A 135798-nucleotide genomic window follows, 5' to 3' on the forward strand; every position below is an offset into this window, starting at 1 on the left:
ATGTCCCCGGTATAATCTCTCTGCTCCTAGCTACACATGGCAGCCAGGAGCAGAGGGATTTTAAATTCCCCAGGGCTCGAGCCCGTCTGTGCACGCGCCCGATGTCAATCATCGGGCGCGCATGCGCAGACGGGGATTCGGGTCCCGGGACATCGGGACACCGCTGAGGACTGGGGGTGAGTATTTTCACCTCCCCTCATGGATCCGATCCATGAGGGGAGGTGAAACTGACTTTTTTAAAACTTTTTTTTAACTTTTTCGCGATCGCCGCTAACCATTGGATAACGGCGATCGCGGTACCGGGGACCGCTCACCGCAGTCCCCGCTGACATCTCCTGCCTCCCGGCTACCTACAGGAGCCGGGAGCCAGGAGATTTTAAATCTCCCGCGCCGCCGGGCCTTCTGCGCATGCGGCTGACGTAATGCCGCCTGGCGCGCATGCGCAGAAGACCGGCTTCGGACCCCGGAGCGGCAGGAGAGCGGGGAGCAGCGTGCCGGACCTGGGTGAGTAATTTCAGCTGCTCCGATGGATCCGATCCATCAGAGCAGCTGAATCTTTAACTTTTGTGTACTTTTATTTACTTTTTTTGCGATCGGCGCTATCCATTGCATAGCGCCGATCGCAATGCCGGGGGGTGTCCGAACAGCCCGGGATGACAGCTCCATGCTGTCAGCTACCTGCGGACACCGACAGCATGGAGCTGTCACGTCCACAGCCCGAGGGGCATTATTCTCTGCAGGAAGCATGTTTTTACGTCCTCAGAGAATAGAGCCCACTTCGGGAGGACGTAAAAACACTATGGGCTGGTCGTTAAGGGGTTAATATTCAAGTATAGGCCGGATTCTTCACTTCCTTCCTTAACTGTTACTATTAGTTGTTCAAGGTCTTCCTGACTTTCTGTCAGCAGGGTTGTATCATCTACATATATGAGATTGTTGATGTTTCTTCACTGATTTTGGCTCGAGTGTTGGATTCGTGTAAATTGGCTTGTCTCATGATCTCCTCTGCATACAGGTTGCCCGACTCTGAACCATTCCATGTTTGGAGGTCCCGTCTATAGCCTCTTGGTTTGCATATAATGACTGTATGAGTTGCTCCCAGATGTCCTGGGACTCCCATTTGTCTTGGGCATGACCACAGCTTGTCATGTTCAATGCAACTGAAGGTTTAATGTGTAAGTGAAAATCATTCGGCCAGCAGTCCACCAGTAAGTATAGAAACTGTGGAGAGTGTCCATGCAAGCTTCACACAAAGTCCTAAGAAATCCACTGTCAGAAAATTGGACGTCCCGCGGCAGCTGACTGTGTGGAAGATTCTGCGCAAACGTTTTCGGTGTTATTCCTACCTATATGAATAGTTACCGGCCCTGAAACCAGATGACAAAGCGATGACATTCTTTCTGTGAAGCCTTTAGTGTTTAATGATGAAGCCATCTTCGACCTTTCAGGCAACAAAAGTAATGTCAGAATCTGGGGGAGGGAAAATGCACCTGTCTAAGTGGGGCATACGTGCGCCTCCCCCAAGGTGAATATGTTTTGCGCTATAACCTGCAGGAAAATTTATGGCCCCTTCTTTTTCCATAAGGAAAAAATGCCAGGGATTTCGTACCTGGACACTACAGAGATGGCTTCTGCCACAGCAGGAACAGGAAATCCCAACAGGATGGGGCACCACCCCGCATATTTTTACATTGAAGTTAAAAGTGAGCAGATGGAGTGGCCGTGCAGGTAGTGATGATAGTGACCTTCTTCCTCGGTCTCCACATTCCCCGGACCTTACACCTTGTGATTATAGTCTACATGCTGCTCTTACCACCCACCATACATGATCTACGGCATCCCAGAAGTCATTGCATCAGTTAGTCGGGATCTGCTACAACATGTATGGCGGGAACGCCACTGCAGGCTCCATGTGTGTCCTGTGACAAAGGGGGCCACACTGATCACCGCTGGTGTGGAGAACATTTTAATTGTTGTACAACAAAACTTTTTGAGTTTCTGTTTCCATTGATATTAAATTTCTGTATCTAAGTGTCATTAAACGGAGTTATGAGGGTTTCACATTAGGAAGATCATCTGTAATAATCTGATATATATATATATATATATATATATATATATATACACACACACACAAAGCATCACATTTTCCTAAGTGCCCTAACAGCAGGACAGGCTGTATGTTAGTAAAATCTATAAAAACATTGATAGCATTTTGAAGGCTTGTTGTTCCCATCAGCAGGCAGGTCGGCCCCATCTGTCGGCCTTCTGTACGTGAGGTATCACATTTTTAATGGCCCTTTCACTAATGATTAAACAATGGGGCTATTTCCTCCATATTTGTTATGCTCACAGTTTGCAAAAATTACTAATCTGGAAGTAAACTAATTCAGAGGAATTGAGATAAGGGTGCTGTTGTGTCCTGGAACAAACTAATAAGGCCTGTCCGTTATTAAATGAAGAGTCTTTTGTGTGAGTTGAATGCCCAGTTTGAGCCGTTGTTCACTGCGCTGTTTTCTTTCTCTACTTCACGTTCTCCTTGTTTACCGTGGAGCGCAATGCTTCAGTCAGAAAATATTTACTCTGCTATGGAAACTGACCACATTCAACACGCGACTGCAAATATGAAAGTCTGCACATCAAATTATGCAGTTATGTGAAAAAATAAGTACACCCTATGTAAAGTTTTTTTTCTCCCAATTATCCATCTCAGTGACCAACTCTTTGCGAAGATCACCCTGAGCCGATTTTTGTGTAATGGATTATTAGTTCCCTTATTTCTTGTATACTTCAATATGCGGAGCCGGGATCTGCATGATATATGTGGATCACACTCCCATTTGGTTGAAGGGTAATGCACCTTTAGTATGTTCTATTCAGTCTCCTTTGTGCTGATTTTCTTCCAGGTATTGCTGAATACGTCCTGTTTTTTGGACCGACCATCTATCATCTATTTTGCTATTAAGGCCCATTTACATCGACACTCGTCCCTGCGTCTCTGCGCTCCCGTGCTGCTATATCAGCCACTATGTTTTTAACATTCTCAAAGCCACATTGCAGACAACACAGCACCGGATGTCTAAGCAAAGCCAAAACTGGTGAACAACTTGACGAAAAACCATTGATGACCTAAGCAACCAACATGTTATTGGTCCAGAAACAAATTTATTGGTTGGCTGTTTCTCAGCCCATAGCTCATCTGATAAGCATAATTGGAAATAGTTCCAATAAATTCATAATTTTTTGTCAGTCTCGAAACCTGCCAAATTTTTTGTCCAAGGTTCACTGCACCACAAGTTCCTAAATATGGCCCCCCGTCTAAATCTACCTGCAACTTCAGCATACAACTGCAGATCATTGTCAGCGATGACTTTGCAGTGGGCTGGACCTAGCGCAGACCAAGTATAAGGGTAAAGTAACGGGGAATGAGATGGTTGTCAACGGTGGTACTGCTACTCCCCTAAAACATAGACAATCTGGATCTGCATTGAAACACTTTCTCAAGGGCTGTGGCAACACATTGCAGTAAAACACTTCCAGCTTTCATCCCTAGCTTCGGCTTTGCAGATAAATTACTGACTTGCTTCTTTCTCCATTGCTCTTCAGTTTCTCTTCTCTCGCTCTATCTCTCTCTCCACTGCTCACACTCCAATACAACTTTGCTTTAGGTACTCACACATAGCTGTTCTAACTTGCCACCGCACTGGCTGTTAGTCAAGATGGTCTCCTTGTTCCTCCCCGATCTCTATCTCTGGAATAGACTTCCTCCTTGACTAGGCTACAGGACTAGACTGACTAACCCCACCCACTCTTTACCTTTTATACCTATCCTATCCACCAATGCTGAGCTAGAGGCACTCTCTCTATCCAATCCCAGGCTAGCTAGGGGTGACTGACAGGTGTGAGAGCAGCTTAGGGTGTCTTATGCACAGTCATGCGGTGTTAGGTAGCATAAACACATCTGATTAACACATTTAAAGTCATACACACATAATTTCACCCAATTTACACATTTAAAGATATATATATATATATACACATTTTACATAAGGTAGCAATAACACTGCTGTGGGACCCTAACTCTGGGGTAATACATCTTTTTGTTACCATATCATTTTACTGTTAAAGCTCTGCAAAAAATTCATGGTTGAGTCTTGTCATGTATCTGTCCAGCTACCAGAGCAAGCTGGACAATGGGCGGTGGGGCAGCAGAGAGAGGGCTTCCAATCACTTTAAGGAGTACCTGTCAGAATGATGAAAACTACCTTATAACTGGCATTTGTTGTGAAATTTTTGTGAGCATTCCACAGCAAAAATTCCACAACAGTTCTGCAATGTATGAATAGTCTGCAGGTTTAATCCTCCCAAACTGCTAACAGAGCTAGGTAGGTGACATGGAAACTAGTTTAACCATACATACTTAAAGGTAGTTGCCACTTTATGTGAACTCTGTTCTAAAGTATTGGGGGCAAGAAAATCTAACACTACAGCCACAGTATAAAGCCATAGATTGAGCAACTGTCACAACAAACTTGGGCCGTAGCAAAACCATCTTGACAAAAAATTCAGACAAACTAGTTAAATCAGATTTTATCAGGGTAATTAGCTGACCCACATTTACATGGCACAAGTCATTGCTACTACTGTGAATCAATGTAATAATTAGGCCTAAAACTAAATAATTAATCAAAACTGTAAAATCTCTTCCTGGCTCCCTACTGTATGAGTCCCATAACAGCATCATAACTTAGTTTATATTGCTGTGGGGACGTGACAGGTTCCCTTTAAAAACCTTGGATTCCAACCATTGCATTGTAAGAGCCATAACTCATTGACATAGCTGTATGAGGGCTTGTTTTTTTCGTAACAAGAAATTGAAGGGTATATCGTGTGTTCCCCTGTCAGGAGTATATTCCCCTAGAGTTCGTCCATCCGATAATTGAGACTGAGGATGTTCATATGTCGGGAGGAAAAGAGTGACTTCTAGATACAAACGTGTTGGAGACTCTGAGGAGAGGAAAAGACAAGCATGCCTGCGTTGTTATGCCTAAGACTGTTGTAATGCCGTGTTCTCGGAAAATCAAAGTTGAATCTGTGAGTAAAGAAAAACCGGTTCTTTAAACCGGTGCCTCCGGTTTAAAACTACTTCTTTGACTGTAGACTCAACAGTTATATGGTATTTAGAGATGAGCGAGCACCAAAATGCTCGGGTGCTCCTTGCTCAAGTCGAACGTTCCGCGATGCTCGAGGGTTTGTTTCGAGTAAGGAACCCCATTAAAGTCAATGGGCGACCCGAGCATTTTTGTATATCGCCGATGCTCTCTAAGGTTTTCATCTGTGCAAATCTTCAAAACCAACGAAAGTGATGGAAACGACACAGATACGGATAGGGGAGGCGAGGGGCAACATGCTGGGCTGCATTTCAAGTTCCCAGGTCCCACTATTAAGCCACAATAGCGGCAAGAGTGCCCCCCCCCTCCCAACAATTTTTACTTCGGACAAACCCTCATTAGCAAGGCATACCTTAGCTAAGCACCACACTACCTCCAACTAAGCACAAGCACTGCCTGCAGGACACACCGCTGCCTCTTCTCCTGGGTTTTTATGCTGCCCAACCCCCCCCCCCCCCCCGCACAACCCAGCGTCCACAGCGCACACAAAAGTGTCCCTGCGCAGCCTTCAGCTGCCCTCATGCCACACGCTGGCTGCATAGCCACACTACCCTCATGTCTATTTATAAGTGCGTCTGTCATGAGGAGGAACCGCAGGCACACACTGCAGAGGGTTGGCAGGGCCAGGCAGCGACCCTCTTTAAAAGGGGCGGGGCGATAGCCCACAATGCTGTACAGAAGCAATGAGAAATTGATGTTCAATCTTCATTCCAATCCTGTGCCACCTCCGTAAGGAGCTGCAAACGTGGGCATGAGTTACATAGCAAAGGGGAATCCATGTGCCTACACAGTATTCATTTTGTCTAGGTGTCGCATAGCTCAATCGACACCGCAAGGGGAACGCCACCTGCACTCTGCCCCCTACCCAAGTCAGTCAGTGTCTCTGTGCCAGACGGGTCAAACACTGCGATGGGAACTAAGTTTGCACCAACAGAATAGGTGGGTCCTAGGCAACCCAAGACATGAACAATTAATAAATCTGAGCGGCCAAACATGGCAGACTTGCACGCCACCGACGACATAGGCCTTGGCCCACAGCTTCAGCAATCGTAGGCAGGAAGCGGACTTTCACTGCACCCAGGACATAGGCCTCTGCACAAACCCTCAGCAATCGCGGGCCTACAGCGGACTCCAATGCTAGCGTAGCTGTGAACGTCTCATTAGCGCTGTATCGCTCCTCTTGTTTGTCCCAATGCAGTGCCCCGGATAGCTGTGCTAACATGAGATAAAGTACAGGTTGGCTTCGGCCCACACTGCATGCCCTAGTCAGTCTGGCCTTTTTTCATAGTCACAGGCAGGTACAACTCCGCTCTGGGAAGTCTGTGTGGACCCACAGCATGGGTGGGTCCCAGGAAGCCACCAACGGTACATAAATAAATCCCATTGCAGTGCCCTGCACAGCTGAGGTAACGTCAGATAAAATACAGGTGGGCTTCGGCCCACACTGCATGCTCCAGTCAGACTGGGTTTTTTTACAAAAAGTCACAGGCAGGTACAACTCCGCAATGGGAATTCCATGTGCACCCGTGCGTCTATCTGAGTTTCCCTCTATCGGGGTCTGTCGCTGTGCGTGCAGTTGCCGCCAGACACACAGCAGTGTAAAAAATTTTTGAATTATTATTGGCGTGCAGTTGGTGTGATACAGCGCTTATGTAACGCAAACTAGAGCCAAGAAAAAAATCATTCGGAAGCCTGCAATCACGCCTAGCTGTGCAATATGCAATACTGATACACCTGACCTCACAGCAGCCATGCAGTGAAATGCAGAGAGTCACAGCTAGCCGTAAGAAGTATTTTATTTTTTTTTAATTTTTGTGCAATGCAATGCAGGCTATATTGCGTCTATCTGAGTTTCCCTCTATCGGGGTCTGTCGCCCTGCGTGCAGTTGACGCCAGACACACAGCGGTGTAAAAATGTTTTGAATTATTATTGGCGTGCAGTTGGAGTGAGACAGCGCTTATGTAATGCAAACTGCAGCCAGGAAAAAAATAATACAGAAGCCTGCAAGCACGCCTAGCTGTGCAATAGTGAGGTACTACAACTGCCAGCAGCCACGGAGTTAAATGCACACGGTCACAGATAACCCTAAACAGGTGCTTTTTGGGGGTACTTGCTGACAGGATTGTACAGTAGCACTGTCCCTGCCTCACCAATACTGCCCCTATACTCTGTATAATTGGCTGCAGACTGAGAAGGCAATAGTCTGCAGAGCCCAAGATGGAAAAAAAATTGGTGCAAAACTGCTCCTAGCAGCCACAACAGTAATTCACATGGTAAGATGTGGCCCTAAGAAGGACCGTTGGGGTTCTTCTAGACAGGATTCCACACTAGCGCTGTGCCTGCCTCACCAATACTTCCCCTATACTCTGTAGAATTGGCTGCAGATTGAGAACGCAATAGTCTGCAGGGCCCAAGATGAAGAAAAAAAAATTGGTGCAAAACTGCTCCTAGCAGCCACAACAGTAATTCACATGGTAAGATGTGGCCCTAAGAAGGACCGTTGGGGTTCTTGTATACTACCCACTGTCCCTGCCTGACCAATACTGCCCCTATACTACGTAGTACAGACTGCAGCCTGAGAACGCTATAGCCTGCACGTCCGATATAAAAAAAAAATGTGCAAAACTGCTCCCAGCAGCCACAACACTAATGCACACAGTCAGATGTGGCCCTAAGAAGGACCGTTAGGGCTCTTGAAGACGCCAACACTCTCCCTATAGCAGCAGCACCCTCCCTAATCTCTGCCAGCGTGTGTCTGAGGCGAGCAGCGGGCGGGAAAGATTTAAATACTCAGCGGTCATCTGATCTCGCCAGCCACTCACTGCAGGGGGGTGGGATAGGGCTGGAACCTCACTGGAGGAAGTTGTAATGCCTTCCCTGCATGCATATTGGTCAGAAAATGGCACTAACATTTCAGGGAGGTAAATGTAATTGACTCGAGTACCGCGTGGTGCTCGTCTCGAATAACGAGTATCTCGAACACCCTAATACTCGAACGAGCATCAAGCTCGGACGGGTATGCTCGCTCATCTCTAATGGTGTTCGATCACGTGAAAGAGGCACTGGCATCACATGAACAAACAGGTAACAAATTCAAATCAGCATGATTGCTATGACCGGGCCCTGTGTGTACCTTGGCTAGTATCACTTTGGATTTATCAGGAGGGAATAGTAGAGCCACCTGTGACACATCATCAGGTTTTTCCCCGTTGTCTTCCCCGGCCAAAGGACTGACCGTGCCCGCTACATTCACCATTCAGTAAAAATAACAAGATGACTTTCTTATCTGGAACAGCCCGATTACTGTGACACCAAGTTTATAAAGATTTTTTTATTTACTACCTTTACACAATGAAAATACCTTTTTTAAGAAAAAACAATTGACTCCACATCGCAGCATTCTAAGACCCTGAACATTTCTATTTTTCTGGCAGTGGAGCTCTGTGAGGGCTTGTTTTTGGTATTCTTGTATCTTGTCACCACTGGAAGTGTGGGTGCTTGACAGACCGGCCATGCCACCCTCTCAGGTCCTGGCAGTCAGTACGATCAGCTTACCCGGCGCTCCAGCAGCTTCCCCGGCGGCACAGCACCTTCTTCTCCCTGGACTGGACAGCTATGGCGGACAGTGAGGAGGCGGTGGCGGCAGAGTGTCTTCCCCGCCGGCCTCCCTGCACTGGGCAGCATTGGCGGACACGGGGGGAGCAGCGCCAGCAGCAGCACACCGCTGGTTTACTGTCACTGAGTGAGTGAGGGAGGGGGACAGGGAGGCTGCAGGGCAGCGAGGGCACAGCGGGACCAGGAAATCGCCGGCAGCACAGCGCTAGGTGACAGTGGGTGACGGAGGGCGGGGAGGAGGATGGGGAGGCAGTGCGGAAGGCTGCAGGGCAGCGGGGGCACAGCAGGTCTGGGGGATTGCTGGCAGCACAGCGCTGGGTGACAGTGGGTGAGGGAGGGAGGGGGACGGGGAGGCAGTGCGGAAGGCTGCAGGAGAGCAGGGACACAGCATGAGTGGGAGATCAGTGGCAGCACAGCGGTGGGTGAGGGAGAAGGGGACGGGGAGGCTGCAGTGGAAGGGGCACAGCGCTGGGTGATAGTGTGCCTGGCATGGAGGGTTAGGGTGAGGAGTCGTTTTACTGTTGGGGTTATGTTAGTTGCTGCAACAACTTCCATGTTCATGACAGCAGCTCTGCTATAGAAGCATTAACAGCTAGTAGTTTAATTCCTAACACTGAAACAACCCCTCACCCTAAACCGCCATCCCAACATGGACTTCATCCCCATGCTGCTAGGACCTTTGAGGACCTTGCTGCACACAGCCAATCAGCAGCATGTGGGCGTGCACTGGGCGGATGCAGCCCATCACTAGCTCTCTATCCATTCTGCTGGTGGTGACAAGATACAATAATACCCTTGTTTTTTTATGGGAAGAATTGTAGGACAATTTTTGTAGTGTCATTTTGGAATATTCAAAGATCTATATCCTATAAAATTAGACAATGCAGATGCCATGTGGCTCATACAGAAAGGCACCCAGCCCTGGTTGATATCATCTCCTTTGTCATTAGATAGCAAGACCCTGTGAAGCAGGTTGGGTGGTAATACAATGGCACAGTTGTAGTAGCCAGAAGTCTATGTTGCTGGCCCCTCCATACATGTCATCTCTTTTGTAGATGCGCTGTGCAAAGTTGTCTAGTCATTTTGTTATGTGCATTGCACAGCTGCAGCACGTGAGAGGTTAATGTTTGCATGAGATTGGGAGATGCCTGCATATGTATCAATATTTGCCTAGTCTCGTGATCTATGTTGTTTATAAGTATGAGTGTCTGAGAGTGAAAAGAGAGTTCTTCTTGGAGTCTTCCATCTTCTTTTGGGTTCCTGAGTCAGAGTGCCAGCCACATGGGGGTACCTTCAACCCTCATGTGGTGAAGTATGGAAGAAGAGGAGCAGTTCCTGAGGGTTCATATGCCAGGAACCGTGGAGGAGAGAGAGCAAGAGAAGTAAGAGAGAGAGATTGAGTGTGAGCATATCCAGAAAAGGCTGGGATCACCGTGCAGAGGTACTGACCTAAATGAGTGTCTGTGGAGTGACCCTACCCCTATCCTCCTATGGAAAGTTCCACTGCCAGGAGCAGTTCCTGTCAGATAACTGAAACTGCGGGACCAGTGTCATCCTGTGTTTACTCCCTGACCTCAATTGTGCTATTTTGCCTGCAGGGCCTTTTTTTGCAATTTGTGCCTTGTACCAAGTTTTCTACAAGTAAAGTTTTGCCAGGCCCTGACTGTTCCCAGGGATGAGGTACTTTAATACTGTCTGTGGCTCCTTTATTTACTGTATTTACCGCTGAGGGTCATTCTGGTGGGTAACGAAACAGTGGCATCACCTGTGACAACCCTATCTCCTGTTTCCATGTTTATTGGCCATCCCTCTCCTGGGGGTGTCCGGAAGAGGCCCAGCGCTGTGCTGGCCGAGGCTATGTGTGTCCCTTTGGGAGGGAGCCTGGTAAGTGCCTCCGTGACAAGTGTCCACTCTACCCTCCCAGCTCCTCAACATATGCCCTATGTATGGAGTTACCATACGGGACGCTGCACAGCAGTGACACACGGAGGCAGAGGCAGCACACATTTTTTCAAACCAGTAAAACTTTACTGAAACTAAAGCAATGATTAACTGATAACTCCATACGAGGGTACATAAGTACTTGCATATTTTTATGCAAAATTCACACTTATATCCATATAAGGGGAACACTTTGGCGAGACAAGGCACTTCTAAGTTTAGTTATTACTAACTAGTGTCCTCGTAGCACTACACACGTATCCTCATACTCCGTGCTATATACTCAAAGGTTCGTGGCCTGGCAACATTGCAGCCTCATGCACCATAGGTACCAGAGTGCATCACCAATTTAGGAGTTCTGCATTTTTGTGGACTCAATGTAAAAAGACATTTAGCACAGAACACCTACTAAAACAAAGTGCCTTGCCCACTGTCGCATTCATATAACAACATGTACTAATATTGTGTTTCCCCGAAAATAGGGCACCCCCTGAAAGTAAGACATAGTAAGACATTTGAAGAAGTCCCAAATATAAGGCACCCCCCGATAGTAAGGCATAGTAAAGTGTGTTTGTATGTAAGCATGCCCGCCGAACAGAACACCAGAGCATGCAGCTGTGATGCTTTTTAGCCCGCCGCCACTGTCACCTACCTTCACCGTCCGTTGCAGAGCAGCTGCATGCAGGACAAGAAGACGCCGATCCCGATTTTCCCTTCCACGGCCATCGCTTGTAAATGTGCAGGCATGTCAAGAGGCCCGTCCCCTGCTGCCATCCCCGTTGTCTCCTACTGCCAGATGTATCGGTAGATCTGCAGACAGTCTGCCATTACCCCTTCTTCTGCCGGCGTTATCCTGTCCCTGCTGTGCTGTACGAGTGTGCTGTCGTGAGCTCCTCCTGCTGGCTGGAAAATGCGATACTGTACATTCTGTTCCTGCTGTACACGTCTGCTGTGATGAGCTCCCCCTTGTGGCCAGAAGCTGCAATACCAAATGATAAAAGTGAATTCTTCTTCATTGAAAAATAAGACACCCCCTGAAAATAAATGTAGCGCATATTTGGGAGCAAAAGTTAATATAAGACACATCTTATTTTCGGGGAAACAGGGTAATAACCATCACTCAGCGTTGTGACAATTCAAGCATTTCACCATATACCTTTATCAAAGTTCCTTCCGTCTCGTTGGACTAGTCTTACATCTCTTGGTGCTTTACCCCTCTGGATCCAAGACACTGTTGTTCAATCCAGATCCATGATGCTGTCTGCTTCTTCAGAGACCAGGTCTCCTGAGCGAAGGGAGATTCTTACTCCTTCCATGCAGCATGATGTCATTTTCAGCCTCCGGCTCATCAAGATCCTCTTGAAGTCACTCAATCTTAAAGTTGCTTGGCCCTTAGTCATCTGGCTCCTGTCACAGATGCAACTTACAATGTAACGCTGCACCCCACAGCAATCTCTTGTCCTCTCCTCGTCTTGATAAGCAGACTCCTGCTCCTCACAGAGGATGCAGGACACTTTAAAGCCTACTGATGTCTGGCAGCTCTCCCTTCAATGATGTTCTGGCTCTTCTCTCTGCTGCGTCACACAGAGCTGTGTCACAGCTCTAAATCCTTTTAAACTGCATCTGCAGGGTGCCTAGTACAGGCCCAATTTTTCGGGGCTGTCAGCGGGGCTTAGGTATTGTCTAGCCCTGTCCTGTACACTCTCCCTATGGTGGGGATGATCTTCTGGCAATGACATGCTAGCCATCTCACCGCTGTATCAGGCAGGGGCCAGAGCTACTCCCTCCATACAGCACCACTGCAGAGCACTACAAACATGGTGTCCATAGAGCTTTCCTCTGCCTACCTCTAAGACTGGCAGACGGGAGCCTCTGACATAGTGCTGCAACGCTCACAAGATACATGCTCCCCGTCTCACCTCCCAGCTGAGCCCTGGGCCTTAGGGGGCGTTGCTTAATGTCAGGGCTCTGCTCACCCCCCTTACACCTATGCACCATTATTAGCAAAAGAAGGGAGGGAGAAATTAGTTCAATGGTGATGGAAAGGGGGAGAGGGGAAAACAAACACATCTAGTGCTAAAACTCAGCACCGTAATGAGGCCCTTTCTCTTTTATGTGTCCACTTAATTGACATTAATCTTGGGCATAATGGCAGAATACGGATACTTGTTGTTGAGTTTGATTGCCTACATTGATTTTTTAAATGTACAATTAGTATACAGAGCACTCATTTACTGAAGTCTACCTGTCGTTTCCTGTGATTTATAGCAGCCAATGTTCGCAGCCACACTGATATAGCTGCACCTTTTTTATTTTCCTCCTGGTTCAGACTAAACATCTCTTCAATCATTTACCACAAGTTCATATGTGAATGGAGATATTTGTGTTCAACCAGATTTTATTAAGAAGTTTCTTAGATATAAGAATAAAGGAAATACAAGGCAGTCACACAGGGCAAAATACATACATAACCATTAACCAAACGACACAAATATAAAAGAAGAACCCCACACTCCCATATACCATTAATCCATTAAGCCGTCATATATGGCACTTGGTCTTGGGCTTTTTTTTCAGCCAATAGTAAAATTATGGTGCGGATTTAAAGCTCTTGGTGCTGCAATCAAATGGGATCAGCTTGGGTTTTTTGGTTGCCAGACACAGTTGAGGACCCGGAGGAGAAGGCTGAAGTGGTTTATAAAAGAAAAATGACATTGCCAATGTTCCCCAGAGGTCCTTTAAGATGTTATGGGGTACATAGATGAAAAACAAAGTTGCCTAAACAAGTTAAAATAAAATTACAAAATAAAAATAAAATGACCTGCCGCCCACTCCTAAATCAGCGCCATAACCGCCCTATATTCCGAGACTATACAAATTGTATACTAAAAATTGTATACAGAATAAGGAACCCATTGCTGTACTTTATTTAACCACCTACAAAGCACTCAATGAGCTCTGTATAGTTAAGAGAGGAAGCGGCAAACGCATTTTCTCTATTGGACCTAGTGATCATGTGATCACTGGATGCCCACTAGCATGACAGAGCTGCTGAGTCTTAATAGACCAAGATCAGCCCCTGACAGTGACTACTGCCACCATAGGGGGATGTTTTTGCCTATAAGTGATGCTCCTATGGACGCTCCAGTCACAGTGGATAGCTGACAAATTAAAAAAATGACATTGTCAATGTTCCCCGGAGGTCTTATATGATGTCATGGGGTACATAGGTGTAAAAAAAAGTTACCTAAAAAGTTTTTAAAAATTACAAAATAAAAAGAAAATGACCTACCGTACCGCCCACTCCAACCGAAACCGTCTCCATAACCGCCCTATATTCCGAGACTATACAAACTATATACTAAAATGTCTTAAACGGAATAGGGAACCCATTCCTGTACTTTATTTTAGCGTAAATATACTAATTTTAAAAATATACAACTATAAATGTAAAAAAATAAATGTAAAAAGTCTTACTTTTTGTACACGTTATAAAATAAACTGAATAAAACAAAATAATGGGAAAAAGTCAGTAAAAAAGGTATTAGGGCTCCCACCCACTGTCGATATTTTCTTTCTTGCGCTGCGAGAGCACGAGAAAAATCTCGCATCGCAGTGCAAGAAAGAAGCCGGTATAGAACCGGCATATCGCTAGTGCTTTCAATGGGGCTAGCGACAGCAGCGCTAGCCCCATTGAAAGCATAGGGAGAATGCCGCGGACTAAGATATAGCTATTCATGAATGAATAGCTAAGGGCTATGTGTGATTGGCTGAGCACTCAGCCAATAGCTAAGCAGTAGCTGCTATTGGCTGAGCCCTCAGCCAATCTGCACAGCTCTTTCAGGAGGCGGGGATTTTTAAATCCCCGACTGCTGAAAGAGCTTCATAGCAGTGCTGGGGAGCCAGCAGGAGGACGCGGCTGAGCGCAGGAGAGGTGAGTATGATTTTTTTTTAACACTTTTGGCAGATTATCGGGGAAGGGCTTATATTTCAAGCCCTTCCTCGATAATCATTCCGCATGGCTTGCAAAAAGTAGTGCTTTCAATGGGATCGGCAGCAGTGCCGATCCCATTGAAAGCAATGGAATAGAATGCCGGGGACTTCTGCCACAGCTGTGACAGCTGTGACAGCTGTGGCAGAGGATTTCTTCATCCCCGTGGTCCCCGCGGGGATGAAGGAAACTCCTGCCACAGCTGTCACAGCTGTCACAGCTGTGGCAGAAGTCCCCGGCATTCTCCATCTCTTTTCAATGGGGCTAGCGCTGCTGCCGCTGGCCCCATTTAAAAGACTGGCGATATGTCGGCGTGATGCCGATTTTTTTTCTCGCACTGCCATGCGAGACTTTAACTTTAGAATTGCATCGCAGTGGAGAAAATATTGCCAGTGGGTGGGAGCCCTTATATGTCAAAAAATGTAGCAAAATAATTTTGGCAGCCCAAGATAAAAAGTCGGGTCATAAAGCCACCACATGCGTGAAATTGCTAAAAAGTGTCTGATTTTTTAGAACCAAAACTCTCCGGCCCTTAACAGGTTAAATATACCATTTATCTTCCTATAAAGTGGCTGCTAACCTGAAGACAACAGCATACAAATAGAAGTTGTTGTTGTAAGCCGTTTAGTCATTCACGACCCTCGGCAACCCTAATGGCACTCTCCATGTTTTTTCGGTTTTGTGCTGCTTCTTTCAGTTGTATGATATCTATGCCAGTATCCGCTCTGACAGTATCGGCCATCGTGTTCTTTGGCGGACGGGTCTTCTTTTGCCACTGATCTGTCCAAAATTATAGATTTTTCCAGTGACTCTGCTCGCATTGCATGGCCAAAATCCGTGAGTCTGAGTCCGGTCATCTTGTCCTCCAGTGATATATTGGGTCTTATACGATTCAGGACTTCTCTGTTTGTTACTGAAATAGCAAAAGCCATATTGAAGGAGAATAATCAACCTCTCACCGCCCGAGGGGGTGAAGGCGGGACTGGATTGTTGAGCTACTCAAGAACTCGAGAATCTGAGGCTCATAATTCTCAGTGTGGATCCACATAGGATCACTCATTTGAAATTGAAGGAAAACTCCCAAATCTAAATTCTAGATATCATTGATGGGAAGAATCGCTGCCTTCAAAATGCTTATACTGCCAAAATCGCTATACCCATTTAGTATCCTCCCCACTAAACTACCACAGCGTTTTTTCACAGACATGAAGAAAATCCTATCTCAGTGTTTTTGGGGGCAACATATACCTCGGTGACCAGCAACATACTGACTAAGAGTAGATGGGTAGGAGGTCTAGGCCTCTCAGATATTCAAGACTACTACAAAGCAACACTTGTTTCCCAACTAGCCCCATGGTAGAAGTCTGAAAACCAAAAATATTGTCTCCGTATTTAACATTATTTAGCTTCTTCCATATCAATCAACTTATAGTTCCCTTGTGGCATTTGCCTTTACCGTTCTCCTCTCTCTGCTAACTCAATCATTACAAGTTTCGAAAAAATTCCATGACCTTTCAAAACCACAAGGTTCTCTCCTGGATGTATACATCCCTCTAGACTTCAATATGCCATCCCATATCGGAATATTTCACATTTGAAAGAATTAGGTATCTATACACTCACACATCTATAGCTAAGGTAGTGCTATTCATGAATGAATAGCTAAGCACTATCTGTAATTGGCTGAGGGCTCAGCCAATAGCTAAGCACTAGCTGCTATTGGCTGAGCGTTCAGCCAATCCGCACAGCCCTTTCAGGAAGCTGGGATTTTTAAAGGAGCCAGCCAGAGGACGCGTCTGAGCAGCGGAGAGGTGAGTAATTTTTTTTTTTTTACCACTTATTGATGCTTTTCAGGGAAGGGCTTATATTTCAAGCCCTTCCCCGAAAAACATACTGCAGGGTTTGCTACAAACCACTGCTTTCAATGGGACCAGCAGCAGCGCCGATCCCATTGAAAGCAATGGGATAGCATGCTGCACTTCTGCCACAGCTGTCACAGCTGTGGCAGAAGTCCGCGGCATTCTCCATATCTTTTCACTGGGGATAGCGTTGCTGCTGCTGGCCCCATTGAAAAGACTTGCAATATCCCAGCGAGATCCAGGCTTTTTTCTCGCACTGCGCTGCGAGAGTTTTCACTCACTCTCGCAGCACAGTGGAGAAAAAAACGCAAGTGGGTGTCCGCCCTTACTCATAGAGCTCTCAGGTGTTGTACTCATATAGAAACGCTAAAGAAAACCACACTAAGATGCTATTATACACCAATCCGTCTATCCAAGATATACCCTGATTGCTCGGCTGGCTGTTGGAGAAATTGCGGCAAGGGATCATAAGCCTCATGCAGCGCAGAGTGGAGCCTCATGTGGAGCAGAGTGTTACGGCAGTCCTAAACTCTTGCTTGCGACCTAAAGGTTGCTGGTTCAATCCCCACATGGTTCAGGTAGCCAGCTCAAGGTCAACTCATCCTCTGAGGTCAGTAAAATGAGTACCCAGCTTGGTGGGGGGTAATAAATAAATTACCTGAAAGTGCTGCAGAATAAGTTGGCGCTATACAAATAACCAGATTTATTTTATTATTGCATATATTGTGGAACTGCCCTTTTCTCCAGCAGTGTTGGGACTCCGTGTTTCAATTACTATCTTCTTTAGTTTGTTACACAGTCCAGATGAACAGGAACTCCCACCTAATTTTACAAAAGTTTCAAATTCTGGGACCCAAAGTATTGGCATTATTAAACTTGGTTATACGAAGATACTGGAAAAGTATTGACTTTCTAAATATCGGAGAAACTATCACTGTGATCACCCAGATGTAGGTACATGGAAAAATATCTGCAAAAAGCATCTACATTTTTGACATTCCTACATTTATGGAAAGTCCGGATATCCTGCGATCAGTGCATATCTGGATGTTTGTCATATTTGTATTTCTCCACACAGCAGATGATACAAACACAGTCATACATTAAACATACTGTAAACATGTATACAGTTCTCATATATACATGCTGAGGCACAAACACATAATTATGCATACATACCTGCCATATTGCTGGTGAAGCACCCAGGCTGAGTGGAACCTGCGGAAGAGGTGGAGCTTCCTGATTGTGTCCCGCTTCTGGTGTCAATGACTGCAGCTTCTCGAGTAGGCTGCTGTTTGGGCAACCATGAGACCCTCAGCTGGCAGCTCAAATGGTCCATATGCAGATGCAATGTTCAGGAACAGCAGTGGGCAAGACAGAGGTAGGAGGAGCCAAATAACAGGGCCTCTTAGGGCGAATGGGTCGGGGGCTTATGTCCTTAAAAGGGTTGTCAAAGTTAAATTTAAAAAATGGTGCCTCCCATGTATGAAAATAATAACCAATCGCATACTGAGGTCTCCATTATGATGTTGTATTGGCAGCCTGCAGTCGGCCTGTGTATAGGACATCGCAGGCTGCTGCAGCCAATCATAGAACTCAGTGTTCAAGTGCTGACATCTGTGATTGGCTGCAGCAGCCTGTGACATCCCATAAAAAGGCTGACTGTAGCCTATCAACACAGTCCTGGCGGAGACTGGGGCTGCTGCGGGCAGCTGGGAGGGTTGGATATACGATTGTTAATTATTTTTATACATTGGAGCAGGAATTTTAAAAAAACTCAGCCATCCCCTTTAAGGGGCTCAAAGAGACCACTATTACTTTGTTAGCATTGGGGGTATTATTGCTTTTATGGAGCACAAAATGGCATTATTAAAGACTGTGGGGCATAAAGCAGTGTAATTACAGTGTGGCGGTACAGAGCAGGCATTATTTCTTGTGGTGGTCAAAGTAGGTGAATTAATATTGTGTGTGAGCAGTATTATGTTGTGGGACACAAGAGGGGGGCACTTTTACTGTGGGAGACACTGTAAGGGGCATTGAGGGTAGCGGCAGGATGGAAAGTCTGCAGGGCGAGTCGTAGCTATAGGAAATCTTCACGACTGTCTTGAACGAATGGAGAAGAAAAGAGAAAGTGGATGACACCAATCAGAGATCACATGTAATCACTGGAGGTAATAGCACTGTAATCACTATCACTGTGTAGAACTGGTATCTGACTATTAAAAGGTAATTGCACTATGTAGAGGTTGCTAGAGCTTAACCATTGTATCTTTATATAATTATGTATACATATTTATTGCATTTTTGGGGGCAGACCATGGGCAAAGTAGCTGCATGGGTGGAGCAGTAGGGGGCCCAAGCTGAACTTTTGCACGCGGGCCCAAGAGCCTTTAGCTTTGCCCCTGGAAGTATTCATGAGACGTCACCCCTAACAAGATTATTTGTGAGTACTGGCCAACCTCCCAGTGTGCCTAGATGTCACCTCCGCCAGCCTGTGTGTCTATATAAATAAAATAGTCAGATTATTATATGAACGTATACGCTGGCAGAGATATTGCCTTTCAGTATGTAGTACAGCAAATGTACGGTTGGGCAGCTGGGGTTCAGGCCCTCCGGGGGATTTACTTGTTCCCCCTGTGGCCAGTCCAGGCCTGGTAAAATACAATATCAAAGATACCATTTGGATCAGTAGGAGTGGATAAAACAATTATAGACTGGTCCCCAGCAGCAAAATAAGATAATACCCAGCATATTCTAATGAGAGTTAACCCTTTCCAATCCAATTTTGTATCCTGTTTTCCTAGGGGGCTAAATTTTTTTTCTGAAATTATACAACGGCGCTATCTGCTGGCTAAAACCAGTACTGCATGAGGTGACACATTGGATAGGCTCTGACAGCAGAGAGGCTGGCAATATACAGTAAGAGAACCCCGACAGACATCTTCCAACATCGGAACTGTACAGCCTTAAATCATAATGTCTTCATACGTCAGACAGTGGATTGGAAAGGGTTAAAACATCTGAAAGCCATCTGATATGTATGAAGGCAGCCCCAGCTGGATATTAGCAAGCTGAATCCCTTGTCCAACCAGTAGATAAGCACTACTAAAAGTAACTTTCACCCTCTCACTATGGCAGTAGACTGGTGTGCTTGAGCAGGGAACTTCAGGTAGTAATGGTGCAGGAGAATGGAGCTCCCCCTCTTGTACATACTCCATAATCACCCCTTCTGCCACATATTAAAACCTTTCCATTTTTGTAGACATGTGACAGTCCCATATGTTGCTTGTTGGAGGTACCTGAAAGAGTTGGAGAGAATTGTTGGCATAGACCACGAGGCGGTGGAGGCTCCTGGGCAACTGCCATGTCTGTCCATATCATAATCTCTGTGGAACACATTGTACAGCTAGCGTCAGTTCCAAGACCCTATATCTTGGCCTATATGGCTGATTGCTTCTTTATGGCAGGCACTAAAAATATTATTTTATGTTTACTTATCTCAGACTTCCTCTTTATACTTAAAATGAAGCTGTCATGAGATCCGACAGTTTGACCTCTACAGAATAAACACTATGAGTATCTGAACTGCATGTGGAAGCAATTTATAACGCTCCATGATCGCTGCTCGCCCGATGAGAATGACATTGTATGTGCACTTGGGAGTTGAGTCACTCTTCCCATGGTTTAGAATGGCAGGAGACGACCCATTCCCACATTTAGACATAAAATGCTAAATACAACATAAACTAAAGAGTCTCATAAATAGTTTATTGTCACACGCAAAACAACATGAGAGATGGCACTGATGGGCATCATTGATCAAAACCAACTGACAGAGAAACGGCCCCTGTTGCCCGTAGCAAAAGAAAAGGGAAGTTTTCTTACTAGTATTCCAACAGCATATGCTCAGAATCACTCACTTTCCCACTCATTCTTACTTTCACCTTAACCCCTTAATGATCGCCCATATGCCTCTTGATTGCGGACGTTAAGGGGCTTTATTCTGATGCAATTGCCTTTTTACGGAGCTGCATCAGGAGCCTGGCAAATGTCTCCCATGCTAAGGGGAGGAGGTGCTCGGCTGTCAAATGACAGCCCTGCACTGGGTCTAACAGCAAGGACTGAAGAAACCATTGATCCCTGCTCTTTAACCCTTTTGCATGCCACAGTCAATGTAACTACAGAAGGGTGGGGCTCCTTTTGTCACCCATCAGATCCCTGTGATGTTATCACAGGGTCCCATTGGGTTGCTAAAGTACCCAGGGGCTTTAAGATGGCCCCCGGGTCTGCCAGGTACCCCGAGTCTGCCAACTCTGGCTGAGCTTCAGAGGATTTATAATACACAGCTATATAGAAGTATAGTAGTGAATTATAAGAACAATGAAAAGTGGTTAAATTCAAGTCCCCTAGTGGGACAAAAGTAAAAAGAGTTGAAAAAAAATGTAAAAGATCCAAAAAAAAATTTTCAAGTGAAAACCTCAACTTTCCCACTTTACTATGTAAAAAAACACCTACAAAATAAACATATCACAAATTTGGTATCACAAAAAAAGAAAAAAAAACCTTCGCTGCGCTTCACGGAAGAACCTCAGAGATAGTTACCAACAAGACAACATAACTTACAATTAATAGGAGTCCAGACGGGTCTCATTACGGCCATCTGGTGCGGCACTACTCCAGTAGTCAATCAAATTGACGTCATCACGTTGCTGACATCATGACACCCCCGTTTGGAGCGCACGGAGCTTTCCACCTAACGCTGTTCATGTCATCACGCTGTCACGTGGTACGCAGTTAGTGCGTCTACGTGGCCCTGGATGATGACGTACTGAATGTCGCGGCCTTAACGGCATACTGGAGTAGTGCCGCGCCGGATGGCCGTAATGAGACCCGTCTGGACTCCTATTAACTGTAAGTTATATTGTCTATTTAAAGTATTGTGTTCATATGTTTGGTCATGCTTGAGAAAGGCGGTCTGTATATCCGCCGAAACGCGTTGCACGGTTTTGAGCTTTTTGATGGCCTCTTAGTTAATAAACCTCTGTTTACTGGAATATAGCTACTTGTTGGTAACTGTCACTGAGGTTCTTCCGTGAAGCGCAGCGAAGGGTTTTTTTTCTTTTTTTGTGATTCCATTATTCCTGACTCGTCCTCCACGGGGTATCGAGGTGATCCCTGCTGCTTGCTCTCCATTGTGGATATCGGGAGGATCTCTAAAGAAACCTTGTTAAGCAAACCAGGATATTGGGGTGCAGGCGCGTCTTCCACGGAGCGCGCCCTGCACCAGGTGAGTCAAATCGATATTGGGTGCATATTATTTACCCTACAAGATGTGAAGAAAAAAACTAAAAAATATGGCAAAAATAGCTCACTTTTCCCATTCACATTACAAAAAACGGAATAGAAATGGTACCATTAAAAAGTGCAACTCGTCCTACAAAATACACAAAAACCTCACGCAGCACTGTTTGTGAAAAAAGAAAAATGTTCGGGCTCTTTGAATGTGGCGTTAGAAAAAATACATTTAAAAAAGGGTGAAAAAGCTGCAAAAAACCCCAAAACTATATAAATGTGGTATTGACGTAATCATACTGACCTGCAGACTTAGACCTCCTGTCCACGGGCGATATATCATTGCGTTATCTGCGGCAATAATCCACATGCGGGTAACGCAATCAACGCTTTCCACAGGATAACTACAGAAAGCGCAGCTCAATGTACACAAGTGGAAATCCGCTACAATTTTACGCCCGCGTATATAAATCGCGGCATGCCGCGATTTCCCGTGATGAACCTACCATTAATAATAGGTTCATGGTGGAAAATCGCGGTGACTTTAGTGTTCTCCCGCAGCGGCCCGCACGGCGGAAATCTGCTGTGGGAAAATGCAAGAGTGGATATTCGCGCGTTTTTCCGTGCAGAAAAAAATACACAATGCTTGCAGGAAAAAATCCGCATGACCCCGTCCATTGCCATCCATGTGTTCTTTCATTTGTAGATGCGAGTTTTTCCTGCGAACGCATTGCGTTTTTTTTATAGGAAAAATACGTGAATATCCGCTCGTCTGACCGAGCCCTAAACAAAAACAAAAAATGTCAGAATTGCAGATTTTGTTTATCTTCCCTTTAAAAAAATTAAATAAAAAACTGATCAAAATCTTATATGTTCCCAAAAATGGGAAAAATGAAGACTAGAGTTGATCCCGCAAAACATCAAGCCCTCATAAGGTTCTGTTGGTGGAAAAATAAGCGTGCTATGGTTGATGGAATGTACGACGCAAAAACAAATCTTAAGAAAAAAGAACCGTGCTGACCCAGAGAATAATGCCATCACATTACTTAATCTGCATGTCGAACGCCGTAAATGTAAAAAATGAAAGAAAAGGGGAATTTCTTTTTTCTTTTTTTTAAATCCTTCTAAACAATTAATAAAAATTATACAAAACATTAATAAACCTCAAAATGACGCCATTAAAAAAATTCAAACTGTCCTGCAATAAACAAGACCCCATAGGGCTATGTCGACATAAGGATTAAAGAGTTGTGGCTCCTGGAATGCGGGCATGAAAAAAAACCTAAAAATCATTGGTCGTTAGGGCACAAAATGGGTCCATCACTAAGGGGTTAAATAAATATAAGTAAAACTCATCTATAGAGGACAAAAATGGATGACCCTGCATATGACTCATTGGCTGAGGCTACATGGAAAAAGTTTGCCTTAAGAATTACTGTACAAGAAACTACTCACAAAATATGAACCAGACCAGATGAAAGATCTGAAACACATCTTCGCATTTAACCCTTTCCAATCCACTGTCTGACGTCTAAAGACATTCTGATTGAAGGCTGTATAGCTCCGATGTTCGAAGACGTCCGGCAGGGTATTCTTACTGTATATTACTGGCTGCTCTGTTGTCGGGGGCCTCTCCAGCATGTCCAATACTGCAGTACTGTTTCTAGCCAGCAGATGGTGCTGTTGTATAATGGCAGAAAGAGAAAAACCCCTAGGAAACCCTGAATCCAAAATTGGATTGCAAAGGGTTAACTCTTGGCACATTGAAATATAACTTGCATAGCAACAGTTTTCTTTTCTATTGCCACTTATGGGCTGCTTTCATGTAAGAAAATTTGGACTATTTGAGGATCTCCGAAATTCCCCAACCAGTAGAGCTGATTCTGAATTTAACACATGTTAAAGGTTTAATATCTAATCTGAGACCATTCCCTTCTGGGTCCCTTGGAGTTTGGGAAGTCAACATAGGTCTCATAAGTCTTAAGGACCTTTCACACTGTACGGAATTAGTCCACGTAGACATATCTGCATCCCAAGGTTATCCCTATGGGGCTTGAGTGCCGCAGCTGTTAAAATACGCACGTCTTTACTACAGATTAAATTCTGCAACGGAAAATCTTTCTGCTCTGGAATTAAAGACGTCTTGTGGAATTGTTGTGGTGGATTTCCAACATAAAGGAGATGCAATTCCACAATTAAAGTTCGTGAAATAAAACACAAAAAATTTTGCAAAACATTCTGCAGAACACATTCCACAGTAAAAAGCGCAACTAAATCCACATTAATTGACAGCATACGTGTTTGTGCTGCGCCTACGGACAATTCTGCCCTTTCCAATCTACTGTCTGACGTCTGAAGACATTATGATTTAAGGCTGTACAGCTCCGATGTTGGAAGACGTCCGTCGGGGTTCTCTTACTGTATATTGCCAGCCTCTCTGCTGTCGGAGCCTATCCAACGTGTCACCTCATGCAGTACTGGCTTTAGCCAGCAGATACTGCCATTGTTAATGGCAGAAAAAGAGTAAGCCCCCTAGGAAAACCAGGATACAAATTGGATTGGAAAGGGTTAAAAGTTTGTCCAAGAATCACAAGTTTTTCCCTACCCACGGGATAGGGGATAACTTGCTGACCAGTGGAAGTCTTACCTCAGAGACCGCCACTGATATTGAGACCAGAGGGTCTCATGTCCCCCCATCCTCCTCACTCTGTCTTTACTGCACCCCCCACAGTGAGGAGGAGACTGAATAGAGCGCTGATTGATACTTTCACTTTCAGTAGGACTGTGGAGGTAGTTGAGCAGCAAGTGCTCAGGTAGTACCATCAGACCCTTTGAAGGAATAGAGCAGCGGGCATGCTTGGCATCACTGTGGGGGAGATTCAACCCCACAATGACAGGCAGAGGAGAACATAGGAGTCCCATTCTTCTTTACATTGCTCCACCCCCAGTCTCCTCTTCTCATCTCCATCCGGATGCACCAGTGTCAGGATAGTCATGGCATCAGAAGACTAAGCAGCAAGCAAGGGGGCCTATGGCTGAACCTACCACTACAGCTGACGTTGGGAAGACGGATGGGGCTCCCAGTAGTGGCTCTTCTCCAGAAACAGCTAGTTGCTAGAAACACTTTAAGGATGAATGGTCCTCCAAAGATGATGTAAGTGTGGAAATATATTTGTGAGTTTGTGTGTGTTTGTGTCTGTGTGTAAAAGTATGTCTGTGTATGTGTAGTGGCCCGAAACACCTATTTCTGTCCCCTCCATAATTGTCATACATGTCATGCTTTTATGTGGATGCACTGCGCAAAGTGTTTTGTCTGCTGTTATGTGTATTGCACAGCTGCAGCCTGTAAGAGGTTAATGTCTGAAAGTGGCTGGGACATGTCTGAAAAAGTAACACGTTTGTCTCGTCACGTGATGTTTGTACATTATAAATATGAGTGATTGAGAGTGAGGTTGGGTCCTTCTACTTCAACAGTTGAGAAAGGAGAGAGAATGCCAGCCACATGGGGGTTCATTCAACCCTCATGTGGTGAAGTGATTGAAGCGGAGGAGAGGTTTCCAGATTACCACCATTCTAGGAACCACCTCTGAGGAGTGAGAGGAGAAAAAGAGTCCACCATGCAGCGTCCACCCCAAGAGTACTGAGTGAGTGTCAGCAGAGAGTTGTGTCCCTCCTCTGAGTTATTCTGAGTCCCGGAGTGTGTGTGTCCAAGAGAGGAGCATTACAGGTAACTTAGACTATGTGCCAATATCATCCTGAGATGTTCCTCCCTGACCATCTTCTAAAAGTTGTCTTCACCTGCATGAGTGAGTAAGCTGTATCCTGCCAAAGCAGAAGTAAAGTTCACCGGTCACTGCCCATTCCCAGTAATTGAGTTTTCCAAGTTTACCTGCGAGTGGACTCTCATTATTTCTACCGCCGGATAATCATTGGTGTGAAAGGAATGGTGGCGTCACGCATGACAACTTACACAGTCCACTACACTTATTCAAGTAACCGCCACCCGGCATTGCCTGGAAGAGGCCTAGCATTGCCTTGGCCAAGGCTCTGTGCATCCTCATGGGAGGAGTCTGGTAGAGCCACCATGACAAGTGCCATCTCTACCCCGCCGGCTCCTCAGCATGGGCCTTGTTTCTCAGTTGATGCATATGCATGTATGAAAATGTATATATATACATATATATATATATATATACATATGTATATATATATATATATATATATATATATATATATATATATATATATATATATATATAAAGCAAACAATGAGCCCCTAGAACTCCAAAACTCGGCATGCAGTTACATCTGGCTCTCAGAGGATCCTTGTGTGTAGTGACCTCTTCTCCCACTTGTGTAGAGCTTGTTGACCACTAGATGCATCTACGATGCAGAGAATAGATTTCACCCTGTTACCAGAGTCTGAGAGGGGCGCATTATTGGGATTTGATAAGCTGTATGGTCATATCGACAGATTGTCCCCCACCGGCCGTTCTGACCAGACTGTTAAGGAGTCTTAGGACCAGTGGATGTTTGAGAGGACACACACAAGCCGACGAGTCTCAGGACATAACTGTGCCTCGTTTATCGGTAAGCCTTCTTAAAGAAACAGCAAGATGGAGAACTGCTTATATGTGAAGGCCGTGAAACACACAGCACTAATACACATCAAACAGCTGGCTCCTTTAACACAAATAAAGTAAGGTTACGCAGATTACACATTTCCCAGACAGGATCGGCGGCTTCCTCAGACCCTGTCCGACAGCCAGTAGTTCTGGCGGTGAAACACGTAACCTGCTTTGTTTTTTTACCTTAGTTGCCATAAAATGGGGTAAATAGCTCCAAAGATATAAACAAGAGTCTCCTCTGAAGTAACTTAGTCTTTCAGAAACTTTGGTTAACCAAATGACTAAATCCGCTAACTGAAATATGCAGCCACTGTCCCCTGAACAAAGAATTAGCACAGGACCTTTGGGGAGGCTGTACAGTGATGAAGTCAAACCAATATGTTTTACAGGTGATGAGCCTCGGTGATGGCACTCATGAACCGATTACACTCCACAAAAACTTGAATATGTGGATACTGTCTGTCGGGCTGGGTCACACCAGAGCCTGCCCTTTACATCTAGTCCATCAGGCAATCAGCAGGCGGCTCAGGTCCTATAAGTCCACAGCAGCAAAGTTGCAAAAACAGTCATGTGACCTCTCTCTGTAAGCATGCCTCTCAACCATCCCCGATTCTGTGAGACAGTCCCAGATTGGAGATGCTGTACAGGAGGCATATTCTGACCCTCAGGTCTGACATGTAAGGTAAAAAGCATTATATTCAGCTTTTCCATGGGCTCTTCGCTCTGCTCGTAGTCCCTTCCAATCCTGTTGATCTCTCTGCAGCCAGTCAAATGCTGCTGCAGTCCCTGGCCTCAGTGTTCGCATGACTGAGGTCAGTGATTGGCTGTAGCAGTCATGTGCCATCAAGCAAATGACCAGCTGTCAGGTCTGAGATAAGGGGCATCTACAAATGAGGCTCTTGTCCCTGCATCATCACTGCGGCATAAAACTATGGTGGTTTGCAGTCATGAACTATTAGTTCACAGAGCATACATTCCAATTTTCAACAAGAAGACGAAAAACTTTTTGCGGCAATTTTTTTTTAGCCCATGCCCCTTTTACATTAAGCCATGCCCTTTGTGTCTCATCAGGGTAATAGTGCCCCTCTGTGAACTCACTTAGCTAATGGGACCCGACAATTGAATAGTGTGCCTGCTTAGATATAGTGTCCCCTCTGTGGCCACACAAATTAATAGTACTCCCTCATAGTTACAATCTTTGTTTAAAAAAAAAACAATCACTTAGAAGAAGTTGTCCTTTGTAGTAAAACCCAGCATGGAGTCACATCTCAGGTAGCTATGCAAATGATTAGAGTTGTGGCGTGATTAGATGAACAGTCTTGCCACCTGAGGCCCTAAAAGTGGTTCCACTCTTGGCCTATAAAAACTCTCTGAGGTTACATGTGTGTAGCTGACCCCTTTTTTCTTCTTGCATAGTGGCCCAGTACATACCTTTCTGGCCCCTTCCATAATGTCAAACATGTCATGTCTTATGTTGGTGCACTCTGCAAATCTGTCTAGTCATTCTGTTATATGTCATTCTGTTATCTTACTAGTCATTCTCTTATATACAGCTGCAGCGTGTGATAGATTAAGTGTTTGCAAAAGCCTGGGGATTGCCTGTAAATGTATTAATTTATGTCCTGTCAAGTGGAGAGAGAGAGCATGAGCCAGAAGTAAGTGCAATTTCCAAGGTCTAGTGCAGAGGTACTTTTTGACCTCTTTTCCTACGTGGCCGTCCGTAGTAATTGGATCACCGTGTAGAGGTACTTTTCTTAATTCGTCACACCTGGCCGTCCTGAAGTCTGGGATCACTAGGTGTAGGTACTCCTAAGTCTATTGTTCACACACAGCCATCCTGAAGTCTGGAATCACCGTGTGGAGGTACTAATACTCAAGTCTATTTAATACCTGCACTTCAAGAACTGTCAATTGTGCCTTGTGATATTCTGAAGTTATTCAAGTAAAGTTCTTCCAAGCCCTGACCATTCCCAGGGACCTGAGGTACACTAATTCTGTTTGTGGCTCCATTTATTTACCGCCAAGGGTCATACCAGTGGGTAACGGAATGGAGGTGTCACCCATGACAACCCCCTATCCCTGTTCTCATGTTATTGGGCATCCCTCTCCAATCGTATGATTTTTTTTAATACTTTGTCAATTGTGTTGACTCCTTACTTGGATCTGAAAACAATTTTTTGTGTGATAATTGTAGAGTATTCCACTTTTATTAGTAATGCAAACATTAATCAAGATTGTTCGGGAAAAAAACAGATGACACTTGTCCATGCATAGATTCTGTATGAATGTGTAACAGGTGCGGAATATGATGTCAAAATGAAGGGGCAACACACAGGGTATTACTCACAGACGATATTTACTTAAGCAATTCATATCAAAACGTTAACAGTAAGTATGCCAATAACATTTGTAACACAACTATAACAGATTACATTTTCTGCCATTCTGAAGGTGAACCTACCTGAGCAGGGGCGTAACTATAGGCTCGGGGGCCCTGATGCAAAAGGTGAGCTGCCCCCCCTCTATCTGTAGCTGTACCCATACCTAAACCATGCTGCACAGAGGCATAACTTGAAGCTTCTGGGCCCCAATGCAAAACCTGTAACAGGGTCCCCAACTATAATGCCTTATTCATAGTACTGGGCTGCCTATATGGAGAAGAGAGGCCTTATGGGCCCCCTAAGGCTCCTGGGCCCGGGTGCAACTGCATTCCCTGCACCCTCTATAGTTACGCCCCTGTGCCTGAGCACAACTGTAACCTCTTATACACAGTCATCAATGTCGCTCACATTACAAACTCGGTCAAGTCCGTCCTGGGCGGGGTCTTTTATCAAGCAGCATTTTCCAGCAGAATGGGAAGCTCTCGAAAACTGCAGTATTACTAATTTGATTACATTTTTGCTTATATTGATTCTAAGAACTATAACTGAAGCTACTTGTGCCTCACAAGACAGAAGATTTGGGCAGAATTGATCTCGGGACCACATGGTGGTCATGTGATTTCAATTTCGACCAGCTCAGATCTGCTTGGGGTTATGTGTTGAGTCTCTTGTTAATTTTACAATCTGTGTGATGCTGTTGCATGAACCTAGCACAAAAACTGCCTACAGGGGAACACATACATTCCTGTCACAGTTGCTGATGATGATCACACAGTTTCTGTCACACCGTTGTAATAGAGGAGATCAAAGCTCATCCTCCTCACTGTATACTTATGGCCTGTAGCTTATTTAGAAGAATATAGAAGGTAATAATAATTAAACTGTCCCCCTAGCAGGCAGAAATGGTACAGTCTGTAGCTAATGCACCATGAAACAGATGTAAAGATGAAAAAAACTTTAACTCTCAATGTAGTGGCTGATAAGAGCGGGGGCTGCACTGCACGGAAGTGGCTTTAATACATAGTAACATAGAATTGTAGGCTGAAAAAAAAGAATTGTGTCTATCCAGCTCAGCCTATTACCACTTGGGAAAGTGGTACGGTTTCCCAATTTGTTCATGATTAATTGAAAGCCCCCATAATTACTACCTTATCGTGATTTGTCACATTGTCTGTTTACCTTAGTAGAAGAGTTTCTGTAGTCTCTGTTATAACAATGGAAGAACAATAATAATGATGTCTTTTCAAGGGCAAGAATTAAAAACCCTCTAAGTTTCTTAAAGGCCTCAAGTACGCAACTGCATTATGGCTCCGTACAATCACTGAGTTGTACCAACCTGTAATGTTACACCCCTTGACTTCCAAGGAGCGTTGCTGTACAATTACATGCCTCTGATTTCATAATCATGGCACGCTTAAAGGGAACCTGTCATCAGTTTTTACTATAGTGACCTAAACCCATTGATAGAATTATTACCTGTTTTCAAAACTAATGATCCTATGGCTCTTTAATTAGGCATAGCTGAGGAACTGTAGTTTCAAAAATTCCCGTGCCGTTTATAAAACATGCAGACGGGTCCGGTGGGAGGGCCGGCTCTCTTGTCTCTAAATTTTCCCTAGGTCATCGACATTATGCTTCAAAATCTTGCGCTGCTGTTCTCAACTGCGCATGCGCCGGTCAACCGTGCCGCAAGATTTTAAAAGAAAAGCTGTAGACAAGAGAGCCAGTCCGTCCCGCCTACTGGACCGGTCGGCATATTCTACATACAGCTTGGGAATTTACTATTGTAAAAATTGATGACTGGTTCCCTTTAATTGAATGACATATTATGCGCCTGTCCTCCTGTAGAAGCCTCCACTAGACAGTCCTACACCGAGCAACGTATGGTGGCACTTTGATTGTCTATGCCCTTAACCCTACTGATCTTTCTGGCTATGTTGCTTTCTGAAATCGCACAAAAGTTATATGTGAAGCTAAACTTCCAATTCCACAATTACGAGTGATAAAATATGAACAGAAAACCCTATAAATGTCAGCACACAATGTGTTGTACTTGTTGATTAAAACTGTATTTTACATACAAATTGCACAACATTCCATGACGGATCTTCATATTGTCCTTAGTGCTCAGTAACATTACTAATGTCCCATGCCACATGATTGTTTACGTTCCCATAGTTTAATGGAAAATCTTCAAATATTTGTCTGATGAGTTCGGAAGGAAAACTTCAGTTGCTGTACATCGACTTGCCATTGGGACAATGTGATGACTTTAGATATTTCAGCTTTACTCTCAAATCCCCATGAAGCTCATTCTTTCCAATGGCTTCTTTCAGGCTACAAAACATCTCTCATGTGGATGAACCCGTTGGAAACCATGAGCTTCACATACATGCGTTTTGTAGCAATGTCACATCACTACAAAATCTCACAATTTTGTAGCCCGTGTGAAAGAGGCTCAAAGGATTCAGAATACTTCATTGCATTATAGATTGTTGACCAACAGGCTTATGTTCTAGTAACCATCCTACAAAGTCTTCAGCCAAAGTTATATGATGAAGGCAGCAACAAGCTTACTTGTATGTAAAAGTCTTAATCTTCTATAATATATTGAGTCTTGAGGAGAAATCACTGAAAGGCTACATTGAACAAACCAGCTATCTCAGGCTGTGATATAGATTTTGAGTTTTGCACAGTGGCCTACATAGAAGACATGCTTCATAGTTCAGGTCGAAAAGGGCCCCATTAGGATTCTGGGTTTTGTCACCGATGGGCCCAATTTTTTGTTTCCTTCACCATGTCTATTCCTTGCCACTTAGGTCTATACCCCACCCCATTGGTTAGAAACGAGAAAGTTAATCTAAGGAGGCTTCTTCTTCCCGTGTTTTCACCACTTCGTAGTAAAGGGGATGGAACCAACAGGGGCTGAGACCCTCTCTCTATGGTCCTCGTACTTGCTGAATGGTCTGCTAGTAGGTACTCTATGTACGACCCTGATTTTGAACCAGATTTTATACGGTAGTAAAGCACAAGTCTACTGTTCAATTTGTGCTATGATAGAAAGTCGTTAAAGGAATTGGTGACCTTTATTAGTGTTCTTTCCTCTTTCAAAATGTGCCTTGTTCGGTTTCTGAACTTAATGATCCTGGCAAAATGGTGCTAGGAGTGAAGTGTTCAACGGATAATGGATGTTGTTCAAGCTCATTCAATATATCTGGTTCCTTCTTTCTCTGGCCTTTGCATCTCTGGACCAAAATCTTCACTTCTTGTTTGACATTGCTGTTAAGCAGGCCATATATGATTGGATTAATGCAGGTGGAAATCATGGCAAGCAGATGGCACAATGAGAAGGTAAGATCATGGTAGCAGACATTAATCAATCGGTGGTTCAATTCCACAATAACGTTAAAAATTTGAAGTGGCAAGTAGCATACAGCAAATGCTCCAAGCATCGATGCTAACAAAAGATTCACTCTTCTCATATGATTGTAGCTTCTTCCAAATAGACCCTCCCTGCGACGTAGGTGAACAGATATACGTAGGTAGCAACAGAATATAAAACAAAGGGGTATAACATATTGCAGTAGGAGCAGAGTCACTGTGTAAGCCATCCTCTGCTGGCCTGATGTCCAAAACTCAGTACATAACTTTGAAATATTTTTGTAAGGACTATCCCTCAAGTCTACAGCATAGACCAATGGTAAAGCTAGAATTGAGGCCAGTCCCCAGACAAGTAGAACAGCTATGTATGCTTGAGGGACGTTGGGCCTCCAACCGGTGGGGTTTAGAATAAGTTGGTGTCTCTCTAAGGCAATAAGTACTAAGACCATGACAGAGACAGTAACTGATGCACATCCAATAAAATTGGTTATCTTACACAAGCATAGACCAAACACCCAATAATCCATAATTGTGTAGACAACTGTGAAGGGCAAGCAAAAAATTCCAACCAGTATATCTGAGAAGGCCAAGTTAGCAATAAGAATGTGTGTGACGTTTCCTTTCTCCTTTCTCCGGCAGATAACATATATTAGAGAACTGTTCCCAAGCAAGCAGAAAAATATCAGCAGACTGTATGACGTCCCGAGGAACGGCGTTATATCTGGGGCATTTCTACAGTTGTTTAGGATTGAATTCAGGAGAAGAAGAGTAGAGGCTGAAGATGTGCTGTGGTTCATCTTGAATTGAAGACTGTTTAAAAATAGAAAAAAAAATGTATCAGTGTTAAAGTTAATAAATCACTTTGTGCTGGAATCAATGATACCACTAGGATGTCCACAGCTACATTTTGTAAACCTCAAATGGTATTTTTCCACCTTTGAATACAATTTTACCATTTATAATAGATGTAGTTTATGCTGAGTTAAGGCCCATTTACATGCAAAGATAATCTTTCAAATGACTGAAAGATTGAAAGAGTTAGCGATTTTTTTTCAGCATAAAGTGTTAATGGCCATTAATGGCCATTAACACTTTATCATCTTCTTTTGCATGTAAAAGGTCCTCCAGGAGCTGTTTGCAGGGGCCAGCGTGTGATTAATCACACGTCCAGCTGTGCACACAGCTGCATTGTTCTGCTCAAGGCTGACAGCAGATTACATTGTTATCTGCTGGATCCCGTGAAGATAACAGCTTGTGGTCTACTGAGAGATAAATGTGTTTGCTTTACCTCTCAGTAGCTGAGCGATGGTTTTCAAGTTCACCTTTAAATCATCGTTCAAATGAAAAGTGCACAGTGCCCGCGTTTACATGTAACGATTATCGCTCATTTTTGGTAATTTGAATCAATTTTGAGCGATAATCGTTACATGTTAATGCGCCTTTACTTGTAAATTAGATTATTTGTACTGATGCTGAGTCGTATTGTGTAATACAGACCAGAGCTGTTTGCTATGATTCTGGTTATCATTGTATATAGCCAACAAGCTTGTCAATAGGCACGCCCTCAACAGCTACGGTACAACATCCCTTTAAGAAGGCTGTCTGTACTAAAATGATAAACAGAGCTATACTTACTCCTTCGCCACTGCCGGGATCCAGTGCTGCAACCCTGTGGTAGTCCTGGTGTTTGTTATGACAGCCGATGTCACTGGAAATTAGTTGATCGCTGCAGCCAATTAGAGGCTGCAGTGTCACCGCTTGTTCTGGCATCAGTACGCCCTTGAGCGCCATGATACTAGGATTTTGGGAATGTGACACTGCAGCTTCTGATTGGCTTCAGTGGTCACCTGACTTCCCATGATGGCTACTGTCACAGCAAACAGTGGGACCACAGCGGGGTTGCAGCACTGGATCCCGGCAGTGGCGGAGGAGTAAGTATAGCTCTGTTTATCATTTTAGTGTAGACAGCCTTATTAAAAGGATGTTGTTTGGTAACTGGACAGCCCCTTTAACTGAACTCTTATTATTCACAGAGAGAGCTGGGAAGAATCATAGAACGCTACATTTGGCACCTTGGTCCTTCCTCAGGAATGAGGTGGAAGATAACTTTCCCATAACCAGCTGTCTGCACTCTTTGCTACACCTCATGTGCTCTCCTTACTGCTTTCTGAAAATTCTGAAACTGGCCAGGGGTTTATAAATTTATGGGGTCCTCCATATGGCTGAGGGGCTAGACAAATACTCTGGACAGATACTGAATAATACTAAATCACAGGGTTACTACAGAAAAAAGCTATGGACCTGCGCTGCTTAAAATGCCAAATCAATAATACATGTCTCAATAGTTAGTATTTCCAAAAGAGACAAATAAAACACTTTTTATTTTATATGAGTAAACAAAATGAGGTAACAACCTCCTCAATTTGATATATAAAAAATATACTTGCGGGATCCTAATACATGCGACGCGTTTCGGCGCAATATACGCCTTTATCAAGCATACAAAAACATTAACAAACATGGGTATAAATAGGACTAAACAAATTACATACCTATTGCACGGTATCATTCATCAAATGTGGGTAGATTGCAGGTCTTGGCGCCGTTTTGGCCAGGAAAGATGACGTATTAAGCATCTCCACGCTCAATACGGCGCTCCGGATGTGACGTATGCGGCCGGCACCGGAGATCATAATGTCTCCGATGTTGCTCCGGACCCCGCTTCCCTAGGTCTCATTAAGCCCAGTTCATTTCTAGCTGGGGACGCACGCCGTCACGACGCAGCTCCGCGATTCTCATCATGAAGCGCAACGCAGCGCTCCCCAGCTCCCAATACGTGCCGTGATGACGTGGCTAACAATTATTTTATGTATAATAAGATTTTTTTTCAACAAACGAGCGGTACGGCCATGGGTACTAAGTTTGCGCCGAGTTATGCAAATTTATTAATGGGCTATTTTGAGCAAAAATTTTTTAGGAATGATCACATTGTTTTACATAGACGTTTTATTGACGATATTCTCCTGATCTGGGACGGTGCAATAAGCGATTTAGAAATTTTTATTAGAGAATTGAATGAGAATGATTTTAATTTAAATTTTACACATCATATCGATGACACAGAGATAGTGTTTTTAGATCTGGTTATATCATCAAAAAATGGCTATATAAGTACAAAGACACATTTTAAGCCTACTGATTGCAACAGCTTCTTGAATTTTGGCAGTTGCCACCAGAAAAGCTGGAAACTAAACATACCTCAGGGACAATTTAAGAGGATAAGAAGAAATTGCTCGTCACTGATAAACTACGAAAAACAGTCAAAGATCCTCACAGCCAAATTTAAACAAAAAGGTTACCCACAAGAATTAGTTAGGGCAGCATATGAAAAAAATCGTCAAGAGTTGCCTTGGGCAACATCAGACACAAGTAATGGTGATATATATATAAATAAAACAAAGAAAACATTTGGAAATGGAGAACCTTTATTTATCACAAAGTATAACACACAACATAAGGAGATTGAAAAGGCCATGAGAAAACATTGGCCTATTTTGAAACAAGACCCCTTTCTCAAACTTGATATACTGGATAAACCGAGGGTCATCTATCGCAAAAATAAGACCTTGCAAAATATATTGGCCCCTTCATACCCTAAAAGATTAAGGGGGGCCGAACAAGAACCATTACACTCGAATAGGCTGATAGGTACCTTTAAATGTTTGAAAACTCGGTGTAAATGTTGTCCACTATTGGTACAAGGTAAAAAAGATATTGTACTGAAACGTGAAAATAGGGTGATGAGGATTAATCAATTTCTGAATTGTAGTTCCTCGTTTTTGATATACTTGTTGGAATGCCCGTGTGACCTACAATATATAGGGCGAACTACAAAATCGTTGAGAGTCAGAATAAACCAGCATAGATATAATATCAAGAGAGGCTTTCAAAAGCATAGCGTTTCTCGTCACTTTATGGAGAGACATCACAAGAATGCATCTCTATTGAGAGTAACTCCATTAGAGATGATAACTTCTGCCTCCTTTGCCCGCCTAAAAGCACGCGAAATGTTTTGGATTTTCCGGCTGGATACTTTGTTTCCCAAAGGCTTAAATGAATCTCTGGAGAAAATATTTTGATACACCTTTTATATATAATTATGCTTTTTGTATAGGTATATTAATGGGGAGCCTTTTTTTTTTTTTTTTTTTTTTTTTTTTTTTTTTTTAATGGGAATATGTAATTAATATCTTACTGTATAGAGTTATATTTATAACATCATTTAGAAGATCATTATAAGATAGAATGATTAGTATCGGTTTTATCGGATTATTAATTATTGCTAGTTTTTTGTATATTGATAGGAACCCCTATTTATATTTATATATGGCTTATAATATGTATATAATATTTTTTTCCTTATGAATGATAGTTATGAATAATTTATATGTAATATATGATCACCAATTGATGATGTTAATTTAGGTTTTTATAGCTATATAGGTATTTGGTTTCATGCATATTAACTTGATATATTATTATAACAAAGGATTTAAATTAAGATATGCATGAAATAACTAATCAAAACTGTTTTTAGTTTCATCCAATAGTTTCATGTATATTCCGCACATAGTTCCATTATAAATTTCATGAATAGCTGCATGAAGCATTTAATTTTAAATGCTGTAGCTTTATTTAAACAGTCAAGTATATTTTTAAACACATAGCGCTATGACAAGTCACATGATCGGCCGTCTCCACGCCTCCTGGAGCGCAGCGTTGCGTTCCATCTCGGCAATCCTTGAGCCACGTCATCACGGCACGTATTGGGAGCTGGGGAGCGCTGCGTTGCGCTTCATGATGAGAATCGCGGAGCTGCGTCGTGACGGCGTGCGTCCCCAGCTAGAAATGAACTGGGCTTAATGAGACCTAGGGAAGCGGGGTCCGGAGCAACATCGGAGACATTATGATCTCCGGTGCCGGCCGCATACGTCACATCCGGAGCGCCGTATTGAGCGTGGAGATGCTTAATACGTCATCTTTCCTGGCCAAAACGGCGCCAAGACCTGCAATCTACCCACATTTGATGAATGATACCGTGCAATAGGTATGTAATTTGTTTAGTCCTATTTATACCCATGTTTGTTAATGTTTTTGTATGCTTGATAAAGGCGTATATTGCGCCGAAACGCGTCGCATGTATTAGGATCCCGCAAGTATATTTTTTATATATCAAATTGAGGAGGTTGTTACCTCATTTTGTTTACTCATATAAAATAAAAAGTGTTTTATTTGTCTCTTTTGGAAATACTAACTATTGAGACATGTATTATTGATTTGGCATTTTAAGCAGCGCAGGTCCATAGCTTTTTTCTGTAGTATCTTTGAATTCATCCGACCTCCTAGGAGGAACGGAGTTACATTGCGACCTGCAGCTCTCCAGGAATTCTGGATTTTTCTGTTTATCTGCCTTTGGTATACCCTGGACAAAGTAACCTTTACAAGTACACCAGGATGTCAGGTGCAGGCATAATCACCTGAGGGTGATATGCCTTGCACCAGGTGAGTTACCACACGAGCATCTTTGTGGTACATTTACATAGTGTGTTGGCGCTCTCCGTGACCCCTATTTACTAAATCACAGGGGCTACTTTATCCCTCTGAGCTAAACTTTCTGAACCTCCGGTCACCAACTCCAATATAGGCATCAATTCAGCCCATATAAAGAGGATATTAAGAGATATTAAACCATAAGAACATGGAAAACACTTAAAACACATATTGACCCTATCCTATTTTCCCAAAGCAAGATTAACACTTAGTAGTGCGAACTCTGGGTCACTGCACCTGTACACACTAACCTGCATGGGCACACATTGAGGTACACTCTACATACACGCAGCGCCACATCTCGGGGAGCATTCCTACAGCGGTTTGTATCTACTCTGTGGGACCCCGTCTCAGTGTTCCATCCCAAAAATAGTATTGTGACCCCCGAAAGGAACTGTTCACTTTCATTAGTCAAATGGGCAGCACTTTGACAAGGATACTGTTAGATTTCATTATATTTGGAGTATAGAATAGCGCAGTCAAAAACGCCGTAGGAATGTTCCCTAACATACACATAGACATAAGTATACCCACAGATCACACATACACAGGCCAGCGTTTCTCACATATATTTCACATACATGTGTACATACAGAGGCAGACCCACACATGCATAGATACCTGCCATGCCACCTGCAGAGAGCTTGCTGGAGCTGAGTAAAGGACCATGGCAGGAAGAGCTGGAAAAGTAGGGTGATGGTCACTTAGGCACTGCATCTGAGAAGGAGCAGCATTTGGGAAGGACAGCTTCCCCCTCCTACTGGTAATTTAGGAACTCCATGCTACAACCATAGCTGTAGTGAGTGAAGTCTCCTTTTTTTGCTATTGCTCGGTTTGGGCAGCCCTAGGCAACTGCCCAAACTGCCTATATGAAGATCCACCATTGGGTAGATGGATAAAACTTCAAATATCAGTAAGCTCCAGTTTTTGGATAACTGGGATATCTTATCTTAGTTACCAATGTAGCCAAGTTTAAAGGGACACTACCTTTTCGGACAACTTATACTCATCTAATAGCTGGTGTGTTTGATATCAGTGTTGTAATATAGTGTCAGGTAGGTGGATGTGGATCCACCTTGCCACGCACTAATTTGATTTGGGGTAATCTGGGAGGCAAGACCTGGGGTGCCCTGGTTTTCACCCTTGACCCCTTCAAGAGGGATATGGTCTTTGCAGTGGGGTCCACAAGCTGTTACTCCTGCTGATAGTTCCTGCTGTGTGGCTGCTGATGCTGCGCTAAGGCGCGGTACCTGATGGTGTGAACAGGTAAGTATCCAGAAGACTAGCTTTGGTCAGATGTAATAACAAGGTCCAAGCTGAAGGGCAAGGCAGGCGGCCACCAATATTAAAATCCAGAATACAGAGCCGAGGTCATGAGGCACAGAAGTCTGAATCGTCATGAACACAAACAAGGGTCAGAAACAGAATATACCACTTACTAGTTCTTTATTACAATGGCTAACGGGACTAATTACTTAGGCATTCTCCTTAGCCAAAGATGGAGTTGGACTGGCTGGGATCAATATTAGGTAGTGAATACTGACCCTGCAGGTTGAGACCAGGGATGCAGGGGAAGTGTGGTATGCAGGACATGGAGGATAGCGACGCCCAACAATGGACCCAGGAGCCAGTGAGCAGCGACAGTACGCCATGACACTTTTATTTTATCACTGTAAATCAAGATTGAAATGCAGCCCCTCGGCAATCCACCAGTATAACACGGCCCATAAGGCATATTAGCCTGATGTTGCCCCCAAACTTAACTTTTGTTATATAACTTAAGACCAACTCATAGGTTTGTATTTAAATTTGCAGACTGTGTTTGCACTATACTAAGAATCCATGTTATAGCCCTGCCCTCTGAGGATTCTGCTGCAGTGAAACAGGTCAGGGGGGCTAGAGTAACATTTTAGTGGCAACAAGCATCTGCGCACTGAGATGCACAGGTTATCCTTAGGGGTACAGTATACTTTGATTATGCAGGTATTTTGGGGTATCTTTAGTACAGTATAGTACAATCGCAGTCTTCAAATTTTAAACACACACAATGAATCTGCAATAAGGAAGGACTTTTATAGGGAGTGGTTGATAGCTGTTCTAGTTCCAAGTACATTGTTCTGGTCCAGTCTTGTCTAGTTTGTCCTCTTGCTCCTTGGTTGTCTAGTCCAGTCTGTTTCCTGGCTTGTGGTTTGTCTCATTTTTCTTTGCTTGTTCCTATCTGCCTTTGGTCACTCCAGTATTTGGTTTTTTAGCTACTTATCTGGGCTCTGGTGCCTAACTTTTCTCAGTGATAGTGTTTTAGACAGGGTCATCCGTAGGGATAACCTGGGGCTATTTAGGGACAGTGGGGTCTGGTTTTGAAGAACAGTGTCAGGGAGAGATTAGGGGGAGCTAGTGTGAGAACCAGCTTTTCTATGGCCGTTATTTCAGTTCCATACCATCTGTTCCAGTCTCCACTGCCAATTGTATTATATTCATAATCATGCAGTTACCATCACTATCTACCACTGTCATCTTATGGTAAATTCCTAGTCACATTTGTCTTTTCATTGTGTTGATACACACTCCAGATCTATATTTCTTGTCACATCCAGTTCAAAGTTTGGGGGTCGTAAAACTCGTATGCACTCCCAAATGGTACCAATAGAAACTACAAACCTTGAATTGAATTTTTTTCCGAAGATATTTTGTTTTTTAAAAGGTAGTACAGCAAATAAAAATTTCCAGAAATGCTGCATGATTGTAATCATACTGACCGTATAATAAAGTTATCGTGTCATTTTTGCTGCAGTATATGGCACATTATATAGCAACATTGAAAAAAACAACTCGACCCGCAAGAAACTACAAGCCCTCCACAGCGACGTCCATGGCTAAATAAGAGAGTTATGAATTTTTGAAAGTGGGGAGGAAAAAATGAAAATGAAAAAAGATGTCACATCCTTAAGGGGTTAAGTGAGCCAAGATTACCCTTGGTACGCTGTCAAGAACACTAGAGTTTTGAGAATTACTGTTTAGTCTAAAGATGGGATCTGCTCAAAGTAATCTTGAAATTTGAAAAAGACCTTCATTTGTCCAAAAGTTTATTAATGGATGGAAAGTCCATGAGGCTTTCTGCCGACTAGAGAAAGGGAGGTGACAGCTAAATCCGCTCTTTGATCTTGTACATTCATCCTTTAAATCCTGTCATCTAGCATAAGACTTGAGGTAATGTCTCCACAACCTCTAAATGAGCATGGACGATAAGGGAGATCATGTAAGGACATTCTGGATTTTTCATTGCTTTATAGTAAGTGTGGAAACCCTGAGGGTTCAAGGGCCCTTATGGGGCCCTGAGGGTTGCATGCTAATTTCACAGCCCCATTACCTTTCTATTCCCTCTTCAAAGACCCACTGCGAAATATAAATGAAGAGGAATAAAGCCTTATTTATATGCAAAGATGATCGCTCAAAATGCGTTCAAAAGATAGGATGATTGACAGCTTGAGCGATCATTTTGCATAAGCTGCAAATGGGCACTAATGCCCTTGGGTAGCTTATTAGCTGCATTTGCATGTAAATGAGCCTCCATGTGCTGTATGCCGAGAACAGACCCCCTGCTGTTCTCTGCATACAGCTCTTTTGTTCAGCCATGGGACTGCAGCTGAATAAAATGTAATCAGCGGAGAAACACAGTGCACGGTCCCTGCTATCAGCTCTCCAGCCAAACTATGGATTTTAAGCTCAACTAAAAATCATAATTCGGCCGAAAAGTAAGCAACATCGTTTGAGCGAATTTTGAGTGATAATTATTACATGTAAATGGGACTTAAGTGTCATTATTAAGCATAATTAGTATGTCAGGTAGACCGAATCTTACATCAGGTCTGGGATAGAAACCAAAGTTCACCCTATTAAAGGGCTTCTCAACATCTTGCTGAAGAGGATTAGTGATGTACATGTAGATGTGCGTATTGTATAGCAGATCAGATGAAGAGGTCTCAGCATGTGGCAATCTTCTTCTTTATTCAGATGTGGTAGAAGAAACTAGTAGATAATGGGGAAGTAGAAGATTCTTGAAGAAAATTGGATAATAAATATGCCCATCTTGGACAGGACTTTTGCCCGCTGGGCTACTGTATATTTGAGCTACTGAGCTACTATATATCTTCCCACCAAATGTAAATCATGGGGTAAAAAATATACGGTTGGCCATACATATGAAGGCTCGTTTACACAAGCGCGTTCCACGCGCATTAGTGATGTGTGAGAAGATGGTGGCTATAGTGCTGTAAAAGATTGCGTGAACAGGCTACTTTAAGCTACTTGAACCAGCCCGTTTACACGATCCAAGGTGTGTGCTTTCAAGGCTCCCGTAGGAGCCTATGGAAAGCACTCAGCAAAGATAGGACATGTCCTATCTTTGCACTCCTCTCGGAGCCGACATGCCAGTTTGCACTCCCATGTCCTATCTTTTGCAGGTGCGAGTGTTTTGCGCATCTAAAATGCCTTCGTGGGCATGCTTCTGTAGAAAACCATTGGTTCTATTTAGATGCAATCTTTTCTGGCATTGCTAATGCGCGAGGAACGCGTTAGTGTGAACGGGCCCTTATATAGCTGTTTGGCAGACAAGTGACTTTGTTGACTCCCCCCATACATGGCTGTTCGGCTCAGGGGGCTGTGCATATGTTCTGAAGGAGGAAAGGTGATTAAGAATCTGTCAGTCATCTCTGGTAACAGTTTATCCCAATTGGGAGCATCAGAAGAGGTCTAGGGGTGCATGACTGTAACAAGGGGGCACTCTAATAACTATGGATAAGTATATCAAGGCACAATACAGAGATCTCTCCCATGATCTTTTTATACCTAGGACTGTAACAAGGGGGCGCTCTAATAACTATGTATAATATATCAGGGGACAATACAGAGATCTCTCCCATCATCTATGTGTACCCAGGACTGTAACAAGGGGGTACTCTAATAACTATGTATAGATATATTAGAGGACAATACAGAGATCTCTCCCATCATCTATTTATACCCAGGACTGTAACAAGGGGACGCTCTAATACCTATGTATAATATATCATGGGACAATACAGAGATCTCTCCCATCATCTGTTTATACCCAGGACTGTAACAAGGGGGCGCTCTAATAACTATGTATAATATATCAGGGCACAATACAGAGATCTCTCCCATCATCTATTATACCCAGGACTGTAACAAGGGGGCGCTCTAATAACTATGCATAATATATCAGGGAACAATACAGAGATCTCTCCTATCATCTATTTATACCCAGGACTGTAACCAGGAGGCACTCTAATAACTATGTATAAATATATCAGTGGACAATACAGAGATCTGTCCCATCATCTATTTATACCCAGGACTGTAACAAGGGGGTGCTCTAATAACTATGTATAAATATATCAGTGGTCAGTACAGAGATCTCTCCCATCATCTATTTATACCCAGGACTGTAACAAGGGGGCGGTCTAATAACTATGTATAGGTATATCAGGGGACAATACAGAGATCTCTCCCATCATCTATTTATACCCAGGACTGTAACAAGGGGGCGCTCTAATAACTATGTATAATATATCAGGGGACAATACAGAGATCTCTCACATCATCTATTTATACCCAGGACTGTAACAAGGGCGCGCTCTAATAACTATGTATAAATATATCAGGGCACAATACAGAGATCTCTTCCATCATCTATTTTTACCCAGGAATGTAACAAGGGGGCGCTCAAATAACTATGTATAAATATATCAGGGCACAATACAGAGATCTCTCTTATCATCTATTTATACCCAGGACTGTACCATGGGGGCGGTCTGATAACTATGTATAATATATCAGGGGTCAGTACAGAGATCTCTCTCATCATCTAGTGATACTCAGGACTGTAACACGGGGGCGCTCTCTACGTCTAGAGGAAAGAAGGTTTCTACACCGACACAGAAGGGCGTTCTTTACTGTAAGAGCAGTGAGACTATGGAACTCTCTGCCTGAGGATGTGGTGATGGACAACTCGATAACAGATTATAAGAGGGGCCTGGACGCATTTCTTGAGCGATACAATACTACATGTTATATCACTGATTACTTCAGAAGGGTCGGTGATCCAGAGAATATTCTGATTGCCAGATTGGAGTCGAGAAGGATTTTTTTCCACTTAAATGAGAAAAATGGGCATATACCTCATTGAGGTTTTTTTTCCTTTCTCTATATCAACATTGGTGGGTACTAGGCTAAACTGGATGGACATGGGTCTTTTTTTAATCTAACATACTATATTAACCCCGATCCTTATTACGCGCCCAACATCTGTCATCAGGGGAGAGTCCGGAGATGAGTGGATCCAGTTGATGTACACCTAATGTGTATGCCCAAGTATTCTGAATAGGAGCCCTGCAAGCTTCCATCACCATGAAGAAATGTCTGCATTACTTGTATATATCAGATATATTTCCATGTGTGGATCATAGAACAAACTGGACTTGTGATTAGAATCAATTAGTCTTTGGATGTGAATACCTGCCAAGTTTCGCTCCAATAAAACAGCAATAGCTTCACTATCAGCCATGGAGTAATATATCTAATTGACTGCTGACAGTGTAATCTGGATGTATTAATTGTGTTATTCTGTTATGTTCCCATGTGTTCAGTACAAGCACACAGATTACACTGCACCAGCAACATATGAACACACAATCCTCTCGGTCACTGGATGACTCACATCACCATCCAATAATCATACTATTACGCTGGCCCATTCTCTTCTGGAACATCCAAAACTAACAAGAAGTTGTAAGATGTTTTCAAACAGTGTTATTTTGTACTTGTTATTTCCCCCATTTGCAAAACTCAGCAGAATATGTTAGCGCTTTATTATTATTCATTAATAATATTATTATGAGATACGTAAACATTTAACCCCTTAGTGACCAGCCTATTTTGTGCCTTAAGGACCAAGTGATTTTCATCATTGCATTGCAAGAGCCATTATTCGGTGACCTTGCTGTATGAGGGCTTGTTTTTTTTCAGGGGGGGTGAGGGTGGTAGGGGGGAGAGTTGTATATTTTAAGTGCCCCACTCTGGGATACATATAATATGTTGTATAGCTTTTAATACGTTTCTTTTGGGTGGGTTGTGGAAGGCGGAATGTCCAAAACTTTCTCAACTGTTCTGGGTTTTGTTTTTGCAGTATTTGGTAAAAATGACAAGATAACTTTCTTCTCTGATCGACACAATTACTGTGATACAAACTTTATAGAGATTTATTTTTTTACTACTTTTTAACAAAAAAAATGTTCAAAGAAAAACTATTGAATCTGCATCGCTGCATTTTAAGACCTGGAGCATTTCTATTTTTCTGGGAGCGGAGCTCTGAGAGGTTTCCTTTTTTGTGGGAAGAGTTTTTAGTTTTTATTGGCACTATTCTGAGGTACAAGTGACTTTTGGACTGCTTTTTATTACAATTTTTTGGGGACAAAACTGCAATTTTGGCATTACTTTTTACAATTATTTTTATGGTATTCACCATGGTCAATAAATAACTAAATATTTTCATTTTTTTGGGGTCATTACAAATATGATAATATCCATTATATATATATATTTTATTATTTTTGATAGTTTATCCATTTAAAATGCTTTTGTGTTAAAAAAATGCATTTTTCTTTTAGTTGATTTTTTTTTACCTTAGATTAAACTTTATTGAACTTTTTTTTAAAATGATATTTTTCAGTCCCTCAAAGGGAGTGGAAGATGTGATCCTTCAATTGCTAGGATAGTACACTGCATTACTTAGGTAGTACATTTTACTAAGCCTATGACAGCGACAGACTCTGCGAAAAGTTTAATAGGCTGAGTTACATCGTACAGTAAACATAGAGGTTTTTGCCAGGCTTCCGGCTAGCCGTGGAAATCCATTGGTACCTTGCAGTCACACTGAAAGACAGAAAGAGCCCCTTCGCCCTGTTATCTGCTTAGATACTACAGTTGCTATTGATTTGTGGCATGTAAAGGGTTAAACTGTCAGATTCTGAGGTTTCTCCTTTAGAGCAGGAGCCTGGCTGTCAGCACTTAGCCAAGCTAACAACTTACAAAGATGTATTCGCAGGTTTAAAGCCTATTAGTAAGTTTAGTAAAAAGTTGCATTAGCTGTCACTAAGGGGTTAACGGTTTGCAATTGCTTTTCAAAACATGACAAACAATAACAAGATCTGTTAACAGATACAAAAGATACAAATATATCATTGTAGGAACACACAAGAATAAGTTATGGAGAAGTTAGTGGCATAAGCCCCATTTCTACAGTGCTATCACATCCCCCTATACTTCTCATGGTCCTACACTGCACCCCTGTGCTCCTCTGGTCACCCCATGTGCCCCTCACTTATTATATAGAAGTCACTTACTATCAATCCTTACCTTCCAGAGGAAGATCCAGCAGAAGGTAGAAATCTGGAGAGCGCTGGGTGAGATTGCTGCCTCCCTGCTTGTGTGTGTGTCTACAGTACAAGTGGGCGTAGAGCTAGTGCCACCTACCACCCTCATCCTCTCCTCTGCAGTCCCACAGCTCTCTCTGTTGGTGAGCACCCATAGGCTTTATCACATAGTGTGTGCCTGCAATCTAGATCCATAGGATGAAGGTATAGAATATTCTGGGCTATACAATATTCTATGCCCCCATTCCTCTCTCAAATCCAGTACTGCTAAAAACTACTAGGGCTGCACCAAAAATGTACCCTGGGAGAAGAGGGTCCAGGGATCTTGGAGAGGGATGCGGGCAATGTAATATACAAAAATATGGAAATACCGTACAAAATGCATGCCTTATATTACACGGGATTATAAATCATATTTCACAATACATTTTACCTATATCAATAAGGGCTCATGTCCACAGCCGTATGTGTAAAAAAAAGCGTATGGCTGTCCATGGCACTGCGCATGCCCGCGTTCCACACGCTCATGGAATTTTTTTTTAATTCCCCGCTGTGTTGAGAGCAGGGATGTGTATGGATATGCTGCCCATATGCAATGTGTATGGACAGTGAATCATACACAGCCCATACAAGGGGATAGTTCTCACACTGCTTACGTAAAGATAGAGCATGCTGCAATTTATTTCCCTTGCATATCGATACGCAGTGTTCACACGCTGGTGTGCATGGAACAATGAAAATCCATTGACTTTCATTGACCCCATTTACCGTGTACCATGCGGCTGTGCAACGCACGCGTGACATGCGGTGAAAGCACAGTCATGGACATGAGCCCTAAGACATGTAGGACTGATTTTAAGTGGAGGTAATATGACACAGATGCTGCCGGGCAGAAGTGAACATCTGCCCGAGAACAGGGTGCCATTGGTCAGGCGTTTCCATATTTTTGTCCACCCCTTGTATCAGGCGAATTTGGTGTGCAAGTAAAAGCGACATGAGCAATTTAAACATTACATTACTCGCATACCTTTTTTTTCCCTCACTGAAACATTGTGTAATGTATTAGGCCATGGCTTAATGATGATTTAGCTCATAGCCATAGAGAGGGAACAGAAAGAGGGCAAGAAAAAGCGACATCCTCCATTCTACAAATAGTACATATAACACCATTCTAGGGGAAAATGGTGCATGGAAAACGTGTACGACCCGACATTTGCTGCCAGAGTGCTGCGTCTGCTTTCTATGTGGACTGTGTGGAGAGACTGGAGCAGCAGTACTCAAATACTGATGCTACCAGGGGTTATTATATATAAATATACACTGGTGGAGAATGAAAATGTTACACCCAGGCAGAGTTGCAGAAAATTTATGAAATTTAGATCAAAGTCTCCCCATATGAAGGGTGTTGAATCATTAAAGTTCGTGTATTAGTATGCAAATTATCGGGGCCCTTTGTTATGTAAAATGCTACATTGTTTTAGTTAATAAATCATAAATGTTATGTAAGAAGGTCCTTTTGTGTCCACAGATTGTTGGTCACCAGAAAAGCCAAATTGTAGAGTTCAAACTCCATACACCCAAATGTCTGACTTTAGAGGCCCATTTACATGCAAAGATCTTTTTGCATAAAGTGTTAATGGACACTAACGTCCACTAACACTTTATCATCTTCATTTGCATGTAAATGGGCCTCCAGCAGCTGTTTACAGAGCCCATCTTGTGACTAATCACACACCCTGCTGTGCAAACAACTGCAATGTTCTGCTCTGGGCTGCCAGCAGAATACAATGTAATCTCCCGACACCCGCGGAGAACACAGCATGTGGTGTGATGAGAGACTTTATCTCTCTGCGGCTGAACGATGGATTTTAAGTTTCCCTTAAAATCATCATTCAGATGAAAAGTGCACGATGGCAGCTTTCACATGTAACGATTATCGCTCATTTTCGTTCGTTTGAACGAATTTTGAGTGATAGTCATTACGTATAAATGGGTCATCAGTGGTCAAGTAATTAACATGTTTGAATTGGGGGTATCATATGGTGAAATCTCCCGCAGAATTAGCCATAGTACGATATCAGTACACAGAGAGTGGTTACTCAGTGAACCCAAACAAGGGAGATGGAACAATACCTCTGCAGCGCCACCTATTGGAAGGCAGCATTCCTGCAAGTCAATGTTAGACTCTTTATACAAGTCTTGTAACAATGACTAGGAATTAAAAAAAGCCAAACCAGAATCCGCTCACAGACAGCTGTTTCGGGATATTTGCCCCCTCATCAGTGTGCCGTAGGTTTTTGGCGTAGCTAGTTAGAGGCCTGTGATGTGAGTTGGGAACACTATCTTTTCTCCTAAGGGAGAGTACCTAGAAGGTGAGCGAGTGAGGAAATTTATAAGGCCATTCATGCTCCTCTGGATTATATGCAAATAAGGGAGATGGAACAATACCTCTGCAGCGCCACCTATTGGAAGGCAGCATTCCTCCAAGTCAATATTAGACTCTTGATACAAGCCTTGTAACAATGACTGGGAATTGAAAGCCAAGACAGTGAACACAGGAAGGCTACAGTATTCACAGACTTGGCATAGGTACATGCAGAAGGACAATGCAATGTGAAGACCCTGAAATTGTGCAGACGGCAGTTGCTAATGGATGAGCGACTGCTGCACAAATCCCAGCAGTGGTTGGAGTCGGAGTCACCCCACAAATAATTGCAAGCCGATTCCTTGAAGCTAGGCTGTATTCTTTGCCCCCCATGCAGTGCATTCCTTTAACTCATTTAACTGCCAGCAATGGCTAACCTGACCTACTGCTTGATGCAACTGGACGAAGGAATGGAGAACGGTTGTGTTTAGTGACAAGTCCTGATTCCGTCTTGGGCAAAGTGATAGTCGTCAATGTATCTGTCAGCATTTTGGAGATAGGGCCCGCCCTGTTGTGATTTCAGAGTGCTACACAGGTCCAACCCCTGAAGTCATGGTTTAGGGGGCAATGAGTTATGACAGCAGGGCTGGGTTGGTGGTTGCTGAAGGCACAGTGACTGCCCATCGGTATGTGGACAGAGTGGTACACCCTGTTGTCATACCCTTAATGAACACCAACCAAAATGCTATCTTTCAATAGGATAATGCTCGTGCCTATCCACTTACTGCAGCCATCATAAAATACAGTGTCATGACCATGGTTTGGTTTGCACCGCCCCAGATTTAACCCCAAGGGAGCATGGCTGTGATGCCCTAGATCAGTGACGACGAACCTTTTAGAGACCGAGTACCCAAATTGCAATCCAAAACCCACTTATTTATCGCAAAGTCCCAACACGTCAGGGGGTGGGGCTTATTACGAATTATGATTTTACCTCCATTATTATAAAAAGAACAAGGCTGTTTCAAAATAGACAGGGTGCAGATTTTGACTGCTTTTTGGATTCGGAAATGGTACAGAATTTGCCACAGACATTTCTGCTGAGGACATTCTGCAGTATTTCCACCACATGTAAACCTAGCCCAGTTGTAAAAGTGACCCCCACAGTGCCTTCAGTAATAATAGTGACACCCACAGTGGCCTCAGCAGTAATAGTGACCCCCTCAGTAGTAATAGTGACCTCCACAGTAGCCCCAGTAGTAAAAGTGACCCCCACTGTGGCCTCAGTAGTAATAGTGAACCCCACAGTAAACTCAGCAGTAATAGTGACCCCCTCCGTAGTAATAGTGACCCCAACAGTGGCCTCAGTAGTAATAGTGACCCCCACAGTGGTCTCAGTAGTAATAGTGACCCCCACAGTAGTCTCAGTAGTAATAGTGACCACCACAGTCGCCTCAGCAGTAATAGTGACCCCCACCATGGCCTCAGTAGTAATAGTGACCCCCTCAGTAGTAATAGTAACCTCCACAGTAGCCCCAGTAGTAATAGTGACCCCCACAGTGGTTTCAGTAGTAATAGTGTCCCCCACAGTGATCCCAGTAGTAATAGTGACCCCCACAGTCATTTCAGTAGTATTAGTGACGCCCACAGCGACCACAGTAGTTATAGTGACCCCACAGTAGCCTCGGCACTAATAGTGACCTCCACAGTAGCCTGAGTAGTAATAGTAACCCCCACAGTAGCCCCAGTAGTAATAGTAACCCCCACAGTAGCCCCAGTAGTAATAGTGACCCTCACAGTAGCCTGAGGAGTAATAGTGACCCAAATAGTAGCCCCAGTAGTAATACTATTACTACCGGGGCTGATATAGGTGACACTATTACTAATAGTATCCCCTTTTTTAGCCCCAGTAGTAATAGGGCCCCATGAGACCCATATACTTACCTCCTCCTCCTTGAAGTGCCGCTGCTCTTCTGCTTGGCGCTGCTGCGTACGTCAGTGTGTTGCAGAACAAAGGAGGAGACATCAGGGGAGGAGGATCCCAGGTGCACACGGACGTCACAGTGTGCACCTGGGATCAGCGCTGCTGAGTGAATATCGGCTGGGGAGCAGCAGTACCCCGTGGTGAGTAGCCGCCGGTGTGTGCTAGCAGGGATGGCTCTGCATGCTGCCTCTGCCTCGCGTGCCATAGGTTCGCCACCACTGACCTAGGTAGACACATTACGTCACATTGCCATCCACCACAAACTGTACAACAGACAATGTCTCTTGGGATTGGATTGCCTCGATTCCCAATTATTTTTGGAAAATTAGTCTGTTCACTTTACCACACTCCTGATTGAAGACAGAACACTTCTGGTTTGGGATAATTTGGCTACAGCAGCCATTTTATTATAAACAAATTTACATAAATTAACCCAACTTAACCATCCAACACAAGGGGAGGTCCTTGGAGTCCCAACATCTGTCACCTCACCATTTTAAAGGAAATACTGTATATATACCAAAATGCCTCCAGCTGCCAACAACCGACTTGGAGACCCACTAGCCTTTACAAGGCTAGACACACCACCATCTCTACAGGAACTACTCTCTGTCAGAGCCAAGAGGTGACAGACACAGGACCAACCAACGATAACCAGAGCGGAAGGTGGGTCATATGAAGATCTATTCACATTCCATGGTGAGCTTGACATTATCCTCCCAGAACTGAAATTCACTCTGATACACTCGATTGACAGAATCCAGTTTCTTGACATAATGATGATCAAGAAAGGTGTCTCCCTAGACATGGATCTGTTCTGCAAGCCCACGGATAGGAACAATATATTTTTGTTCAGCAGCTGCCATCCACACGGTATGCTGGAGTTCCTTCCATGGAGACAGCTCTTCAGAGTTTGCCGTATCATCAATGACAAACAGGTTGACCTGAGGCTTAGCCAAATGTGTCACAGGTTTCTAACAAGGGGATACCCATTGGAATTGATGTCAGCCACTTCTGACAAAGCAAGAACTATGGTTAGAGCAGATTTGCGTGTACCAAGAACTAAGGCAACTGGACTTCCCCGCATACCATTCGTATCCACATATGGACCCTTGAGTCGGAGGGTGTCCGGTATCCTTAGATGGTACTGGTCCATCCTGAGTAGAAACAGTCCTCAAATAGAAGAGTTTAGATCACCACCTATGATGGCCTATAGGCGCGGTCCCAACATTAAGGATAAACTTGTTCACTCATATGGTAAAACCACTAAAGACCAGAAGCGAGAGGCACTTTTACGATCTAAGAATGGAAATTTCCCATGCCCTGGGTGTTCATGCTGTAATAATCTAACCAGGGGTGACAAATTTAATCACCCTCAGAGGGGAGGGTTTTCCACATTCGAAATAGGTACACCTGTATGTCCTCATATGTCGTCTATGTGATATCTTACCCATGTGGTCTCCTCTATGTTGGGGAAACCACTATGGAGACAAGATCTCGCATCATAAATCACAAGAGCACCATACCTACAAAAATAGAGAAACTTCCGATCCCTAAATACTTTTTAGCTATGGGCCACACCGTTAGTCAGTTGAAATTCAGGGTAATCGACCATGTCCCTAAGGACCCATTTACACGCAAAGATAATCATTCACAAGATTGTCCATTAGCAGCTTATCACCTTCATTTGCATGTTAATAAGCCTTCCGGAGCTGTATGTAGAGACAGCAGGTGGTCTGTTTTCTGCATACAGCTCTATTGTTCTGTTATGGGCTCTCTGCTGAATACAATGTAATCAGCAGCTCCCATGGAGAATACAGCACCATGGACAGCAAACACGGCATGCTGTCTGCGTTATCTTCACTCCGGCTTACGATAAATTTCATGCACAGCTAAAAATCATCGTTCAGCCAAAGAGTCAAAGATGGGAGCATTTACACACAACGATTATTGCGCAAACGATGGCTTTTGAGCGAATTTTGAGCAATAATCGTTGTGTGTAAATGGTCCTTAAGAGCATTAGAGGTGGGGATAGAGAGAAAGCACTTAAAAGGAAGGACCTTAAAGGGGTTGTCCCGCGGCAGCAAGTGGGGTCATACACTTCTGTATGGCCATAATAATGCACTTTGTAATATACATTGTGCATTAATTATGAGCCATACAGAAGTTATAAAAAGTTTTTTACTTACCTGCTCCGTTGCTAGCGTCCTCGTCTCCATGGTTGCCGACTAATTTTAGCCCTCCGATGGCCAAATTAGCCGCGCTTGCGCAGTCCGGGTCTTCTGCAGTCTTCTATGGAGCCGCTCGTGCCAGAGAGCGGCTCCGTGTAGCTCCGCCCCGTCACGTGCCGATTCCAGCCAATCAGGAGGCTGGAATCGGCAATGGACCGCACAGAAGAGCTGCGGTCCACGGAGACAGAGGATCCCGGCGGCCATCTTCAGTGGTAAGTATTGAAGTCACCGGAGCGCGGGGATTAAGGTAAGCGCTCCGGTAAACTTTCTTTACTTCCCTGCATCGGGGTTGTCTCGCGCCGAACGGGGGGGGGGGTTGAAAAAAAAAAAAACCCGTTTCGGCGCAGGACAACCCCTTTAAGTGGATTTTTGATTTAGATACATGGGCTTAATTTGGATTACAATACCACTCCATATCTGTAGTGGGATGTCTTGCTGCATACTGCTATGTTTTTATTATTTTCTTGTGTTCATGGATATTTTATGATTTATTCATTTTTGTCTGTATGATTTAAATATATATTTTTCTCACCCCTATATGCAGATATTTCGATTGTTAGACCATATGAGGCAGCATATGGTGATGCTGATGACCCATCTCAACTCCTTTTATGAAAAAAGATCTGTTATGAACTTTATACAGTGCGGGCCGCAAGACCATGATCACATTGTGCCTCTGCTTGTATTTGCTCACTCTTTACACAATGATGCTGGGAAGCTGTGTAGTGTGCTCAATAAAAAGCATTATATCTGAACTGTTGGCATAATGTTTTCTTGACGTCATTATGATTTCCCTTTCTTCTAGAATGGACGGGCCTATTACAATGTAACTGACTTATACCGGTATGGTCACTTTTTACATCAGTTGAACAGTGGTCTATAGGAGCTGAGGGATTTATCTCTTGTCCCTTCCCATGTTCTGCTTGACGTGTGGTTACATGGAAATTGAGTAAAAATTCTTGTAGAGAATATACCTGGCTTTGTGATTGATACCTTGATCATAAATATATATCAGTATTGGATGAGAACATGTATTGCCCTATGTGCGGACTTGGTATCTCTTGCTGCACATTATCAGTGGAGGTTTCAGGAACCCTGTATATAGTAAATATTTTTACATCAGGTAGGGAGTGACATATATGAGTATATGCACAGTGGCGATTATGGTCTTATATGAGGTTTATATTTTCGTGCTAATACAGCGCCTTCTAGTGTCCATATTCTGCACTTTGTATAGTGTTGTGTAGTACCCCCTCCTCTACTTGGCTTCCTTTGCTGGGCCGAAGACCTAAAATGTATGTGGGGAGCGGTGGAGATTTGCGCAGTGTAGCACTTTGGATACATGAGTGACATCACTCCTGCAAAATCTCCGGTGGTCCCGACGCCGGAGCCATCACTGAGGGTGTCTAAGGGGAAAAGGGGAGGGTTAGAGGAGGTATTTTTCACATTAGCATAAACCACTGTACATAGACGTACTTCAATAAAAACATAAATTAATCCAGAAATTAATTTGTCGCTGCATGAAAACATTCAATTTACTAGATCATTATTATTTATTTTAAAGCATCGTTAATTCCAAGGTGCAGTACAGATGAAACAGGTTTAACCCTTTCCAATCCAATGTCTGACGTCTGAAGACATTCTGACTGAAGGCTGTACAGCTCCAATGTCAGAAAATGTCCGGCAGGGTATTCTTACTGTATATTACTGGCTGCTCTGTTGTTGGGGGCCTCTCCAGCATGGCCTCTACCACAGTACTGGCTCTAACTAGCAGATGGCAGCATTGTATAATGGCAAAAAGGGAAAGCCCTCTAGGAAACCCTGAATCCAAAATTGGATTGCAAAGGGTTAATACGTTATATATGGAAAAAAACACTACCTGCACCACGAGCCACACCAGAGAGGCAGCGGGAGATTAGGGAGGTAAGCAAGTGGCTCCAGAGTTGGTGTAAGGAGGAGGGGTTTGGGTTCCCGGAGAACTGGGCTGACTTTGCTGTTGGCTACAGGCTCTACCGTAGGGACGGGCTGCATCTCAATGGGGAGGGGGGAGATGAAATATTCACTGTGAGCAGTACATACCTCATGGGGAAAAAGACCAAGAGAAGAACAATGTGGCTAAATAAAGATGTAAAAGGGACAATAGATAACCAAGAGAAACATTTAAAGGGAACCTGTCAGCACATCCATGGTGCCTGAACCACAGACATCACAAACCCGGGACAGATATGTCCATTCAGCCCATGTATGCTTCATTCTGCAAACTGGTGAAAAACCGGTGTGATGGCTGAATGGCATACGCTGGTGTGTTTTCCCTGCTGCAACCAGCGACAGAAAGGTGTGCTGTAAGAGACTCAACCGCTGTTTAATATGAGATACTTTGCAACTGCAATGGGGAGTCAGAAATCTTCTATTCAGCATCTAAAATGATCTCGCTAGAAGTAAATATATGGATAGCGCTCCAAACAACAGTAGATAAGTAGATTGGAAAAAGGGCTCAGCTGGTGCGGGCCGCCAGTCGGGTGCCAGGGGTCCACATTGCTGGTCCAAGTCAGCTATATATGTATTTAAATATCCAAAGCACCAGATCCCTGCAGATGTCTTCAACACCCAGGAAGAGCGTCGTAGGGGGAATCCCAGGGTATGGGAAACACCTCGGTGGTATGAAACAGAACGGAGGGAAATAAACTCCAAGCGCTCTAGTTAACCAATGAAAAATGGTAGAGGCATGCACTGTGGGATGGGACTCCTCTAATGGGACAGTAAGTGGTGCAAGCAACGCGTTTCGGAGGTCCTCTCAATGCCTCCTTTATCAAGCTTTAGGGAGTATGTACTGAATAGGTTCTTTTATAGTAGAGTTTGAAAGTAGAATGGGGATTTTCCCACCAAGCATGTTAATTTTGAGAATTCACGCTACCTCACAAAACACGCCCCTGGAGGTGGAACAACCGGCGGGACACACCTCTATGGATAGTATGTCATGTCACTGGGGTAAATTAATCGCAATTCGCATGGGTACCTCGCACCATGCGCATTGCTGTCACACATCTAATGTGCAGTCTCGACCTCCGGGACCCCGCAAGCCTCCACTATGTATCACAGGATCACGTGGTCGGCATAGGCAACCTGGGCAGATGGTAGGCACATGCCACGGGAACACGTGACTAACGTGACCTGGAAATATGTGGCCATAACGTCACGTGTTCACAGGTCAGGATTCCTCTGGTCACGAGGCTAGACACACCACCATCTCTACAGGAACTACTCTCTGTCAGAGCCAAGAGGTGACAGACACAGGACCAACCAACGATAACCAGAGCGGAAGGTGGGTTATATGAAGATCTATTCACATTCCATGGTGAGCTTGACATTATCCTCCCAGAACTGAAATTCACTCTGATACACTCGATTGACAGAATCCAGTTTCTTGACATAATGATGATCAAGAAAGGTGTATCCCTAGACATGGATCTGTTCTGCAAGCCCACGGATAGGAACAATATATTTTTGTTCAGCAGCTGCCATCCACACGGTATGCTGGAGTTCCTTCCATGGAGACAGCTCTTCAGAGTTTGCCGTATCATCAATGACAAACAGGTTGACCTGAGGCTTAGCCAAATGTGTCACAGGTTTCTAACAAGGGGATACCCATTGGAATTGATGTCAGCCACTTCTGACAAAGCAAGAACTATGGTTAGAGCAGATTTGCGTTTACCAAGAACTAAGGCAACTGGACTTCCCCGCATACCATTCGTATCCACATATGGACCCTTGAGTCGGAGGGTGTCCGGTATCCTTAGATGGTACTGGTCCATCCTGAGTAGAAACAGTCCTCAAATAGAAGAGTTTAGATCACCACCTATGATGGCCTATAGGCGCGGTCCCAACATTAAGGATAAACTTGTTCACTCATATGGTAAAACAACTAAAGACCAGAAGCGAGAGGCACTTTTACAATCTAAGAATGGAAATTTCCCATGCCCTGGGTGTTCGTGCTGTAATAATCTAACCAGGGGTGACAAATTTAATCACCCTCAGAGGGGAGGGTTTTCCACATTCGAAATAGGTACACCTGTATGTCCTCATATGTCGTCTATGTGATATCTTGTCCATGTGGTCTCCTCTACATTGGGGAAACCACTATGAAGATAAGATCTCGAATCATAAATCACAAGAGCACCATACCTACAAAAAAGAGGAACTTCCAATCCCTAAACACTTCTTAGCTATGGGCCACACTGTTAGTCAGTTGAAATTCAGGGTAATCGACCGTGTCCCTAAGGACCCATTTACACGCAAAGATAATCATTCAAAAGATTGTTAAAGTCCATTAGCAGCTTATCACCTTCATTTGCATGTTAATAAGCCTTCAGGAGCTGTATGTAGAGACAGCAGGTGGTCTGTTCTCTGCATACAGCTCTATTGTTCTGTTAATCAGCAGCTCCCATGGAGAATACAGCACCATGGACAGCAAACACAGCATGCCATCTGTGTTATCTTCACTCCGGCTAACGATGGATTTCATGCACAGCTAAAAATCATCGTTCAGCCAAAAAGTGAAAGATGGGAGCATTTACACACAACGATTATTGCTGAAATGGTGGCTTTTGAGCGAATTTTGAGCAATAATCGTTGTGTGTAAATGGTCCTTAAGAGCATTAGAGGTGGGGATCGAGAGAAAGCACTTAAAAGGAAGGACCTTAAGTGGATTTTTGATTTGGATACACTGTTCCCTCATGGGCTTAATTTGGATTACAATACCACTCCATATCTGTAGTGGGATGTCTTGCTGCATACTGCTATGTTTATATTATTTTCTTGTGTTCATGGATATTTTATGATTTATTCATTTTTGTCTGTATGATTTAAATATATTTTTTTCGCACCCCTATATGCAGTTATTTCGATTGTTAGACCATATGAGGCGGCATATGGTGATGCTGATGACCCATCTCAACTCCTTTTATGAAAAAAGATCTGTTATGAACTTTATACAGTGCGGGCCGCAAGACCATGATCACATTGTGCCTCTGCTTGTATTTGCTCACTCCTTACACAATGATGCTGGGAAGCTGTGTAGTCTGCTCAATAAAAAGCATTATATCTGAACTGTTGGCATAATGTTTTCTTGACGTCATTATGATTTCCCTTTCTTTTAGAATGGACGGGCCTATTACAATGTAACTGACTTATACCGGCATGGTCACTTTTTACATCAGTTGAGCAGTGGTCTATAGGAGCTGAGGGATTTATCTCTTGTCCCTTCCCATGTTCTGCTTGACGTGTGGTTACATGGAAATTGAGTAAAAATTCTTGTAGAGCATGTACCTGGCTTTGTGATTGATACATTGATCATAAATATATCTATATATATATATCAGTATTGGATGAGAACATGTATTGCCCTTGGTATCTCTTGCTGCACATTATCAGTGGAGGTTTCAGGAACCCTGTATATAGTAAATATTTTTACATCAGGTAGGGAGTGACATATATGAGTATATGCACAGTGGCGATTATGGTCTTATATGAGGTTTATATTTTCGTGCTAATACAGCGCCTTCTAGTGTCCGTATTCTGCACTTTGTATAGTGTTGTGTAGTACCCCCTCCTCTACTTGGCTTCCTTTGCTGGGCCGAAGACCTAAAATGTATGTGGGGAGCGGTGGAGATTTGCGCAGTGTAGCACTTTAGATACATGAATGACATCACTCCCGCAAAATCTCCGGTGGTCCCGACGCCGGAGCCATCACTGAGGGTGTCTAAGGGGAAAAGGGGAGTGTCAGAGGAGGTATTTTTCACATTAGCATAAACCACTGTACATAGACGTACTTCAATAAAAACATAAATCAATCCAGAAATTAATTTGTTGCTACATAAAAACATTCAATTTCCTAGATCATTATTTTTTTTTTTTTAAAGCATCGTTAATTCCAAGGCGCAGTACAGATGAAACAAGTTTAACCCTTTCCAATCCAATGTCTGACGTCTGAAGACATTCTGATTGAAGGCTGTACAGCTCCGATGTCAGAAAATGTCCGGCAGGGTATTCTTACTGTATATTACTGTCCGCTTTGTTGTCTGGGGCCTCTCCAGCATGTCCCATACTGCAGTACTGGCTCTAGCGAGCACATGGCGCCATTGTATAATGGCAAAAAGGGAAAGCCCTCTAGGAAACCCTGAATCCAAAATTGGATTGCAAAGGATTAATACATTATATATGGAAAAAACACTACAGGCACCACGAGCCACACCAGAGAGGCAGCGGGAGATTAGGGAGGTAAGCAAGTGGCTCGAGAGTTGGTGTAAGGAGGAGGGGTTTGGGTTTTTGGAAAACTGGGTTGACTTTGCTGTTGGCTACAGGCTCTACCATAGGGATGGGCTGCATCTCAATGGGGAGGGGGCAGATGAAATATTCACTGTGAGCAGTACATACCTCATGGGGAAAAAGACCAAGAGAAGAACAATGTGGCTAAATAAAGATGTAAAAGGGACAATAGATAACCAAGAGAAACATTTAAAGGGAACCAAGTCAGCTATATATGTATTTAAATATCCAAAGCACCAGATCCCTGCAGATGTCTTCAACACCCAGGAAGAGCGTCGTAGGGGGAATCCCAGGGTATAGGAAACACCTCGGTGGTATGAAACAGAACGGAGGGAAATAAACTCCCAGTGCTCTAGTTATCCAATGAAAAATGGTAGAGACGTCCACTGTGGGATGGGACTCCTCTAATTGAACAGTCACAATAAGTGGTGCAAGCAACGCGTTTCGGAGGTCCTCTCAATGCCTCCTTTATCAAGCTTTAGGGAGTATGTACTGAATAGGTTCTTCTATAGTAGAGTTTGAAAGTAGAATGGGGATTTTCCAACCAAGCATGCTAATTTTGAGAACGCCCGCTACCTCACAAAACACGCCCCTGGAGGTGGAACAACCGGCGGGACACACCTCTATGGATAGAATGTCATGTCACTGGGGTAAAGTAATCATAATTCGCATGGGTACCTCGCACCATGCGCATTGCTGTCACACATCTAATACCACACATCTAATGTGCAGTCTCGACCTCCGGGACACTGCAAGCCTTCACTATGTATCACAGGATCATGTGGTCGGCATAGGCTGCCTGGGCAGATGGTAGGTTCATGCCACGGGAACATGTGACCTGGAAGTATGTGGCCATAACATGACGTGTTCACAAGTCAGGATTCATCTGGTCACTTGACTGTCCATCACATCACACTGTAACGGGTGTCGCCCCATAATCACTGACCGAACCTCGATCCAATCACAGCGCTTGCTTTCCTGGATGTGGGGTATTCAAAGCCCCGTCACCAGAAAGAAACTGAAATGTCAGGGCGGCGGACACTGCAGCTTACCGCAACACTGCCGGAGACCATCGCGAGGCATCAGGACACCGCGGACCAGGTGAGTATTGATTTTTTTTTTCATATAAGTTAGCTAGGACTTATTTTTGGGGTAGGGCTTATCTTTCAAGCCTCACCTGGCAACCCGGGGTAGGGCTTAATATCGGGGGGAAACCGGTAGACATTTTAAAATGATACAGCAGGACAGCATGGATTTTTTTTCTGTGATGGGAATTGAAAAGTCACTTGACCTAGCAAAAGTGGTGATTGGGGCCAGAAAGTACTCAACACTTTCCAATCCACTGTCTGACCTCTGAAGACATTATGATTTAAAGCTGTACAGCTCTGATGTTGGAAGACATCTGTTGGGGTCCTCTTACTGTATATTGCCAGCCTCTCTGCTGTCGAAGCCTATTCAATGTATCACCTCATGCAGTACTGGCTTTAGCCAGCAGATAGCGCCATTGTATAGCATCAGAAAAAGAGTAAGCCCTCTAGGAAAACCAGGATACAAATTGGATTGCAAAGGGTTAATCCTTAGGACCAATGGATTCTCATTTTAGATGGTAGATATCCTAAAGGACTCAATTCATGATCAGTCTTAATGTACATTTAATAACTGATAGCATATGATAAGGATCTGTATTTGCATATTGTATAACGGGTTTATAAGAATGGCCTGCTATATGCAAAGGTATGACTAATGTGGATTTGGTATACAGAGGGTTCAATAGAACCAAGATGTGTAATTCGAGTAAATCTACAAGAGGTCTAACAGGCAGTTGGAAATGCTTTGAACTTTTATTGTTCTAGTGCAGAACTGGTCTATTATGAAGGATCCCAGGTTTTTGGTTTGGAACGCATAAGAGTTCTGTTTCCTCTTTATTCTCTTGTACCCTTGGTTTTAAAAAGCACTTAATTAAGGGTTTCACTTTTACACAAGCAGGTGCTGGAGATCCCCGAGGCTCAAGCCGCTTTTCCTTCCCTTTTGTCTTGCCCGATGGATATTCTTCTTTTCTCTTGGTGACCACCTTTATTTTGTCCTGTCCAACGGCAGCATAAGGTAGGGACAGACAAAACGATTACAGTCTTATGTCTGTAATAAGCTTTGTTTGTAGTAGTTTGTTAGAAACTTATATTCCATCAGTAGCATAACACATACAGAGGACTACACTATCCTACGAAAGGTAATTGGACACCTACCAAGGATAGTAGCAAACTAGTATTTATTTCCATATGTTAATATTTAGTGGGCCTCCTTTGGCATTGACATGGTTTACTCCCCATGGCATACTTTCTACTAACCTCTGATACACTTCAGCTTTTTCCCTCAATCCATCCTGCAAACATCTGGTGAGTTCTCTCAAAGATGATGCATCAGCTCGGCCAGCGTGGTGCAAGAAGTGTAGTCATTGGACAGTTGAACAATAAAAGAATGTTCTATGGAGGGATGAATCATACTACTCCATCTTCAAATCAGATTGACATACCTGGGCTGGAGGATGCCTTTTACCTGCGTGTTTTTTTTGTGCCAATAGTTCAGTACAATGGAGGTTCCTTTGTGATATGGGGATGTATTACATGGCAAAGTCTTGGTCCGTTGGTTGTAGTGACAAGAACCATGAACATAGAGGTATATCTTGACATTCTATAAAAGAGGTGCAGAACTCCAGTCGTCAGGGACCCCAACAGGTCAGGTTTTTAGGATATCCTATAGTAAGAACACCTGTGACAATGACAATAATTACATCACCTGTGCAATAGATGAAAACATGACTTGTTGGAGTGCTCTAGGACTGGAGCTGTACACCCCCATTCTAGACAATACTGGGCTGCTGCCAATGTGCCAATACTCTGGGAATGGTCAGCCATACTTCCAACAAGACAACGCAACTTATCACAAATGCAACACTGTATATAGCATGCATTGCTACGCTAAGATACTACATGCTCTTCTGACTGGCCAGTGCTGCTCACATGGGTCGTACTAGTTAAAGCAGATCTAGTGTCTTAGAAGAAAGATACATACTAATACACAGTGTGCATCAGGCAGCCTGAGAAGCTGGTGTGGCCATCTTTGTTTCTCCAGTAACAGAGGGTCACTTTAAAGGGAATCTGTCACCTACTTTTAGCCCTAAAAGATAAGCTTATAGGCTAAAAGTAGGTGACCCACTGAGTCTGCGGCTGCAAGTGTTATACTTACCTCCCCCGATGTCAGCGCTGGAAGACGCAACTCAGTGCATTGAGCGGCGCTGCTAAGAAGTCCGCCCGTTCTACGTTTATAATGGGCAGACTCCTTAGCAGCGTCAATCAATGCACTGAGCGGCGGCTTCCTGCTCTGACATCGGGGGAGGTAAGTATAACACTTACATCCCCGGACTCAGCTGGTCACCTACTTTTAGACCATAAGCTTAGCTCATAAGTTGGTGACAGAATCTCTTAAATACATTACCAGTACCTTGGTGGAATTGGAGCCACAAGTCTGCACAGCGTTTGTATGGGAGGAATGACTGAGGTATACACTGGATTTTTCTAGGGTTACTAATAAAAAATAAGAAAAATGTAAAAAGTGTTTCTGGCCTACTTTTATTCGTATAGTGCTAGATCTTCAAATCTCTCCATATTATCTCCGTGTCTCCAACTTGTCAGTGAAAGTGTTACAATACTCAGTATGTGTAAGTAGAAACTTGGAGAGAAGTCAGGCCACTTTGATGTGGAAGTATTTTGGTCAGTATTTTTAAGTATTTTAAAACCAGGATTGGGTCCAACATAAGAAAGAATCCTAGAATGGTTGAGTTGGAAGGGACCTCCAGGGTCATCGGGTCCAACCCCCTGCTCAGTGCAGGATCACTAAATCAAAGACAGATGTCTGTCCAGCGTTTGAAGACTTCCATTGAAGGAGAACTCCCCACCTACCATGGCAACCTGTTCCACTCATTGATCCCCCTCACTGTCTAATATCTAATCTGTGTCTCCTCCTATCCAGTTTCATCCCATTGCTTCTAGTCTTTCCTGGTGCAAAGAGTAAAAGGGCTGATCCCTCTGCACTGTAACAACCCTATTCTCATTTGCACATCATTCTGCAATACTTTTTTTCGGCAGATTCCATTCTTTGTTTGGAAGCAACATACTAACTAGAATACTACCATATGAAAGAAACCTTACATGGGGCAACTGCTAACCTGGAGTTGGTTCCATGTAAATGAACCATTACATGGCCATGAAACAACTGGTACATGAAGGAAATACGCCGATGCCAGACCACTATAAAATTTAGGATCAATGATCCATAGAAAGAAATACAGCTTTATTATGCCTGAAGTATTCTGGAAGAATGTGCCCCTCCCCCCACTGCCCTTTTATGATACAGATAGCTGATAAGTAGTAATCGAACAAGATAATGACATAATAACAACATGTTTCATGCTTTTTTTGACCTGTGACGTTATGAACATAAAACAATCTTGTATCCATATTTCATTGTTTGTAGAATATGCTGTACATTTGTAGATTTAACGTTTAATCATTATTTTTTATTTTTTTTACAGAGTTTACCATAAAAGTTTTCCTGGAAAAAAACACGGATGTCTATTTTTAGGGTAGGCTATTAATGTTATGATCGGTGGAGATCTGAATCCTGGGATCGCCAATTCAGTCTTATGTATATCCAGACATAGTGAATTATCAATCCATGTGGCTGCGCCCGGTACTGCAGGTCAGCCCCGTTCTGTTGATTGGTGGGGGTCTCAGGAATCAGCGGTAGGGATAGACCGCCAGTGTTTCCCACTTTTAATTTGTTCATTCATTCGATAGGGAAATCAATCTAAACGTTCAATAACGAAGTGAACATTCTTTCTCTTACAGTAGGAACTTCTAGTACTTGACTTGATCCTAATAAGCTTGTGCAAGATCATCTGCATCATATTCATTTTAAACATATGTAAAACATAACAGATATATTTAATACATGTAAAATACCCGGAAAAGTGACTGCCAATTATACTAGTGGGGATAGCAATTATATTCTGTACAGTAGAGGCAAAGTTCTCAAAGATATCCACAAAAATACTAAAAAATTAGACTTTATATATTTTCAAAGGCGGTTTCCCATTTATTGAATATGCCATAAATATCTGTTAGTCGGGGGTTTTGCCTCTGGTATGTTCACTTTTTGGGAGAAAAGGGGAGTCCCCTGAATCCCTTTTGTCAATACAAAGCAGTCGGCTACTGCATTGACTTCAGTGGAGAGGTGGCCCTCTCCACTCAAGTCTATGGAAGTTATGAAAAGTAGAGAGCCCTGTTTGTACATCCCTTTCCGTAACTCCCATAATCTTAAGGAAGCAATTCTAGCTCTTCATGGGAGCCAGTACATCAAGCCTTGGCAAGATGTATTGGCTCACAGAGCTCAATAGACCCCCATTCTCCCAATAGGTGGCGGTCCCAAAGATGGGAGATTTGTAACTGTTAGGTATTTAAGAACATAAATAATTAAGATGGAAGCTCCCCTGTAGCCACACTGGACGTCAAGGATGCTATACATATATGTGCAAACTTTGAATTTATTGTAACAATGGGTGCAAAATATGTTAACAGAAGGAACGATGATCCCATTTACTATTTTTTTTTTAGTTTTCGTAAAGCCTCTATTACATTTGTTCCCATCAATCCTGTACTCTTTCGCTTTGAAAAGGTAGTCTTCATTACCTAACATATCCCTCACTGGAACTCTCCAGTCAGATAGCGCAAAGGATATCCCTGAGAATCTAATCCTAGCGCTGAGCACACCCCTAGAAGTCTTTCCCTGGCTTCCTTCTGGCTCTCTCCTTGACATGCCACATTGCCATATGGTTCTTGATCTGGCACATGCACTGGACAACCCTCCAGCCGGTTGAATCTTATGTATCCAGCATTATGCAACTCAGACAATCTCTGCGGATTTGCTGTGCTACCTAAAGCCTTCTCATGAGATTCGCCAGTGCACATAATCCCAACAAGAACTGCACTCTCCTGGGCACCCTTCTCTGGCAATGCAGGCTCCAACCCACAAGACAGTGCTAGAGCAACGAGCACTAGGTCAGTCCCATAGATATGACGAATCCAATCACGCAGATAAAATCCACCCATTCTGGGGTTAATTTCCAACAACCGTGGACCAGAGTCAGTCATTTTGAGCTCCACATTAAAAACCCCAGGGTACAGGCCTAGTGCTCTGCAACTGCGTGAAGCAGCCTGAACCAGTTGACATCGTCGTTCTAGACTAAGTCTGGATGGAAGAGCTGCTGCGGTTTCGGTAAAGCCAGGGAGTAAAGTTGGCCCATTGTCTGATACATATGCTGCCAAAAGACGGCCATTGAAACCCAAGACCAAATCCACATCGTGCTCAGAGCCGGTGATGTACTCTGCCAGTAGTGGAGGTGGTATCTGAACTGTAGCATTTATTGGTTCAGTAAGGTCAGCATTGCTCACTCCATTTGATAGTCCTACTTCAGGGACTATTGGCTCACAACTACCCCCAATTCTTGGTTTACAACCTTCTTCCTTATGATAGACTCCACCTGCATCTATGCCAGAGGACTCATCATTACTTATAAGCTTCGAAGCTTCAAGTTCCACCCCCATTTTTTGAACTAACCTTCTACACTCGTCTGGATCCTGGACTAATCGCACACCCACAGCTCCTGCTCCTGATTCTGGCTTTAAAACCAATGGGTATGAGAGAACTGACTCTGCTGCCTCTACGCCTCCTGTCCCAGGACCTAGAGAAAAGCAGGGTACAGCAAATGCCCCAGCATATGGAAATGGTGGATTTGGAGCTGTCGTGTTGAGGAGACACAGTTGGGTTTGAGTCTTGCGCTTGGCAAGCTTCACGGCATTTGGAGGTGGACCAGGAAGACCTAACATACCACATAGTATGGCAGCAAGGATAGTACACTCATCCCAAAATGCCATGCAGCCAGAAAGATGTAGACCTTTTTCCCTGACTATAGATAGGATGTTTTGTGCATGTTCCTCATTATCACAGGAGAAATCTTCATAGTCATAATGGATGAAGGAGGTGACAAGTGATGAGGCAAAATGTTCTGGGTTCGACTCCACCAAATGGATCTGTAAAGAGAGAAACTAGTGTATAAATTTGTGAGTTCTTCTGTTGAGCCCCAAAGCAAATTCTGTAACAGGGCCCAAAATATGACATTTAGAGCATTGTTCTCTTTATATGAGTAATAGTTAGGCTTTCTTTTACCCAGGCAATGATTCAGTTTTCTGTCCTAGCCCAGTAGCTACATAACCTATGGCTTTTTGATGCCCTTTCCTAACATCCCTCTCCTAGGTCATAGTTGTGCTTTTCTTCACTCAGTTCACCGCTCTGGTAGTTTACCTTAATACCCTGGCTCTGGCTTGTTGGCTACACCCAACTGGGCACTCAGCACCATGGTTACATACTTGCCAAACCCAAGTTATATGCTTGGCAATGGGCCTTTTTGTTTGCCATCACACCCTGGGTGTGACGGCATTATGCTCATGTGAAACATGTCTAAGAGAATACAAGTATTTCAGTGGTAGGAGTATACACATTGGGCACATTTATCATTATAACAGCTCACAACCCTTTTCTTCTAAAAAAAAGGGGCGTGGCTTGTAGAGAGGGTGCTTGGCCGCCCCAGCCCAACATATTTATGCAAAATTTACGCCAGAAGCTGGTAAAAAGTTATGCAAGAAATCTACTCCAGCTAATGGTTGGTGTAGATTTCTGTGCAGTTGCATGGACGACCCGAGATGCACCTTAGAAGTGTGCACCTCTTCATACATTAGGTGCATTATGTGCTAGCGGGGATCATATTGATGCTGGTATTTCCAACGCCGTCCTTTACGAATTCCCACAACTGTCTGTATCCAGGCTATCAACCTAGTATAGAATAATAATGACCCCCAGGTACAAACAAGACAATAAGGCTTATTTACCAATACGGTCTAAGGGCCCTTTTACATGGACCAATGAAATTGTTCTGATTCTTGCTGGAATCAATGATAATCATTCAGTATAAATGCCAGCAACTAAACGACGAATGATAATTTGTTCGCTTATCGCTCAGATCAGGTAGGAATAAAAACTGAATAACGATTGGCCCGTGTAACCAGGCAGCTGTTCATCTACAAATGACTACCTGTTTACTGTGAATGGAGGCAGGCGCGACCGGAGTGAGCTCTGTCGTGCTCCACCTCCATTCACTGAGCAATCATCGCTCCTGTGTGAAAGCACAGGAGCAATTATCTCTAGGATGACTGTTGGACACCTTAGCGCCCGACAACTGTCTCGTGTAAAAGGGCCCTAGAAGTTAGATAGTGCAAGCCCAGACTAGACGGACTGAAAAAGTGCCAGATTTTCCAAATGATAAATCTATTGAATTTTAAGTGTGTCTAGTCTGAGTTTAAATTACCAATTAGTTGACTAAGTTTACGCCAAAATGTGTGCAAAAACGTTAGTAAAATTCGTGGAAATTTGACATAATTTTTGGCGCAATTTAGTTCCTTTTCTGGACAAGTCAGAAAAACTGTCTAACAGTGTCTAAAAAAACCTCATAGTAAATGTAACCTAAAGAATTTAAGACCATTTTCTAGCGTAATTTGCTCCAGAAAACTGTTGAAGAGTGAATGTGCCCCAATGTGTTACCTTGATTCCATAACTCTGAGCAGCCTGCCAGATGAATTTTTTGCTAATGCCACCAGCACCGATCACCAAAACCTCTTTCCCTTCCATCACATATGTCATAGAACGCCTAAGCATTGTTTCGATTAGAGGACTCGATGCAGAGTCAACAGTGGTAGACCTTCCAGCTGCCAGGCTTCCGAGCACGCATTCATGGATCCCACAGCTTTCCAGACAAAGATCAGTGCTTACGCCAAGAATGACTGGTGACACCATGTAGTCAACACAAGTGAGAAGCATATCAACACCTTGAAGTCAGGGAGACAAAAAGCAAAGAGAAACGATTGATGTGAAAAGTTTGTATTGTCTTAAAAGACTAAAAAAATCAGGACACACAAAGTATAGCATAAAGCTCGGAATCTCTTGCTTTCCTTCATAGAGCCATAAAGTTACATGCAAAAAAATAATAATTTTTACCTGGGCCCCACTGGGTGTTGTGTACTAGTTTATACAGCTTCTATGGAACTCATGAAGCTATGTGCAGTAAAACTAGTGGTGGCTACACACAGGTAGACATGGCTGTATGAAAGTAAGCAGGACACTTAGAAAAAAAGAGCTCCGACTCCCTATAAAGATATATTAGGAAATGAATCCACATAGAACTGTGGATCTAAAAACAAATTATGTTGGACCTACACTTTAGGAAAACCTAATAGAATTGAAAGTAAAGAAAAGGAAAACAAGAGATAGTGATATCAACACCACGAGAACAGGTATTTCAGTTACATGCCAAGTCAGCTTCAGAAACCCTTTGAAATAATTGGCCAACCTTACAAATGGCCTTCCATGTAACACATCGATGAGGCTGGTCGAATAGAATGAGAGCTACTTGTTGGTTTCAACTCTAGCCTATAAGGGTCAGAGAGGGATGGTGGGGGGCACCTCCTCCATCCATTGTGTTCATATGCCCTGATAAGGCATATGGAGGGGGGGTTCACACTAGTTTACATTAACCATGACCCCTGGAGGCCCTTTTTATATCTTCAATCCTGGCCATACAGCTGGCACCTGCTGTTGGCATAGTTTCTGTGCTGCACCATACATTTACTGTGTTGGCTGTTAAAGGGGTTATGTCACTAGAAAAAAAAATTGCAATACTTACCTATTTCTCCCCTGGCAGCCATCTTCTCCTGGCTCTTGCGGTCCCCCCCGGGTCATCTCACCTCCAGCCTGCCTGGTTCCTGCGACGAAGTGTACATTACCCGGCAGGAAGAAAATGCCGGCAATGGACGCATCATAACAAGAGGTCTGGCCTGCTGGAGGCGAGGTGACCCGGGGGACTGGAGAAGATTAGCGAAGAGAAGATGCTGTATGAAGTTGACCTGGGGCCGAACAGGTAAGTATTGATTTTTTTTTTTATGACAAACCCCTTTAACCACTTCAGACTGCATCTAGGCTCCTGTCTATTGTCTCCATCCCAGAGTTCCACCTGAAATACCAAAAAGGGCATTAAGATAAACCCCTGGATGAAACCAGGGTGGTCGACTATGCTATTCTGTTTGGCCAAAATGCAGAAAACAGAAAATCAGCTGAAACACAGACTAAAGCTTGCAACTTTGGTCTTTATTTTAGTAATTACAGCCTATGTCAGGGGTTCTGTCTCCATGCGGATGGCATTGAGAGATTAAATAAAGAATTTTACTAGAGTCATGAGCCTCAGAGATGGTCAACTAACCGCACCTCAGATGAGAAACCAACTATTCAGAGGAAGCTGTGAATCAGGTCTCAGTAATAGAATTACTACACAGAAACCACTATTGATGGGGTAATGTAGGAAGAAGAGGCTTGCTTGGGCCAAGAGAGATAAGCTGTAGACCTTGCCCCTATGGAAATCTACTCTTTGGTCTGATAATGTTTGGTTCCAACCTGATTACGATAAGCACAGACAAGGTAGCCAACCTGATTTTCCTTTTCACTGAACAACTTAAAGAAAACATACAAACAACTATTTATAGGGCATATTGGAAACCCAAAATGAATGCCAAAAAGTCTAAGTAATATACATTGATCAGCCATAACACTAAAACCACTGACAGGTGAATTGACTGACAATGATCATCTTATGACAGTGGTGTAGAGGAAGGAGTAGGAGATATATGGCAGCAAGTGAACAGTCAGTGCAAGAGCTTGATGGGTTATAAATAGGGAAAATGGGCAAATGTAAGAATCTGAGCGACCCCGACAAGGGCCTAATTGTGAGAACTAGACAACTGGGTAAGAGCATGATGAGAAAGGCAGGTCTCGTGGGGAGTTCCTGGTTAGCAGCTACCAAAAGGTCCAAGGAAGGACAGCTAGTGAACCAATAACAGGGTCATGGCCTTCAAGACTTGCGGGGCGATGGTTAGCCCGCTTGTTCAGATCCGACAAAAGACCCACTGTAGTACAAATTGGTCAAAAAGTTGTTGGCTCCAATAGAAAATTGTCAGAACATACAGTGCATTGCAGCTTGCTATGTAGTCACAGAACAGTCAAACTGCTTACGATGACCATTGTCTACTGCCAAAAATGCCTCCACTGGGCACATAAGCATCAGAAGTGGACTATGGAGGAAGAAGAGGATGTCTGGTCTGCTGAATCAGATTTTCTTTTCCATCATATGAACAGCTACTGTAGGTGCACGAGTGTCGCCTGCCTGGGGAATAGATGACACCAAGATGTACAGATGGGTTATACTTAACTTAGCTTTTAACTCGACGTGTTATCACGCGGTGTGCTGCACCATCAGGTCTTGTTTATTTACACGTTGAATTACTTTACAATGGGTTTTATTGTGCTAAGAGAATAGCTTTTTAATAGCTTAAGATAAGATAACTTTCTGTGCCGTCACAATTAGTGTTGCTCGTTGTGATTGGCTGGGTTATAAAATTAAACAGATTTTTGCTAATGGCCCTTTTACATGGGCCGACAGTTGGGTAAATGACTGCACGAGCGCTGACATCATTGCTGAGGTCGTTAGCGCTCGTGCAGAGCGTTTACACTGAAAGACTTCACTGCCGGATCGTGGGCTTCTCCCTCAGCTGTGAGCGGGGAGCATTTATACAGAACGACAAGCTGGTGATCCAACAATGGCTTTTAAGCTGACTGAAAAGTCAGCATAACAACCTGTGAACGAAAAGTGAGTGATTTTTGTGCATTTACACTGCACCATTATCGCTCAAATTCATTTGTTTCAATGAATTTTGAGCAATAATCATCTCGAGTGAATGACCCATAAGTCGCATCATATCATCCCAAGATGACTTTTAGCAAAAATCAACTGAAAATCGTCTTACAAATAAAAACATGAGTGAGGGTGTTTTTTGTGGGTCAGTTGCTAGCCTCTTGCCTTGCAGTGCTGGGTCCTGGGTTCAAATCCCATCAAGGTCAGCATCTGCATGATTTTCATGATTTTGAAAAACCCTATCCAGATGTTGCCCTTGATCAGGTTTGAACCTACAATTCCAGCAGTGCTAACAACTGAGGCACCACACTTGTCAGTTCTGCTCCAGACGAGAAGAACAACGACAAGAATAAACATAATGAAAACATAAAAAACTCATCCAGACGTTGTCCTTGGTAAGATTTGAACCTACATCTCCAGCTCTGAAAGGCCGCAGTGCTAACAACTGGGTTATCACACCTGTGCTTTTTGCTCCAGAGGAAAAGACATTTGAACATAGAACTCCAGCAAGGCAGCAGTGCTAATGACAGAGCCATCATGCTCGTTCTTCCTTCTCCTCCTCCTTCCTTCTAGAATAGGAAAAAATGGAAGAGAAACAGGGCAAGTAGAAGGAGTAGTAGGGGAAGTAGTATAAGAATAAGTAGGAGGAGGAGAATAAAAAGTTGGAAATGTAGAAGGAGATGAAGGAGGGAGAAGCTTGGTGGCTCAGTGGCCATCACTATTGCCTTGTAGTGCTGGGGTTCTAGTTTCACAACTGATTATGGACAACATCTGCATGGAGTATGTATGTTCTCATTGGGCTTATTATTCTAAATCTTCTCCTCTTGAGAAAAAAGAAGTGTGGTGGCTCAGTTGTTTGCACTGCTCCTTTGCGGTGCTGGAGTTAGGTTCAAGGACAACATCTGGATGAGTTTTTTTAACGTTCTCTCGGTGTTTATTATTGTTGCTGTTTTTCTTATCCATAGTGGAATGAAAAAGTGTGCTGGCTCAGTTGTTGTAGGTTCAAAGCTGATGAAGGGTAACATCTGGATGGAGCTTTACAAAGTCATGCACACGTGACCTTGATGGGATTTGAACCTAGGATCCCAGTACTGAAGAAGGGCAAGAGAACTAAAAACTCAGCCACATAAAAAGAAAAAAGGGGAACGGGGACACACACATACATACTGACTTTTTTTTTAATGACTATTGATTTTAATGGGAGTCGGAATCAGCCATCCCATTCAACGAAAGTTTTAGAAAATCAGGTTGGGTACTCCCAACCCGGATATTTTAATTAATCGCTCATTACTAATCACAATCAAGGTAAAATGTGTCCCATTTGTACTGAAAGAAAAAGGCATGCCGGTAGAGGCAGTGTGATGTTCTGGGCATTTGTTCTACTGGGAAACCTTAGGTCTTGGTATTCATATGGATGTTACTTTGATATGTATTCCCTACCTAAACTTGCTGCAGACCAAGTACACCCCATGGGGCCTCTTTCAGCAGCATAATGCATCCTGCTATCCTGTAATAGTTTTTCAGGAATGGTTTAAGAAACATGACAAAAAGTTCAGGATGTTGACTTGGCCTCCAAATTCACCAGGCAGCAGAAATCAAGTCCTAAGCTCTTGCTCCCAACCTGAAGGTTGTGAGTTCAATCTCCGCTTTGTTCAGGTAGCCAGCTCAAGTTTCACTCAGCCTTTCGAAGTCGGTAAAATGAGTACCCAGCTTGGTGGGGGGTAATAAATAAATTACTTGAAAGTGCTGCTGAATAAGTTGGTGCTATACAAATAACTATATTTATTTATTTATTTTTTATCTCTATGATCTGCTGAAAAACAAATCTGATCTATGAAGGCCCCACCTCACAAAATACAGGACTTAAAAGGGGCATTCCAAGCTTTTAAAACTGCTGACCTATCCTCTGGATAGGTGTCCAGTAATTGATTGACGGGGTTCCTGAGTGGTGTATCTCTATCCATCAGCTCCAGTCTCCCGTCAGTGCAGTGGGGCTGGGCATCGTCATCAGTGTAAGTGCTGGCTTCACTTCCATTGAAACCATTGTCCAGTTCTGACCATAATAAGGAGCAGAAAGTATAACAGAAGCACAGCACTCCCATTAATTTTAATGGGAATGAAGCTGGCACTTACACTTCCTCCTCTGACCACCGATGGTGACATCTGGCCCATTGCACCAAACAGCGAATCCCCATCCATCAACTATTGATGACCTATCCAGCCCAGAATACCCCTTCAAAAGATTTGATGCCAGATATCACTGGGCACATTCAGGAGTTGTAGAGTCCATGCCTCAATGGATCTGAGCAGTTCTATCGGCAAGAGGGCAACTTACATAATATCAAGCAGGTGGATTTAATGTTGTGGCAAATATTGTATCCCCATAACTAAGAATACGGATATAAAAAACATTACCAGTATTTACTTTGAATTGTAAAATGATGAGAATTACAGTCACAATATTCCACACAAGTTCCTCCAGCTAAAAAATAAATGAATGCATCAATCTTTTTTTTTTTTTAAATAGACACTAGACAAAAAGTTTCCTATTTATATAGGCTGTCCGGGAACTTTCAAACAGTTGGCAACCTTAAGCAACGTGGGTGAGAAGATGATGTCTGGTTGACAAGATGAAGCAGGAGTAGGTGTGAGGGCGTTAGGGTGCTAGTGACTCTTCAACTGAAGGTGATGGCTACGACAGCATTCTCCAGTAATACCACATCATATGGTCTGCGCTTAGTTAGCCCATTATTCTCAACAAGATGATGAATGAAACTCACTGGACTCTATAAAAACTAGTTGGCAAGAGAAGAGTGATGCAGTAATGACTAGACCTCCACACTCACCCAAACCAAAGCTAGATGATTTGGGATTAGCTGGATCACAGTTACAGGACAAGCAGCCAAGAGAAACTAAGTAAATACATAGTAACATAGTATGTTAGACTGAATGAAGACAATGTCCATCTAATTCACCCTATTTCAACCCCCTAGTTGATCCAGAGGAAGGCAAAAACCCCAAGAGGCAGAAGCCAATTAGCCCATTTGAGGGAAAATTCCTTCCCGACTCCATAATGGCAATCAGAATAATCCCTGGATCAACCCTTGATAGTTCCTACCTGAATGCAAGACCCGAAACTACAAACCCGCTGGTCACCTAATGTCTATATCCTGTAATATCCGTCTGCTCGAGAAAGTATTTGGGAACTTCTTCAAGAGGAACTAACTTTGATACAGTAGCTATATCATAGTCGAAGGAATATGCAAAGCTATAGCAAAGGTAGCTAGGATGTGAATATAATAGAGAAGAACCTTATATGAGTAGGTATGAAGAAAGTTTTGAAGATAAAGAATTGTTCAAAAATTGCCTATTCTTAACCCAAATCTAAAGCACATGAGCAAAGCTAAATATGTTTCTCTATCTGTTAAAATAATTGAAATCCATACCGAGTACATCGGTTTGCACCTTGTTTCCTCCCCTTTCTTTAGGGTTCATATTTTTTTCTTCCTCCATTACTGCTTTCATGACCTTTTCTGAGGCTTCCTTGATTTGGACCCATACGTTTCTTTTTTGAGTCTCATCTAGCACTCCCCATGAATCTAGTGTGGTATCCAAAGACTGAGGAAGTGCCAATCGATGGCAGAGAGGCTTCTCTGCCCGCCCAACCATACATACCACCTGCAAAAGAGGCATCATAGATCTTATAAATTACATAAAATACAAATCAAAGCAACACAAAATGATAAAAACAATCACTGGTGAACATACACTATATGTTCATAAAACATCTGGGACAATGTTGTCTTATTTAAAAAAAATTCTAAAGAATTCTTCTCTTCAGGGGCTCAGGATATGGGTTTGAAGATTGGTGGGTACAAGCCCCTGGAGAATGGGGGGCAGCCCCGTTACCTTGCTTAGGATTGGTTGGTCTCCGCGAGATCGGCAGACAACGGCACAGAGACGGATCGTCAGCTCTGGGGGGCGCACGGAGCAGCCTGGGGGGTGGGGCAGAGACAGTAATACAGGAAGAGAGAGCGGGAGAAGGAGGAAGGCAGTAGTCGAAGAAAGTGAAGAATGAAAGAAGCATAGATGGAGGAAAGAAAGAGAGAGAAAGAGAGAAAGAACCGACCCTCCTTCAATACAGATACAATTACATCTGACAGTTTTATATATCTGGGATGTGAAGAGACAATCCTCTTCTCAGAAATCTATGAAGCTGCTGTCCAGTGCTGGAAAAATGGTAATGGAGCTGAAAAAAATCCCACAAAATCGTCTCCAGCACAGGAGGCAGGTGTAGTTATTGAGTAAGGGCCCAGTGTAATATAGAGTAGGTAAAAGGGAAAGTTTGACAGGGTATGCAATAAGAGAGGAACATGTTTAATAAAGAACATGAAAAAAATACGGACTGAATATGAAGCAAGAAACTGAGGGACGATGAGAGATGTATGTATAGATGAGAGATTGCATGGGAAAATAGAAGATAATGGAGAAGTAAGTGGACAGAAAAAGACGACAAATGAGAGGGAAGAGACAGAAGGAAGGTGGTGTCGGGAGAGGATTCTACAGAGTATCACTCTCTCCTTGCCCCTCCCATGCAGAGTATTTTCCCCTTTAAATAGCCATACTTACGTGGTATGCAGGCAGGAGGCGATGATGGCGTTATCCTACGTGGGGGCACAGTCGTCACAAAGCCCTCAAGCAGGACTGCTTGTCCTTGTGGGAGCTCAGAAAAAAGCCCCACCACCACGTCCGACACTTGAGGAGCATCTTGAGATGAATAGAAGCTTATGGCTGGAGAACGTCCTGGATAAGGCCAAAAGGTCTTCAAAACAACCTGAAGGAAAATAGAAGAGTTAGCAGAAAACAAGCTATACTGTACATAAAAGTCAATTAAAACTAGGTGTCAAAAGGAGAGCTTTTTAAATACCTTCTGATGGCCCTTCATCTTGAGTGAGGTAAGAAATGCGGAGATCTCTTGTCGAATTGTCTCTTCTCGTCCTTCTTTTTGACAAAGTTCTATCACCCTTGTAGTTTTGGCCTTCATAGCATACTTTCCCCAAAAACCTAACTGGTAAGAATTACTAAGAAGCAGGGCAGGAGTAAGAGGTAGTTGCTTAGTATCCAGCAGGAGTCGCACACCCAAGGTATTAGCAAGTAGATGGGAAAGTTTTGGAGATCCCCCCATTGGACATTCAAACTGCTCCCCCATCAGGAATTGAGGAGCTCCCAACCAGGAGAGGTAAGTGACACGTCGAGGAGGAGAAAAAGTGTCCAAGTAAGTGCGACCCCCAAAATCAAAAGTCACAGCCTGCTTGATGAAAAGAGGAACTGTAGTGGTTGGAGAAGGTGGAGCTGGGCAGAACCACGAGGTGGAGAGACAAAGGAGTATTTTTCCTGGGAAAAAAAGTTAAATGAACTCAATAAGATGTGTTTTTACTTTATTCTTATTTGTTTTGCACTCACACATCAGTTACTTTACGGTTTTGTCTTACCAGGACATTGTCTCGCACCCTCCAGAAGAATAGACATGGCAGAGCTGGGAGCCCCAAGGACACAGATTGTAGTGGTATCCATGTTATGATCTGACAAGACAAAGATATTTTATTACACACGGATATTTCATTCTTTCTTTTTCAGGTATCTTCAGTTGACTCATGTCAAAAATGTTCTTACATAGAATGGTAGAGTTGGAAGGACCCCCAGGCTTATCGGGTCCAACCCCCTGCTCAGTGCAGGATCACTAAATCATCCCAGACAGATATTTGTCCAGCCTTTGTTTGTACACTTTCATTGAAGTAGAACTCACCACCTCCCGTGGCAACCTGTTCCAAGGATAGGCCATCAATGTGTGGGCGGTAGGAATCCTTACCCCTGGTATCCCCATGGTCATCAGAACAAGAGGGCAGTGGAGCTCACTGGAGCACTTCAGCCTCCTCATTGCATTACGAACACAGCAGCATCCATGCGCATACAGCTGTGCCTAGCAAAGAAAGGGCCAGTAACCACTGACATTTCTTTGTTCTGTTGATTGCCAGGGTCCTGAAGCCGAGACCCCCATCCAATCACACACTGATGCCCTATCGTAAACATAGTGGTATTTGGTTGCCGGAAAAAAAACGGAGCTAAAAGGCACCAACCATCAACCTGACCCATGCTATTATAAAGTTGTAAGAGTAGGGACAACAGTGGAAAACAGTGAAACCTCTCCAAAAGTCCACCTTGGTATCCAAATCAGATTTTCTGGGACAGGTTTTTAGTTCCAACATACACTACGCAAACCGGCCATTTCCTTCGAGAAGAACGGCTCCCTAGAAGACCACTTTTCATTGCAATTTTGAGTGGTCGTCTCAAAGAAGTTTCACCGTATTTCGTTTTTACTTGAAAGTAATACAACAAATATATACTTATGAGAGAACACACAGAAAGAAATAAGTGACTGAGCCTTACGGAGAAGACCTCCAGTAGACAGAGCCCTGCAGTGATACTGTAGCCCACTATATCAATGAATACATAACACTCTTGACTGTCATTGACGTAGTTACATCGTTGTAGATGGAAGTTTCAACATTACAGTTCACACCATAGGGGTATATTCATGCAGTATGTGCAGTGCAACTCTCTCTGCCGTCACAATGAGGCAGCAAAGAACTACCAGGAACTATACCCAGAATTGGTCATCCGGAGAGCCGGCAGCCAAGTGAAAGTGAAAACAAGACAGGATTATTGACTTCAGACTTCCTTAACAGTTTCTTCAGAAAAGAATGATTCATGTTGGAGCTATTTGTAAAATAAAAACATAAATGATAGGTCCAGGAGGACAAAGCAGAGGGCTACATAGCGAAAGCCAGACTAGCCTATCCCCAAACAAAACAACAGTCAGGGCTCCTGCCCACGGCCAGATATTTGCTGCAGGATCCACAGTTGGCATCTGCACCGTGGATCCGCAGCAAATAGTGACCATAGCATGCTATGGAAAATCTATTCTTCCTGCTCACTTGCGGAAACCAATTGTGGTTTCCGTAAGAGGAGGAAAAAATCACAGCATGCTCCATTCTTATGCGGATTTTGTGCGGACGGCTTCCATTGAAGTCAATGGAAGCCATCTGACCCGAGGCCTGTACTGCGCATGTGCAACGGTGAGCCACCGGATCCATACCAGTACAGAAAAGAAGCCGACAGAGCAGGTACACGCGAACGTCGCTGATGCCAGAGCCGGATTCCACATGCAGAATCCAACTCTGCAGACTATTGACTGAAGGTCTTCTCGTTTTTTCCCATCTGGTCCGGATCTTCATCAAGACTACTTTCAGCTACAACTCTCCCACTCCTACTCCCAATATTGTTCCTGCTACTGCCCCCCAATATTGTGCTTCCCCAGTAGCCCTCTTACACTGCGACGGCTGTCCACCACTGGGGAAGGTAAACTTTATCAGGCTCCTACATAATCAGAAATGGTAATATAATCAGCCTTGTGGGATTCTCAGTACTCACAAACAGCAAATTTGGATATATAGAGAGATGCCTTGTAGTATAGCTTGTCGGACCTCCGCAGGCGGGTTGGAGTAAAAGATAAGACATTCATTGCGTTAAGCAATAAACTAGTCTTTACTATGGCACCGTCCTTTTATTGAGAAAAAGCCTTATGGGATCGGGGTTATGGCCCTTCCGACATACAGTAGGCCTGGCATAGCTCCAAGGTCACTCTCACTATCCGGTTAGGTTCATTCACACAAGTCTTAGGTATTCGGTAAAGTCACACAGCAGTAAGGCCAGGTCCCCTGACCAGTAATTTACACTTCCAAGACCAGGAGGCTCCATTATTTCTTGGCAGCATTCTCTACCACTGACACACCCAACCTCTCTCACTAAAGGTAATAAAGGGCAAGGTGTGGCAGGTAAGCATGGCCTGAGTACAAGAGGCCTTACAAGCACCTTCCTGAATCATATACACTTTCATTTGCTTGTCAGACTCTTGTTCCCCCAGTACAGTGACCACTTATTTTAGCCTCTAATGGCCACTGCACTGGGGCCGAAATAACAAAAACTAAGTAGCCACAACAGGGTCTGTAACATCAAAGCAATATCTAACAGTTGCACGCCATATAACTATTTCAGTATAATAGAAATATAGTACAAGAACAGCAGTCAGGTGAACCTTCTGAGTGCAAACGTAGTATATAGTACATACATTTGCATAAAAAGGGGGGGGCTCACCTGGTGCACACGGTCTAACCCAAGTGAAAGGGTCGACTGTTGCACCCATAAAAAGCCCCCCGTAGCTAAACAAAAGTCAGGTTGCTTTGCTCCCTGCAAACCAACGTAGTGGTGAGCTGCTGGACCTTACACCAGATAGGTTCCCAGGATAACAAAAAAGAAAAGACATAAAAAAGAAGGCCCTGTACTTCTTGGGGGGAACAACGAAAGTGCAAGTGACTTATTTGTGTAGAACATCCAAAAGTAGTTCCAGACGGTGGTAGGGCTTCTGCCCAAAAACGGATATTTGCTGCAAAATCTGTGGTGGGCATCTGCAGCAAATGTCACCCACAGCATGATATGGGAAAGTGATTCTTCCTGCACACTTGCGGAAACTAATTGTGCTTTTTGCAAGTGGAGGGAAAATCGCAGCATGCTCCATTTTTTCGCGGATTCCGCACGGACGGCTTCCATTGTAGTCAATGGAAGCCGTCCGATACTTGTTGCAAAAAGGTTGCAGATTCCATGTCATCGCTAGGCGATGACGTGGGAAAAGCAGACTTTTTTTAAAAACCTGTACTGCGCATGTCCGACAGCTCGCCATGCGGACTATCTGCATACAGAAGAAAAAGAAACTAAACAGGCATGTGTGGACGCTGCTGCATGTGGAATCCGGCTCTGCAGTGTGCAGGCGGCCTTAGGATGAGGTACCGGTAACCACTATTTATTTAAAACACGTATACAATAACAACAAAGCAAAAAGAATACTACAAACATACAAAAAGAATAAGATGCATGCGGGAGGCAGGTATGACGCGTTTCGGCATCCTGTCACCCCTTTATCAAGCTGCCCCATACTGTACAAGCCATCTTTAAATAGCCCGAGACAGTTTCAAGATTTCCTCCCCTTAGTGATGTCACAGCACCATCTTTATGGTTTTTCTTTATTTCAGTATAATAAAGTAACAAACCGCACCCAACAACACGGCTCTTAACTCCACCATCCTTAAAAGCCGATATCAATAGTGAGTACTGAGTTTCTCTTTCATGGCTATTATGGCAGGGTATGCATGGTGGAAATATGTTCATAGAGTTCTTAGGCTTCATTACCATAAAAACACAATTCTTATGGCTGCTGTCATGGTCAGCGGTATCCCTTACCTCTTCCTGCTGTTGGGCGTGGCCATCGCCATATCCTTAGGAGATCTTTGGCAGATAATGTCAGTTTCTGGGCACTCAGCTTCCCCATCTCCGCCAATCCAATAGGGCACCTGGCTATTTAAAGCACACTCTCCCGCTAGCAGGTGCCTGAGCGATCAGTCTCTATACTGTGTGAAAGAGCAAGTTTGTTTTGTCTGATCTCCTGGTATTTGATCTGTGTCTGAACGATCCAGCTTTCTTAACCTCTCCATTCCTGACCTTTGACTACACTTTCCTTGTCTGCTGTCTGCCCTGACCCTTGGCCTGATCTACTTTGTGAAAGTATTCTTCCTGCCCTGACTCCAGCTCTCATCCCTATCTACATCCCTATCTGCATCACCGTAGTTCTGTCTCAGTTGCATCAGCAGCCATATAACAAAGACTATTTCTAGGGTAAATGTCTGGGGTTCCCCGCAGAGAAGACCAGATCCCAACTGGCAGGCTTAAAGGGTGTAAACCAGGGAACCCCATGTGCAGCCTCCAGATCTAGCTCTAAGCTAAATCGGTTTCGTGGCACATTGGATCCACATTGGACAACAATGAAGAGTCAAGTTGCGATAAGGAAATACCATATATGACTGGTGCACAAATGGATAAGTCAACACATGTAGCACTAGTAAAAGATAAACATTACATGGGTTGCAGAATACTATTGACTTTACCTACCTGTACGAGGTTGCTTGCTCCTATCTTGTGTCTCAGGAAGCCCGGCATTGATCAGAACCTTCTGCAGATCCTCATAGCATTCCTTAACATTTTCATATTTTCGTATATCATTGTCCCCCTTATTCTTTCCTGGTGGCATTTCTGTGGAAGGTCTCATTCCCCAAGGAGGGCCATCAGGGGCAACCCCAGGTACCCACACCTCACTTAACTCTCCATCTTTGGAGTACATAGGATGATCCAATATGAACTGATCAAGAGACAGCTAGGGAACCAGGTCAAGCAAACGAAAAAGTGGAGGGATGGTAAAATGAGACAACAAGGGTAAGAGAAAAGTAACTTCACAAATACATAATGCAGATCACTTGTTAGATCCTTCTGAGAAGCAATTCATTGTAGCAAGATGACATAGTAGCACTAACAGCTAATCAGCTTAAGACAGGAAAGACACCAACTGAACACAAAGTGACACATGTGACAAGAAGCAAGGATAAATAAGACAGGCATAGAGGGATGAGGCCGGTAGACTCTACTCACCATGGCGAGTCTTCTCCTGAAACGCAAAAGAAATATTACAGATTAATGGAAGAGGACAAACACATTGCAATGACAGAGATCTCGAAGGGAATTCCGAATCCCCGAAAAACACTTCCTATTGGCTCAAAATGTTTTCTATGTAAATGTTCTCTGCCCAATTACTGGAACCAATGGATAAGCTTGTTGCTCTTGGGGTTCCTGTCCTTCAAAGACCCTCTAGGAAAGAGGGACCCTGGGCAGTTGCCCATTTTTCGGCGCCCTCACAAGTAGCCTTGAATGTACTTCATCACCATAACAAACAATGCTCCATGGATAACATGTCACCTCAGTGGCCACTATCACATAGTGCTAAATGACATTCAGGGAACGAAAGTAAATATTAGCAGTCAGAAATCTCTCCAATAGTATCTATAGCACTTAAAGTGAATATGATTTCATTGAAATTAGAAAATACTGGAGCTCCAAGGACCCGAACGGATCCTTTAGACAATGGACATGGCATTAGCTGTTATGGTTCCACTATGAACGGAAGCCATGATGCTGTAGCCATACCACAATCCCATAAGCACCCTACAGTCTGTCACTTGATGGAGAATAAAACTTCCATTTGGGGGGAACCTACAGCCCGTCATGTAACCCAACCTCAACTCAGTACAAGCGAAAATACAAACAAAATGATACCAACTCAAAATCAATGTCTCAGAGAGTCAAGTTTTCTGCGGCAGACAATATACAGGCTTAGTGTTGTGTCTTGGCACTCTCTTAGACTACTAAGATGTCTAAAACCCATAAACAAATGCAATGTCCACATAGCAACATAATCAGTCAACTTCAAGTAAAATTCCAGTAAATCAATATATTAAAAGAGTTCCTCATCAACAGCAGCTACATTCTACGATTGCAAGAATTCAAGTGTATCGATACACACAATCCACCTTATGATCATACTAGGCTACACCAGAGAGAATCTCCCCAATAGCTCATGTTATACAAGGTCCTCTCAGTACAAGCACCTGCAACAAAGTCCCTGATTGTATCAATATACTCCCCACTAAATGTAACAATGTCAGAACATTCTATCTAATCACGCTACAATGTTATCAAAGCAGCAAAAACTATGCGGATTGTTCTAAAAGCCAGGAAAAACAGAGTTACTGGCCCCTTCTCCTCAATCTACAAAGATTCCATAAGAGGTTCTTCTATACAGAAATATAAAGTTCTCACCTCTAAGTGTCCTCACAGGAATAACGACAGGTAAAGGGAAACCTCACGAGACAGACAGGCACAAAGAGAGCTCCAGGGGATTAGGACGTCGCTTAAATCCTGCTCCCCCCGCCTGCTCCCTCCCTGTTAGGCTTTACTTGAGCTGCTCCCAGCTGTCACTCAGCCAGGGCCATATCAGTGGGTCAACAGCACAGCAGTGCCCATCAATCAAGCTGATGTGATATTGGGAACTTATTCCATTACACCCAGTGCTGTACTCTGCTCTGCTATTCCTGTACCAGAAGACAAACCCAGCTGTTAGTATACTGAACAGGCCACCATTCATGTACTCACTCTGACATTGCTGTCTTCCATCGCCTCCCCTGACTCACATACTATTAAGTGCACATAATGGAATCAGCAAATCCTGGGAGCATTTGTTGCCTCTGTATAAAATAGGGGGGGGGGGGGGGGGAATTAAAAAAAGTCTTTGTTTAGGATTTTGTAAAGGTCCAGGAACTTCGTCTATTCATTCTTCTGCAGGATGAGGAAGTTCTTATCTCGCCATCTAGGACAAAATTACTCTTGTGTTATAGCACACAGCCCGTACCACGCTGCTCCTGGCATGATCTCATAGGGTCCCTGCGGTCTTGTGATTTACACAGCCCACATCTTGTCCATTGTCTACTGAACACACACAAAGCATTGAGAATGCTTTTCTTCGGCTTCTGTGTTGATGTCACCCATCACATTCCCCGGCCATTATATGCAAATAAAGAGCACTTGCCCCGTTCCACAGTCACAACATAATATAAAGGGGGTTTTGTACGCTATAGCCCCTCTATTAAAGGCCGCTTTCATGCATCTGTTGCTTCTGTGTACTAAATTATGATTTTGTTGCAAAGCATGTAAACAAAAATGTAAAAAACTTCTAAACCTACAAAAATGGACTTTGTAAAAATGTGGGCATTCATTCTTCACTGAGGGGGTAATACAAGGCGGCTCTCATATACAAACATTTTCGGCTTTTCCTACACACAATGGCCCACCGATCTGTTAGTTCCATAATCATATTTTTGGTGGGTCCCTATGGGAAAAGACTTCTGTAGTTTCGTTTATGCTAAATACATAGATCCCATCTTTTCATATTAACCCCTTAAGGACCAGGGTGTTTCGATCCTGAAGGACTAGATACTTTTTAGGGGTTGTACACGGAGGGAGCTCGCCTTTAGGGTCGTGAACGACTAAACAGTTAACAACAACCATCCATGTGCTGATTTTAGATCTGTATTTTTTTTCTTCAGCTACCGAAATTTTTTTTGCTGAGTTTTTTTTGTTTGCGTGACATAGTATTTTCAGATCTTTTTTTTTACTGACTTTTTTTCTCCGTTTTTTTGTTTTATTGGGGATACTTAGTTGTATTTTTTAAAATGAGTATAATTATACTAAAATACATTATGGGAAGGAGTTCTTCATTTTGTTTCGGACGTTTTGATATATAACATGTATGTTGACGGTGACGGTTTTGGTTGGCGTCTGCAGTGGGTCATTTTCTTTTTTATGTATACATTTTTTTACTTATTTTTGTAAGTATTTTTTTTTTTTTACTATTTATAACCTCCTTGATGTCATATAAGACCTCTGGGGTCCTGCACATTGTTTTTTGTTTTTCACACTTTTCCATTGTAGCTGGGGCATCAATAGGAGCCCCATTTACAGGGAAAACATTCCCCTGTAGTGACAATAGTTATTAACAGCTGATTAGGGTCCCCCGGGGTCCTGCAACTATGCTGTTATAGGGGGCAGCAGGTGGTCACGTGATCGCTGGGGCGCATAGTGGAAGTAATACTTCCACTTTCAATTTTTAGTACATAGTGCTCATTGAGCGCTAAGTAGCCGGGAAAGGGGAAGGGAGAAGTGGTTAAAAAGCACTTCTCTTCTCTTCTGGGTTCTCTGCTATGTTTGATGAAGTACCCCAGAGTTGGTGACCCACAGGATCACTACTACCAACTAATGTATATATATATTTTTATATATGTGCATAATTATGTGTATATGCCTTTAAATGGGCCTGAAAGTGTTAATGCCTGGTGTTCTTACCACCTAGCACTGCTTGACTGTGCATAGTGCACCCTAAAATGCTCTCACACCTGTCAGTCACTACTAGCTAGCCTGGGATTGGGTAGTCAGTTTTCCCCTAGCTCAGGATCGGTCGACAAAGAAAGTATAAAAGGTAGAGAGTGGGTGGGGTTAGCCAGTCTAGTCCAGGCTGGAGAGTGTTTAGTCCAGGGAAACCTGAGATAGGGACTGAAGGGAAAAAAGGCGACCATCTACTCTACCCATTGCGGTGAGAAGAACATCTCGTGTGAGTACTAACAAACAAAGGTTATTAAGAGTAAAGAGGACTAAGGGAAAAAAATCAAGTTTATTTTGGAGACTCCGCGCGCGAGAGAGAGAAATGTAAGCAAGTCAGCAGTTAATTCTTTCCAGTAATAGTCCACTAACTGAATCTCTAGTGAATGATACACGTGGAGTCTGTAATCTAAAAGCTGACAATGCAATGAACGTGTATGATTTATTAAAAGTGAATATAATGCAAGTGATGTAACTACTGAACAACCAAGTACCCTCTCTCCCTGCAATAAAGTGTTCAAACAGTTTTCATCTAAAAGTCTGCTTCCCTGAGTGCTTCCTACCAACTACAACCACTGCACTGAGACACCACACAATGGTACAGAGGAGCCATTTTTGTTTAGTTTTCCAATACCACCTGTCTGCTGATGACACCCAGCTATACACCTCCTCCCGTGACATCTCTGCACCTTTCCTCCAAAACATCCCCGATAGAGATGAGCGAGCATACTCGCTAAGGCTAGCTACTCGAGCGAGTAGTGCCTAAGTCGAGTATCTGCCCGCTCATCTCTAAAGATTCGGCTGCCGGCGCGGGTGACAGGTGAGTTGCGGGAGTGAGCAGGGGGGAGCGGGAGAGAGGGATCTCCCCTCCGTTCCTCCCCACTCTCCCCCGACACTCCCCGTCCGCCGCCGGCAGCCGAATCTTTAGAGACGAGCGGGCAGATACTCGACTAAGGCACTACTCGCTCGAGTAGTTAGCATTAGCGAGTATACTCGCTCATCTCTAATCACTGACTGTCTGTCCGCTGTCTCTAACACTATGTCCTCTTTCTACCTAAAACTAAACCTCTCTAAAACTGACCTCCTGGTGTTTCCACCCTCCACTAACTGACCTCATCCTGACATCTCCATCTCAGAGTGTGGCGCCACCATAACTCCTAGACAACATGCCCGCTGCCTTGGAGTCATATTCGACTCTGATTTCTCCTTTACCCCCTACATCCAATCTCTGGCCCGAACTTGTCAGCTGTACCTCAAGAACATTGCAAGAATCCGCTCTTTTCTCACTGTGGACTCGCTAAAAACGCTTACTGTTGCCCTCATCCACTCCCGGCTCGATTATTGCAACTCGTTGCTGATCGGCCTCCCCTGCACCAGACTCGTCCCTCTCCAATCCATCCTGAATGTGCAGCCAGGCTCATCTTCCTGTCCAGCCGCTTCTCGGACGCCTCTGCCCTGTGCCGGTCACTGCACTGGCTGCCTGTTAGTTACAGAATTCAATTTAAACTCGCCACCTTCATCCACAAAGCCCTCCACAGCGCAGCGCCCCCCTATATTGCCTCCCTCATCTCAATCCATCACCCAGCCCGGGCTCTCCGCTCTGCTAACGAAACGAGACTGAGCGCCCCTTTATTTCGAACTTCTCATTCCCGCCGCCAAGACTTCTCCAGAGCAGCACTGATCCTCTGGAACGCACTACCAAAGGCTACCCGGGCAATCCAGGACTCCAAAAACTTCAGGCGTGCTCTAAAAACGCACCTCTTCAGGGAGGCATACTGCATTCCCTAAACAAACCCCTTTGTACTCCGCCTGATAACATGCTCCCTGACCTACTGACTGCAATCCCTGCTAGCCATCATAAACTGCCCCTGCAGTCATACCGATTCTGCCATCACACGGCTAAATGTCTGACTATTGTCTATGTGTATAGAATCCCTCACTGTCCACCTCGCCTACTGTGCACATCTCCAGCCCCTTTACCTTCTGTATCACCCCATTACTTGTAGTATGTAAGCTCTGTGGAGCAGGACCCACACCCCTATTGTATCCATCAACTGATTACTATGTAACCGTGGTTCTGTAATGTTTGTACTTTTGTCTTTCTGTATCCCCCCTGTCTATGTAAGTGCTGCGGAATATGTTGGCGCTATACAAATAAAGTTTATTATTATTTTTAGATTTTGCCTGGAACGAGTCCTTACTCGTATCCAGGCTGGTGTCACGACAAAGTAACACCTTACCCGACTTAGCTATTTTTATCACTGGTGCAGGTGGCTCATCGGCACAGATCACGCATACCCCACATTAAAGGGGAGCAGCAGAGCCACCATTGAGAATCATCTCATTCCCTGCAGCTTTATCCCTGATGTTGGTCTGTTCTTGGTCTGCGCTCAGTCTGGGTCACTGCACTGACAACTGATGAATCAAGTGGGAGGTGGAGTTGTCAATACCGCTGGACCCAGACTGGATATTCGCCCATACAACCTCTCATTTGGTTCTCCCATGTGTTTATCTTAAAGCCACATGTTGCATTCGTACAATGTATAAAGGTGGGTGTTACTTACAGATTTTGCATTGAAGCCCAAGCTTAATGTTACACTTGTGCACCCAGCATTGGTATGTTGTACACATATATACAAGTTCAACAAATTTTCTGTGCCACTCATAAATTTGCTTGTGACGAGGCGGCTGTTTTTGGAATTGACATTGTGCTTGACGATGGATTCTGACTTTGAAACTCAAGCACATAAAACGAGTTCTCCTGCGGTGTTACCATTTCCCACAAACTGTAGAAAACAGCGCTGCGGTTTGACAGGAAATGGAACTTACTGGTATGTCATAAAAAACTTTAACCCCTTCCCGCTCCATGACATAGGGGTACGTCATGGAGCGGCGGGTTATGTATGAAGAGAAGTTGCGGGGCAACCTCTCTTCATACAGTGCGGGCGTCAGCTGTTTATTACAGCTGACACCTGCAAGCAATAGCCGCTACCGGCCGTTCAGGGCTATTAAACTTTTAAATGCCGCTGTCAATTCTGACAGCGGCATTTTAATCCCCCGAGCTACGTTCGGGGGTCCCGTACGGCCCCCCCGCGGTGAGATCGGGGGAGCCGTGCAGGTGTCATGGCAGCCGGGGGTCTTCTGAAAGGCCCCAGGGCTGCCTTAGCAGACTGCCTATCAAGCCATCCCCGTGGGGTGGCTTGATAGACTGCCTGTTAAATGGCGGTATGACGTAATGCTATAGCATTACGTCATACTGCAGGAGCGATCATAGCGTCGCATGTTGTAGTTACCCTTTAAAGTAAAGTAACACAAAAAAAAATCAATAAAGTTTTATTAATTGTAAAAAAAAAAAAAGTTATAAAAGTTTAAATCACCCCCTTTTGTCATATCTATTATTACAAAATCTAAATCATAACATAAAAATATGTATTTGGTATCGCTGCGTCTGTAAAAGTCCGATCTATCAAAGTAGTGCATTATTTTTTCTGCACGGTGAACGTCGCCCGAAAAAAAAAAAAAGAACGCCAGAAATGCACTTTTTTAGTTACCCTGTCTCCTAGAAAAAACGCAATAAAAAGCGATCAAAAAGTCGGATGTACTCCAAATTAGTACTATCAGAAACTACAGGACATCCCGCAAAAAATGAGCCCTTGCTCAACTACGTCGACGGCAAAATAAAAAAGTTATTGTGCGCACAGAAGATGACCGCAGAAAATAATTGAAAAAAATTAAATGTCTTTGAAAAAAAAAAAGTGTTTGTGCGCCGTAGAAACAAGATGCACTGAAAGATGGCGAAATGTCATTTTTTTTGGGGGGGGGGGGTTCATTTTACTCCACTTAGAATTTTTTTTACGTTTTTCAGTACATTATATGGTACGTTAAAGAATACCATTGAAAAATACAACTCGTCCCGCAAAAAACAAGCCGTCATACAGCGACGTCGATGGATAAATAAAGGAGTTACGATTTGTTTGAAGGGGGAAGGAAAAAACGAAAATGGAAAAAGAAAAAGGGGCCGCGTCATTAAGGGGTTAAACCTCCGTCTTTTGAATAATGCGTAAATTGTGTACCTGAAAGAAGAACTATAGGGGATCTTCAAAGTGAAGGCCAAGGTGGTCCCCGTGGAGGTAGGAGCACTTTGGGTTGTGACACCTAAACTGGGGGAATGGCTCCAACAAACCCCAGGAACAATGTCCGAGTAGACTCTCCAGAAGAGTGTAATGTTGGGAACACTAAAGACTCTGTGCAGAACCCTGAAACTCCCAGGCCTCTAGTGGAGGATTTGAGGTTGAGGAAGACATATACTAACCATAAGGGTGAGAAAACTATATTATATATACACATACGCATGCATGCATACATACATACATGCACGTGCAACAGAAAGTAAGTGAACCCTTTGGTTTTCTGCCTGATCACCAATGAAATATGGTCTAATGGTTATCTAAGTCACACTTATAGACAAATAGAAACTAACCAAACAAGTAACACTGAAACAGTTGTACTATTTATGATTTATTGAGTAAATTGATTAAACCACCAAACAGGGAGAGAATAAGTGAATGATTGAATTTAATAACCTGTAGCTTCCCCTTTAGCAGCAATCGCCTCCACAAACATTTCTCATTGCTGTAAATAAAATTTTCATAACTCAGAGGAGGAATTTTGGACCATTTTCCCCTGCAAATACGTTTCAGCTCATCATTATTTCTAGGGTGCTTAGCATGTAGCGACTTCTTCAGATTGTTCCACTGCACCTCTATAGGATTCAGGTAAGGAACTGATTACAAAACACAAATCTTTCTTTTTAAGCATTCTTTTATGGATTTAAATTATGTGCTTTGAGTCATTTTGTTACAACACCTAAAGTCTTTTCAGCTTCAGAATGTTTTGATACACCTTTGTAGTCACTGAGGGAACATTGAATTCTAAGTGTCTAGGCGCTGAAGCAGCGCCAAACTATGATATCCGGTTAACAGTTGCTGTTCTGACCAAGCTGTTAGGAGGTGCTGGGAGCAATGGTTAAGTAAGGGCGCCCACAAATGGCAAACAGGCTCCGGCCAGCCCAGACAGATCACCAGTAGAGAGGATCATTGGATCCAGCAACAAGCAGATCCAAGAGTTTCACTGTCCACCATCCAGATACAGGTGGCACCTTCCTTACAGAACCCCGACTCTACCTGGACCATTTCCAGGCACTTAGCAGAAGGAAATTAGGTGTCACAGTGCACATTATGTGTCCTGCCATTAACACCCCAACACCATTGCCTTAGTTGCAGCGGTGTGAAGAACTAGAAACCTGGGCTGCTACAGACTAGAACAGCATCATCTTTAGCACAAATCCAGGTTCAATTTGGGTGCTGACGACGGCCGTGTTCCTGTCTAAAGACTTCGAGGTGAGCGCCTCAATCCTGCCTTTGCTGTGGAGCAGCACACTGCCCCCTGCTGGTGTGATGGTCTGGGGGAGCCATCGCATATGACAGTTGGTCACCCCTAGTAGTGGTACGAGGGACAATGACAGCTCAGCGATATGTTCAGGACACCCACAGCCTGTTGGCAGGGCTTCCAAGAGGCCTTTTCCAGCAGGATAGTGCCCTCCGACACACAATAGGAAACTTATCCCTGCAATGTAAGGAGCAGCAGGACCTGCTCACATGTACGGACCACCTACAGGATACAAATCCCCAACACACAGCAGGACTATAAGATCCCTGGGAAATTCCCATGTTTCATGTCCGATGTTGTGTATCTGATCCGGTGCAGTAAATGTCCTGTTGCCGAGCACTTTTCTAGTCACGGACACAACAAAGAACATATGAAAGTTACTATATTAAAAGGCAATTTCAAATCTCAACATCTTAGAAGAATTTGGGAGTACAAGTTCATTACCATCTTTCACACTGTCAAAACAGGCATCAAGATCTCAAAAGGCTTTACACAACAGTGGAGAATATGATAAATCTATAGCAGAGGTAACACGCTGGCCTGGTGACCCCCTAACACCAATTTAGAGACTATTAGACTTTCACATCCTTATCCGTGGACTAATTCAGTATTTACTCCTCTCCTCATCCTGTATATATATACATACATACATACATACATACGCTTGTTTCGTACAGTTCCGTTAAGCCTGAGGAAGAACCCTGAGTAGGTTTGAAAGCGCATGTATTTTTGTTAGCCATCAAAAGGTATTATATCTACAAGATTACTTGGTTTCTCTTACTTAGAACAGTCACATTTAACTCTACTGGCTAACACGGTACCAAACTTTTTCCATGTTCCCTGTAGTCCTAGGGAAACTAGGACTGCATTCATATTTGACCCCTTGCACCAGTTAGTTAAACGCATTCAACCTTGCAAGCTCCTTCTATGACTGGGCTGCTGAACCATCTAGATTTAGGCACAGTCACTCAGTTTTACAAAAAAAAATCATTTAGGTACTCTAAAACCTCAGAGTCCTTATTCCTAAAGCAGTTCTTCAGGCATTTACTTACCTCTTTAATCCTCTGCTGTCTTTCTGATGTAGCTTACAAATCCTGAAAATGCTGCAATAGAGGTCATCTAGGCCATAATTAAAACTAAGCTTCAATCCTTCACCGATCCAAACGTTGGTGACTCTGAAAATGGATACTTAGGCGGCAACCGATTTTGTGCTGGCTAGGCTAGATTGCAAAGTCAAAGTCCCCTGGTTTGCACCCTAAACTCTTGCAAAGCGGTACAGACTTTGCTGCAGAAGCATTCCTAGGTTGCGGTCCCATAACAGTTACCAGCTAGACGTAACTTCAAAGCTAGGAACAAGACCAGATATCATTGAAGGAAGAGAACTGTGGAGCCAAGACAGGAGCATGTTTAACCCTTTCCAATCCACTGTCTGACGTCTGAAGACATTATAATTTAAGCCTGTACCGCTTCGATGTTGGAAGACGTCTGTCGGGGTTCTCTTACTGTATATTGCCAGCCTCTCTGCTGTCGGAGGCTATCCAACGTGTCACCTCATGCAATACTGGCTTTAGCTAGTAGATAGCGCCGTTGTATAACAGCAGAAAAAGAGTAAGCCCCCTAGGAAAACCAGGATACAAATTGGATTGGAAAGGGTTAAAGCACAGAAGTCCAGGAACAGGCTAGGAGTTACAATCAGGAACATGGAAACCAGAAACTGGAACTAGGAGATACCAGAAATAGCATTGAGGAGCAAGCCGGGGCTGGAATCGGGAGATATCAAGGAGGTACCTGGAGCAGTGCAGCGTCTGAGGAGCAGGCCCACAGACGAGGAGACAGCAGGGTAGATTGTGGCCTTGTCACGGGGGTCTACCATCTCCTCCCCTGGGGGTAGCACGAGACCTGTCCAAGTTACTGCCGGGGGAGTTTCACGGAGTAAACCAAGTAGGGGTTTACCTTAAAGTCCTGTCACTCGTGACACCACTGTTCCTTCCTCTGCAGTGAATTCAAGAAAGTTGAAATAAGTAGTCCACACACAGGGAAACGTTTCATGAGATCGCAGGGAGCCATATAGGTGTCAAGGCAGTCGGGGACCTTCTGAAAGGCCTCAGGGATGTCTTAGCAGACTGCCTTATCAAGCCATCCCCGTGGCTTGATAGACTGCCTACCCGATAGCAGTATGATGTAATGCTATGGCACTACATCATGCTGCAGGAGCGATCAAAGCATGGCTAGTTGTTGTGCCCTCTGGGGACTAAAGAAAAAAAGTAAAAATCAGAACAATAAAGTTGTACCAAATATAAAAAAAAGTAATAAAAGTTTAACCCCCCCACCCCCTTTCGCCAAATTTCTAATAAAAAATCTAAATAGTAAAAGAAAAATACATATTAGGTATCGCCACATCCGTAAAAGTCTGATCTATCAACGTAATGCATTATTTACCCCGCACAGTGAATGTCGTCCAAAAAAAGAGTGCCAGAAATGCAGTTTTTGGTCACCCTGTCTCCCGGAAAAAAATGCAATAAAAAAGCCATATGTATTCAAAAATGGTACGACCGCAAACTACAGGATGTTATGCAAAAAATGGGCCTTCGCACAACTGACGAAAAAATTAAAAAATTATTGTGCGCAAAACATGCAGCCTAAAAACAACTGCTTTCAATGGGGCCACAGCAGTGCCGACCCCATTGAAAGCAATGGGATAGGATTGCGGACTTCTGCCACAGCTGTGACAGCTATGGCAAAGGGGTACTGTTGTATCTTCTCTCCAACGGAACTAGGGGTGGAGACGTGGGTGGGCCACTGTCAGATAGAAGGGATGTCTAGGTGACGCCCTAGCAGCGCAGACAATCAAAGCTGTTGATTGTCTGCTCTGCTGCTAATGCGATGGCGACCCCGCTACTGTCAGTGTGCCCTAGCGAACCCCCATGCTGCTGGCAATGTTGTGCCTCCCAGTTCCCCTGGCACAGTGGCATCAGCCCTCCCAAATATAGGGTCAGTGTGGCCGCTATCCCTGCCCTTAGCGTTGGCTGTGCTGGCATCGCCCTGGTGAGTGTGGCCACCGGCGCACTCCCTGCTCCACTCTCACTATTGTCAGTTCCACGCGGGGGCTTCTCATCTCAGTGCCTGGGCCCGTTGTCACAGTCCCTAGCATCCTCCCTGCTCTGGTGGCATCCCCACTCTCACAATTGCCGCCATGCACGTTCGCTGACAGGAGCGCAGTCACACTCCCCGCTGACCTTCCCCTCTGTGCTTCAGAGTCTGCTTTGACTAGCTGTATGGCTGGATGCAGCACCAAAGCCACAAGAACATCTTCGCCTCGGTGGTCGGAGCAGCGGTTTCAGAAGGGCCAAAGCAGGGCCAAGGTCTGCAGATAGCAGACAATCGCTCACTTCCACCCACCTATGGCCACTTCGGTGAGGGTGTGTCTCCGACTGCCAATTAGAAGCTTCGGACGTTTCTTTGCCTCATGGCTGACAACTCATGTCTATACCCATGCCTCCACCCGTAATTCTGGGGGAGACAAGATACAACAGTACCTGGCAGAGGATTCCGTCATCCCCATGGGGATGAAGGAATCCCCTGCCATAGCTGTCACAGCTGTGGCAGAAGTCCGCGATGTATTCCCCATGTTATCAATGGGGCTGGGGCTGCTGCTGCCGCCACCGGCCCCACTTAAAACAATGAGTGACGTAGCAGTTTTCTTAGCGCTGCGAGGCTTGCGTTTCTACTGGCTCTCGCATCCCAAGAAAACATATCGCTAGTGGATAGGTGCCCTAAGGGTTAAGGAGCTCGTCAGGGCAGCTTATTATGTGGCATGAAGCCAGGAGTTAAGCATTACTTTTCTGCAGAAGCAGGGTGTGGTCGTACAATAGAGACCGAATACACAGGAGTAAATCAGGAACAAACTCAGGCTTGAATGGTCAGTGGGATCAAAGGGCATTCTAACAGCAACGTAAGCGGCACATATGAGTTGTCTAGCAACGCAGCAAAATCACCTAAAGGATGCAGGAGTGGACAGTAGTAGGTAATAGCGCTAACAGTACTATGTAGCATAGTACCTGCATTTGACCCAAGCAAAATTAAAGAACCACTCCTGTGAAAATACATATTTCCAACCCTGACCCCCTCATCCGATTGCCTGTCACACTCTAGATGTCTCCTGTGTATATTGCAGTCACTACCATGCAGTGCAGCCTCCTGTCTGATGCTTATCAGGCACCATCTTGACATTGCTTTCACTGTGTTCTGTGCTATCAATCCCATGATGTATCAGTATAGCATTACATGAGCAGCTACAAACTGTACCATCTTTGCCTGCTGGGAGGACAGTGTAAATATCATTAACCTCTACATTCAACTAAATAAGTTAAAGTTTGTAAGTATACAGTCATGGAGGATGTGTGACAGGAGCCTCTGATCATCAGCAGTAACATGATAGGAGTTAATGTCCCTGCTGAAAAGAGGATGTGTGGTACAGTTTATGTCATTTCATCACACAGGAAGTTCTGGTGAGTCCTTGAGAGAACAAAGACACGTAATTCCTAGAGTGGGTGGTCACCATGAGATAACATGATTCAACTAAATGGCGTTTCTCAGTCAGCAAGGAATAAGTAAACATGGTGATACTAGCCGAGTTATATATAAGGAGGTCATGTGCCGTCATGGCAGAATCACCCGCTGAAGTCTGTGATTAGCTGAGCAGTCACATACACAATGAAGAGCACCCGACCACTGCAGCATCTCTTAGGACTGGTGCAGCAGTAACTGCAGCTCCTGCACTGGGCCATAGTAACATAATATGTTAGACTGAAAAGTACACATATCCATCTAGTTTAGCCTATTACCACCTCCAATGTTGACCCATAGGAAGGCAAAAAACCCCAATGAGGTAGAAGACAATTTTCCCACATTTAAGGGGAAAAAAAATCCTTCCTGACTACAATCTGGCAATCCAAATAATCCCTGGATCACTGACCCTTCTGAATAATCAGTGATATAACATGTAATATTGTAACACTCAAGAAAGGTATCCAGGAACCTCTTGTACTCTGTTAGGGAGATCCCCATCACCACAGGCAGAGCATTCCATAGTCTCACTGCCCTTACAGTAAAGAACCCTCTTCTACGTCCATGTAGAAACCTTCTTTACTCTAGACGTAGAGGGCATCCCCTTGTTACAGTCACAGTCCTGGGTACAAATAGATGATGAGAGAGATCTCTGTATTGTCCCCCTGATATATTTATACATAGTTATTAGAGCGCCCCCTTGTTACAGTCTTGGGTATAATAGATGATGGGAGAGATCTCTGTATTGTCCCATGATATATTTATACATAGTTATTAGAGCGCCCCCTTGTTACAGTCCTGGGTATAAATAGATGATGGGAGAGATCTCTGTATTGTCCCCTGATATATTATACATAGTTATTAGAGCACCCCCTTGTTACAGTCCTGGGTACAAATAGGTGCTGGGAGAGATCTTTTTTATCAGAGGGACAGTACAGAGATCTCTCCCATCATCTGTTTATACCCAGGACTGTAACCAGGGGGCGCTCTAATAACTAAGTATAAATATAACAAGGGGACAATATATTTAAACATAGTTATTAGAGCGCCCCCTTCTTACAGTCCTGGGAGTAAATAGATCACGGCAGAGATCTCTGTATTGCCCCCTGATATATTTATACATAGTTATTAGGTTGCCCCTCAGCCGTCCTCTTTCTTAAGTGAATAACCCCAATTTTGATAACCTCTCTGGGTATTGTAGTCCGCACATTCTATTTATTACGTTCGTTGTCCGCGTTTGTACTCGCTCAAGCTCTAATATTTCCTTCTTGACTACCTTCTTGTGCCCAAAACTGTCCACAATATTCCATGTGTGGTCTGACCAGTGGCTTGTAAAGAGGAAAATGTTCTCATGCACCTCTAGACGTGTTTTGATGCACCCCATGATCTTATTTGCCTTGGCAGCAGCTGCCTGACACTGGTTGTTCCAGTTAAGCTTACAGTAAAACCCCCAAGTCCTTTTCCATGCCAGTGTTCCCTAGTGGTTTCCCATTTAGTGTGTAATGGTGACATTTATTTCCTCTGCCCGTGTGCAGAACCCTACATTTATCATGTTAAACCTCTTTTGCCACTTTTCTGCTCAAGCTCCAAAATTATCCCGATCCTCTTGCAGCTGCATTCTGTCTTCTCTTGTGTTGATATCTTTACATAGTTTTGGGTCATCTGCAAATATTCATATTTTACTGTACAATTCCTCCACAACATTGTTAATATATTTGAAAGAATAGAGCCTAATACTGACCTCTGAAGTCCCCAACTAAAACCAGTGACCCCTTCAATACTCCGCCCTGTGGTACCCTACTAGTAATTTAACCCCTCCAATACTGAACCTTGTGGTACTCTACTAATAACCCCCTGCCTCCCGAAAATTGACCCCGGTGGTACCCTACTAGTAATGGTGACCCCTCCAATACCCCCCCTTATGGTATGCCACTAGTAATGGTGACACCTTCAATACTGCCCCCTGTGGTACCCCACTAGTAAACTCTCCAATACTGACCACTTTGGTACCCACTAGTAATTGTGACCCCCTCCACTACTGCCCCGTGATACCCCACTAGTAACGGTTATCCCTTCAATACGGCTACCTGTGGTACCCCACTAGTAATGGTCATCCTTCCAATAATGCCCCCTGTAGCACCCCACTAGTAATGGTGACTCTTCCAATACTACCCCCTGTGGTACTCCACTAGTTAACCCCCTAAAACTGACCTCTGTGGTATCTCACTAGTAATGGTGACCCTTCCAATACTGCCCCTTGTGGTACCTCATTAGTACCTCTTCCAATACTGCCCCCTCTGGTACGCCACCAGTAACGGTGACCCGATCAGGAGTATGTACCATCCATACCCTCACTCTGCTTTCTATCACTGACCAGTTACTTACCCATTTACACACATTCTCCCCCAGACCAAACATTCTCATTTTATATCAACCTTTTATGCAGCACAGTATCAAACACTTTGGAAAAGTCCAGATACACAAGATCCAGTGATCCTCCCCAGTCCAGTCTAGAACTTACCTCCTCATAGAAGCTGATCAGATTGGTTTGATGAAGGCAAGCCCTCATCATGTGATGGAATATAGATGTATACAAGGGAGGTGAACACGCCGTCCCCGGCAGCATGCACACCAGTAAAGCATATATGGAGGAGCTGACCAAGTGCAAAATACTGATAAACAGCCACTGACGTCAACCACAGATTGTGTACAAGTATAATACTAAGCAGCCACCACCCCAAATACAGCATGTTAAGCCCTTATTGATTGCCAATGTCTTTTGATGGCACCCATTAAGGGGCTTTAATCTGCAGTGCTGGCTTCATTAGAAATCCGGTGCGGGTCTCTTGTTCCGGGTGGAGTGGGGGTGGAGCCGATGCCAACCCCTTGCTCTAATTGTGGGAAACAAAGAAACCTTTGATTACCACTATTTAGCCCTTTACACACTGTGGTCAGTGCAATTGTGGCATTTAAAAGGCTCACAGAGGGAGGGGGCTCCCTAGCTCACTCATTGCCCTGCCATGATGTGATCGCAGGGTCCCGATGGGTTTGCCATGGCACCCGGTGGCTTGAATATAGCTCCGGGTCTGCCAGCTACAGTGGCTATTCTAATATACTGCTATACTGAAGTATAGCAGTGTATTAGATGAATGATAAAATTTGATTACACTGAAGTCCCCTTGTGGGACAAAAATAAAAAGCAAAAAAAATAAATAAATAAATTAATACGTCAAAACCCCACCTTTCTCCCTTTCCTATGTAAAAAAATAAATAACTAAATCACACATGGTATCGATGTAATGACCCAAAGAAAAAAGTTAACATTTAACCCGCACAGTGCACGTCATGAAAAAAGATAAATGGGGCGTGGCCTGGAAGGGGAGCTGGATGGACGCATGTTAGTACAGCTCTCCTCCTAACCTGCTTAGTGACCAAGAAAAGCGACTTAAAACCAGCTCTAAAGACATATTTTCTGCTCTGGGAAGATCACCAACCTCTTACAACATGCCTAGAAAGGCAAACAAGTCTTCACCTAAGAAACTCACCGACTTTTACACTACTCGAGGTCTGGGAGAGGAGCTCAAAGATGGCGGCCCTGAACTCCCGTGCTCCACGAGAAAGAAGACGCACTCAAGCACCCTGCCTGGACCTGTCGGGAAGGATGAGAGCAGCAGCAGAGGACAGAATCTATCCACACCACCAATAGCTAGGGGGACTTCAAGTCCTGCTTCTCCACACGCGATCCCCCCGCCCGCGGTCACTGGTGGCGGAGCTGGCAGCAGCCCGGGCCGTGTGCGCGGGGCCCCCCCTGCCGCGGTCGGCTCCCCTACAGATCTTCTGGAGGCAGACCCTGCTGCGGGCACCGGCGGCCGCGTGAAGCTGGGTCACGGAACTCTCCCCGCCACAACCGACTCACCTGTGGAGACTCCGGCCGCGCTCCATGCTGCGCGGCGGGGGGTGGGGGGAACAGCCCACCTGCTCTCTCCGGTTTTCCTCAGGGACACTCTACTATGCCACCTGCTGTGGGTGCCTCTGGCCACGCGGACTGAGCGCATGAAGCCAGTACCAACATAGCGGGCTCTCCCTGCACTGCTTCAGCCGCTGGGTCTACGATTGGAGCTGCTCTGCGGGCGCTGCCGGCCGCTCATGCCCATCATCTAGAACCCCCGGGGGCATGATAAGCCTTCACCATGAGGTCTTCCCTGCAGGACCACAGAATGTAATACCTGTCGCAAAGGCTGACAACTGCGCCAGCCTAACACACGGAGTCCCCACCATTACGGCAAGTGCTTCCCATGCCAATTCTCTTGCTGGATCCCTGGCTACATTTACTTCTGTGGGTGCTGATAGTAGCCCAGGTCAGGGGGATGGAGCCCCGACTAGTGCAATAAGATTTACTCACACTACCTGTCCTCAGAAGGGACTGACTAAACTTACCCCTGCAGGTGACAAAAACCACCCAGACTGGGCACACAAATCACCTAGCGGCGACTCCTCCGCTACTCGGGTCACCAGAGCCCTGTTCCGCTCAGCGCTGACTAGCAGCTATACCTGTGAAACCCAAATGCAGACTCTGCCTGCTGACTCGCTTGGTCCCTTTGACGGCGGCTCCCTATGCGGAAAGGAAATAAAGACCAGGAAAACGACCATACAAATCTTGCAAATAAAAACAACCACAGCTTCACATCTCATGCATAATAAAATTGGGGGGCCCGGTGCGTCCGGTTGCGCCCGTACAGTGGCCTCGGGAGAGGGGGAGCACCGCCAACCTGCAATAAATCCATCTACATCGGAAGCTACCATGCAAGTCTCTCTGGCAAATTGTGCTAAACCCTCAACCACTACAAGCGACTCCAACCAACTCGACCTCCAGCACAATCCTCACAGCGGAGATGAAAGTTGTATGCAAAATAAAGATACTCCCGCGACGAACAACACCATCTCAATTAGCCGCAACTCGCCACCTCCAAGCAGTAAGAGAGGTGCGCAACACTCACTATCCAATGCAGACATGGCGAAGACTAATAAATCAAACTCTTCAAGCCCGCTGACGCAGCGAGCCCGCTATTCTTCTAACTCCGACCACATGACTAAACTATCACTAGCAGACATGCCAACTTACAACCAAGCAGCCTCTGAAATGTTTATGAATGAAGCAATGCTGGCATTACATACTTCAATACAAAAAGACATCGCTAACAGCCTTGCGGGCATAAGTGCCTCAGTGGAGGAGCTGGGGGAGCGAGTGGACCACACAGAGCGTAAAATGGGAGAATTCGCATCAGCCTACAACTCGTTAGTGGACTCTCACAACAACCTAGAGGAGGAAGTGGAAACCCTACAGAGCAAGCTGGCGGACATTGAGGACAGGAATCGCCAAAACAATATTAAATTCAGAGGTATTCCAGAATAGGCATCCCCTACTGAATTTACTGCATTCCTACAAAGTCTGATTTGAGCGGGCCTTCCCACAGTGTTCCCCTCTAGATCTTACTATTGACCGAGCTCACAGATTGCCGAGGGCTCCAAATGTTCCGTCTTCCTACCCTCGAGACACAATCACTCGAATCCACTTTTTCTATGTCAAGGACCAACTCATGCGGCCCTCAGGACAAAAGCCAGCTTTACCAGCTCCCTTCCAGAACATTACACTTTTTGCTGACCTCTCACAGGCCACCATTATGGCAAGAAAGAAGCTGGCCCACGAATTAAGATACAAATGGGGCTTCCCAACCAAGGTCATCATCACAAAAAATGGGAAAACCCATGTAAAGAATATTATGAAGAAGCGCCCGATGTATTTTAGATTTTGTTATAGAAACAACAAAATGAGTGTTAATTCACCTGGTGCCAGACGAGGATACCCTTAATGAGGCACCTCGCTGACACCGCAGTCCACGTTTACTTGTAATAGGTCCTTAATCCATCCGAAATCACACGGAGAGCCGCAGGATCATTTCACAAGCTACACCGGGTAAGCGGGGCTTGGTATATACAATGCACAAGGTAAAAATAAAAAATCCGCGCTCCAAGGATCAAAGTATTCAAACTAAGTATACGTCCTTTATTAATATTAAATCAGCGAGCAATGCGTTTCGGTAATTATTACCTTTTTCAAGCTCTTAACAAACACATTTAAGACACAGACATAAATAGGGACTTACCTAACCGCGGAATTATTTGCAACCACGCCAAGGAGCTGCTCCGTAATTGAAGGAGGCGGGGTAGAGCCTCCTGACTAATCCTTACGTCACGGATGCACAGCACTTGGAACGCACGTTGTGTTCCACGTTTTTCAATAAAACTTTATTAAGACCGCTGATTGACAGCAGGCTTCGTCCAGCGCTATGCGAGCACTAGCTATAAACTAGTAATAATCTCATCGTTTTCAGTAAAACTCTCTCACCTAGACAATATTCAAAAGACTTAAGGAATAAATATTTAACAAAAGACAAAATAGAACATCTATGCAAGCTAATAAATATATCACGTATTGTAAATTATGCGGTTATAGTCAATTATCATATTAAATATAAATCTTTATATATTATGATAAAACAATTTTAAAATATTACACTCTATTTACCTATAAATCTATATGAAATCTTAAAACCCATGTATTTGCCACACTTGACAAGGGCCTGGAACTCCTGGAGAAATGGAACATTCCCTGCACAATGCGGTCGGACCAAATACAGACCCAGAAAAACAATTCTACCCCCAAGATCACCCAAGAGTGGAGAGACGCAAGTGCATTGCTGATTCTACAAGTTCAGGTTATGCCACATTATTTCTGCAAACTTTCCCCCAAGTTTGCGCAGTATGACTCACTGCACGATTAAGTTTTTGTTTTCATTTACATTAACCTCAATGTTTTTTGTTCCCCTAAAGGTACCTTATTGCTTGTATCTCATAGAAAATGCTTTTTCGCTGTCACATTACCCTAGCTTGCACTATGGGCACTGCTGTCGCCAATGTCTAATCTCTTTAGTGCATTCTTCCTATAGCCCATATGGCATTGAAGATTATGTCGCTTAACGTGAAAGGTTTGAACAGCCCGTTCAAAAGGTCCCTTTTATGGAGAGAAATCAAAAGGTCCAAAGCAGAAATAATTTGCATCCAGGGGTCCCACTTCCAAAAATCGGACACCACCAGGTTAATCAATAGGGACTTCCCCCAAATTTTCTACGCCAATGGCCCAAAGAAGAAAGCAGAAGTCCTCATCGCAATTAAGAAAACCGTTGCCTTCCAGCTGTTACAGGAGGTTCTGGATCATAGGGGAAGGTTTGTCGCTTTGGTATGCAAGATTAATAGCGTGACATTCACCATAGTGAACGTCTATGCTCCCAACACCGCGCGGGTTGCCTTCTTAAACGCTGTCCTCAAACAAATCTTGCACTTGATTAAAGGAAAACTGCTAATTTGTGGGGACTTTAATATCATTCAGAGCGCAGAATTGGACTCCACATCGAGAAGCGGCAGACCTCCCCCCCCCCCCACCTCTCGGAGTGGCAGCGAAGAGAGCATTTATATGATGTCTGGCGCTGTAAACACGCCACTGAGAGGGACTACACATTCTACTCACACCGACACAACACCTATTCCCACATTGATATGTTCTTAACAACTAGATGGCTCCTACCGATGGTGGCACAATGCGAGATACGGAACATATCTTGGTCAGATCATGCCCCGATTACTCTATCTCTCCACATGCCCCACTCGACCTCAAACACCTTTATCTGGAGAAACAATATGCATGTTATGTCCCTTCAAGGCAACATTTCCAACACCGAAAAGCTGCTCACTGAATATTTTACTCTCAACTCTTTCCCTTCCACTAACCCTTCCCTGCTATGGAACGCTCACAAGGCTTTCATAAGAGGCCTCTTTATCCAACAAACAGCACATTACAAGAAGCAACGCAACCACACTAGACCTCTTAACTAAAATCTCCACCTTGGCAGCGATCCATAAAACAAACCCCTCCCTATCGAATCTACTGCCTCTGAAAAAGGCAAGAACAGAATTACAAGCGCACCTTGCAATAGACCGTGAGAACCATTTAAAAAAAACTCAAAATGATACATTAATGGCCAATAGAGTTAACCCCTTGAGTGGCGGGTTTCCTACCACCCTGTCGTGCCCACCAGGGCAGGTTTTTTAAAATGGTCTAATCATTGAATTTCAACTAGTTTTGCAGTTGCGTCTCAAGAGCCATAACTTTTTCATTTTTCCATTGACATGGCCATATAAGGGCTTGTTTTTTGCGGGACAAGTTGTGATTTTTTAAACAGGGGGGAGGAAAAAAAGAAATGGGGAAAAAAGAAAAAAGGGGCCATGTCATTAAGGGGTTAAATAATGTATTAACTTCCTTCTCTGGGTCATTACGACGCACATGGATACCACATGTGTGATTGTATTTTTGATTTTTTACAAAGTAAAGAGAGACAAGTGTTTTTTTTATTTTTTTAATAATTTTTTTACTTTTTTTTTTTTAATTTTTAAAAAAATTTTTTTTTTTTTGTCCCTTTAGGGGACTTCCCCAGGGACCCATCAGGACCCCTGATCACATTCTAGGGGTCCGATGGTGACAGCCCTTTACATGCTGCAGTGACAGCCCTTTACATGCTGCAGTCACATAGACTGCAGCATGTAAAGGGTTAACACAGCAGAGATCGGAGGTTTTCTCTGATCTCTGCTGTAAGAGCTAGTACCTAGCTGTCCTCTGACAGCCAAGCACCAAGCTCTCCCTGCCACAGAGACCATCGGCTTGCTTCTGACAAGCCGATGGTCTCTATGGCAACCTGTAAACAAAGCAGGACATTGCCGACATGTCGGCAATATCTTCTGCTGGTTTTTCAAAGCCCTTGCTTTGTTCTCTGTGGGACTGTGCAGGCAGAGCACACTGTCACAGCTTGTGGCATTGTGCTCTGCAGCTCCCATAGTGATACATAGCCCGGAAATCTTCCGGGGTATATCACTATGGGCAGTGGAGCTCGTCACGGAACTTTTCCGGGCGTGCCACTCAAGGGGTTAAAGCAGCAAGAGCAAACTCTAAAATCCTGTACCTAATATCTCAGACAACAACCAACAAGGTTTATAGTCCACAAGAAATTGCAGACGAATTCAGCAGGTACTACAATTCACTCTACAACCTATCCCATGACCAAGCCCTCCCCCAACTCAATGACAAATTAATCAATACATTTCTCTCAACACTAACTCTCCCATGCCTGTCGCAGGAACAAACTCAAGAACTAAATCTCCCTATCACAACGCAAGAAATAGAACGGGCTATTCGATCATTAAAACTGGGCAAATCACTTGGCCGAGACGGGTTCTCAAATGAATACCTTAAAACATTCAAGCCAATTTTACTCCCTTATATAGGCGATTTCTTTAACCATATAGTGCTCACAGGCAACGCTCCCCCGGAAAATTTAAAGGCAACCATAGTAACCGATTTCAAAAGAGGGTAAGCCTCCTGAGACCCCGGGCAACTTTCGACCTATCTCACTCCTTAATTCAGACATTAAGTTAAATGCCAAAATCATAGCCAACCGATTTCCCATTCTACCTCAATTCATCAAAAATGATCAGGTGGGATTCACTAGGGGGCATCAGGCTCCAGATGGGACAAGACGACTGATCGACCTCATAGCTAGAGCGGGCGCTGCTTGAATGCCTTCTCTGCTCCTTGCTCTGGATACGGAGAAGGCATTCAACAGGGTACACTGGGGATTCATGCGCTGAACGCTGGAGAAATTTGGCCTTTCTGGGCCGATCCTCTCAGCCTTAACTGCCCTATTAGGGGCATCCCTATAGGGACAAATATGCACAAGAGCAATCTATTCGCCGACGATGTAATATTAACCCTAACGGACCCAAAAGCACCACTTCCCCAGGTGGTGCTTATTTTGCAACAATTTGAAGCCATCTCCTACTACAAGGTAAACTCCACCAAGTCACAAATGATGGGCACATACCAAAAATAGATGAAAAGACCCTAAGAACCGCATTCCCATTTCAGTGGTACCCCTCCTCCTTACACTATTTAGGCATAAACTTACCCCCTCAGTTGATGATTTACCTTCAGCAAACTTCTCTACATTGAAAATATCAATACAAAAAGAACTGGACCGTTTGGCCAAGTTCGAGCCTAGCTGGATGGGCAGGATGATACTGTATAGAATGCTTATTCTTCCCCGCATTCTATATTTCTTTAGAACTCTTACTGTGCCCATTCCTGAATCTATTCTCTCAATGTTCCACCAACAAATGAGCGGATTTATATGGAGAGGAGCAAAACCCAAAGTGGCATTCTCAATGAGGAGTAAGCCCTTAAAGTTTGGAGGTATGGGACTTCCCAATCTTCGCAACTATCATAAACTTTTTCTAATAGACCAAAGTAGATATTGGTGCAACACGGAATCAGCCAAAACGTGGGCCTCTATTGAATCATCCTTGGTGGGCATAACCAATTGGAGAGCACTCCTACTAGCAAACTTGCTACAGGCCCAGGGAGTCTTGCAATATCCCCCAACAGTGAAAGCTACCCTACAGGGGTGGAATGCAACGTGCTTTGGGTCAAATCTGGAATCAAACAAGACAAAAAAAATCCCCCTTCCATTACTTAGCTTAAAACATCTAATCCCTGAGCTTCCTTTAAATAATTGGCCATACAGAGCAACTATGACTATCTCAGACTCATACCAGGGGAATATCATGCTTTCTTCTCCCCAGATACAAGAGAAATACGCAACTCCAATCTCTGAATACTATACGTATTCGCAATATGCTAGGAGCCCACACAATTCTCTCCTCAACTTTACCGAACCCATTAAAAGACTTACTAAATGCAAATATAACACCGCAGAAAAAACTCTCAAAATCTATCAGTCATTTTAAAAAATTGTCAATTTCCTAAACTGGGAAAGAGACTTGAATAAAAAATGTCCATCAAAGGCGTGGGGTGAGGCTCTGACGAAGATCAATAGGTTTCAAATGTTTGAATATATTGTATTCTATGGAAAATGCTAATAAAAATTTAATGTTCAAAAAAAAGACAAATGAATAAAAGTGGTGAAAATAGCTAGTTTTGCCTATCTTGCCCTACAAAGAACAAAATAGAAAGTGATCAAAACGTCACATTGATCAATAAATGAAACCATTAAAAAGTACAACTCATCCTGCAAAAAACAAAACTCCCAGTTGACAAAAAAAGAATATTAAAGATCTTTTGAATACACAAAAAATATATTTTAAAAAAGTGTTCAAAAGGTGCAAAAGACCCCAATCCTATATAGATTTGGTAGTAACATCATAGTACCGGCCTGCAGAATTAATGTAACATGTTATTTATACTGATCGGTGAAAGTTGTTAAAAATAATTTTTAAAACATGCCAAAATTGCAGATTTTATTGCCTCTAGACAGAAATCTAATAAAAAGCAATCAAAATGTTATATGTAGTTCATACTGCAAAAAAACATGTCCTTATAGAGCTCCGGAGATAGAAAAATAAAAATGCGGCAACACAAAAGCAAATCTTTACAAGAAAAAAGGGTTTTTTGTGTACAAAAATAGTGAAACATAAAAAAAAAAAAAAAAAACTTTAAAAAGTTGGTATCGCCAGAATCATTCCGAGCCAGAAAATAATGTTATCACATTTAGGGTTTATTCACACGTCCGTATATCGGGCAGGTTTTCACGCCTGGCTGATATACGGTGTCCCTTTCTGCAGAGGGAGGATGCGGGTCGGGAGCAGTGCACTTAGCTCCCACCCCTTCTCCGCCCCTCGCCACTGTTTGCAATGGGAGCAGCAGGACGGGGCGGAGCTAAACCAACTTCCGCCCCCGCCCACTTATTCCTGCCCCCTCCCATTGCAAAAAGTGGTGAGGGGCAGAGAGGGGGCAGAGCTCAGTGCACTGCTCTGGGCCCACCTCCTACCCCTGCAGAAAGGGACGCCTTATATCAGCTGGGTGTGAAAACCCGGCCGATATGCGGACGTCTGAATAAATCATTATTTTGCACACTGAACGCTCTAAAAATGAAATAAAAAAAAAAAAAACTAAATGGCATAATCTTTTTTTCCCCAATCCCTCTAAAAAACAAAATAAAAAAGTTATCCAATACATGATATGTACCCAAAAACGATGCCATTAGAAAATACAAATTGTCCTGCAAAAAACAGCCCTCATACGGCTACGTTGGCGGAAAAATTAAATAGTTATGGCTCCTGGAAAAACGAGTTGTCATTGAGGCGCAAACAGACTAAGGGGTTAATGAGGTCAGCCAAACAGGTGTAATGCACCCTGCAGGCTTATAGCCTATGAGTGATGCCACTATTCAATCTGGTGGGCTGCCCTGCAACAAGTGGGCCACAATAGTGGAGACTCCCTGGGCTTCCCCAGTATTCATGAGACTACTTACTGCAAAAGTTACAAAAATAAGAAACATTAGTTGACATTTTGGCTAAAATACATGTTGACACCCTTAACATGCTGTATGCTTGTGCAAGTATAATCCCAAGCAGCCTCTGCCCCAATGTGTGGAGGGTGTGAGAGGCTGTTTATCAGTAGTTTGCACCTGCTTATCTCCTTAATATGTACTCTAACTGGTCTGCCTGCTGCTGGGGATGGTGTTCACCTCCTCTGTATATACCGTCATATCAGTAAGTATGGGTGCCTGCTATGTTTTTCTTCCATTGAAATGTCACAATAGAAGTAAGACTTTCCAGCCTGCAGTTTCCAAGTTAACTTTTTCACCCCTTTTTGACCATCAGCACTGCAATAGCGATGCACCAATCCAGTGGAACAGACCCCATCACTATTGAGTCCTTAAAGGGGTTGTCTCGCAGCAGCAAGTGGGGTTATACACTTCTGTATGGCCATATTAAAGGGGTTGTCCCGAGGCAGCAAGTGGGTCTATACACTTCTGTATGGCCATAATAATGCACTTTCTAATATACATTGTGCATTAATTATGAGCCATACAGAAGTTATAAAAAGTTTTATACTTACCTGCTCCGTTGCTGGCGTCCTCGTTCCCATGGAGCCCGACTAATTTTCGGCCTCCGATGGCCAAATTAGCCGCGCTTGCGCAGTCCGGGTCTTCTGTAATCTTCTATGGAGCCGCTCGTGCCAGAGAGCGGCTCCGTGTAGCTCCGCCCCGTCACGTGCCGATTCCAGCCAATCAGGAGGCTGGAATCGGCAGTGGACCGCACAGAAGAGCTGCGGTCCACGAAGACAGAGGATCCCGGCGGCCATCTTCAGCGGTAAGTATTGAAGTCACTGGAGCGCGGGGATTAAGGTAAGCGCTCCGGTAAACTTCCTTTACTTCCCTGCATCGGGGTTGTCTCGCGCCGAACGGGGGGGGGGTTGAAAAAAAAAAAAACCCGTTTCAGCGCGGGACAACCCCTTTAATGCACTTTGTAATATACATCGTGCATTAAATATTGGCCATACAGAAGTTATACACTTACCCCCTCCGGTGTTGGCATCCCCGTCTCCATGGCGCCGACCAAAGCCGCCTTCTCCCTGGATTAGACGCGCTTGCGCTGAAGGGGCCGCTCCGGCGTGCTCGCGCCGCACAGGGCTTCTGCGCAAGCGCGTCTAATCCAAGGAGAAGGTGGTTTTGGTCGGCGACATGGAGACGGGGATGCCAGCATCGGAGGGGGTAAGTGTATAACTTCTGTATGGCCAATATTTAATGCACGATGTATATTACAAAGTGCATTAATATGGCCATAACAGAAGTGCTTAACCCCACTTGCTATCGCGGGACAACCCCTTTAAATATAAGAAACATGGGTCAGTGTATCACATTACTGGAGATTCCGCCACAGATCTGAGACCGGTCTAACACAGATTTGAACACACTGGTTTTGCTTGGGCCTACCTGTCACTAGAACAGGATGCATTGTTCTTATGGATGCCTCGCTTGACCTTCAAGGGGCTGGGGGACCTTTGTTCTCTACAAGTCGCCTTCTCTAATTCAGCACTCCCTTCTGGGATATTGAAACCTAAAGCCCTCACTGACTGACTGACTGACTGGCCACTAATTCTCTCACTTCCCAATGTCGTAGAAACATGAAATTTGGCACGAGCATTGATTATATCATAAATAGGAAAAGTTAATGGGTCCCAACTCAATTATTCAATTCTAAGCGCAAAACAATTAGCGTCCAAATTTTACGTACATAATCTAATTCTCTCACTTCCCGATGTCATCATTATATATATATATATATATATATATATATATATTATATATATATATATATATATTTAAAGGAAACGTCGCATGGTTACCTCCACATGGTGTCTCCTGGGTAACGCAGAGAACTATGCAAAATGGTGAACTTATGTTTTTCCGGTATCTCTAAAGTAACCATGACTTCATAAGATTTTCCGTGTGAACACCAGATAAGCACCAGTACCAAATTAACTAGGGCGAAGCCGGGTATATCAGCTAGTCTGTATATATAAAATTGAATGTGTATGTCTGTCTGTTTGTCCTTTATGCGCTACTACACCATTCATCCGATCGCCATGAAACTTTGGGAAGTTGTTGAGTACACTCCTGGGAAGATTATAGGCATAGTACAACTATCCTACGAAAGGTTTCGCGCGTGCGAGCATCGTCGACAGTTACGACCCCCCCCCACGTAGATCGTTCAATTTCCATCATTGCCACTAATTCTCTCACTTCCCGATGTCGTAGAAACATGAAATTTGGCACGAGCATTGATTATGTCATAAATAGGAAAAGTTAATGTGTCCCAACTCGATTATTCAATTCTATGCACAAAAGAATTAGCGTCCAAATTTTACGTACGGAATCTAATTCTCTCACTTCCTGATGTCACCTATATATATATATATAAAAATGAATGTATGTCTGTCTGTCTGTCCTTTATGCGCTACTGCACCATTCATCCAATCGCCATGAAACTTTGGGAAGTTGTTGCGTACACTCCTGGGAAGATTACTGGCACAGTACATCTATCCTACGATAGGTGGTGCGCGTGCGAGCATCGTCGACAGTTATGACCCCCAGACAAAGATCATTTGATTTCCATTTCAAGCACGAAAGCAAAAGGCATTACGAGCAACGGGAAGCGTGTTCAACCAGAAAATGATGCATCCGCCGAACGTTTCGCAAGACAATTGCTGGATATTGATAATGCTGAGGTAAAATGAAAGCTGTGCTGTGATTGGTTGCTATTTCTTATACTACTGAGGTTAAATGAAAGCTGTGCTGTGATTGGTTGCTTTTTTATACTGCTGAGGTAAAATGAAAGCTGTGCTGTGATTGGTTGCTATTTCTTATACTGCTGAGGCAACATGAAAGCTGTGCTGTGATTGGTTGCTATATATTATACTGCTGAGGTAACATGACAGCTGTGCTGCGATTGGTTGTTATATATTATACCGCTGAGGTAACATGACAGCTGTGCTGCGATTGGTTGTTATATATTATACCGCTGAGGTAACATGACAGCTGTGCTGCGATTGGTTGTTATATATTATACCGCTGAGGTAACATGACAGCTGTGCTGCGATTGGTTGTTATATATTATACCGCTGAGGTAACATGACAGCTGCGCTGCTATTGGTTGTTATATACTATACCACTGAGGTAACATGAAAGCTGCGCTGTGATTGGTTGCTATTTTTTATATTGCTGAGGCAGAATAAGTTGCGCTGTGATTGGTTATTTCTCTTACTGCTGAGGTAAGATGAAAGCTGCGCTGTGATTGGTTGCTATATATTACACTGCTGAGGTAACATGACAGCTGTGCTGCGATTGGTTGTTATATATTATACCACTGAGGTAACATGAAAGCTGCTGTGCTGTGATTGGTTGTTATATATTATACAGCTGAGGTAACATGAAAGCCGCGCTGTGATTGGTTGCTATATATTATACTGCTGAGGTAACATGAAAGCCGCGCTGTGATTGGTTGCTATATATTATACTGCTGAGGTAACATTAGAGCTGCGCTGTGATTGGTTGTTATCTAGATATATAAAAACGAATGAATGTATGTATGTATGTCTTCGCAGCAACGCGCGACGGGTAAGCTAGTGGGGAATAAAATACATTTCTTTTTCAATTTACAGCAGTTAAATTAGCAGCACTACTGCAGTGATGGCTTTGTAGGCACAGGGTGGATTGGGAAAAGCTGCGTAGGCCGCCGAGAATAATATAGCGATTAGTATGTAATTCTACAGGGAGTGTGCTGGCCACTGTTTGATATCACTATTGACTTCTTGCCGTTATATCAGTTAAACATTTTTACTGTGGGTGAAACAATCAACAAGGTGTAAGCCATTTAGACACACAGCCAAAGTGTACAGAGAAAGGAGAAAAAAAAGGTTTGGCGGTTTGTTTACTAATACTTTCCAAAAGTAAGGGCTCACCCACACAGGCGTATGAGGCCCGCATACTACCTGGTGCAGGTAGCAATGTAATATACCCACTGCCAGCAGGGAAAGGAGTTTGGTGCCAGCAGTATTATTTGATTAGTTGAGCCTGAGCGCTGCCACTGCTTGGAAGCTGCATGCCAATGTAATTTAGCAATAGAGCTCTGCTCCCTGCCAAGCAGTACACAGGTTCCTTCTTTCTGCCACCACTGTGGATATTCTACCCTGAACCACCAATGTACCCAACAGTCTGTCCAGAGCCTGGAAGAGAGTACCGACTCCCGCAGCAAAGCGCAGTCTTTTCAGTGTGGCATGGGGGGCCTGTGGGCCCCTCTAGCATTTGGGCCCAGTTGCAACTGTGACCCCTATAGTTACAAAAACTGAACGTACTAGAGCTTATTAGAAGCTAGATGTATGTGTATTTGACTTGACAAAGACCACTGCTGTCTGTGGTCGAAACGTTGTCTATTTGGGCACAATAACGTTTTTTGCATAAAAGAATCCCTCCAGCTGCTGCTCCATATTTGCATTGGTTGGTCGTATTGGACCGGTCCACAGGATCCAGGACCGGATTAGGAGCGTGCATCCCTCTACCCTATGCAGGATTCCTCCCTTCCAACATTGAAGGTACGGTGTGTGCTGATGTCCACAACCCTATTGGAACTGCATTTGTGCGTGCCATGTGCAGAGAATAGAACAGATTGATGCAATGGGTTCAGTCACATGCATATACTGTTCCTGCGCATTTACACACCAAAAGGTCCCTAGAAGTCAATCGGGATGCTCAAATGCATGCAAAATATATAAGATGCAGGAAAAAACACAGCTGGAAGTCAGTAGGCTAATTATCCATTTCAATCCGCATACATTTGTGTGAAGTTGGCCCTACACTTGGCATTGACGGTCACATGAAGTGGGGGAAGAAAAGTTCTTTATTTCATAAAAGCAGTAAAACACTAGAATTTTACTGGCCCACACAAAGTTGGCATGCCCTTTTTACTGCAGTTTATGGCATAATAACCAAACCCAAGAAACAATGGCTGAATTATGTCTCATTTCCATTTTTTTCTCTAAAAATTTTATGGTGCCAATAAAAAAAAAAAATCCTCCAACAACAAACACGCCCTCATACTGCTATAGTGACGAAAACAAAGTTATCACTACTGCAAGGTGATGTTGAAAAATACAACAAAGTCATTACGGTGTTAAATTCTAGGTTAAAGGGAACCTGTCACCACGTTCTCAACCTTAGAACTGACGTCATGGGTCCAGCAAGGGATGAAAAATTAATCACTTCTAATACCTGTTTTCCTAACGAGCCCATGAACCTCTGCAAATAGGTTCCAAAGGTACCCCATGGCGTATATACCCTGTTTCTCCAAAAATATGCCCTAGTCTAATTTTAGGGGAGGCTCTAGTTACACGACATTAATTAAAAAAAAAAGAAAAAATACATTACTAAGCAGGCTCGGTCCAGGTCCCTCCCACTGCTCTCTCGAGGTTCGGTTATGGGATTCATAAATCCCACCTCCAGGAAGCGATGGCTGTGATTGGCTAAGCAGCAGTCGAAGGGCCAGTCAATGCAGCACTGGATGAACCAACGCGATGACTGTGATTGACCGCAGCTCAGCCAATTCATAAATCCCACCTCTACAACGCAATAGCTGTTTATTGGTTCTTCCACTGCTGCTCAGCCAATCAATGCAGTGTTGAATAAACTAATCACAGCCATCGCATTGGTTCATCCAGTGCTGCATTGATTGGCTGACAGCGGTTGAAGAACCAGTCACAGCCATCACTTCTTGGAGGCGGGATTTATGAATCCCATAACCAGGAAGTGAAATAGTATGAGCGGCCAAGGACTGCAGGAAGCACGTTGGAGTTGTGGAGAGCAGCGGGAGGGACCTGGGCCGAGCCTACTAGGTAAGTGTAATAAGACTTCCCCTGAAAATAAGACATAGTGCAAAAATTAATATAAGACATGGTCTAATTTTGGGGGAAACACAGTAATTGAACAAAGAAGAGTCATCTGGCCAAGTAGAAGGACCAATTCATAGCTTGCTGAGCTAACCCTACCCCCTTCCTTATGATAGACAGCATCCTCCATTACACAGGAAATCCTGTCTATCAAGAGAAAGGGGGTGTGGTTAGCTCAGCAGCCCAAGAATCAGTGTGACTTTTCTCAGCTCACCTGCAACTTTGGCACCTAATTGAGGGGGGAAGGTACATAACCTCATAATGAAGAGAGGGTGATAGAAGCAATTAATTTTTCCACCCCCTAGTGGCCAGTGCAGTCAGTTTTAGGGGTGAAATGGAGGAGACAGGTTTCCTTTGAATTATTTAAAATACGTAAAATGCAATATTCAGACAGTATAGATAAGTATGGTGACCTATTAAACATACTTAAAGAAATAATGTGTCAGCATTAGACAGAGGAGTGGGCAGCGAAACCTGTGTCCCTAAGGGCTTGTTCAGATGAGCGCTGTTTTCACGCTGTTAGCAGCGAGAAAAGAGCGGTGCTATAGTGCTGAAAAGATCGCGTGATCGGGCAACTTCAAGCTACAGGAAGTAGCCGTTCGCACAATCCGAGGTGTGTGCTTTCAAGGCTGCCATAGGAGCCTATGGAAAGGACGCAGGCAAAGATAGATCAGGTCCTATCTTTGCGCGCATCTCGGAGCAGACATGCGAGTTTGCACTCGCATGTCCTATTTTTGTTAGATGCGCTGATTCAGCACACCTAACATTCTCTCATGTGAACGATTCTATAGGAACCGATTAGTTCCTATAGAAGTGCTTTTTCACATGTCTCTTAAGCGCTAGAACGAACGAGGCTTAATGGCTAGGAGGTCAGAAGACAAGGATCTGCTATAGGCTCATGATGTGACAAGGGCCGATCCAGGGGCCTACTCTGACCACCCACCAACCTCCTCGGATACAGTGGCACCAACCTGGATAAACCTCAAACAGATAATTAGCCAATACCAACCAGCTTCTGCCGCTTAGAGAAGACCAGGAACTAGAAACCTTCTACCACTGCAATTATAACAATAGTAAAGCCAACTCCTGTGCTGTCAAGGACCCTCCAAGGTATGCAGGCTTGGAACCTTAAGTCTGCATAACTCACCCAAACCCATTTCCAACACTTCCTCCAGCCCAGAATTAAATGTCTAGGTCCAAGTCTGTGAGATGTACGCCATCTCTAACTATATACATCCCTTCAGTCTCCAACAGTGTATAAATAACTACTAAACCACCATTGAGACACACAAATTTTGAAATGGCCTTATCTTGGCTCTATTCGATGCAGCTACAGACACCGCGCCCCTCCATATTGTATGCTGAATGATCTCCGACCAGATCAACAGTTTTGGGTGAGCATCCCAGAAACAAACAATCCCATTTAATGCTTTTTATCAGATTACGCATAAGATAACTACCAAGGTAGTTACCCGCAGCATGCACTAACCAGGATATGAAGAGCCCCAGCCCACCATCTAACCCTGTCCTGAACTTGGTCTTACCTCATCCCACATAAGGTCCTGGAAACCCAACCAATGTACCAATGCTACTTCCATATCGAGACCTAAATACCTACCATTGAATAACACACCAGCACTCTTTTCTGCCCAATGGATATATGAATGTCCCATGATCCAGATAACACATTTGGAATGACATGAAGCAATAAGACATATATAAACAAAACACACCAACCAAGATCCATCAATAGACCATTACCCCAACTATGAATACTCCATTAAATGTGGGTGTACATACAAATGGTAATGACGAGACTTTCAGCACCCAATCCTTTTCACAAATGCACCCCCTTAGTTGCTGCACCGATAAAAGGTGTGTGACTGATGATCTAGTGGGCTCAGCCTCCACCCTTACATTAGATGATGGAAAACTGCAATCAATTGAAAATGTGACCGAGGGGTACCATCCAAATGCATTAACGTCAAGTCTACCTCCGGACGCACCAACATAAAATGTTCATGACTCATCGAACAGGTAACATAATCCCCAAATCTATGCAATTTCACTGCTAAACCTGGTTTATTGGTTTTTTAGTTACTAGATACTAAGTCCCCTGTCGCACAAAGCCACATTCTGCCACAAGATCCCCAATCACCCCCCATGTTCCATCCAATTCGGGCTAACTACCCTAACCAAAAAGCCCCGTAAAATGCCTAGGAAAATGCTAACTTGAGCAGTAACCATTTAAAAAAAATCAGAGCTACAAATCACATCCACCTGTAATAACCCTACCAGAAGATGGGAAGATACTGGACACAGTCTATCCGGAACCTTAGTGCCCCACACAAAACCCTTGGTCACTTCTTTTGCTATAAAACAACTTAGTAACATCTTCACTCCCCATCAATTTAAATAAATCGAATAACGCTGCCACTGACTGATGTAACAAAGCTGCTGAAACCTGAGACTCAAAAAGTAGAGATGAAAAAAAGAGAACATACCAGTAGGCTGACTCCAACAATTCCCAGCCTCCAACCAAGAATCCTCCAGACGAAACCACTGTTTCCTTACCCTTACATAGCTTTCCCATGTCGCCGGCGCCAAAGACTGCTTTACCCACTCTAAATATTGTGCTAAACCACATTCCACAGCTGTTCTAGACATGGCACTGGTTTCGCTCAGCTTCTGGGACCAAAACCAGAAAATGCTCTAACTGTAGACAAGACAAAGCATCAGCAATGTGATCATCAACACCCGGGATATGAACCGACCTAAATATAATATTCTAGTGGAAACATGTCAACACCAACTGACGCAGTAAAGCCACTACTGAGGAAGAACTAGCAGATTGGCTAATGCTTGCACACACCACCATGTTATCACTATGAAAAAGCACTGATTTGTTTGGCAGCTTAACTCCCCCAATCTCCACAGATACTAATATAGGAAAAAGTTCCTGGAAACCCAAATTGATGGTCAAACCTCTCTCTCCACGACTCTGGTCAACAACCACACTCTACTTCCCTTGAAAATATGCCCGCACCCAAGTGCTCCCACAGCACCCATAAACAGATGCCACTCCCCGTTGAATGTACACTCTGGAATCCACAATGTCTCTCCATTGTAATCTTCCAAAAAGGTATCCCCTACCCTCAAGTCTTCCCTATGCATTTGCTTCAGCCAAATGAAATAGTTTGGATTCTTAATTCAGTAAGGGGGCATGGCTAGCAGCAAAGCAGAGTGGGTGTGCCCATTGGTGGCTCAAATGTTATAGTCAAATCTACATAGTATACTGGCTGTATACCTACCAATCCGAGTGCTCGGAGCAGCGGGTGGAGGTGATTGACTCCCTCTAGTCTTATGCCTGCCCTTTCCTCTGATTTCCTGGGCCTTGCAGGCTGGCAGATACAAGTCAGGCCTGATGTGGCCTGGAAGCCTAAGCTTCAGAAGTCCTGGCGGTGCAGACCCCCGAAACATTCCTGGTGGGACATATTCACTGCCTACCTGCGAGTGGATGGATATCTCACATCAGAGCTCAGTGGGGATTCCTGCTGCTCTCCCATGTGGGTGGGAAGCTTCGCCCGGCAAATGTTTTCCTCCACATTAGTGAGGGAGTATATTCACCACAGGCCATGCCACTGGAAGTCACGGTGAGACCCGGGGGCTGTGTACCCCACGCAGGCACATGCAGCCTTCCTGTGTCGGGAGATGATTCTTTTGAATAAACCATGAACTGTGGGGCATAAGATGCTGCATATGATTAAGGAGGGCACATCAACACTTAAAGCGGCCCAAAACATACTGCGGCTGTGGCACTCATTGCTCTAGGCCTCACAGCTTATAGAGAAAGAGGAAAGTAAGAGGAGAGGACTACTCTCCCCAGCAGCCCAACACAGTTTTTTCAGGGGATACTACCACTATATCCTCTTCACTTATTGACTCTGCCTTATAGGAAACTGCAATGCTCAAAGTGGTCAAAATGTTCAGAGTTTTAGGTCATTATGTACTATTGTTACGTCGCAAGACTAGATGCATGCTCATACGGCCTGCTTTCTATACTAATACTATGAGCTTGCATAAAGCCATGGTTGATTCAAATCTGTACTCCCGATCATTTTGGCTCTAAAGCGGCTCACAACATGACCATTCAAACCATTTGCCATTTTCCATATTATGCTTGAGACATTCTTGACTCACTTGTTCGCAGACCACCAGAGTAATTTGCTGGAGTTATCATTTTTCTTATTATTTTTAATATCAAAAGCATTAATACTCTATCTAAAGTTTATCTCCACTAAACAATGGGCCATACGTGCGTGAAATCCACAGGCTCTAGAAAACTTAGATTTTTTCCCCCTGCTCCTGTTTTTCATGGCCCCAATGGAAGCACAGATTCCAATGACCAAAATATGGGGTCGGATCATGTGACAACTGTACCCCAGGAACGCTATCCCATTTCACATGAATCTTCAAGTGGTTTCTCCTCTCCAGGAATAGCGAAACGTGATTTAACTTCCAAAGAAACTACCAAAAGAAGTTTCCCTAACTCTACAGGCCTCCCCTAATTCCTAGACACCTTCTCAAAAAGGATCCCGTACCACTACTGCTGAAGATTCCAGTATGGAAAACCTCTGCTGTTGTCTACAAACATATCCAAGTACAGATAATCCCTTAACTACCAACACAATGAAGGAGCTACTCCTGTCCCTCCAAAAAGATATCTCCCGGGATATGCAAAAGATCTCCAGTCAACTCCAGACCAATATCGACCATTTTGTCCTGTTGAAGAAAAGAGGGGTCTAGTCTAAACTGCAAAAAACAAGCCCATTTACGTGAAAAAGTCATAGACCTTGAGGATAGGTCACGAAGAAACATCAAATTCCAGGAGATTACAGAATCCATACCCCCTGCTGACCTCCCTCATTATCTACTCCAGCTTTTTCATACGCTGCTTCAATCTTTATCTCTACTGGAATACACCATCGACAGAGCACACAGGATCCCTAAAGCTCATTCTGTCTCAGAAGCTGCACCACGGGATGCTCTCCTTAGTCTATTAAAAATGGATACGAGCCAGAAGCTTCTAAATGAGGGGAGGCAAAGAGGATCTCTACCAGCCCCATAGGTAAGGTAAAGTCTCCTGGTGCAAGCACCGAGTCAAGACTGACTTCTAGGGTGATGTCACATCAGACTGTTTTTGCGGGGTAGTTTGCCACTGCCTTCCCCAGTCATCTTTTACCCCCCAGCAAGCTGGGTACTCATTTTACCAACCACAGAAGGATGGAAGGCTGTGTCAACCTGGAGCCGGCTCCCTGAACTCCCGACCCACAAACTTCAGGTCACGAGCGAGAGCTTAGGACTTCAGAGACCTAACACTCTGCGCCACACGGGCTCATACCATCCCTATAGACAGCTGTATTAACGTTTCCTGACTTTTCTCCAGCACCTCTACAGCTTCACAGACAATTCAACCCTGTTACTTCTACTCTCCATGGCTAATATCAAATACAAATGGGGCTTCCCTATTAAGCTCATTATTTCAAGAAATGGCACATTTCACGTGGTAACGTCGGTAACAGGCAGTCTGTCACTTTTGAAGAAATGGGACATATACATTCCTGCTGAACAAACCACACTTCCTTCAACAAACAAGTCCCCATCTCGGATCACACCAGAATCTTACTAACAGAGAACCAATGGTCGTCATTCCTTAAGTAAGTACTTTTGCAACGTCACTACTTTTTAAACTTTTCAAATTGCTTGTTAAACTTTTTTTCATACTTATTTGCATTATGGAGCTCCTCATAATGTTGAAATATGGTAATACCCCCAAAATTATTATTCACCCTCTGCACGGTGTGCACTACGTGAACACTATTATACTGCTTTTCAGTTCTCTCATTTATTGCTGTGTTGTCTTTGTTCCTGTTTTATTAGACGTCTTTTTCGTATGATATATGTCCACTATTCTCTGTCAGTCATGAAGGCAGCGCAGTACCCTTGTTCACTTATAAACCATGCCCTTTTTTTTTTTTACTTAAAGGGGTTCTGTCCCTAAAAAAGAAAAATACTCTACTTATCTATTCCTCCCCCATCAGTCTACTTACCAGATCTTCACCTCCCTTATTTTCTCCTGTCTTCTGCAGTCAGGGGGTTTCACTTCAGCTCTAGCCGCCTGATTCTGCCTCTTCCTGTGAGGTCACCTACATTAGGTTGGCAGTCTGCAAATGTACGTTATGTCACAGCTCACAGGCCAGCAGGGGGACTGCCTATCTCCTTCAGAGATTGTTCAAGCCAGCTGTCTCTGAAATAGATTACAATTCCTTCCTAGGCAGTGAAGCTACAGCACAGGGATGTGACCTTCACTGACCCAGCAGGAAGGCGTTTGTGATAAAACAGCCTTCATAACAAGCTGGGCCCAGACTGCAGTGAGCTGACCTGGGGCACTGGAGAAGCTCAACCAGGAGAAGATGTGATAAGGAGACTGACAGGGAAGGAATAGGTAAGTTTAGATATTTTTTTTAATGACAAAGCCCCTTTAATGTTAAGGGTCTTAGCAGCTCATTGAAGCACAACAGCCTGCTATGGCACCAGGTCCTCAAATCACTTGCTGATATAGGTTTTCCTCAAATAACACATTTTGTAAAAGACACTTGCTCCAAGTGCTTGTATCCTAAATTCCCATATAATTTCTTTTCTTAATGGGGTTAGATGTAAGAAAGGGGAGTATTGATTGCAATCAATCAGTAATTCAGTATTATTTTCTCAACAAAATTTGCATCTAGATCCCCGAGTTGTTTTTTGATCCTAGTTTGCGAAATTAATAATGCAACTTCCAATTTTGTAAATGTATGTTTTTCACACAAGCGACAAGCTCGATTTTTTTTTTTTTACACATGTTTTGAAAGAAACTGCTAAAATCCAAAAGAGTACTTAATTGGAGATTTTAAATTTTGTCATGGACCTGTCTCTGGATTCTACCTCCAGATCCAGATTACCCTCCCTGACATTACAATTACATGTCTGGTGTCGGTACTATTGTACCTTGTCACCACCGGAAGCTAGGGGTTTGACAGGGCTTGCATTGAGGAATGCCCATGTCACGCACTTAGCTTCCAACTGGCTGAATTCTTCCCTGGCATACAATCCGCGGGGGACCGCACAAAATTTTCTGCAGCCTCCTCTCCACGCCGTGTGGCCTCCTGTTCCGGCGGCGCACGCTGTCACAGGGTTCCCGGCTTCTCTGCCCGCTGTACTCTCCACACTGCACCAGCTGCTGACTGGCACCTCCACTGCTGTCCCCCCCGTCGGCGAGGACCACTGCAAAAGTTGTCCACCCTCCTCCCCACGCCGCAGCCGGGAGCGCTGTTACAGGGTTCCCCGCTGCTCTGGCCGCCGTACTGTCCCCTCACCACTCCCGCTGCTGACTGGTACTTCCACTTGTGACCCCCCCCCCCCTCGTCAGCCGCTGCTGGTGGGGTCCGCTACAAATTTTGTTCACAATCCTCTCCACGCCGCAGTAAAGTGGCCTCATGTTCCCCTGGGCCACACTGCAGCCTGGAGCGCTGTGACTGGCGTCCTCGCTGCTCTCCCCGCCATAGTGTCACTTTCGGTAATGTACCCCCTGCGGCGGGTGACTGCTGTGACTCACCACCCGCAGCGGTCAGGGGAGATTTAAGGGGAATGCCTGCTCCGGGGACAGTCTTAGCAGCGTCTGCATTGATTTTTGTCTGGCCTGGAGGGTTAGGGTTAGTTTTCCTGTTAGGATTAGATTATTTGCTGTAAATGCTTCCATGTTACAGGTGTAACATGGAAGCATTTACAGCTAATAATGTAAGCCTAACTGGAAAAAGAACCCTAACACTAACCGTCCAGCCCAGGCTAAAATCAATGCAGATGCTGCTAGGACCTGAGAGGACCTTCACGAAATCAGCCAATCAGGAGCTAGGGGTGTGACAGGGGTGTCCCTCCAGACAAGCCCTGTCAAACGCCTAGCTTCCGGTGGTGACAAGATACAATAATACCTCTGGTGTCTTCATGGTTCTGAGAGAGATTATACTTTATCTTCACCCCATTCTTGTTACTCAAAAATTGACTTTTTCCCCCAGATATTAAGTATTTGGAGGAGGTTTTATGAACAGAGATCGGAATCATTACTTGATCAGACCACGCCCCAATATCATTACACAAGAAATTTCCTCACTCTCCCCCCTGCCCATGAAGACTTAATGAATATATTCTTTCACATCCAGAATATGAATCTAAATTGAAAAACAGAATTGAAAATGTTCTTCACTATTAATTCTACATCAGTCCCTAGCACTTTTTCAGGTTGGAATGCTCATAAAGCCTGCATGAGAGGCTTGTTCATAAAAAGATTGGAAAAATGGTTGTAAATGTTTTAAAAACGGTCAAGCCGAGGATTCGTCTTGAACTGTTCACTGTCTATGGCTTGGTCTTCCACGTTTTGGGGACATGGCAACAGTCAAACTGGTAAGGACTATTCTTTATACCAATGTAATATGAATGTCACTTAGCAACGCTTGATTCTCCCTAGCGGAGCTGTTGGCTAAAGCACAGCAGCGCCGCTAGATTTAACGTAGGAACTTTGACCGGGCCTGACGAGTCACTCAATGTATCAAACTCAAATTTTATGATTTTACGGCGGTGGTGAGGATGCAACAAATCTAATGACACCAAAATCATCCACCAAAGGTCACGCAAAGGGGTCAAAGTGTGGTGCAAGAGAAGCCTGTAGGCTTTTTAATATTAGATACAGCTCTAGGGCTAAAAGGAAAAAAAAAATAGGAGAAATTAATCCACTTGGTCACTCATATTAATTTCATTGACTCTTTAAATAAACCAAATCTAACGCCTCAAAGAATGGACAAGTTATTTAAATTATGTTCCAAACTTCAGAGCCTTTTGACTCCCCCCCCCACCCCCCCCCCAAAAAATGAACATGCAATTCTATGCCCATGATAACTGTACTGGGGCACTGTTGGCCAAACAACTAAAGAGTATGAAAGCTAAGGAAAGAAAAAAAATTCTTTTAGATCCCAGTGTTCATAAAATTACTTACCCTCAAGAAATTGCTACCACAACTGAAGGAAATTTCAAGTTTCCTTCAGAGTATTAACCTCCCTTGTCTGCCGGCCAGCTAACCAATTAGTTTTCCTTTTGGCACCAATCTCGTACTCGAAGTCCAATAGGCTATTAAAAACTTAAAATCCATTAAATCTCCAGGCGCAGATGGCTTTTCCGATGGATAATACTAAAAAAATATTCTTCTCTTGTCCCCCTACTTGGTATCAGAATTCAACATAACAATGATGGGTTGTGTCTTCCTTCCAGAAATGTTCAAAGCCCTAATTCTCATCTTGTCTAAACTTGCTAAGTAAACCATATCTCCAGCTGCTTTTTGTTCTGTTTCCCTACTGAGCATGGATGTCAGGATCTATGCTAAGTTTCTTAGTAACAGACTTTTCTATTCTCCCAGTGTTGGCTGCTGGAGACCCAAGTGAGATTTATCCCACAGAGACAAGCTCCTGACGTAAGCCGCCCGTTCCTGAACTTCATTAGAACTGCTGAGCTTGGCCGTATACCTGCTTTGTTTTTAGCTTTAGATGCAGAAAAAGCATTTGACGAGATTAACTGGGGCTATCTCAAGGCCACGTTAGAAAAATTTGGTTTCTTGGATCCTATTAAATCTGCAATTTTGTCATACTCTACGCCATCAGCACAGGGTTTCATATCTGGATGTATTTCCCCTCTATTTACAATTTCAAATGGCACTTGTCCTCCTCATGGAACCTTTAGCTGAACAGACTAGAATAAATTAAGACATTAAAGGGGTTGTCCCGCGAAAGCAAGTGGGGTTATACACTTCTGTATGGCCATATTAATGCACTTTGTAATATACATTGTGTATTAAATATTGGCCATACAGAAGTTATACACTTACCCCCTCCGGTGCTGGCGTCCCCGTCTCCATGGCGCCGACCAAAGCCGCCTTCTCCCTGGATTAGACGCGCTTGCGCAGTCTGCCCTCTTCTGTCCGGCTCCGGCGTGCTCGCGCCGCAGAGGTCAGAAGACCTGTGCGGCGCGAGCACGCCGCAGCGGCCCCTTCAGCGCAAGCGCGTCTAATCCAGGGAGAAGGCGGCTTTGGTCGGCGCCATGGAGACTGGGACGCCAGCACCGGAGGGGGTAAGTGTATAACTTCTGTATGGCCAATATTTAATGCACGATGTATATTACAAAGTGCATTAATATGGTCATACAGAAGTGCTTAACCCCACTTGCTTTTGCGGGACAACCCCTTTAAGGGAATAAAAACAGGACTTCAAGAGCATATAAAGGGCTCTATGATGATGTCATTTTGGCACTAACAAACCCTACTTCTTCCCTAAAACAAAAAAAAATTACAGAAAGCAGCCATATACTTACTAATATAGGAGGACAGGCATATACACCCAATTATTCCCCCAGCATCTTTCTGATAAATACTGATAGATGCAAAGTATTTGCTGATATTTTGGCCAAAATATGTGAGCTCACAACCCATCATCCAGGGTCTTCACTTATTGTGAGTCCCCTCACCATTGGGTTGTGGGCTCACGTATTTTGGTCAAAATATCAGCTAATACCTCGTATCTATCAGTATTTATCAGAGATGTGCAGTGCGGCTTTGAGTGCTGGGGGAGCCCAGTGTGCCAGTGCCGGTGTGCTTTGCCTTTGGGGTGCAGGGCAACCGTCTGGATTCAAATATGGTGTCATTAATAGATTGTAAGCCTGCATGGTTCACTACATGTACCATGTGGTCTGAAACCCTACACATACTTTTTTTGTGCAGGACTAAGCACCAAGCAGCCATCCCCCTCAGTATAAGGAAGGTGTGTGAGTGGCTGAATTATCAGTGTCCTTCAAATGTGCAATTTGCTCCTCCATATAGCAGTTTGGCTGTCTGCATGTTGGGGGATAAGTGGTGCATATACCTGCCCTCCTGTATCAGTATATTCGTAAGTATATGGCCATTCTCTGTGATTTTGTCTGTTTTTAGATTTCCCTTTCTGTGTTTTTTTTCCTTCCATAAGAACAGGCCCAATCTATATTTTCTGATTTTGGAAAAAAAATCATGTTATAAGATAAATAACACAAAATCTCAGTTATTAAAGGGGTTTCCCGGTCACAAAGTCACTTTTTATCTAAGCCTATTCTTGTATAGCAATCAATAAAATAAACACCTCCAAATACCTTTTATCTTGTTTCTTCAGGTCTTTCTGCTCCTGCATCCTCACTCCTTGTTTGTTTACATGCTCAGCCTCAGTGACTCTTTCCTCCTCCTTTCCTCTTTGGTTCCCATGAGCCCTCAGGCTGCTCTGCCAACACTAAATACCCACAGGACCCACACCGGCACATCCACCCCCCTCCATCACCACCTCTATGAGGCTTCCAGTCACTTGCAGCATCCAACCTGTATGTTACCTCAGTCCTGCAGTACCTACGTCTGTAACCCTCAGGCCAGCCGATTAGGAACTGTCCATTCGCTGCTGCTGATGCTGATGCTGGCTGACACTTCTCAACTGCTATCTGCTAGTATCTAAATGCCCCACTTCCACACCAGTACCCGTGCAAAAGTTCAACTCGGGCCTCCCCCCCGCCACCTGTAAACCATGCTGCCTACATCCGCAAAATGCCGAATTTACATGTATGATCCAGCCTTGGCATAAGCTTTTCAAGAATGACTTATTTCCTGGACCCCATGAAAAATTTTTTGTAGCCCCTTAGGCTAATTTCACACGGGTGAGTGCGATATCGAGCCATGAAACACAGCCTGATATTGCTCTTGCCAGCATGCAATTTCACCGTGGATGCAAAAATGGCTGGCTTCACTCCAGGCATATAGCGATCCTCCGCCGTGTCTGACAATGGAGAAACCTTGCACCGGATCATGTGCGGCCAGTACATGGTGCGTTGCTGCTGCCGGCCCAGTTGAAAACAATGGGAGATGCGATGCGAGAGCATGCACAAATATAGGGCACATGTGGTGGTCCTGTCATTCGCTCTTTTTGGGAACCAATTTTTTTCCTTATTCTGTATTATTTTGTGGTCCCGGACCCAGCGCTGGCCCTTCGCATCCAAATAGGATTCCTCTTTTCTATTCAGTTATTAGCTCTCATTTTCCTTGTATCTTGGTAAGCAATAGCAAACAAAAAACAAAACAAAAAACAGAACTCCTTGGATGCACCTTCTCTTAGCAAAGTTCTCAATTCTATTAAGCTTACATACCCTTGGAAGGAGCTATACTCCACATTTTCTTCCTAGGCACCTCGGGCAGAATACCTTGCCAAGAATCCTTCATAATCAACCACACGGATTAGATTACTCCATTTATGGAACTATGTTGCTAGCCTACAGCCCCGCTTGGATAACAATGTATTATTTCGACCTGTTTAACGCTTGTTTTTCATACCTACTGTTCCTTTAGTCGTGGTGGACACTATTTCACCTTACTATTAACACTTACCTATCTTTTTCTTGTCTTCATATCTATTTTATCTGAACACCACTTTAAATACTTATCAGATTGTAGATTATGGCTTCCCTGCTAAATGTGTGTTCTGGACTTGAGTGGTTACCTCTAAAGTTTGTTTCGTTTTGTTAAAGGGGTTGTCCCGCGCCGAAACGGGTTTTTTTTTCTTTTCAACCCCCCCCCCCCCCCCCCCCGTTCGGTGCGAGACAACCCCGATGCAGGGGTTAAAAATGAACACCGGAGAGTGCTTACCTGAATCCCCGCGCTCCGGTGACTTCTTACTTACCTGCTGAAGATAGCCGCCGGGATCTTCTCCCTTGGTGGACCGCAGGGCTTCTGTGCGGTCCATTGCCGATTCCAGCCTCCTGATTGGCTGGAATTGGCACGTGACGGGGCGGAGCTACACGGAGCCCCATTGAGAAAAGGAGAAGACCCGGACTGCGCAAGTGCGTCTAATTTGGCCATTAGACGCCGAAAATTAGACGGCAACCATGGAGACGAGGACGCCAGCAACGGAACAGGTAAGTGAATAACTTTTGATAACTTCTGTATGGCTCATAATTAATGCACAATGTACATTACAAAGTGCATTAATATGGCCATACAGAAGTGTATAGACCCACTTGCTTTCGCGGGACAACCCCTTTAAATAAAAATAAATCTTATTTGTATAGCGCCAACTTATTCCGCAGCACTGTCAGGTTATTTATTACCCCCCACCAAGCTGGGTACTCATTTTACCAACCTCGGAAAGATGGAAGGCCGAGTCAGCCCTGAGCCGGCTAGCTGAACCATGGGGGGATTGAACTCAGGTCGTGAGCGAGAGCTTAGGACTGCATTTCTGCAGCCTTAACACACTGCACCTCACAAGGCTATTTTCAAAATAACATCAGTTAAAAAAGTAGTGCAACGAAAATAAATTAACCTTCTAAATCATACTGACCTATAAAATTGTTTCATTTTTACGCCTTAAAACTGTACCCTCGCAAAATGGCAAAATTGCAATTTTCCATTTCATTCTACTTAGAAAATTTTAAAAAGTTTTCCAATACATTAAATGGTACATTAAATAGTACCATTGAAAAATACAACTCGTCTAACAAATAACAAGACCCCAGACAGAAAAATAAGAGTTATGATTGACACCAGGGAGGAGAAGCCACAGAAAGAAAAAAAGCAACATATTTAAGGGGTTAAAGTGGGCTGCTGCTCTTCAAGAATTCTCTTTATAGTGGACTGTCAGAGAGGTTTCTTATGGGCGAATCAATTTCTTTGTACAGATAGCACATTTGTACACAAGTCCCCTGAGCTTAGCTTTCTGGGGGCAACATAATTGTCAGCCCAATAGTAAAAGAGGGAGGGAATATTATAACGGTCCTTCCCACTTTAGACCCATATTACTGACAAACATTTACTGGGCCTGGATTCCTGCGGTGCTCAGCTTATTCCAAGATAGCGGAGGAATCACCTACTTAGGATAATCTGACTAAAAGGGTTAGGTTAACTGCACCTGGACGAGCGCGATATGGGGTTGTGAATCCCGCTTGCAGATCGCGCTCCCCACCATGTGAAATCGCCACGGATGGGAGGCAGTTTCTTGGCCAAAACAGCCTCGTATCACTTCATGCCATCTACCACGGAGATCATACTTTTGGAGTAGAGCTGTCCAATGGAGCCAGAGAAGAAGGGCACCTGAAATGGACAGCCACAAACCAGGGATGGGACGGCGAGAATGGTCTGTCCTGTATTCGTAAAGGTTGCAGCTCGCATAGCAAGACTGAAGTAGGGAATCTGCTCATTGAAAATTAGGTATCATCAACCAACAATGACCCATCAGCCAGACCATGGCAGTCCAAAGGAAGCAAGAAAATGGCCACGCGGAAAAAAAAGCAATTGTTAAAAAGTTCACTGCAAAAATCGTGTATCCTGCGTCTCCAAAGGCGTATGGAACAGCACAATCAACAGTGAGCCGTTTTAGGAAATGGACTTCCAACATTAAATAACTAAGGTCAACAAAGCAAAAAACATAAACAAGTACAATATGACAGACGAGTTTGGGAGTTAGAAGTAATCACTACTTGGGTTGTATTGGGTTCGACAGCCTTGTGTCAGATCACTTTGCCAGAGTTCGCCAGAGAGGAGGCTTGCCGGTACCCAATGAGATGCATTTCCCAGGCTGAGTAGAAGATAGAGGCAGAAGCTGTAAGAATTTCCAGATCTCTCAGCTCATTGATGGAGACCAATTTCACACGGGCAAGCACAATATCGGGATATGAAGCTCAGCCCAATATCATTTTGAGATTGTGCGATTTCCCTGTGGATGTTAGGAGTTTGTGTACAAAAGAGCCTTGCATCACTTTATGGAAGTAGTGATCATCCTTTCAGTCCCGCCAGAGCACTGGCAAGCGTTTCCCATTGTTTTCAATGGAAAACATTGCATTGCATCCACTTCACACACTGTGCAAGGCTTTTTCCCAGCACCATTGAAAACAATGGACAAGACGTTCCGAAGGAACACCCAGAGACAGGATATGCCGCTACTTTTCCCCGCAAAAACTGCTCATGTATATACAGGATTCCATTCAAAAGAATGAAGTTCATATTTGTGCGTCAATGCACTAATCTCGCATGATTGTCTCGGCCGTGTGAGGTGGGGGGAGGGCATTTTCCTGTTGAAAGTTAACATCTATTGGAGATATATACGTCCCATCTAAAGCAGATTTGGAGGTCTCACTTTCTTTTTAAGGTGAGGATAGAAGCATTTCCAAAAATTTGGCATTTATGTTTAATCCTTTTATTAATTTCAGAGGTATGACATAAATGCAGAATTCAAAAGTAATAATTACAATAAATTGTAGCAGAGTTGCCGAAGGACCATCTATTTATACTCTGTATAGGACTGCGAGCCGGGAGAGGGGGGTGAAAGTCCATATAGCCCAAGGGTGCTGAGTTTGTATATCAATTCCAAGTCAGAGTTGAGATCCCTTCTGGAATGTTTACTTAACTTTTCAGCTTAGAGTAAACCAACATTGAGGGAAAGGTAAATAAAAGAGAAAGAGCGAACAAGGGATAGAGATATAAGAGGGAGACAAAGACGGACAGAGTAGGGGCTAGAAGAAGAACTGATAAGAAGAGAGGGAGGTGGGTGATGGGAAGAAACAGAGCTATGAGTAGGGTCGGAAAAGAACAAAAAACTAAAGAATCGGATATGGGAAAAATGTGGTATTTATGACTCCGGAACGACAACTAGGATGTATTTCTGCATAATGGTTTGTTTAGTGCCATAATATAACATTTTGTCCACTTTGTCACCTGGTTTGCCATCTGCTCATTCTGGACCAAATAAGTGGTAAACATTGTCCATTTCCAAGTGGTCTACGAGTAGCTGCAAAGTGAACTCCTGATAGAGGGCTGTGACTGGAGGGTTTAATTCTTCATAGGTTTCAGAGAGGCCTCAAATCCTGAGGAGTTCCTCAAGTTGAAGTAGGGCTGAGCCTTGGTCAGCTCTCAGAGAATCTATTTCCCCGTTGTGGGCTTCTAGCGCTTCTATAGCATTGCTCATTTCGTCTTCTAACTCATTGGTCCGAGAGCCAATGTGACGGAGTTCCCGAGGACAATGAGAGTTGTGGCTTGTAGCTCCTGTTGTAGTAGGAGCTTGAAGCAGTCAATGAGAGGCATCTCATGGCAATTTGTGGTTGTGAATGAGGGCATAAAGGAGCTTCAGTACCACGTTCCTATAGAAATTTAGGGGAGGCCAAAAAGTGGTCGTCTGAAGCGGAGGGCAGGAGATTCAGCATTACGGAGGCGGTAATGCTTGGTGTCTCTTACAACCACTTCTCTTGCTTGTCTTAGCAATGCACCAGTTGAGCAGTAGCAAAGTTAGATAACGTGTACAAGCTTATATTCCCTATACTGTCATCAAGACATGACTGTTGCAAGACCGTGTTAATGCTTGGGCATTTCAGTAAGATAGCCACTGACAGCCTGAGGAGGCCGGTAATTTATGCTTCAGGGGGCGATTGTGTAGACCCCATACATGGGGGATCCCAGAAAATGTAGGGTTGTGTGTGAGCCAGCATCTCTGCAGGAGCAGTCCCTCTAATAAGCTAAGAGAACTGTCTTTTTCTAGGCAAGTATAAAGAATTGATGTTTAAGTATCCACTAGGTGGCAGCAAGGACCCGCTTTCTCTTCAAACCAGCGTTTTCCAAGTTTGAACAAAAATGTTTTACCATGATAAAAATAAAAAGCTGAAAAGGACACGGATTACTTACCGGTAGTCCCTTTTCCAGGAGTCATCACGACGGCCCCATTACATATGGAGGTTGCCCTCTGACCCAGGTAGGGACAGGAAGAGTTTAAAAGCACCTCCCTTTCCACCCATGCTTCAGTGACTTATAAATCATTACGGTGGACAATGTTTACTAAACCAAATTTTACCTTTATTCGGTCATATTTACATTTGAAGAACATAAATTATTCTTAAAGGGGAGGGAACTATGGGCCGTCGTGATGACTCCTGGAAAAGGGACTACCGGTAAGTAATCCGTGTCCTTCCAGAGCGTCATCCCGACGGCCCCATTACATATGGAGTATACCAAATTATACGTGGCCCTAGGGTGGGACTACTGCCTGAAGGACTTTACGTCCGTAACTCAGGTCTTTGTCCGACTGGACGTTAACCCTGTAATGTCGGGTAAATGTATGTATACTCGACCAGGTCGCCGCCTTGCAGATCTGCTCGGCAGACGCCTGGCCTTTTTCTGCCCAAGAGGAGGAAAGAGAGCGAGTGGAGTGAGCTCTAATTTTTCCCGGAGGGTCGAGACCCCTGGCTTTATATGCCTCTTGGATGGCGGTCTTGATCCACCTCGCGATGGTGCTCTTAGTTGCCGTCTTTCCTTTTGCCGGCCCCTGAAATTGAATGAAGAGGTTATTATTTTTACGGAAAGAGCGGGTGGCCTCTAGGTACGCTAGAACAGCTCTCCTAACGTCTAGGTTATGAAATTCTCTCTCTTTCTCGTTACGGGGATTTTGACAGAAGGAGGGCAGAGTGATCGTCTGCTCCCTATGAAATTTTGACACTACCTTCGGAAGGAAGGCTGGGTCTAGTTTGAAGGTAATCCTGTCGTCTTGTATTACCATGTATGGTTCAATACATTGTAATGCTTGCAATTCCCCTATTCTCCGAGCCGATGTTATGGCAACTAAAAGGGTAACTTTTAGTGTGAGCAGCCTCAAGGAGAGTTGTGAGAGGGGTTCGAAGGGGGATTGGCAAAAGCTAGTTAAGACTATATTTAGGTCCCAGGTAGGAAAGGTTTCTCTAACAAAGGGTCGAAGCCGTTCTGCCCCTTTGAGAAACCTACGCACCCAGCGGTGTTCTGCCAAGGGAAAATCTAGATAGGACCCTAGTGCTGCTGTATGGACTTTAAGGGTTCTAGGACTAAGGCCTTTTTCTAGGCCTGCCTGCAAAAATTCCAGGATTACGGGAATGTCAATTCCTGGGATTTTCCCTGGCTCTATTTTACAGAACTCTGTGAATTTTTTCCATATCCTATCGTAGATGGCTATCGTGATAGGTTTACGGCTTTTTGTTAGGGTAGTAATTACATTATGGGAGAGTCCCTTCCCACGCAGTATCATGCTTTCAGCATCCATGCTGCTAGCTTCAATTTCTCGACCCCTGGGTATGTTAGTGGGCCCTGGAGGAGAAGATCTTCTACGGCTGGTAGTAGGAATGGACCCTGGATCGCCAAGGCTTTTAGCAGGGGATACCAGGGCCTTTTGTCCCACATAGGGGCAACTAGTATGACTGACGCCCGGCTGGTTTGGATTTTCCTGAGGGTGCGGGGGATCAGTGGGAAGGGAGGAAAGGCGTAGGCTAGGTCCATGTCCCAGCTTTGGGACAGGGCGTCTACCCCGCGTGGATTGTCTCTGGGGTTCAGCGAGTAAAAGTCCTGGCACTTTGAATTTCTCTTCGTGGCGAACAGGTCTATCTGCGGTTCTCCCCACTGGCAGATTAGTTGGTCGAAGACTCGCTGATTCAGTCCCCATTCTCCTGGATGGATGCTCTGTCTGCTCAGGAAGTCGGCAGCGACGTTTGTGGACCCTTTTAAGTGGATCGCTGAGAGGGACAGCACGTTGGATTCCGCCCAGCGGAGTATCTCTGTTGCCAGTCGTTGCAGGTGCGGGTGTCGCGTTCCCCCCTGGTGACGAACAAATGACAGAGCTGTCATATTATCGGTTAGGATTTTGACATGCCTTCCTTTTATAAGGGGTTCTGCCGCCTGAAGGGCTTCCCAGATTGCCCTTAGTTCTCTGAAATTGGATGAGCGTTTAGCTACTTGGGGGTCCCAAATCCCCTGTAGATTTTGGTCGGCTACTTGGGCTCCCCATCCCGTTTTGCTGGCATCTGTTGTGATGGGTACGGTAGATTCTTGTGACCAAGAGGTACCTTTGCTTAGGTTCCTCTGTGAGGTCCACCAGCGTAGGGACTCTTTGACTCGGACGGACAGGCTCACCTTCTTATCCAGGGATGTCTGCCGTTTGTCCCAGTTGGCAAGGATAAATCCTTGTAATTGCCGGGTATGGGCCTGTGCCCATGGGACTATCTGAATGCAAGCCGTCAGGATGCCCAGCACCTTCATTGTTTCTCTAATGGAAACCGCCGTAGCCTGACAGAAGGATTTTACTCTTTGGGTGAGGTCTTCCTTCCTAGATGATGGAAGCCGGGATTCCTGGATGTGGGAGTCTAGTAATACTCCCAGGTACACCTTTTGTGTACCAGGGTTCAAGTCGGACTTCTGCTTGTTAACTATCCACCCTAAACTGTTTAGGGTGGATAAGACCATGGATAGGTCTATACGCATGGTCTTCTCCGTCCTTGACACCAACAAAAAGTCATCCAGATACGGAAATATGCGGATCTGATTCCGCCTGAAGTAGGCTACCATCTCTATAACGATTTTCGTGAATACCCGAGGGGCGGTGGAGATTCCGAATGGAAGGGCCGTGAATTGGTAATGTTGGATCTTGTCTCCCTCCCGCAGAGCAAACCTCAGGTACTTGTGATGGGCTGCCGTTATTGGGACATGGTAATATGCATCTTTAAGATCTATGGTGCACATTACACTATCTCGATCTATTAGTGGGACGATGGATCTTACTGTTTCCATCTTGAATTTTTTGTACGAGATAAATTGATTTAGGGCTTTAAGATTAAATATAGTCCTAATGGAACCATTCGGTTTTTTTATTAGAAATAGGGGGGAATAGAATCCCTCACCCCTTTCGTAATCGGGGACTTGTGTAATGACCCCTAGGTCCTTAAGTTCCTGAACGCCTTTTATGAGGTTCCCTTGTTCCTGTAGGGACCCCGGGGAGGTTATAAGGAATCTCCTAGGGGGTAGCGAGTGGAATTCAATTTGGTACCCTGCTTCGATTATTCGGAGTACCCAGGGGTTAGACGTTACCCCTTGCCACTGGCTTAGATAGCCCGCTAATCTACCCCCTGTTTGTTCAGGGGAGGGTTGGACTTCCTTACCCCGACCTCCCTTTTTTTTTTTTTTTTTTTTTTTAACCGGTGGGTCCTCTAATTCCCCTTCGGATAGGAGCTCCAGCGATTCACCGGAGATCGAACTCGCCGACTCGGTCTGTCTAGGTCTTTTAGGGACCCGTGACGGACCTGGCTGGGCCTGGGGAAGGGACGCCATGGAAGCCTGCAGCTCTTCCCTTATCATGCAGCGGATATCGGATTTGAATGCTGCTTTCTCCTCTGCGAGAATTTTCCCCGTGCATCTGTGAAGGCAGAGCAATTCACTGTTATAGCAGTGCAAGCGTTGGATTCAGGAGCATTACTTGCGGTAATACACTCACTCCTCGCATAGGGGTTTTTTATAGCTCTCCTCGAGCCTTTTGTTGCAGAGGACGCATTTTTTCGATTTTTTCCTCGGGTCCATTTTCTTTGGACCCTCCTTATCCATCTACCCATGAAAGTGGGGGAGAGGGGAGACAAGAAAGGGAACATATATGCATCCGCTGTACAAGTGACCATTTGCGCATGTTTTGGCGTATAGCCTACTTACAGTTGGTAGGGTGTCAATCTCTCCCTCACGTGCTGAGCTGTCGCGGGTAGACATACTCACATACACTTGTCTGGCAGTCAGCAGGAACCTCCATGGAGTTTAGCCTGCTTTTATGGGGAGGATTTTCAAATTTGGCGCCATTTCCGGGTTTTTGCCGGTAGCCACGCCCCCTACGTTGTGCGCGTGACGTCACCACGCCGGATGACGTCACCGCTATGCGCCCGAGGTCCAGGGAGGCCGCCGCTGCCGTTCCCCTGCCAGGAGGAACTATCCCATCACAGCAGCGGCGGCCCGAACATGCGATCCGCGCGAGGGAGACCAGCGCTACTGGGCGACTGACGGCTCCGTCGGCAGCGCAGGTCGGGGATGCAGGGACTCTTGAGTGTGCGGCCCCGACCTCTACCCCTCCAGGGGGGCCGCACAGCGTGCGGTAAGTATTTCTTTGCGGTAAGTCTTCTTGCCTCCGCAGCTTCCTATCTCCTGCAGCTCTGGAGCTGCTCCTCTGTCCCACCGTAGGGACAGGAAGACACTGAAGCATGGGTGGAAAGGGAGGTGCTTTTAAACTCTTCCTGTCCCTACCTGGGTCAGAGGGCAACCTCCATATGTAATGGGGCCGTCGGGATGACGCTCTGGAAAAACTGTATAAAATGTTGTATTGTAATCATACTGGTCCTGAACTCAGAGTTAAAAGGACATGTTATGGGTGCATTTACACAGGGGAATGCAATAGAAACTGACAGATATCACACTAGCAAACCCATGATTTTTATGTGAGTGCAATACATCTTATGAGAAAATCACTGCACTTGTGCTTTTCACGCGCCTGAAGATCTCCCATTATTCTCCATAGGAAAGCATCGCATTATACGCACATGAAGCTTACATATACATGTGAGTGCAATGCCTTTTTCTGCTCCCACAGGGAAGAATAGGGGAGTCTTCTATAGAAGCACCACAAAGTAGGACATGCTGTAATTGTTCTCTCACATTGCTCCTTCTCATAGCTCTGCCAGAGAAAAATTGCGCTTGTACATGCACTCGTTAAAAACAATGGGCTGTTTTCCCGGCCCGCAGCCAGCACGCAATGACACTACCTTGGCATGTATACACACAATAGGAGCCCTATAAAAAAAAATGCATTATCCATAAAAGCAAGACCACTCGAGGTTATAGGTGGTAAATGAATTACTAGTTGTTTCTGTTCTACTTAGGCTGCAGCAGGTGCTCAAAACCACTGCAAGCACCGCGCAGAAGTACTCACTGAGCTCAGTCTGAAGCCCCATTTACATGCAATGATTATCGCTCAAAATTCATCCAAACGACGGCTTTTGAGCGATAGTCGTTGCGTGTAAATGCACGCCCATCCTGCACTCTTCGTTTATCGCTCACTTCAAGTCTACATAAAATCCATGTCCCTGATAACAGAGACCGCATGCTGCGTTCTCGCGGGCAATGCTGATGGCATTGTATGGAGCTGACGGCTTGTGGCGGAACAATGCAGATGCATTTAGAGAACAGACCATCCGCTGTTCTCTAAATATATTCAAATGAAATGAGTTAGCTACTAATGGGCTCATTAGTCCATTAGTAGCTAAAGCAAAACGATTGCTCAAAGCTGTCAGTTTCAAACTAATTTTGAGCAATCACCTGTGCGTGTAAATGGGGCTTATGGCACCCCTGGTCATGATTATTGTGACTGCAGA

General features: G+C 44.2%; 2 protein-coding genes and 1 long non-coding RNA gene across 8 annotated transcripts; 1 reads left to right on the forward strand and 2 right to left on the reverse strand.

The window, feature by feature from the left end:
• The first annotated feature begins 28086 nt into the window (after positions 1-28086).
• Positions 28087-33142, forward strand: LOC136587835 (uncharacterized). The gene is made up of 2 exons (XR_010787505.1): positions 28087-28153; positions 32900-33142. It is a non-coding gene; the product is annotated as an uncharacterized lncRNA (long non-coding RNA).
• On the reverse strand, positions 28850-46372 carry LOC136587834 (neuropeptide Y receptor type 4-2-like). The gene is made up of 2 exons (XM_066586606.1): positions 46304-46372; positions 28850-33070 (listed from the first exon to the last, which is right to left on the reverse strand). Exon 2 carries the CDS (start codon positions 33055-33057, stop codon positions 31987-31989), a length of 1071 nt encoding a protein of 356 aa, XP_066442703.1. The 5' UTR covers positions 33058-33070; positions 46304-46372; the 3' UTR covers positions 28850-31986.
• Positions 46373-63775: 17403 nt separating this feature from the next.
• CARNS1 (carnosine synthase 1) lies at positions 63776-119674 on the reverse strand. 6 transcript variants are annotated; one of them, XM_066586876.1, is made up of 11 exons: positions 97594-97701; positions 89132-89331; positions 81723-81738; positions 81189-81450; positions 76622-76711; positions 76057-76523; positions 75759-75963; positions 75039-75124; positions 74576-74807; positions 67934-68217; positions 63776-66369 (listed from the first exon to the last, which is right to left on the reverse strand). In XM_066586876.1, exons 1-11 carry the CDS (start codon positions 97696-97698, stop codon positions 64981-64983), a joined length of 3336 nt encoding a protein of 1111 aa, XP_066442973.1. In that variant the 5' UTR covers positions 97699-97701; the 3' UTR covers positions 63776-64980. The 6 variants fall into 6 exon arrangements, with proteins under 6 accessions (XP_066442973.1, XP_066442978.1, XP_066442975.1 ...); XM_066586881.1 differs by lacking the exons at positions 89132-89331; positions 97594-97701 and adding an exon at positions 119592-119674; XM_066586878.1 differs by lacking the exon at positions 89132-89331.
• Between the last annotated feature and the right edge of the window lie 16124 nt (positions 119675-135798).

Source organism: Eleutherodactylus coqui, chromosome 13 (genome assembly GCF_035609145.1).
Source record: "Eleutherodactylus coqui strain aEleCoq1 chromosome 13, aEleCoq1.hap1, whole genome shotgun sequence".
Taxonomy (NCBI): Eukaryota; Metazoa; Chordata; class Amphibia; order Anura; family Eleutherodactylidae; genus Eleutherodactylus; species Eleutherodactylus coqui.

Coding starts and splice junctions, on each gene's coding strand:
- LOC136587834 (XM_066586606.1), bottom strand. CDS start 33,057: ATGAACCACAGCACATCTTCAGCCTCTACTCTTCTTCTCCTGAATTCA.
- CARNS1 (XM_066586876.1), bottom strand. CDS start 97,698: ATGCTGCCGGGGACGGCGTGTTCACCTCCCTTGTATACATCTATATTC. Junction 75,964..76,056: donor AGATGAAGGGCCATCAGAAG/GTATTTAAAAAG, acceptor ATTTTCCTTCAG/GTTGTTTTGAAGACCTTTTG. Junction 66,370..67,933: donor CTCAGAGTTATGGAATCAAG/GTAACACATTGG, acceptor CTCTCTTTACAG/ATCCATTTGGTGGAGTCGAA.